A 117,257-nucleotide genomic window follows, 5' to 3' on the forward strand; every position below is an offset into this window, starting at 1 on the left:
CTTACCATGGTAGACGTATAAATGTATATACAATATGTTTAAAAATATTTAATACGTACAATGAAATAATGAGAAAATGCAAATTATCATCAACAATTTGTAATCACGTATTATAAGAACTAACTACCTCTAATTGTTATCAAAAAAAATTACCTACATATAAATATTAAACTATAAAACTTACACTATAATGAAAATGCGTTATGAATTTAGTTAGTACGGGCCTTTTTTTCCCTATAGGTGGGGCTTTTTTTACCGTATTTTGATATCGGGGCTTTTTTTAAGGAATACCGTATTTTAAAATACATCATATAAATTTCAAAATATTCAAATACACAAATCAAATACAATAATATTTATAATATATTTTCAAAAAAAGTGCGGGAATATAATATAATATAACTAGAGAGCGCTAGTATTCTTGACACAGCAGCTGATTGTCTTAGCACTTTTCAGTTTCATTTTATAGACTGATAACCTGCTCCGTTCCGTATCCAGTATATCTTAATTCATGGCTGAAACACAATAATATGGTTAAAAGTAGGTATTACTTGGTACATTATTGCAGTATGCCGTGTTAACCAATGATACCACTGGGCACCAATTTTGGTTTGCGTTTGACTTTGATTTCGCTTTTCAACGTACGGACGTGTGGTTGCATTGGTTTAATTATTGGTTCATGATAAAATTCAAACTTCGGTTCCAGGTTTTTTTTTTAGCATTTATTTGTATTACACTATTATGCATATTGTATTTCATACTTAATTGTTTTTATTACAAAAGTACATAAAATATTTAAGTATATTTTTTGTATATCAAATTTCTAAAATGGCGATTCCATGTATACAGGTAACCATTATTATTACCTTACAGTCTTAAATCTTTTATATTTTAAAAATAACTTAGTATTTACGTACCTAATTTTGTTTGTTTTGAATACTTAAATAAATTAAAAACTAAAAGTATATTTAAGTATTTTATTTCGAACCTTTAAAGATCTACTCCTATTTTGTACTATTTATTCCAGGTTGAAAAATGTCATAAGTGTTTGAACTATTATCCTATTAAATCTGTTCATCAATGTGTTCTTGTTCCAGTTGAAGAACCTAGTAATAATAATATTATTAAATAATTTTGTTTCATATTGTATGTGGTAGATTTTAAAGAAGGTGATATATTATTGTATGCTAAGTGTCTTGGTTTGGTAATTCTAATTTTAATAAATGTAAGCTATTGCATTGATTAAATATATTTAGTCAATGACTAAAGGTACCTGAATTGTGTGAACTTAACTTTATGATGCTCTCACTAAACAATTATATTCTGAAAATTAACTTTTTAAACCAACCATGAACCACTAAGATATTAAACTATTATGCAATGAACATTTTAAAATAAGATTCCATTATGTATTTTTGTTAGGAAAATTCCAAAAGAATTTACCAGCAGTATGTATTGGAAAAAAAACACCACTGTTTATAAATCTTAGTGATGATACCGAGGATCAAAATAAAGTAAATGACAGAGTAAACGATTTTAGTTCAACTTTGTGTTTAATAAATGCTATCAAAGCTCGTCGTCCATTGTTTGATCATACAATGCCGTTATCAGAAAGGTCTGAATCAATTAAGAACAAACTATGGAATGAAGTATTTTTTGAACTAAAAGGTGAGAATATACTCTTATTTTACCTTATAAAAATTTTAAACGCTAAAATAAATTTATGTCACATATATTATTGCTATGTACTGATGTCTTGCCATATACATATATACTTAAGATAGCCGGGGGAACGCATGAGTTGGTTCACACTAGGATGTGATTATGCTCGCGAACGCGCCTTAAAGGATTTAGGAATAACAACGTAATAATAAATTGGGTGCGTAGTTCTGAGAATTCAACAACCGAAATTGCGTTACGAAAGATATATGAAGATAATTAAAAATATAAATATCTATGGGCATAAATATTGAATATAATATTATTCTATTATAATTAAATATCCATCAGATAATAAATCTAATATGTCGACAGCGACAACCGCATAGGAGGCGACCGTTTCCTGGAAACCATACGCACACGTGCAATAGTAAACGGGGTCAGCGCTATCTTATCGCTAGGAGAAGAGTGGAGAATAGGCCTATAAAACAGGGACCCAGCCACCCGATATTCAGACGTGATTTACCAGAGCCAGTACGAGCACCTTCACGCCAGTCGACTCTCTGATAAATTTCAGTGTTATAAAAATATTCTATCAGTTTTACATGTCAAATAAAGTCTATGTTCGTAATAATCTAAAATTGACTTAGAATTTACTACACCTTGTCATCATTCATCTTGTACACCACAATCTGTGAGCTGGACCACTACATTATATACAATTAATATTAGAACATTTGATATGTAAAATACCATAATAGGTTAATGTGTTATAATGTTCAAGGTCAGATTACCATTAATGAATTAAAAAAAAAATGGAAATATCTAAAAGAAAAATATGTACGTGAAAGACAAAAAGCGAAAAAAAGTGGTCCTAAAGCAACTAGAAGAACAAAATGGTTACATTACATTCAACTGTCATTCCTGGAAGAAGTTGTAACACAATGCCAGGTCAAAAAGTAGTTATTCCATTTTTTAAAACTTATAAATAATTACTAATGTTTTAAAATTTTTAATCCAAATATCTTTATTACTTCTAGTTATTTAGATTTAAATTTAGACAACCATACTGAAAACATTCCTCAAAGTTTAACTACTTCTAAAGAGCAAAAAAGAAAAGAAAGTATGTACATATTATATTATAGTTTGTCTTGAATATTTATTTAGTATTACCGTAAACATTATATCACCTACTTGTGACATTTTAGATTCTGAGCGGAGCAATGAATGTATTGATTTTACAATGATATTTGTTGTTTTTTTTGTGTCTGTCGTCACGGTTTGGGGCAGTAAAAGTACTTAAATTTTCTTCATCTAGTAGGAAAGTGAATCTAGTTGGTACTTTGGGGGGTAACCTAACCTTATAAATTCCCAATGGTTTTTAAAAGCGGCAGGAAAAACAAATAACAAATTATTGTAGACATATGCAATTTTCACTGAATGTTTATATCCGCGTTTTCCATACACCATGGCATTTTCAAAATATTTTGACTTATATTAAACTATAGGCATATGAAATTTTTGAATATTATTTATTTTTTTAAACTAATGTCGATAAAAACATGTCTACTAGATCAAAAAACTTAAAAACAAAATACAAGGTTTTTGATATTGGAATTAAAAAAAAAAAAGTTGAGCGTAAATCCACAATAATTTTTTATGAGCTTTTGAGTTAGAAATTCATAAAAAATTTCTTGTTAAAATCTAAGATTTTAAAATTTAAAACTTATATGGAATGTTCCTTTAAGTTCGTCTACCTTCATAAAAAAAAAAAAATTCTACCGGAAAGTCAATTTAAATGTTTATGAACGTTTGATGTTGAAATTTTTACAACATTGGATATTCACTAGATTGTTCATGTAAAAATCTTCTTATCTCGTTGTAATTCAAAAATAAATAACTAGATACATGAAACTTTTGGAGTATATTATTATATTTTATACACATAATGATTTTTCAAATGAAATCAACATGTATCGGTGTGTACTTGAAACTACTTTTAAAGTGTATTATTAATTAATTTTTTTTTTAAATGAATTTTCTGTAGTACTAATGTTTAATAGTTAAATGAATTACTTTAACCATAATAGCATTATCAAATATACTAAATTAAGTAATATTATAGGCTAACAGACCATCTTTGCTCTGAATTGTTTTTGTGTACAATGGTTTTGTATCATTGAATTTGAATTTAACACCATCCATTACAGTGATCCACTTGTAACCTACTGTACAGCAGAGTAACATACATAGCTTTTTTATTTTTATTATACCAAATGTATTATTAAAAATATTTTTACTTATAAATTAGTGCTTTATTTTGGTACCTATGTAGTATATATGAATATTAACATCACACAAATACACAATACATAAACGGTGGATTATTGCTTATAGACTATAGTACATATTATAAATATTTGTTCTAAACTGTACACATAAGCTGAAATCCATTGAAAATATTGGGAGGCTACCATTTTTTAAAAGAACTTAAATAGTTAGGGACTCGGTCCCTTCATGATAACTGTTGGACTTTTGAAGGGCTCATCTCCCCTAAGCCCCCTGATTTCTGCTTATGTGTGTATTAACATATTATAAATCTTAGTTTTAAAGTGATATAGTAATACAATAACAGTTTTATATTCTTAGAAAATGACCATAACTTCCAAAGACACTTGCCAAATAAGTATAAAATGTCAAGGTATACATTAAGAATGGAATTTAACGAGGATTTATGTGATACTGATGTCTTCTTTGGAAAATACATAGTAGCATTAATGAAAGATGTACCAATAAAAAAGAGAAAAATGTTACAGTGTCAGTTTATAACATCTGTTATATCTGCTCTGGATTCTGAGTGATGCGCTTTCTTTACAATTTGTATTACACATGTACTGTACATATTACTGTATTATATTACTTATTACTGTACATACTGCTTTGTAACAGACTCATATCCATATAAATTTTTTTTTTTTGTAAATGTTATTTTTATTTTTTATAACATATTTGTTAATCTTATTTACATTTATGTATAATAATATTTGAAGAATATTTGATATTTTTATATTATTTTGTTATTCAATTATAAATAATTAATACAAAAATAAAATATATTTGCAAAATGAGCTAGTAGATTTTATCAAATATCTACTAGATACCTATCTTTTGGGAAATAATAATCAGGCGACGAGTGATGTGGAGAATAAAAATCCACAATTGTGAATATAATATTCAACTTGTAGGACGTGAGCAGTGGCACGGTAGAAATAAAACGACGCAGATAACGTGTTGGTGTTATTAATGCCCAATCCCAATGGCTACATATTATTATAAACTTAAGGTATATATAATATATATAGTTGTAGTAAATAACACGACGGTGTCAATGCTGTTGAAATCAAGTCGTTTTTTCGTGCATTTAGACCAATAACCTGAAGAAAAATAAATTTACTAATTCCATGTTTATTTTTGAAAAAATATTTGAACTTTTTCGGTTCTTGTCCTGTGTTTGGTAGGAAATTATTATTTTTTTTTTTATCAACACTTGAGTCAAAGTGAATTTAGAGAAAAAAAAATTGTATACTGTACTGTCTGTACTAATCAAACAATACAACAAATCGAAAATCCATTTCCAACATAACATAGAAAAGAGAATAAGGAATTCAGATATGTTTTCTTAACTAAAATCGGGCTTTGGTATTGGGTAAATTTTTCTGCCACTTTTTGGTACTTTCGTATTGAAACTTTTTTGATCTCAAAATATAGCTATGTGTGACTGCGCTTATGTACTTTACGGATTTCCAAAAATCTTAACTCCAGTTTATCTCTAATTGCATGAAGTGTTCGGGACTCACGAACACTAATGATCCGTCATTACACACAGTCACCTATAACTTTAATGGATATTACCTAACTCCTTAAAAAAATGGTCCTTTTTTAATCCCTGGCAAAAACTGTTTTGTACGAAACAGAACCACTCGAGCTGTAGTCCAAGATAAGCAACCAAATTTTCACACTATAATCAAGAGAACATTTACTGTGCAATAATGTTTGCATATTTTCGATAGCATAAGTACAAGAAAAGTTCTTATTGTTTAAAAATTCATTTTTTCAAACTTGAATAAATTTTTTTTGGAGTCCTCTTAATACATAAAACGACAACCGAGTGTGATGTCCTCGAATTAAAATAGATATATATCTCAATTCGTAGTGATTACGAATTTTTTGAAATAGAACCACTATACAAACATTAATATAGGTATACCATTTTAGTTTGTACTTTGTAATGTTAACACAAAAGCACTGGCTATAGTTGGTGATTATTAGGTATGGTATAAAAAACAAAATTATTGAAATTAATTCAAAAATCGGCAAACATAGGAATATAGGATTGATAAAAAATGTTCCTTATCATCATGGACTTAGTACTTAGTTAATATAATAATATAGATATTCATAGACCTTATTACCTTAATAAACTACTAGGCAAGCAATGACTGATCTGATGGTAAAGCGAATTTCTAGACGGTTAAGTTGTCTGTTGACCTCCCCGCATTTATTTAATTTTATGATATGAAAATTGTAAATTAGTTATTTAGAACATTTCGAATTATGATAGATAACATAATATTATAATACAAAAATACGACAGTGATATTATGTTATAATATGACATACCTATAGACTATGTTCATCATGAGGTATCATAAAGTACATTGATCAGTGGAACAGAGGCATTTCAGTCTTTCTCATCACCAAAATATTTTTAATTATTTGTTATTAGGTACTTAATATTTGTTATAGGGATATTGATATGATTATTGATTCGTTGGCCACTAAAAAAAAGAAACTTACTGTTATCAATTGGCTATAGTAGGAAAATTGTCGGAGGGTCGAACAACCATAATTTAATGTAGCTACTTGAAAATTCAAATTATGTAATACTGACTCAGATCTAAACCACATACCAGCTTTTTCGTTTTACTTTTGGCAGGTCAAAGAACAGAGTTTACAAAAATTTTCCGAATACAGTAAGCACAAAGCACCCTTGTAATCTGAGGCTCATAATATTATATTATATTAGTTTATTACCTCTCATTTAATGTTTTTCGTCCAAACAAATTTTTAATTAACTACACTTTAATATACTTTAAAAACCTGCAAGCAAGAAAATAAAATAAAACGAAATGAAATAAAACTTTTATTAAAATTATAAAACTGAACATAAGGTCTCTAACCAAACATAAGGTTCCTCACAAGTCAAGTAGATAATCTAGTAATTTATATTGGAACCTAAAAATATATATATGCACAGTTTTTTTTCTTAGATTATATTCTAAATCCAAATTGGGACAAAATTAGATACTGAAATGAAGCGAATAACGATTTTTGTTATTTTGTTGTATTTTAAAAGTATTATTCGTATTTCGTGGACAATTGAAACTTTTAAAGTTATTATATTTTATACCCGCGATGTTGAAAATCTGAGTATTTTTACCACCACAAGTCCACAAATGTGGACGACAGAAAAAACCACACACACACAATTGTAAATTGTAAACTCAATAGGTGCATTCATTGTCTTAAAATCTAAAATAAAACAATCAATATACTTTAGTGATGTAATATTATTTATTATTAGGACCTATTCTTACATATTAGGATAATAACATATATGTCAATAAATAATTGTATACTAATAAAAATAATTATTACAAAATATTTGAACTCATCGTCGTAATGTAAAAGAAAAAAAATGAAAAGGATAGTAATTTTGGTAGTTGCAACGATTTGTTATAAATAACTCAATTAATGAAATCTTGCAATTTGAATTTTAAAATCTCCTCGATCGACATATGTCTAATATTGGACTCAACCACAGAACCGACAAATGGATTATAGTAATCACAATAGTCACAACGATTTAAAGCTTAGAGTTTTAGACCGGTGGAGTAACGGGAATGAGAGGCGAGAGCCAGAGGTAAACATTTCTTATGTATTTTTAGATTACCCTTGTGTTCTCTTCGGTTCCACAAAGTAGAAATAGTTATGGTTTATTAAACAATTAGTCCGATGCATTAGCCGAATAATAATTATGGGAAAATGTTCAAAAAGTATTCAGCACATATGCGTAACTAGACCTCAATGTTAGGGGACCGGGGGGGGGGGGGGCAGCCCTAACATTTTTATAATTACTAAAAAAGTATATTTTTTGGATTCTTTCAATGTAATATGTATAAGTACGATACTATATGAACCAATTTTTTTCACAAAATTCACGCTAAATGGTTGGCTCAGTAAAGGCCGTGTAATTGAAAATTTTTGGAACGTAAAAGAAGGAGTAAAAGCATTTCTCAACAATTTAGATTCTGAAGAAGCAAAGAAGTATTCAGAGTTCTTAGAAAATAATCAAAATATAATGGCAATGGCTTTCTTGAATGATATTTTGAAATATTGAAATGCGCTTAATATCGCATTACAAGGAGAAGGGAAATTAATTTGCGACTTAATACAAAATGTGTCCACTTTCCGTCGTAAAATAAATATATTGGAACGAGACATTGAACAAAAAAAATTCATTCATTTTCTCACAATATATTTGAATGCAAAAATTATTCTGAGATTGTAAACACCGACAAATGTTAAAGTTTTTTGTCGGATCTTATGAAGGAACTTGATGCCTAGATTCAAAGACTTTTTAGAAGTAAGAAAATCATGACAATTCTTAAAAACTCCTTACAACGTTTTCCTAAACGGAGAATGGCCTGATGTGACCGAAAAATTATTTCATCCTTCAAAGTCGGAACTTCAAATGGAAATAATCGACTTACCAGGAAGATTTTACCTTGAAAATGTATAGAAGTGAGTCAACTGAAGAATTCTGGGCTAAGGATGTCATTGACAAGTATCCAAACTGTAAGCAACTGACAATCAACTTGGCTACAATGTTTGGTTCGACATACATTTGTAGTGCATCGTTTTCAAAAATTAATTTTTTGAAAAACAAATACCGGACAACATTAACAGATTTTCACCTTGAGGACACATTGCACATAAGCTGTGTTCTCCATGAGTTCTTGATTTCAAAAAACTGGCTAAGGAAAATAAAATGTAATTTTTCGCATTAATTTACTGGGTAAATTATTATTATTATTACAAAAAATTATTATTATTTCCCTAATAAATTATCTAATTAATTTTTTTTTTCATACTGCTAATATTGTAATTTTCAATATAATATAATAATTAATATTTTTTCACTGGACTTCATTGATTTATTATTTTAATCTTTAAATTGGGACTCCAATAGAAATTACTTGCCGACCACTGTATTATACCAATATTAATATATTATACTCATCACTATACATGATATTATTTATTATTGTCACGTCAATTGAGAATTACCCAGTGGTTGAAGTACGGGGGGGGGGGGGTTACATCCCTCCACATTTTATAATTCACATTTTCCATACCTCCACTTGTTTTGTACCTACGACCGTTCAAGCGATATATGAGGACTTTATAAATTATGTACGGCATCTCTCCATTTATTTTGAGTCACTTTGACCACTGGAATTACCACAAAGGTATATAGTCATTTTTTTAGCATGACCTCTCTTCCAATTATAATTAATAACTATTTATTTATTCAAATAATGTTTTTTATGTCTTCTTTAGGGAACTTCAGAATTTATATATTATTATACAAATAATCAAGTGTTTTAAGTGATAATTAAATTAGATAGTATACTTACTATACATATAAAGTACCATAATGCTTGATAATGTGAGAAGTTTTTTGAGGTATTAGTTGTTGAACATTTTATAATCTCATCAAAATTTGTCCTTAAAAATATAAGTGATCTAAATTCTCGAGTCCAGTACAACATTATAACAATATTTAGTTGGTAAAAATACAGTGGTTTATGGTGCTTTTACAGAATTAAGAATAACGCGGTAATGTAACTCTCTTATATATTTATTTAAAATGTAATTGGAATTTATTCCGTAATAAACAATATTATTGTTATTATTATTATTATTATTATTATAATATATACATGGTGATTTACCAAGCATGCTCACCCGCATTTTTTCCTTTGAAAATGAATTTATTGAAATTTTGATTTTTAGAATTTTCAAATAAACTTATAGGCCATATTTTCAAACTCTTGATTTTTGTCGGTACTAGTTGAATGGGGGTGTTCTCATTTGAAAAACAGAAGTTTTTGTCTCCACAAGACACTCCCTAAGTAGTACAACAAATCTCAAGAATTTGAAAATATGGTCTTTAAGTGTATTTAAAAATTTACAACTGCATTATCAACATTGCAACATTGCAACATCTGCAATCACCCTGTATATCTACTATACTCTCATTATCATCTATCATACTAATATCACAGATTATATTAATATAATCTATTTAAATTAATCTAATTATATATTAATATAATCTGTGTTTCTTGTAATCTAATATTATTACTGCTGTATATTATATTATTATTATATAAATTGATAATTTTAATTTTAATACATATTGTATCACTGCCTCGCTGGATGTATATTCCTATGCAGTAAACTCGAAATATCCATCAAACACTATACAATATATTTAGATATTTATTTTTGTGTTATTTAATCTAATAAATACCATTTTTAACATTTTTCGTTTCATTTTTTCAAAGCACAATTTTTGTAACTGAATTGCCTTAATTTAATAAAAAAAATATATCCACTCTCCAGTTGAGCCGATGATGACGCAAATCAAAACGGGTTGTCTTTTTCTCGCTAGAAATGTCACATGAAATTTTCGAATTTGTTGCTCGTGCCTTTTAAATCTTAACAATACACGTATATAATATAATATGCACATGCCTAAACACACGATGTTATTACACCGAAATCCTGCGGTGTACAACTCCTTTATGTAAAACACTATAAATCTATAATAATAATATATAGTATTATGTATAATGTTACCTATTTATTGTTGTTTTGATTTCCGGCCATTCCATTGCGATCTGCAGTACACACTAGCCTGCACTATATACACAACATAATAATATTAATAATACGAGAGTAACGGTGATTGATATACGATGGCGTAGTTTATTTATTTAATAATATACATCGGGGAAACTCGGGGGCGCGCGGTGGAGTGGGAGGGGGGGGGGATGAACCATCCCGCAGTGACGGCACTTCGAGTTCGAAGACGACCCAAACTGATTTTTCGTCGTTTGTTTTGCCGCCGCGCGTTTGGTACACGCTGTGCGCGTTGCGTGTGCGGGCCATAATTAAAGTTCAGACGCGCCGAGGCAGTAGTACGCGTTCGGTTGTCGGCTACCGCGAAAGTTCAACTGCGCTGTTCCCGCGCGCCGCGCACACACATGCAGGTAAATAATATCACATCGCGTTTTCCATCGTTTTCTGCAAATAAAAATCACTCGAATACGCCTCGTGTGCGCTCATGATATATGATGTTGCATAGGATATAATCTGTCCTGTAGTATATATTGTACTTGCATATATATATATGTATGTATGTATAAGTTTCGATTTCGACTTTGTGGGTACCTTTTTTTAAATATTTATGCACAGGCGCCAGCGGGCGATTACACGCGGGAAAAATACTGCACGCGTTTTCCGATGTTTTTTCTCTTATATTATGATTTATACCTAATATAATATGTTTAGTGTGTGAAATACCTAGTGAAATTAGATATTTTATACGTGCCGTATTGGCACATTATCTTCCCGACACATCATAATATCATATGTATATATATATAATATATATATATATATACAATAAACATTATACGTGTGTATGAGTATACAGTATGATAATTCCGTACTGCCCGTAATTAGGATGTATTGTATTGACTTGTACATTTTAATGAGTAGGTACCAAAATTGTGTTTACTTTTGAAGTTTTGACAATATTTACCTATGTACGAGTATTTATCATCGATTATAACAATCAATAGCTTAACGCGTTCGTCGAACACTTCTTGCATAGGTATATCTACACCCAATCTAATATAATAAACTTCCGTCGTCGTCATAACATATTATAAAATAATTTATTATTAGGTCTATGCCCGCATACACAAGACAGTCGTAGGTCGGTACTTCCAATGTATCTTATTAATGTAAAAAAATATCTTGCTCTATACCTATTATAGAAATAAGTGCTTATTTTTTTAGTTAAAATACTTACAGATTACAATCTGTTTGATGTATGTTATGGCGATGAGAAAATTTAATACTAGAATAATATACACACAAAAATACAATTGACATGACGAGGGGGTGATTTATCATGTAATATATTTTATATATATATATATATATATGTAATATCTATACCTAGTGTTTGGATGTTAGATTAATTTGTGAAAGGTCAGATCATCGCACGCGTAGAACACTATAATTAGATATAATTATTGAGAATCGGAATTTAATTGGCGTCTTGTTCAAAGTTGAAACGTATATTTAGTGTGATATATTATTCCGCGTGTAACACTGTAGGTACCCATGTAATATATTTAGTTACTTTTGATAAACCCTATATCTACGTGTTTCTACTTCCTATATACATCTATAATAGTCTATACATTATATTGTATGTCTACAGAAATACAGATACAAATGTCAAACACTACACACAAAATATAATTATGTACCTATTGGCTACTATATTAGTAAAATATTTTCTATAATATAATAATTAATTTTAATACAGCTGAAAGATAATATAATACATGCACGTATTATGTGTATTTATTATATTATATAATATTTACGTTATTAAATCAATCAAACGTAACGTAACTTAAAATGATAATATATATTTTTTTAATCAGCTATTTTCATACCCATTATACAGAATTTGGGTTAATTAATATTAATATCATTGGAACGTGTTTAGATACGTAATATTTTTTTGTATAGATATGTAAATATACACACCTACGACATTACAACAATACGCAAAAACACACATTGAAATGCAAGCATATATATATTGGGTACCTAATAAGTGTATGCATAACAAAATACATATTATTATAAATTATAATACATAATTAATACTTAGTTACTAGTTACCTATATGGGTTTCGAGTGCATTTTACTACAATACCTATATATATATAGATGTATATTATGTAATAAGTATATGTTTACAATATACATATATAATATATCATGCACGTATAAATGTATAGTATATAATATAAAATGTACATATTCGAAACGAATAGCATTGGTGCGATTTGCCGATTTCATTTGTATTTATTTATTTACAATACAATAATATATGCACTATACATGGAAAAGCTTTTTAAATCTGTGCCGACCGCGTTCGACGATAATATTATTATAGAAATATATAAAATATCTAATCAAATATATATACAGTATTTTCGTATACATGACAAAATAGTGTTAAAAGGTATTTATTTATTTTAAATCAAGATAAAAAATATAAAACATAAAACATCCATTAGGAAGAGCTGTGTATTAATTAACTCGCTGCAGCGATATACTGCCTTTGTGGGTCATGCACAGCAGTCTGGCCCAGTAATATTGATCTCGTTTCAGCATTGCCTCTCACTGGTACCTAATCTATTATACGAGTCTCCTTTCCTTCTATATATATAATATATGTTTATTGTGCGGCGAATGATAAGTGTACAGATTATAAATATTTGTGTTATAATCAGTTTTAGTCATTGAACAGTTTCAGTGTGATTTATATTAATATTTAATTATTACTACGACAGTCCTTCGTGCACGGTAACTCGCCAAGTACGCTCACCTCTAATTTTCCCTTTAAAAAAATTAATTTATTCAAATTCTAATTTTTGGAAATAATAAGGGTTTTTACTAACATCAAACATTGTATTTTCAAATATTTAGAATTTCTATGCCAATTAACGAGTGTCCTGTGTCCCGCGGTAATACAAAATCCTTTTTTACTATCAAAACCTGCACATTTTTCGACTACAACTGAACATTTAAAGGCAGGTTACGTTTTTTTAAAAAATTGTTGACGTATTCAAATCGAAAATTGGTCAAGTAGTTTTTAAATTATTAAATTTTATGTGAGCATTATAAAAATAATGGCCTACCTATCATAATAAGTTTGTATTTTTATGGCCATGGATAGGTTATGATTATTTGAAAATTATGATAGTTAATATAATATAGTATTATATATATATATATATATAAAATATTATTATTTTATATTGTATATAGGCACTAGGACTAGGTACATAGTATAAATATAAATAATAGGATTTCATAATATTTTTTTTACAATTTTCTGAGTGTAATAACTAAAGAGTATACCAGACCAAATATTACATACATTTTGAATTTTACGTATCGTAAATAAAGTTTAGTGACTCAGAAACTACTCATTTCAATTTGTACTTAAACGAATAACAATTTTAAAAAGAAATCGTAAATTATTTGATCCACCACTCACTCTGTATAAACACCCTTGCTTAAACGAGTGGATGCTACACTCATGGCCCATGGGTACTATATAAATGAGATTAATTACATACCTACATACATTTCTTTTTCTTGGAAAAAGCTTTATATATGTAATGAAATATTCTATACTACACTATTGCTACCATTTAACAGTTTAACCCAATACTTATCTATATGTCTATATATAAACTGTCTACCTTCAAGTATAAATTATAAGGCGCAGTTTTAACACGTCAAGCTTTACTTAAATGATTATATAGAATCTTATACCAGTCTCCGCTAGGTGTATAAAAATGTTAAGAAAAAAAAAACGTTTCAATTTCACACGAATAACACGATATTACAGGCGTGTATTTCGTACAATTAAAATAAAGTTACAACTATGCAATTTCGTAAACTTCGTAAATTTCTTGTTGTTGTTTTTTTTTTTTTTTGTAGTTCGTGGGAGTTTTCTTGTTTGCATTGTAGGCCACAGATAATATGTTTGTTTAATCAATAAAAAACAAAAAAATAAAATAAATCGAGAGAACTGCGGTTCAATTTGCGACACAATATGCATTTGATTATCGAATTACTCTATTACACGCCATCGGTGGCGCGTGTGTGTACATGAAAAATACCCCATGCTTCATTGAAAAATAATATTTGTACAACATACCAAAGTATATAATAATATATAGGTAATATATACAATAACACCACGTCGTTGATTGTATCGTATTCACGGTATCGAAAATCCCACGTTTTATTCGTACACAATATTTCGGTGTAACTGTTTATACTGCCGCAGTTGTACCTAGATATTATATATACACAATATACCTGATATTATGTACATCAATCATTATGCTATGATACATTTCCGTACTTAAAAAAAAAAATGTTTATCCATTCCGCTCCGAAGTGGTATTGAGTTAAACACACAAACATGACCTATTTTTTTTTTTTAACATGACTAAGTTCTTTTGTATACGTACAATTTTATCTCGTGCGCCCTCTTTTTCCGTGAATATTTCGATCAAAAGTCGGAATACCAATTTATACACCCCATTATTCGGTGTGCAAATATGTATTTAACACACTTCGTACGGGGCCTCGCCGAAAGTTATTTTATTCGCCGTTTGATTACGAATAATATTCTACGAGCGCTGAATCGTTGTTCTCAGAAATCTTACCCCGCATAAAACATTTAATTAACCGTTCGCCGTCGCTGCTGCCGGGGGTAACAGTTTTACAAAATGTTATTACGATGTTCCGCGAATGCAACAACAGTATAATAATATTAAATAAACACCAAACAAAATATATATTGTTATATAATATACAAGTGTGTGTGTGTGTGTGTGTGTTCGGGGCGGGCGTAGTAATAATGACATAACAAATAACAATAATAATGATTTTAAGCGTTTTCAAATATGGAAGAACTATCTGAATGCGTGTTGAATGATATACGTATGTATATAGTATTTTAATTTATACGCATTCGCACTGTACAATAATAGTGACAACGTTTAATAGGCAATCATATTATTATACTAAATAGGTGGTGATGCATGGGGGTAGTATGACGACGTACGTAATTTATAGAACAAATAACAATATATTATATAGGCGCAATACGTGCAGCGATAGAAGAATAATTTTTTTACATCATTGTGATAATATTGTATTTGAATATTATACAGGTAGGTACCTAAAAAGAGTGTGGCGAAAGTGTGTGCGTATAACATATTCCGATGTATTCGGTAATGTACGGTCCCCAGGGTATGCTGTTGTCCCGGGAGCATTAAAAAAAATATTATTATGAAATAGCTCGCGGGACTGCGGGAAGAACGACCGGCTGCTGTTGCCTTGAACGCCGTTCCGCGAAAAACGCACCCCCTTCTGCGGCATAGATTTTGTAGGTCACGCAGTATCTGAGTGTGTATCACACTATCACCCGTTGACAACCGCAGCACAACATCAATTCGACGATCATTGTAATATTATATTATACCGTAAACCGTATTTACGTAATGTTATAAATATACCATTATTGTTGTTATTGTTGTGTTCTGCATTAATCGTGATACTTGAAAGATTATTACAATGTTTACTATGCAGGTACGCGCGGTCGAAATGTTCGTACGCCTATCACAAATCTCGTGTCGATCGTAAATAATATGATTTCCTTAATTATTCAAACTATAATATGTACACTTGTGTAACATTTATAATTTATGGATAATACGCCGAAACATAAATTATAATCAATTATGTGCGGATAACGAAACAGCAGATTTGAGAACAACGAAACTCGTAATAATAATATTATGATGAATGATGATGATATGAGTGGATTTATTGACCGAATCGAATAAAAGCAATTTTGGTAACAGCTTGAAGAAATGTTTTTTATAGGTTTTAACGGTACCTATGTATATATATAAAATATACACCGCGGGTACGCCGTGATAATATAATATGCTATCATTTTATTATTTTAATCGAAAAACTTTAAATTTGTTTACTATATATATAATATTATGGGTTCCTTATTGGATAATAAAATCGAGGACGTCTCAAAGTTTTTAACGTTTTTATATTTAATAAATTTCAGTAGGTATTATTATTGAACTACTATTATGTACATAATAATATTATCACGGTTTACGAAATACGAATGGAAACATAATAATATTAAATACAAATATGGGTTTAACCTAATAGTTCGACCAAACTACCAAAGTCTAAAATCTATATTAATTTGTATTTTGTATACAACAAATACACCATGGTGATATGTAGACAAATATTTAAATTATTATTTATTCGTAACACCTAGCAATCAGCACAGTCATTAGATAAAACATTATTTTTTATATATAAATTAGTTTGTCATAGGTTCTGATAACATATGTACTGTTTTAGACAAAAATGTGTTTATTGAACTCTACTCACCGATCGCGATAGAGCTATATATAGAAACTATTTCGCCTTATATTGTATCATTATTAATTTATCTAATTATGAATATGATTAAGTATTACCTACAATATTAATTGTTATGTATAAAAAGTAGATTGTTAAATATTTATATGTCTTAAATTGTATCTAAAATTATCTATTAATGGATGAAAATCAATAACAGAATAACACACAGGTACATTTGTACACCGACGGACACTCATACTACATTACCAGGTTTATTTTGCATATATTATTTTTAATTAGTATTTACTTAGTAAGTAGGTATACTGTACGAGTATACCTACCTAAATAAATCTATTATACACTTTTGTAAACTAATTTTGTAACGGTATACCTGCTATACCTACATAATATAGTTTTACTGAATACACAAAGATTTTTTTCAAATTTTATTTTATGGCTAATTTTTTTAAAACGTAACGTGAGTACGTGACCCGTATAGTATTATATTGAATTTTATAAATGAAAACAAAATATTTTTGTGAACATTTTAATTTGTTTATTGAGAATATTGAATTTATAATTATTTAAGGATTAGGGAAGTATAATAGAGTGACTGCTGTCTGCAGGGAAATGGTGTACGTCGTGATAGTAATAAACTAATAATTTATAAATAATAATTCTCCCCTTCTCTAAACTTTCAATGCTTTGAAGAATATGATTTATAAATTATAGACTATATTTGTTAATATTGTCAATACTAACATATTATTATATATTACTTATACACTATTACACTGACTAAAATAATTTTTATTTTTATTTATTTTTTTAATTGTGTCAATACACCAGGTATTTTTACAATGTTAGGTACATACTAAGATAATTAAATACTACAGCACACTTTCAAACAGCGTTAAGCTGTCATAATTTATTTTTTAAATGGTATTGTGTTTGATTCGCCAATTGCAATAACTTATCGTTTAAGATAATAATAAATAATCAATAATAATATTAATAACTATAATAAGTAAATATCTATAAAATAATTAATAAATAACCCTAATCCGTATTCTATTATATAATATGTTTAGTTGGGTACCAACGAATTTCACAGTTAACTTTTTGGTACCAAATGAGTATAATTTAATATTTATAAAAGCGTTTTATAATTAAGTATAATCATACCTATTACCTATATCTCATTCGTATACTATTGCGTGTGTATACCTACTTAAATCTTTAACGCTGTAGAAATGTATACATTGTTATGATAAATAATATATATTATGTCCCATTGCCCCTACCATTATACCTTATACCAACGTAAAATATCATAATTTCCAATATTATACTAAAGACTATAATAGATATTGAAAGCTACTTTTCTACCGGACAACGTCAACTTTTCACCTTGCGAAGGGCTTCTTATGTACAGTATGCCTGTCTAGTGTGTATGTAATCGCTTTGTTAAGTGAATATAATAATATATATATTAATAACATTTCACACTCAAACTCAATGGTATACGAGCATATAATATATATTTTATGTAGTTAGGTGCGTAGAATATTCATTTAACTCATAAAAGTTATTGTTCAGAAATAATATTACACAAATATGCCAAAAAAGATTAAGTTAATGATTTTTTCGTGTTGTAATTATAATATTTTTTTTTTTTATTTTATTGATCTTAAGCTTCGGCAACTGAGGCCATTAGCTGTAGTAGAATTTGTATTGTAGGTTTGTATTGTATATTTTTTGGGACGGTAGGGGGGAACACGTGTGTGTTTGTTTTTGGCAGAATTTCGAATGGGGCACCCGTAAGTTTCTGCCATGCCCCGGGGGTGGGGGATGGCAGCACTTGTTCTCCGGTCACAATTATAATATTATATATTATTAAAATACAATTTTATTTATAAAATGTCTTTATATAATAGAGATCACCTCACGCATTACATTTACAAGTATATACATCATGTTATACGCGTATTAACATTCGTCCTCGTATAATATTCTCTAAGACTGATCCTAGTTAATCATGATGTAATTCAAAACGAGCTTTAAACTTTTATATGTGGTCTAGACTCTAGATGACGGAGATTAATTTCCAATTTAACTAAACTAACTTTAAGTTAGAAAGTTCAACGATTATAATTGAATAATGCTTAAAATAATTACAAAAGTTACGTTAATTTAATCTATTATTACATACCTAAGTATAATATGTTTATTACTAGCTATTTGCAGTTAATATTTTTTAAATTATTCAGTCATAAAATTTATTATTCGTGCATATTTTGGATATCATTATAATCGAATTGTACCACTTATAATTTACCTATATCAAATCAAATAATAACATTAATGTTATTATTTTTTTTTTAATTGGTCCTAAACTTCGGCCACAGGCGCCATTATAGCTTTATAAAATATTACTTTTTAATTATTTATGGTAACAATTCGATTTCTATATTATAGAGGGGACTTTAGGACTTATAACTATTTGTTTGTGTTTCTCTTAAATTAGTATTTCTCCATTTCGATGCTCCCGAGGAATGGCATTAATGTTCTTTTACACTCGCGTAACGAAAGGAAAAAAAATAAAAAATGTTGTTTATTTAATTTATTGTGAAACAGATTCAACTGATATTTTATTTATAATTTATTCACGCGATACAACTATAGGTACAACAAAAATACAAAATACATTTGCATTTTTAAGTACTAAAGATAAGATTCTGTGATATAGCTGTAGTTTGTGTTAGAGCATTATTGGATACATTTATGTATAAACGTATTAGAGTTTGGTTATTATAGTTATTAATTGTGCTCACAAATCCAAAAAGATATTATACTACAGTTGTGCCAAGTATGGTTAAAATTTAAAAAACTGAGATCAGGAAAGTTGTAAAAGTGTAAAGTTAAGTTCATTCGCACACTCTACACACACACACACAACAACCTGGAAATGTATCAAGGTTCAACTTAGACAACTCTGTAAAAACTATATCTATAGTAAATATTATAATGGCTTACTTTTACCACTAAATATTGTTGAAAGTGCCTATTAGTGAACAATAGTAACATATTTTATAATATTATTATTTGTAACAAAACAATATTCTATGAACAAATACATAATTCAATTGATTAATTATTAATTTAAGCATATTTATGTTTTTTTTCATTATGTACTTATTATTAATACTTTTCCATTTACATAAAAATTTACAGGGAAAGTTGATTTACTACCCACATGTACTACCAATTACGACGGGGTAGTAGACAGAAAAATAGTCCTATAAGAATATCGTTTAAAAGATATTCGAAGATATGGAGACTGATTAGTGCAAGTTTTATGAAAACAATAAATTTCGCTATCAGCTTTCCGATTGTTGTATTATTATTCCTTATCATACCAATCACTCTTGTGTTCAAATGGATCGTGTCTTTGGCTCATCGAATTGCTTGTCTAGGAGGTACGTACCTTAGTACCTATATAATATTATAGATTTTAAACTCTCAAATACTTGTAGTTACTACAATAAACTTGGAACAACCCAATTGTATCAAATATCTACCACGTGTACCAGAATATATATTTTTAATTTCATAATTTTTTTGTTTTTACTTTGGAGTTTGAACATATTAGGTACTCTATTTTAAGAATATATTTTTATTTGTTTTGATGATGTATATTTTAAAACAAATAACGTGAAATCATAATAAGTAGTCATTTATAAAGAATGGACTGGAGAATAACAATTAGATAACATTATACATTTATGAAACATACAGTGGTATTGAATTTTATTTTGAATTTAGCTTATTTCTTTTTTATTTTCTCTCATAACTTTATATTAAATATAATTATGACAAAGTATTAGAGCTGTAGAATTGAACTTGGAAGTATGTAATTTTTTATTTTACCAGTTTTAGGAAACGTAATGACAAACGACGAAATTCGTTGGTTGGGTGGTTCTTGGCGTCATTCCACTGTCTTCGCAATTTTCATTCTTGACAACGAAATGGAATTGCAATTTTTACAACAACTTGTCGTCAGCAAAGTATTACCGCAGTGTCCACGATTAATAGAAAAACCGGTGGTGTTGACAAATCTTTTTGGGAATTCGTATTATTGGATGTCTGACCGTAATTCATTCGATATTAACCAACATGTGTTCAAATCGTGTGAAAACACAATGGAAAAACACGAGCTTCAAGTAATATATATTTTAATATTTAACCGTTATTATATTGAATATTTTTGCTCTACAGGAAACTTTCTGTAGTGTTCTTATTATGTTGTTTATAGTTTACTCATAGATTACCATGATTAGTTTTTTGTATGCCATTAAAAAAACATGATTAATACCTAAATAAAATTAAATATTTCCCGACAACGATGTTTCTTTTTTATGATAAAAATAATTGTTCGGCGTGATATAATTTATTAATAGCTGTTGTACTGAATTTATAGAGGTATATTGGGCAATTAGTTTCTGGAGGTTTATCAATAGACAAACCACCTTGGGAATTGCATTTGTTGTCTCAACGTGACGAAGTGATGCTGGGAAAACGAGATGCAGTGGTTGTATTTCTTGCTCACCGGTGTCTAGCAGATTGGATATCTTTGGCTAAATTATTGTGCACTTGTTTGTCAGATACAAAACCATACTACCATACTTCAGAAGTATATAACGTACCCATTAAGTTAAGTAATTTGATGCCGGAGATTAAAATATAGACAATGACTTTTCAGAATCCAACCAAAATGCGATATTTGACAAGCGTAGCGAGAACTGTGATGACTGGGCCTGCAGAAATATTATGGAAAATGATTACCCCAATCAATGATAGCGATATAGTGACTCCAGATCCCCTATCGTTAAACTATAACATAAGTTGGTCTTGTTTTCAAGGTGCTCTATCCAAAGTAAACCGAATTAATCAAGTGACTAATACTCCAAACAGTTATGTCGTTTTGTCTGCAATTGCTGGATCGTTGCACGGTATGATGAAAGTTATTGGACTGCAGCAGTTGGACAACATGAATGTATTGCAATATTTTATATTAAACATAACTATATTGTTAGTTAAGGTCAATTTATTTTTTCCTTTATAGATTGTTTACCCTGTGCAAACTGGGAACACTGACCACTCATCACCGGTCCTCATTCGTTTACCTATAGGCGTTGAAGGTGCCATCCCAAGATTGTGGTTTACAAAGAAAGCAATGCAAAATATGTATAGATCGGATCAAGCTTTATTGCCAGCAATAGTTTCTTTATTGATGCCACTCCATTCTTCGGGAACCAGAACACTTCTATCTGGACTCACTGACAATTTGGTAAAAACATAATGTTTAACTATAAAGATGCTATGATTCTATAAATGTTTGAATGTGGTATATAGAAATTAAAAACCAAAACATTATTTTTTTAAGGCTTGCCTACAGTTTAGTTGGGTATCTGGCCCAAGGTCAAGAATTATAATCAAAGGATCTCCACTAAAAACAGTTTACTCTGTACTGCCCTCTCAAAAAACTATTGGTGTTTCAGTCTCAGTATTTACATACACTGATGATATATTTATTAGTGTTAGCGCAGACAGTGCGATTGGCGAAGGATTCGGTGAAACTTTATTGCTCAACATAAAACGTCAAATTGACCAGATGTACGAGCTGTTAAGATATAGAAGAATACCAAAGGATTTAAAGAGCAGTTTTTTAATATCGAATAATTTTAAAGATTTATCGTCAATAAATATTGAAGGGGTAAATGTTCAAATAATAATTTATGCCTTATTGTTATTAACAATAATTAAAGTATATCTATATACCTATATATATTAGCTTTTAGGGAAAATGAAAGATATTCAGTTACAACTACAAATGACTAAAGAACTAGGTGTTTATAACGACGACGGAATAAGACACGTAAATCAGCTAAGAGGCGAGTACTCGGTTTTACTTCGGGAACTCCGCAAAAGGAAACACAAAAATAAAAGAAATATTGTCCAAAAAATGTTGGGATGTTCAAATCCTTTTAATTCCAAGGTATTATTTATGAAATCGTATTAAATTATTAATGAAAATAAATAAATAGTCATATACGTATAACATATGAATATAATATGTATAGGTACTGCAATTTAGAAGTAGGTACCTATAGGTATCTATAACATTTAATTATATGTTTTTAGAAAAATATGACAGGCTAACAATGGTGTTTTTTTCTTTTTTTAATTCAGTTAAGTTGTGAAAAAAAACCAACTAAGGCGGTCCAAGCTACAAGAAAATTACAAGAAACAACTAATATATTTGTCGCACAAACTGCTCAAGATTACCGTCCTAAAATACATATTTGTAGGAGTACTGTTTATGCTAAAGACAATTTTTTAGGATTACCTAAATTACCTAGGGAACAACTGCTCACTCAGATCTAAATGGTGTTTCAGTTTTTGAATTATTCGATGTATATGATTGTACATCTTTTAGTCTGTGCTTCCTTAGCTCAGATATTTTTTTCTTAAATTGAAAGGCTAACTCTTTAAAAGACTTAACTAATTTACTTTTGACGTTTTTATTCATTATGCTGTACAACATGTTTTACGTATTCCTACGAATGATTAACATTTATTAATTTAATAATGTATCGTTCACTAATAAAGATGTGTAGTTTGTTGTCACAGATTCCAATAAATTGTATAATTTTTTGTTTTTATTAAATTTGTAAGTGTGCACATACAATTTAGATTAATCTTTGGTATAGGTCTAAAGTTGTAATTATCGTATTAATTATATTATGCTATCTTGCTATGTGTGCATAAAATGGAATTATATATATATTTTAAATTTTTAAATTTTATGACTTCCACTATTCTAAGTAGGGTATTAAGACCAATCAAACGCAAATGCTCAGATCTTGAATTATTGTTATTTAACACCAATAGTTAAATTTTATTTAAAAACTTTTATCTAATTTAATTTTCAAATATAATTTAGAGTAAATAATCCACTGTATAAGGGTACTTTGATAATATATACTTATGTTTTGCTTTAGAGAATTTTTCTATTTAAATTAGGTCTCTTGTATATTAGATATTATACAATATATATTGATAAAAACCAATTTATTATTTTTAAATTTGGGAATATATTATTTTGTTATCTAATGTTTCCTACTATATTAATTTAATTAACTGCTCATTATTGATGAGTCATCGAGATAATCAATCACTAGGTGCGTAAATATCTGTATTATAGAAAATTGTGTAAAATTACATCTTGTTATTAATTAGTTTACTATTAACTATGTTTACATTAGTATTTATTTGACATAAATTAAGTCTGCACACACAATGCAAAGTAGTGCATAGTTTATAAACAACATTTGAAGTGTAAAAATAAAATCAACTAGTCAAAGTCGAAAAATTGGGGATCAATATCTATAAAATATTTATTGTAGTATATAAATGTACTTATGTACTTATATTAGTATTAATGTATCTCTGGAATGACATGTTATATACTTGTAGTAAATATCTATAAGTGCTTAGTTAATAACTGAAAAAGAAAAATATAGGAAAAAATGTGATATTATTTTAAATATAATATAGGTAATAATATATAAATCATAAGCCATGAGGTCCCTCCACGGACAAACAATGCAATACCTAGGTATAATTATGTTTTTTTTAAATAATTTTAATTATAATTTACAACTGTTAAATATTTAAATAAATGTTGATTACCTATACATCTTTGTTGAAAATATAAATCTATTTATCAAAATGAATATATGTATATTTTCTGTGTTATATATATTACCTACCTAATCGAATTTCCTGGTACCTAAATGTCTAGAAATGTTTGACAAAACTTTTTTTTTTATAAAGCTACTCTGTTTGCATATGAACTATATCTGCGGTGGTGAATCGCTGCCCAATATTTTAATCAAGTACGAATTGGGGCCCCAGCTTTTAGGCCCACAAATTGTTGCCAAATAACAATTACCACTTCATATTATCAGCCTATATTAGCGTTACCCTGCAGGAGGCACCGCGCCGTAGGGACGTCTCCCCAAAATATGTTTGTTTTGTTGTTCTATATGGATTTTATAATTTATAATTTTTTTGCCGATGAGTAATTTTAATTTTAGATTAAATGTATTGGTTTGGAAAAATACTTAAAACTTAGTGGCTTAATGAAAACAAACTGCCCTATTCCTTTTTGTTTAAGGTTTGTCATCTATTGTTTTCCACAGAATTTCTTAGTTTTGAATCCTTTTCTTCTCCATATTATGTAAGCGGTAAGCCTCGCATTGATCACCAAGTAACACATCAACGAAGTTATAAATGTTATGATGGCTAGTGTACAGCAACATACCTAAATATTTAGTTTTGAGTGAAAACTGTATACTGTAGGTACCCATATAGGTACTAGTGGGAACATGGATTCCGGTGAATAATTACTCGAGCCGCAATTCACCTACTGCAACTAAAAGGTTATCGGGCCGGAGAATTCACTGGTCTCCGACGTCGTAAACAATACCTCGACCTCGAGTAGCAACTCAACCACAGCTATATCACAAACTTAAAACTATAAATATACCATATAAGTTCAAACTATTTTGAGACGATTATGATTCAATGACTAAGATATGTTCATACAATTAATATAATAAAATAAAGATGGATCAAGTACTTGCCAATATTTCTTTTTCACAGATTGCGAATTTATTACAACAATAAATTCTTCAATATCTTTCTAAATATTCAAAGTATATAATTCACTATAATAATCCCGTAGGCTGTAGGTGAATTTACATCTAAAATCGTACACAATTAGTTTAAAAAAATAAACATCAACAAACCCATAAATTAGTAATTTACTAATTACTATTTACCAATAATTAACTCTTGACTTTTAAATTACCAACTTCTGAAGTAGTGTCACTGGAACGTCCCTTCATTCACTTGACAGAGTATTGTATTTCTTTTGACACCAAATTTATTCATTGTTATTGTGCATAAAACAGATTGTAAATATTTTCTACTCAAAAAAATAAATAATACATACAAAAAAAAAAATGACCTACTACATCGTTGTTTGCCATCAAACAAAGTATAATTTAAAAAAAGAATATTTTATCCCATTAAATTGACTTGAAAAATATAGGTTATCCAGAACTGATATCTGGACTTATTTAATTATTTTTCTTCGACAAAAATCACATTTCTTGTTTTTGTTATATGTTGCGTGACATAATAAAAAAACCGAGAACTCCTTTTTTAAGTAGATAACTTACCAGTGCCTCTGGTTTTATTTCTCAATTTATGATGTTTAGATGAATAATTATTGTTTGTTTTTTAATATCTCATAAGTACCTACATAATTATAAGCGTCTTGTCGGTACAATGTGTTTATGTTCATGTCATTAGTGTTAAACCGATAATAAAATATATTGTATATTATTATAATATTTTTAATTTGTATAATATAGTGATCATAACTTAGAAGATCTGTCCTTCAATAGTTCAATGTTTCAACAATGTTATTGATAACATAAATTATTAATGAGTAAATTAATACATACAAAATGTAAAATAATAATTCGTATAATTTCAATCAAACGTAAAAATTGATTAAGTCGTATAGATATTATAACTATATAGATCTTAAACAGAATTTGAAATTAAAATTATCCTTAAAACTATTAATTAATATCAATAACCCCTAGTAAAATATCTTCCGGTTCTACAATTTCATTCGTTAATTCAATCGATTGTTGTAATAAAATTAAATACGATTCATTCAAATCAATCTCATTATGATAGAGAACCATACAAACAGTATCAGTTTTCACACGATCGCCTTTTCTCACAAGTAAGTGAATACCGACCGCTGGATCGATCGCTTGGTTAGAAAATTGTCTTCCGGCACCCAATTTGTTACAGACTTTAGCAATAGTCATACCATTTATGTCATTCACGTAACCTATAATGATATATAATATAAAGTAGGTACGTTAATGTATAATATTAAACTAGATCATTTTTTTTGGCCTGCAAGTTTCGTATTTAAAATTATTTTTTGAATAAGTACATTTTTCATACTTAAATAAATGCATTTCAAAATTTTAAATACTTCAGCGCATATACCTGAAGTGAGAGACTTGATTTCGATCACGTATTTGGCCATTGGTAAGACGGATGTTGTGTTGCCATAACACAACTCATTTGCTATCCGCTCATCGACTCTCAATTCTATTAACATTTGTTTGAACTTTTCCAGAGCTGTTCCATTATTTAACGACTCGGCCATACGCTTACGACCTTCATTCACCGAGCTTACTTTATGAGTCATTTCTAACAGATGTCCACCTATTCAATTTAGCGTAATAATAACAATTATTTAATTCATTATTATTGTGCAAATAAAAAATATATATAAATACCGATTAGTTCAAGGAGAGTTTGTAAGTCACTCGGACCTTTTCCCTTTAAACAATTTATGGATTCTAATATTTCCAAAGAGTTACCAACATAATTACCAATTGGTGCTGACATTCTAGTCATCAACGCTCTACATTCAATACCCATCAGTTTAGCCACTAAAACCTACAACATTACACAAACTATACGTTATATTATGTAAATATATACGACACATACATGGAATTGAGATATTTGTGCTCTGCAATGCCAATAGTTATTTTCCTAATTAGCCGCATGGGTATAGCGCGCTATCCACCTATATACAAGTAGATGACTAAGAGAAGATAAAAGTGAATTTAATTTTATGATAATATTTATTTACTCGTACCTTCAAAATAATACAAAATTACATCTTTCTAATTTCTATAAACGAGATCGGGAGCGGAGATTTGCTCAATATATCGTCCCTGTCGGCTATCGCACACGTTCAATTTCTATCGGAATGTATCTATATTATGTATTTATACGTTTCCAACATAGCAATCGATATAAAAATAAATAAATAAGGAATAAATAAGGAATAAATAAGGAATAAAAAAAAAGAATGAAAAGAAAATATGGAATAATGAGATAAGAAATCTGAAAACAGATTCCTGATTCTTCTGAAGTCTGCTGAATCGTTTATTTTTGCAATCTCATAAAACGAATAAAAATACATATACGATTTCACAGTCTCATATATGACCTTTCATAAATAAACAAAGCATAACATTCATAACAACCACGTAAACAAAGAATAATGCATAGGTACTAACTACTATAATAAATATCTCCTTTGATAAATAAACGACGAGTAAACGAGACGGACAAGTTGATACGAATTGCAACTTTGTTTTAAGTGTTTAATGGCTTGTGAGTCGTGGCTTGTAAGTGTGTGACAACTGGAGTAGCTATACATGCCGCGGTCCTCAAACATAACATAAAAGTGCTTAGATATCTAGCTAGTTAGTTACCTATTTGTGGGTCTGAATAAATAATATTTTTCTTGTGAGCAGTAACTACAGGCTGTATAAAATAATATAGGTATGTTAGTAAAACAGTAGGACTTTATAGGGTTGAACGGATTTTAATTTTTATTAATTTACAAGTTAACTATATTTTAATTAAAACGAATTTGAATTTTTTATAATCGGGTTATATTTTGAATTGCAAGAAAATTATTATAATTATATTCATTACATATTAATTATAGATTATAATCATAGTATCAAATTATGTCACCAAACATTGACAACAATAAAAAAAAAAGCGTCAAACGAGTAACGAATTTCAAATGGATCACGGACGATACATAACTAATCAAACTACTAATTATTGTTAGTAAAGTTAAAATTTCTTCAATTGTAGAACAAATTAAACCTAACATGCGAGATGAGAGATAATTACTATATAGGTACGCCTATACTGTTATGTAAATTTACTTTAGTAAGTATTGCAAAATCAAATTTTGTATACCCAAACTAAATTGTATAGCTAAAGATAATTTATAATATATTCGATTAATGTGTAGGTAATTATTTGTTAAATTATTAAAATAACTTACAAATTGCTTTCCAAATGTCTTAGCTTCGTCGATTGAACGAAAAAAACTCGCTGATCCAACTTTTAAATCAAGTATTAAATATTTAATACCAGCGGCAGCTTTTTTAGATATTATAGACGCTAATAAAATGGAAAATAAAGTGTCTTATTCGAATGTTTTTTCATATTAAATTGGTAGGTACTAAATTACCTATAATTAATCCGGCATTATCGACCGTGGCAGTGACATCTCGAGCTTTGTAGAGAACAGAATCGGCCGGCGACAAATCGTCCGAGCCGACGATGAAACATCCGAAATTATTACCCAAGTCCAACAGTTGTTGGTCGCCGAAACTAAACGCGGAAAATCCTAAAACGATGTATAGTTATTACTCATCAGCGTTATGGTGATGTGGTGTTAACGATTAGTTATTATTTAACTATATACAGTAAACGGCTTCGATTAGACAGCGATAATACTCGTTAATGATAATATATATTGCGCAAACCAGGAATACTCTCGAGTTTGTCTAACGTGCCACCGGTAAACTCCAGTCCTCTGCCCGACACCATGGGTATGATAAAGTCTTCTTGCACGGCACTCAGTGCAGGGACGAGAGGAATCGAAACTTTATCCCCGACGCCTCCGGTACTGTGTTTGTCCACGACAATTGCCGACGATCTGAATTCGAGTGTTTTTCCGGAATTCGCCATGGCCGTGGTCATGTTGCAGACCTCGGCGTTGGTCAAGTCGTTTAAATACAAGGCCATTAACATCGCTCCTGCGTGAATAAACATACCACATTAATGTTTTATAATAGCATATTGTATGCCTAGGTAAAAGTTGCTGTACACAGGATCGGAAGCGTCAAGCGATGATTTATTGGGTTTTATATATGAATATTGATGTTTTCAGCACGCAACAGCCACCTCTAATTTTTAGTAAATTGCCTGATGATGTGAGGTGTGTTCGTGTGTAGCCCGAAATCGGAAATGTGTAGGTACTATAGTATAAGTAGGTAACCAAAAAAAATGAGGTACGTATAGTAAAGTCATTTGTAAACAATGATGTGAAAGGTGTTTTCCCGAGGGCAAGTCAACAGGAGGAAGGAAATTTCCGAAAAATATTTTGAGTATGAAATGTATAAGTATTATTGTAATTCAAAAAAAAAAAAAAAACGGTAGTAATGATAACGAAAAAAAGTAATAGAAAACATATTTTTTTCAAAAATGTTGTTTTGTAACAAACTGAAAATCAAGTAAAAAATTATATTCAAAAACTAACGTTCTTCAATAAAATAATCACCTGGTTAGGTTAAACTTCCTAACATCGTGACCGCTCTTACCGATTTGACATTGGTCTATGCATCCGTCCACTGTACATTTTACGAAAAATTTGATCTCATCGTCGGTCAATTCGTTTTTTTGGCACTTTTTTTTTATTATCGATATGATACTCATCGCGCAGTTATAATATGAACATCAGTCGATCGATGTAATAACGTTCATCTGCAGTATCCCGCACCGATGTATTTATAGGTACTAATAAGTGCAATCAAAACAATATTATATTATATAATAATATAGGATTATAAGGTAGGTTGTAGGTGGGTAGTAGGTACGCGTTTGTAGTGAACTCCGTCACTATTGGTTCGAATCGATAATATTTTATTCGATTTATAATGATAATAATAATTATATTATGTGCACGACACTATACCTACCGCGGTCATAAATTGTTATAATTATTATTACTGCAGTGGTGTTTTATCTATACCGAAGCCTAAATGTTATTTTAAATTATTTATCGATGAGAGATAATTAATATCAATAGGCCTAAGCGTTTGTTTTGAGTTCTATAATATGTATAAAATGTTATCTACGTACCTATAAATATTACGTAGGTGCGTTTTGTTCTTGCAATAAAACAATAATAATTAACTGAGGTTTACTATTCTGTTCTAATTGAACTGAAGGAGCAAAGTTTGGATTAAATAATTTTTAAAATGTAGATAGGTACTTTTGTTTTAAACATATTAAACATTACACGTGTCTAATATATGTGTGTTAGTTATACAGGTATAACTGGTATAAGATTATTCATTGATTTAAATGTTAACACTATAATAATGTACCAATTGCCGATGTACATTGGTGCAAAAGGGCACTTAGCCTTTGTATTTAGCACCCTAAAGTTCAAATTTAACAGCCCTTGTTTTTTAGGTTTATGGCTAATTATATTATAATAATAATGAAATACTATGCATCTAGTAGATTATTTATAAAATGAGTACCCATTAAATGGTTAAGTATATATTTTGTTTTTATCATTAATATGAAGTGGGTATCAAAAGTTTTCAAGTATCGATGATTGAGAATTTGAAGATAAGACTATTTATTGAAGTATAACTTTTTTAGGCACAATAGAGTAAAATGGATTGATGGAGGAGCTATAAAAAATCCGAAAATATTTTAGCCGACATTATTAGTCAAAAATATTTCATCTGACAGTATTTAAGCCAAAAAATATTTGATCAGAACTATATTTAGTCCGAATAGTATTTCAGCCGGCACATAATATTTTGTCCCAACCGATATTATTGAGATTAAAGTAATTTATTTTACTATTAAGCATTAGTGGGTAGTACTAGGTACTATACGCAGTAGATTAAATTCATTTTTGTCAGTCAAAATACAATTTAAAAGTCATCGTGTGTATAAAATATAATAATTTATTTTAAAAGTTTCAAGTACCCACGAATAATATTTTTAATTTACAACAAAATAACATAAATCATTATTCTTGGTTATTTAATATGTAATTTCGTCCACATTTGAACATAAAAAAACTGTCCTTATATATTTAGATTTTTTGGTTATAGAATAACCTATACTTGCTTGGAACTTTGTTTTAAATTTTAACTCTAAAATTATTTATACATTTGAATGATATAAATGTTGTCAAAATTTGAACTTTAAATGCTTATAAAAAAAAATCGTGTCTATACACTGAGTATACCGTGTTTATTTATGAAGAAGTCATAGAAGTTTTTAAAATATTAAATCCTAACATCAAAAGACGAATGGAACTTTAGTGAAATGTATTAATTTAAATGTTAGCTGTTTAAATTTTGTTTTCTACTTAGAAATGTTGTTGTTTTCTTAAGAGGACGTGATACCTGCATGTGTTGTTTCTGTCTTACAAGTGCGTAACATAGCAAATTTTATGCTCAGCAGAATACTTGTAGCTCCATTAGTTTAAAAATTAGTGCGAATTGACCTCTTATAAAATCTAAAGGTAAGATTATTATCTGGGCAACCTCATAGGTTTTTTTATATTTTAATTTTAACGCGAGTTATGAGTATTTTACACACTATTTTTTACTCCGGTTGGGTCGAACGAGTATTATGTGAGAAGCCACACGAATACACGAGTAATAGCTATATATAATATATAAAAGACAAACTGTGAGGAGTATAGGTACCTATATGGATTATGAAATAGGAATCAAAACATACTCAACTGATTATGATGAATCAAGCAAGCCGGCTTAGATAATAATATATCTAGATTAAACCATTTATTTTAGGGCGACCATTATTAATATTTAAACATAATCGCGCATTCGTTTATCTCTGCTTGCTATCGGTTTACATAAGAAAACATTTTCTCATTAGTTATTTACTTATTACTACCCTCCGCAGGTGGATTACATATCTCAAATTCACTTTAGGCCCGGGAAACAACGGGCAATTCAGCAAGTGTATTCTTAAAACAACATTTCTTTGTTTGTCATCTTTAGACTCAGAGAGCATTTATAGATTATTTTTCAACTAATATAGGTTACTAATGGATGACTCGGACATTAATTAAGTTTTAATTTATGAAAGTCAAGTATTATTTGTTTTATTAATATAGCTACTTGCAATTACCATTGATTACAAATTATATTATGACTATTCACTATTATAATTGTATTATTAGTAGAAGTATGGCATAAATATTTTTTTACAAATCGAAAATACTCAAAATACACGAATAAAATTTATATCACAGAATAGATTAAATATAAAACGATATACGTTATGCGTACAACTTACAAAATAAATAAATAAAAACAAATTATGTTTTAAATTTAAGACCATACAAATTTACAAAAAAAAAAAAAATTGAACTGATTAACATTTAAAAAAACTGATTTTTTAATGAATATACATTTCTACATGATTAATCCATGTGAAGACAGATTAGTTATCCCACATATTTTTTAAGATTGAAATAATTTCTGTGGTATAAGCATTTATATCAAACAGACCACTATGCATTTTTAATTCCCAAATATTTTTTCTGATATTTTCCAAAATTTGTTTGTTTAACCCCAATTGTACTGCAATTTCAATATAGTTCTCTTCATTTTGAGCAATAGTATCAGTAATTCCCAAAGTACTTAATTGTGAAGCCGTCACTCGAGATGCATATGTATCTCCAGGTAACGTTATTACTGGAACTCCTGCCCATAATGCATCCAAGCAAGCTATGTGTCCATTGTATAAATGTGTATCCAAATATATATCGGCCAATTGGATTCGATTCACGTGTTGGTATTTAGGAATAAAGTCAGCAAAAATGATACGTGATGTATCAAAGTTTAAGCCATCAGCAAATTGTCTTAAGTTATTTTCGGCAACATCATTCAAATGAAGAAGCCATAGTACAGAGTTAGGAACATTATTCAAAATAGTTAGCCACATACGAAAGGTAAATGGGTCTATTTTATTCAGTTTAATGAAATTACAAAAAACAACCACGTTTTCCGGTAAGTTGAACGTTGCTCTAGAATATGATTTTATAGATGTTGCTAGTTCTTCTTCAATATATATGGTTTCAAATGTTACTAATTCATGAGCACTGTTTCCATTAAGATAAATGCCTTGATTATTTGTATTATTTATAACTACTTGACGTTGTCGTAAATTTGAAAACTTCTGTTTGTGGTCGCCAACAAAAATAGTTTGATTTGTATAAACCAATTTTTCAGTATATAAATTTTGAATTTCAGGAGGAGAACATATTCTATCTGTAATTAAGTAATCCATGAATGTTGCGCCACTGGTACTAGGATAACCAAGCCATGAAACTTGAATTGGAGCTGGTCTCAGCGCAAATATATCAGTTTGAGCACCCTTAGTATAACCACTCATGTCAACCAATATATGGATTCCATCATTATTTATAACTTCAGCAGCATCAATTACTTTAAGTTGTGACAAATCTCTATGGTGTTCAAAGAGATTCAACCTGAAATTTAAAAAAAAATGATTTTAGATAATTAATACTATTATCAATATAATAATAGTGAGTGATTGATATGTTATTAATTAGTTAATATTAATTAATATTATACGTAATATACAGGGCTCGTAAGTTCATGCATCCGCATGTTTTTTCTGCTACACCGAAAAACATGCTAACTGAGATACAAATCCGTTTCATAACAGTAGTAATAATAATATAAAGTTTAATAGTGCATGTTTTTGCATGTTTTGAGTGTTAGGGCATATTTGGCATATAGTCGATTTTTTAGAGTTGATAGCGCATATTATTTCATAAAAAAATTTTTTAGACAAATATCTGAAAAGTTTCTTGTTATTTATTTACTTTTCCGTTTACAAAATGAGAGTATTTTTATTATCCTGTGACTACCTATAGTATCCTAGCTATCCATATTATGAACTTCACAAGTATTCATTTTTTTTTTATTTTACTAATTTTGGTTAATAAATGTATACAAATTAAAATTAATAAAACACTTTTGAATTAATGGATATATTCTTATTATTTTAATATTTGCCCATGGTTGTTTTACATAATGCATATTTTTAGTGCATAATTTAAAAATGTTAGGGCTTATAAATGCAAATTTTCAAACTTTTTAGTGCATATTTTAATGCATATTTTGCTAATTTTGAGGGCATGAATGCATGCTTATTTATACATTTTTTAGTTATATATTATATATTATACATTTATACATTATATATTACTAATATGTTAACATATTAATTAATATGTTAACAGAAAAATATTACACACAACTTAATACTACATAGTGAGTGCATTTTAAGAAATTAGTTTATCTTTATGTTAAATAATAAAGCATAGTTATTACAAGGTATTCGTTTCTAAGAAATCAGAAATCACAAGATAATAATAAAATCTTATAAGTTAATTAAAATTTTTGTATATGTTTAAATAATAAATTGTAGTATTACATTTTATTAAGAAAGGTCTATAAGTTATAAGACACATTCTCCAAGATTCTGAGCGAAGACATGAATGGATTGATTTTACAATGATGTTTTAATTTTTAATTTTATTTGCGCACATACACAATAGGTAATCTAAATAATGCTTCGATTTGCAACTCCCACTTTTTTTAGTAGGAAAGTGACTTTAATTGGTGCACTCGAGGGATCAACATTAAAATTCCCAGTAATTTTCAGTAGTTGGGAAAAACAAAAAAAAATTGAGGAAAAATGGGAATTCAATCTATTAATAGTAAAATTAATTACTTTAGTAGCAATAATATTATAAAATATACTTGGTAATATAGGCTGTCTTCCCCCAGAATCGTTTTTCGTATACAATGATATTATATTATTCAATTCAAATTCAACATCATTCGAGCCCGCTTGAGACCTACAGTAAAGCAGAGCAGTAAACACTTCCCCACCATTTACTTTTATTTATTAAAATAATTTAAATCAAATATTTACCAGGATGGAATATTATCATTTGAAGATATAGAATAACAAATGACATCTATTTGGTAGTTGTATATGCTGGATAAGAATTCCATAATTGTTGTTATTGGGTGTTTACCAAAGTTGGTTGATACAAAACCAATCCTGAGATTTCCATTGGAAGATATTAAAGATGTTGGATAAACAAATTGTTTAGGTTCTTCAATAAATGTTTTCAATTTTTCAACACAATGTTGTGCATACCTAGTAGCAATTTTAGTTTGTACTTCTAGCGGTAGCGGAAACATCAATGAATCATGAGGTAACAAGGACAATACATCATCATCATTCAGTTGTTTGCTGACAATTTCTTGTAATTTTTTCACGCGTACATCATAGTCTGACCAGTCACACACTTTTTGTAAACAGTTTACTAAATTACAATATACGTCTGGAACATCTGGTTTTAATTTTAATGCAAATTCATAAGCATGAATTGCTTTAATGAAATTATCACTATCTTTTTCTAAAGAACCTACATGAATATAAGCTTCTAAACAATGTATATCATGCTGAATTGCCATGTAAAAACAACGTAATGCATCTTTACTCATGTTTAAATCTGTATATAAATTTCCCATATGCATATAAATGCTGACAGATGTATTGTCATATTCCAAAGCCTTTTCATAATGTGTTAAAGCATCATTAAGATTACCTATTTCCTTATACAAAATATTGGCTAAATTAAAATGTATATCAAAAGCTTCTGAGTCATCTGATTCGTCAATTTTTAGAATTCTTTGATAGATGTCAACAATGCCATCAAGTTGGCCCAATTTTTGTTTAAGATTTGATATATTAATCAAAGCATTTAAATGGTCTGGTTGAAGTTGAAGAGCCATATTATAATACTCCATGGCCTTTGCAGAGAGACCATATTCTTCATAAACTATAGCACTATCACAGTAAGCGTCGGCAAAGTTCGGCTTCAATTCAATAGCTTTCCTAAACCTGTTGAAAAATAAATTGATATAATTACTTGTAATGCTGAATAGATATAATTTAAATGAATAATAATAGAAATTAGTTAAATCAAGTTCTATACTCTGTCCATTAAGGTAACACACCGCGGACCAACAAAAATTGGTTCTTCTGTGCGTCCCGCATTATACCAAATCATAGCTGAATCTGTTTCAGTAGCAGCATACAGCGGGAGGGGAGGGAAGGGGAACTTTTTTGGGAAATTAAAGACAAAAAGAAAGAAAACATACTACTATTACACCTATTTCAGATACAGTATCTTAAACTGAAGTCAAAATTAAATAAAACCTTTGTAATTTATTAATAATTAGCATTTAAAAAATAGCAAAATTAAATGCACACATGCAAATACATAACTAATCAATGGTAAACGTACATGATCTTTAAGAAGCAGTTACTTCCCAATTTTTTTTTAACATTTAGATGGGTGCTTATTATGAATGTGAAAAACAATTATTCATTAATAATTTTAGTAGCCAATTCATAATAGTAATGCTAATACTTCTTGTGTTGATTATAAATATTTGGTAGGAGACTGGGTGGGTGTTGAGTCAATTTTTGGTTGCTTATGGGTTATTTTCGCCACTTAAACTAATAGTTTCAAATATTATGCAAGACGATGAACTATTTATTAATAAATTAATAATAGTTGAGAATAAAAATTAACAGATAAGATATATTTATATATTACAAGTAACTAGAATAGTGAAAATTATTTAATGCATTATTATAGTGCTACTTTGTAACAAAACTAATACTGAATATTAAATTGTTTTAACTTATAACGAAGATAATAGTAGATAGCCGGTATATAACAAGACAAACATTAAATTACTACTGTATTAATTAATTATTACCTGATTAAAGCCAAATCAAAATGACGCAGTTTATACATAGTCAGGCCCACTTTCCAATGACCATATGGATTACCAGGGTTCATAAGAATTGCCCAAGTAAATGCATTTCTTGCATTTTCTTGATCATCATCTTCCAGATACAGATCACCCAATGACATGCAAGTATCTGAGGCATTTAGAAAATCATTAATCTTCCGGTATGCAAATAAAAGATTCTTGTATACATCTTTTCTTCCCGGATTTAACTGGATACATTTTTTTAAATATACAACAGATTCTTGATAATTTTTAAGGTTACATAAATATATCAAAGCCAAATCTAAATTAAGTTCAAAGTTTTCAGGTTGAAGTTTTAAGCACTTTTTGAATACTTCAACAGACAATTCCATATTTGTTTGATGACAGTACGTAACTGCTAGATTTCTTAAAAGAGACACATTTTCTGGTTCTAAATCTATTGCTTTAAGAAATGCATTAACTGCGTTTTGTAAATCGGTAAATTTTAGATAAGCTATTCCCAAACTACCATGAACATTCTTTAGATCAGGATTTATTTCTAAAGCTTTTTTATAATTAGAAATAGCTTTTTCAAATTTACCGCACTTATAATAAGCATCTCCTAAATTATTTAAAGTTTCTGGACATTCTGTCGCACTGTTGTGGGCAATCTTAAATTGCTTTTTAGCATCTTTTATTTTATTTAATTTTAATAGTAGTTTTCCGTACATATTACGTACTTTATATAATTCCGGTTTTAGACTTAAAACCCGTTCATAAGCTAGTTCAGCTGAGTTCAAGTCGTTTGCAATAAATAATAGATTAGCATAATTTGTCCACGTATCGACACAAAAAGGTTTTAATTCACAAGCTTCCGATAAATATTGTTTTGCTAATTCATTTTCAGATTTTTTCCAATGAACTAATGCTAAGTTATTTAAAACTTCATAACAGCTGGGATAAATATTTTTTGCTTTTTCCAAACAATCAATGCATTTTTCATAATCTCCGAGATCGAGAAATGATTGGGCATTAAGCAAGATAACATTTAAATCAGTTGGTTTATGTGTAAGTAATTCTTCACATATCAATTGGGTTTTGATGAAATTTCCATTTTTATTTTCTAATTTTGCAGATTGTAGAAGTTTATCTAAAAAAAAAAACCAAAGCATTTTTTATAAGTTATTTCAGTATTAATACAATAACATTTAGGTTCAAATAAAGTTTTATTCTGAGAGAAAATGTGACGAAACAGATTCACCCCCAAGCTTAATTTGGTCGTCCTCTGTTATAAACAACAAAAAATAAGATAGAATAAATTTCAACCGATACCAAAAAAAAAAACCTATCGATCAGCATAGTATTGATAGTATCATAACTCACAAATGCACAGGTTAGGTTATCAATAATCAAATACTTTAGATTATTTTATAATAATCAATGTTTTCACTTTTCTAGGTAATATTATTTGTGTTATCGGGTATTGGTTTTATTATATATATCGGTTGATGGTACCTGGTTTTTTGGTGGTATCGGCTCATGTTTTTTTTGTCAAAAATGTTGTTTTAACATTCCCATATATTATCGGGTATCGGTTTTATATCGGAATATAGGATATCGGTAATAAGTGGTATCGGTCCATCCCTAGTTAAAGCAAGGTAGATTGATAATACTAATTAAATAATGATTTAAATTGATATCAATCCACCTTGGGGTATAATTAACATTTCGGTTTTTTTTTTCACTATAATATTAATCCAGTATAATTAACGTTATATGCTCATTTAAATATAGCATTTATAATACAATTATATACAATTGATAATACTGATGATTATGATTATTGATCAATGATAATAACTTACCTAGGTGTTCACTGTAAATCTAAAAAAAAAAAAAAACTGTAAAAATATAATCTAAAATATATTGAATATTATTAATTTTTACCTCTATAGCTCCATAAAGCAGTGTTAAAGAATCGCCACACAATTTCATTGAGCTGGCCTTTCCGAGGGTTGCTCGTGCCAAATCCTTTACTTTTGTAAATCCTAATAATTCAAATTCATTGGAGATTTTTTCAAATCTATAAAAATAAAAACAATTAATTATGAAATAAATTGGTAATAAGAAGTTGAGTAAGTATGCATATAACATAAACATGTGTGATTACACACAAGTTTAGTCATAACTACCACCCACATTTGGTAAGGTTTTTAATATAACTGCTGTATAGTTAATACATAAAGTACTAATGCATATTAATAACATAATGTATACTTAAATATAATGTGTATAGTAGAATAAAACTTAGTAGGTAAGTACTAAGTAAGACTAATAAGTAGTGACAGATCTCATAATAAATAGGCAGCTTTTAAAAATGACAATAGAGAGAGTATAACCCTTAACTTCCCTACCAATGGACACAAGACAATAAACAAAGTAAATACTTTTTTAACTAATATAACACATCTCGAATCTTCACTTCACTCGAAAACTAAAATGCGGGAAGCAGTTAAAATATAACAGCTTTAGCGGAAAATCCACAAAAAAAATAAACATAAATTGAGAATTCATACTTCCCACACAACTTAAATGAATAAGTTCAAATATAAGAATTATAATTATAATTATAATTCATGCATTATTCTTTTAATTTACACAAGTATATAAATAAAAAATAAATAAATCTGGATACAATAATATTAATATCTGTAAATTATTTACTTTAAAGGGTCGTTTTCTGATAAGATCTCGGTAATAACAGATATTGGTGCTTCACAGTCTGAATGTTTTGAACAAAATATATCCTGCAAGTATTAAAATTACTAATTTATATAATATTTATAGCTAATAAAATTAGTTTTACTGGTTGATCAAAAATCTAAAAATTAAGTAAACATTATCTTAATAAAAATGTTAAGATAGTGCTTTGCAAAAGTGGCAACTATTTTACAAACATCTCAATTAATAGGATCCCAAACAACAAATTGTCTTAAAAGTAAGGAACATGTGTTGAGCAGTTCACATTTAGTTTCATTAATTTGCTGTTATGCACATGTAATCTTAAGGTAGTAAATGAAAGTGTGGTATTTTGAATTGCCAACATATTGCAATTAAAAATAAACCATGAGAATTGTAGTCCCCTGAATCCCAATCTTCCATTCCGATGTATGATTCAAGAGATTTCCTAATTAAGGATATAATGCCAGCATCTAAAAATCTCATTAATAGTTACATATCAAAATAGGAATTTTAAAGGACAAAAAATATACAAGGTAAGTCATTAAAATGAAAAACAATAAAGACTTGTCATGTCATTAATTTGAGCCCTTAAAAATATCAAATTTCAAAATAGGATTTTATTGTAATTTCATAGTTAGTATGAATGCGCCACAAACACCCCGTATATAGTTAAATTATTAATATATTACTTACAAATGGTAACGAATTCATAATTTAAAAATTATGCACTTGTGATTTTTTCAAATAAGTACAACTTATAATAATCCACATACACTTATGTGCACTGTTGACAATAAACTGCAAAAACAAAATATATTGTAATAAATGCATTAGACTATTAGAATGAACATAATTTTTAGGTGTATATTTTATTTTATATTATTGATTAAACTAATACTCAAATAGTTTTAAAAGATAGGTAGATACTAGGTAGATACATAATAAATATCAAATTTTGTTAAAATATGCAAAAAAAAGAATGGAATCATTAGCTCGAAACTATTGTAACATGTAAAGAAAAACTGATAAAAATCCAAAAACTATAAAATGGAAAAAAAACACACACTAATAAAAATAGTTGCAAAAAAATCAGTGTCTAATGTTCAAATTTGAAAAAAAATGAAAGGGGACTCACACGGATAAAATTTTTTAGAGTTTTATGTATAATTCTCAAATAACTAAAATGAGCCCATACGGCAGTCAGTTTATGCATTCCAATTTGATTTTTAACATAAATATTATAGTGATAATAACAATTTTCATAGATCACATAATGTTTCATTGTGTTTTTCAATGACCATGAATACATCTGAGGACCTTCTATCAGGATCATATTTTGATTAATACACACATTCCATGTATTAACTTCAGTGGTGGGTGGCTTTCCCACACGCCCAACTATTCATCTTCAACAATAGGTAATTGAAATATAATAAACCAATACTAAGAAACATTACCACCAATAACAATAAATATTAATTTGCCTGTCATTTATTAACGCAAAAATTAATAGCCACAAACATTTCTAACTAATAATAAAGTAATGAATTACAAATTGTAATAATGATAAACAGATAAAAGACATTTACAACAGACTAAGATATTATACATTTATGCTTACATTTTAATCTTTTGAGAGCACTATCGATTATTACAAAAAAAAACATTCAATGGGTTTAGAAAAAACAGACAAAATATAATATAATGGTTATAACTGAACGTCTGGAATAGCAAACAGTGAAACATGAAATCAGAACAACAGTGTTAAACCTACTTCATAAGTTTGTTGTTGAAGCTAAAATCTAAAAATATATTAAGTAGCTGCTAAACTCATATTTTAAAACGGTAAATATTTGTTCCTTTTTTAAAATGCTCATAACTACCTCCAGCTTTAAAATTAAAATACCAAAAAACCCTAAGGTCCACTAGATAATAATATTCTTCCTTCTAAATTTGTTAAAAGTCAATTCACTCCAATATTAAACATAACAGAATTAAATGGATTATTCAGAATGCACAATTTGATGTATTAAACATTAGTAAGACCATAGGCGCAATTCACCCGAAAATATTGGGGGGGCTTAAGCACCAAACAAATCTTGGGGGCAACGGACGCGTGAGGGACTATGCCCCTCACACACCCCTAGTACTATACCATATATATAAATATTAATAAAATACAATTAACTATAAATCCAAAGTTTTTAGGCGGAACCTAAATTTTTCAGTAAGTTGAATCTCAGTTTCTAGCAACTGTCATTTCAGACTTCTACCTAACATTCCGTTTTTATTGAAAACAAATCCTTTAATGTGGAATCATTATTATTATATTATATAAATGTACTTTTTTTGCCGTCGTTGATGTCGTAGGGCAATGTATGAGTAATTCTACAGAATAGGATTAAAATAGTTTTGTCGCAGTCTGTGTAGATGAGCATTTTCGATATTGTTATATGTTTATTAATACAATAATTTTTTATCATAATCACAACACCAATTATATATACAGTATACATCTTATATATTATATTTCATAACTCATAATAGTTTAATTTATCCAGACATACACTCAACATACCTATTAATTATTAATACAAATTATTAAATAAATCTTCTTTTATTTTTTTAATAAATATAATTATTATGGAAATATTATGGTATTAGTACTATAAGTTATAATCACGGGATTTGGGGTGCTAGCATTAAAATTCAGGGTGCTAAGTACCCTTAGCACCCCTGCGATTTGCGCCAATGAGTAAGACAGATACAAACAAGTTCAGCATCCTTTAAATAAAATCAAACAACTTATAATGATAATAATATAGACTTTCATACTTACAAGATATATATTTATTAGAAAGAATAATAATAGTAGTATACGACCACAAACACAATAATATAAAACACAGCTACACGGCACACGTAATATCCACTAAATAACGACGGAACAATCCAAAAAGTAGCAGACACAAATTCTCAGAGTACACAGTGCAGAATGTGTTTAGTTAAAATTATTACAGAATTCCAAACTTCCAAACGTATAAAACAAACTGTAGTTCCAGAGTCCACTATCAACAAGAATACACTTTATAAGTCCAGCGAACTGTCAAGTGAAAATGTGAAATAGCAAAAATATTAATTCAGTGAAATTGGATTAATTTGTAAACAAAATTCTTTGCAAACCAAAATTAGACATGGAAAATTCATATCATCGGTAATGAAAGACTATTGATTAAAATGGCGGTATACGTACCGTATGCCTGTATAGTGTATACAATAGATAAGTTTTTATGCTTACTTAACAGTTAACCATTGGGCAGCATTGCAGATTAACACGCCGGCCGCCGCCACATTCCTGCCTTGCCGAAAAGCCGTTTTTTTATTATCAATGTGCAGGACGGTGCAGCCACTAACTTCAATAGTTCTATCCGCTGAACTCTAAGGTCTATACAGTAAGTTGTAATTGTTCAGTGCTTCTATCGGGAAAATTGTAAAATTGGTCCGTGAACCGGGCGTAACAACACGATTAGAGATACAAATTACACAACTGTGATGCCAATCGGCATCTGATAAGACGGTCGTCATGAACTACTGACCAACTGACCAGCAAAAAATAACCAGTAGCGCTCCAAGCGGCAGATCACAATGAACCGATTATAGATATATAGGTATGAAGTTAGTTCTAAATGTTGACACTTTTTGTAGAGTGTTGATAAAAAGCGCTAGTCATTATTTTTTACAGTTGTTTTAAATAGTCACTTGGAAAGCTGTTTACTATGGGGCGATGTGCAACATGTATATCTATATCCGTGGTAACACCGACGTCGAGACTCCTGGTCCAAACTCCAAGTGCGGTATAAACACTAAAGTACAAACATGCCGGGCTACAGATATAGATAATCAGCTAGATAGTTGTAGATACCTGATTAGTGATTATATTATTATTATACGAAAACGAAAAATGAAATACTTCCACAGAAATACAGAATATAACATTATAACTAATGAGTAATAACCATGGCTAAATAGTAAATTAATGTATTTATTAAATCGTATTAATATTATTATTTTATATACTTCGACATCTGTGCTATTACTGCATATCACGAACTGAGAACTTAGATCGTGCTGCATATATTGAGCGGGATACCTTAAAATGTATGTGTATAGCATTATACAGTCTATAGTATGGATTATGGAATATGAATACGTTGTTTTTTTCTAATAGTTGTTTCGTTACTTCAGTCTTACTACTTATATCACAAAACATATTTAGCATCACAAAACAATATAAAAAAAATCATTACACAGTACAATATAATCCAGGTATCATAGGTACCTATGTACAATAATCAATAATATAGTATTACTAAAATTGTATTGGAATTGCTACGAATATTATACCCATATAATCTGTGACTTGAAATACTGGCATATGGCGGAAATCTATCAATCTATACCAAATCTAGCCTTTATTTTTTTAAATAATTATAAATTTGTGTTATATTACATTATTATATGTATTTTATTAAACTAGTAATTACCTAGCAATAAAAAAAGTTCAAAATAGCATTTCATAGATATACTAAGTGTGGTGGAAAAGGATAGCTTTTTAGACTCATGTTTAGATGCCAATAAACCGGTAAAAATAATGTTTATACGGAAGATGTTATTGAACATATATCTTGAGCCTGGGTTTGTGGTAAAATGTATATAACAGTGTTAGTTGTTTAGTTCACTGTTCTGCTCTTGAGGATTAATATAAACCTACCTATAATACTAGATTTAATATTAACATATTTTATCATAAAATACATGTATATAAGAATTTAAGTTGCCTCAGTCACAATTGAATCCCAAAACAACCACTGATTTTTTGTAAATCCTTCATACAGGTAAAATTATCATTGATACCTACCTACATGAAGTTTATTAACTCATATAATATTTGTTCAAATTTTAATTAAGATGCATCATAACAAATATAAGCATGTATATAGCCTATTATTAGCGTGCGGAGAGCGCCAGAGCACAGATTGAAAATAAAATAAAATAAAGTCACTTTCTCTTGTTTGGAATTAACTCCCAAACTATACTTATTCAATTTTTGTGCAGTTTTTTTAAATTTAAAGAGGACATCACAAAAAAGGTTTTAGGCATTAATTTAGTCCGATAAAAAGTTAATAAATAATTAGTTATTATAAATTAAAATAAACGTGTAAATTGTATACCTAAACCTTTTTTTGTAAGAAATACTCGCTGGCTGAAAATAAATAAAAATCAAACTCAACAACAACAGATGCTTCTAAGCAGATCGGTAACAATGTGGAATAATAAACAGTTATTATAATTATTTAGTTTAGCAAAAAAAAAAAAAAACAATTAAATTTATCCGAGTATCTATTATTAGTATTTATAATTAATCAATGGAGGTTCTGGAAGCAAATTGTATTTAGCTAAACTCTTGAAAGGTCAAAATTAAAAATTAAAAGTTCTATTTTGTATCTTTTAAAACAATTGTCGGAGAGATACCCTATGAACATTTTAAAATTATAGTATTATTAATACAATAATTGTTTGGTAACCTTAGTAACCAAAAACAGACGATATAATTTTTTTTCAACAGTATGAAGAACCTGCAGTGGCGACACTAAATTTATATGGATGCATTACCACGGAGACATGACTAAAAATGGTCTAAAACAAAAATAATTATTTAACATCCAGAAAATAAATATTAATATAATATCTGAGAAATCTTGCAATAGTGAAGCATTGCCGGGTCAGCTAGTCATTGATAATCATAATATTGACAAATTAATAGCAATATAATTGTTATACTTATTTTTTATTTTATTTTGCAACACAGTGTTAACAAACAAATTTTACATTTTAAATAAATATTACAGTTTAATAAATTTAAATAACTACTTGTACCATGATAAAAATTCTAGAAACTCAATTTTACGGATTTGGATACTTTTTCAGAAGATAATTGATTTCTCTAGGTGTAAGATTGTCTTTTCCGGTAGAAATATTTCCTTCTCGCCTGTCTTGTTTTCTTTTAAACTTGTCAGCATAATTTTTAGTTGCACATGCTTGAAACTTGGTAATTTCATCTGAACATCGGGCTTGATCAAATTCATTTTTTTTGAAGCAGGCAAACATGATAGATATCTCATGAACACATGCACGTTCTTTGGACCTATCTCCTTTACCAGATACTTTTTCTTTCAATTTAAGCGGCAATAGTTCCTCGAATTTAACTTCGAGTGGATTTTTCGTGTATCTTCGCATATCGCGAAAATACGTAACATTGGTTAAACGCATAATGAAATTACTTCGTTAATACTTAAATACTTTAGTCTTTGATCATTTGGTTATTTTAAATCACAGACCACAGTGCTTAATTACACATCCGACGAGAAACTATATAAATATATAATACTAGTGAATACTAATAAGTTGTCGTTTCACGTACTACGGTAGGAGTAGCAACTAGCAAGTACTAAAAGCATGGGGCATGGATTGGTCCACGGTCTGTGATATTAATAATGATAGTATATCAATTATCAACATTGCGGTGATAAGTGCTATCATAGATATTTAATATCATAATAATATACCAACATTAATTCCCGCTTGAATTTAAATAATATAATATTACAATTCAATTGTAATAAATTATAATATTTATTGTACATAATCATAAGTCCATCAAGCTCTAAATTGTTTTAAGTGGCGACCTGCAAAAACTTGGAATGTTAAACTCTGGAATTTAATACCTGGACAGTAGAAATTTGGACTGTAAGAAACTGGAATTTGAAATTTGAAATCCATAAAAATCTGGAACGGATAAAACTGGACGGTACAATTTTGAAACACACACACGCATATATATAATTCATAGCTATACAATTTGAACATGTCATATTTTTTGAACTTCCTACCTATCATCTTCTTCTTCTTCTTCTTCGGTTTCTAAAGGCCATTGAGGCCCATTACCGCAACACAAACTTTCTTCCATCTGTCTCTGTCCTGTGCTATTGTTTCTCCATCTCGTATTCCAATCTCTGCTAAATTCTTCTCCAATTTGTCAATCCACCTTTGTTTCGGCCTGCCAAGTGGTCTTTTCCCCTGGGGCTTTCCAATTTAAAACCTCTTTCATTAGACCATTTGACCTCCATACATGACCGGCCCATGCCTTTCTCCTATTTTTTAATACTGCTACTATGTCTGGCTCTTTAGATAATTGTTGTATTTCTATATTATTTCTTTTCTCATATTGTTGTGCTATGTTATTTATTTTTGGCCCAAATAATTCTTCTTAATATTCTTCTTTCGAATATTGCTAATTTGTCTTCGTCTCCTTTAGTCGTTGGCCATGTTTCACACGCATATAAAAGGACTGGTCTGATAATTACCTTGTATATTGTAATTTTTGATTTGAGTGATACCTGTTTTGATTTTAGTATACTCGTTACTCCATAATAGCATTTATTTGCTGCAGTTAGTCTTCTTTTAATTTCATTGTGATTATTATCTTTGCTATTTATTGTAACACCCAAGTATTTAAAATTTTGCACTCTTTCAAATTTATAATTCTCAACTTCTAAATTTTCCTCGTAATTTTCTCGCCTAGATATAACCATATATTTGGTTTTTCCTTCGTTTATTTGTAATCCAATGTCTTTGCTGTTTATTATTAGTTCTTTGGTTCCTGCTTTGACTTCTTGACTGTCTGATCCCAATATGATAATATCATCTGCGTACGCTAGGACTCCGCATTGTCTTCTGTTCTCTTTCAAGTATACCCCACCATATTTCTTCTGAGTTTTTCTAACTACCATTTCTAATGCTATATTAAAGAGTATTGGGGATAGGGCATCTCTAGGTCAACTTCCTACCTATATGATAAGAATATGAAAATGTTTGTAGTTTTGATAAATTTTGTTGAAAACTGAACTATGCAATTATATTTACCTATGCTGCATTAAAGATACTCAGGTATGTTTTTTTTTTTTTATAAGCATGTAAAGTTCAGATTTCGACAAAATGTATCAAAACTACAAACACTTTCATATTCTTATCATATAGGTAGGAAGTTAAAAAAATATGACATGTTCAAATTGTATAGCTATGAATTACATATATGCGCAGGGACGGATTGGGCCATAGGGAAATCGGGAAATCCCCGATGGGCCGCATACTAAGTAAATAGCAGAAAAGTAGAATTAAATATAACCTAATAAATATTACCGTTGATTTTAAATTATTCATTCTATAATCAATGATATTAGTGATATTAAGTAATAACAGTCTATAATATTATAACGTAAAGCGTGTTAAATTGTAATAATATAATGTCTACAACTGAACTGAATAATAATATTAATTATCAATAAGAAATATTAGAAATAACAATAATCATACAAAAAATCAACCTCCGTGGACAGTAAAATAATTGGTTATTCGAGTTGTCGTCGATCAGATGGGCCGGCGGGTTGCGGGTAATGACGGCTTTGAATGATTCAAGTAGTTAAATAGGAATATTTTTATTTTTTATCTATAAATTAAATTATTTATATAAAATATCAATCGTCATTCAAAACCTCAGCACTTATCAGCATTCGGCAGTCAGCAGTTCACAATTTGGTTAATTTTACAATTTAATTACTAAGTGCTTAACTAGGAATATTTGATAAAATATTTTGTATTACAATAGTACCTAATAGTTGTGAATTATAAAATAAAATGAAAATGGATGGATCAGACTGCAATAAAAAAGGAGGAGTTGAAAAAATTCCATGAAAAAAAACTACTTTTAGAAGCAAAGGCTTCTAAGAGCCTAACATCATTTTTTTATTTCATTTTTAGCACACAAATATGTACTTACTCTACCATCAACCCAAATATCATATGAAAAATCTTTTTCTTTCTTAAAAAACATTAAGTCAAGACTTTGTAGTCAACTTTCGGATTCAAAACTAGAAGAATTCATGTTAATGGCTATGGAAAAACAGAAATTAACACTATTAGATTCATATAAAATTATAGAAGAATTGCAAAAGAAGAGTTCTCTTTTAAAAAAAAGGAAAAGTGATTTTCATTTATAAATTACATCAACAACTACTCCGTCCCTGTATATGCGTGTGTGTGTTTCAAAATTGTACCGTCCAGTTTTATCCGTTCCAGATTTTTATGGATTTCAAATTTTAAATTTCAATTTTTTACAGTCCAAATATCTACGTCCAGGTATTAAATTCCAGGTTTTTACGCGTAACCCTATAATTACTGCATATCAGTGGCGTATTGACAGGTGACCTGGGTGATGTATCACACCCCAGAGCCATTTTTTTTGGTTAATTTAATTTTCCTTATTTTTTTTAAAAACTGTTGTAACTAATTAATAGGAAGAGTGGTTGATGGTGTTGGTGTTGGTGAATGGTGGGTATTGTTAATACCAGCGATAATAAAATCCGTGGATTATTCTAGGGGATATCTATCTCCCTCGCACTTAATGTGCAAAATAGTTTTGGTCATATCATCTCTTAAAAAAAAATCCTACATATAGGTAGGTACCACTGCTGCGTATATTGAGCAGGATGCTATAAGCACAGACTAAGATGGGTTAGGTTAGGTTAATATATAATAAATAATATATAAAAATTAATATATAACCTAACCTATCTTAGTCCGTGGCTATAAGATATATCTCTATATGAAAACGGTGTTTTTAGTGATAGTTGCATAGGTACTTTAGTACTTACTTCTTATACTTATTAGTTGTATTGCAAAACATTATAACACTCCACATAGCACAGTATAACATGAGGGTACAATATAATTTACCTATATAATAATATAGTATTGCTAAAATTGTATTGGAATTGCCACGGATTTTTCTACTCTTTCAAAAGGTTCATTTGACTGATGTATATTATAAATTATAAATTTATAACGACTTATGACAAGACGTTTTTATTATATTTTTAATATTTGTTGGCAATATTTATAGTGAAGAGTGATTATTTAGTTTTATTAGTCATCTATTTTACCTATTGTGTCTAGTATTACAGATTGTACATTTTCTAAATAAAAAAATAAAAAAAGATTGTTGCAATGAATTATTGTTTAACGAGTCAATTGAAATTTGGGTAAATTTCGCTTCGCTTCGCGTAAAAATTCCAGTTTTTTTTTGTTTTTCCCTGTTATTTTAAAAAGTACTGGGAAATTTTACTTTTGACCCCTCAATGAAATAACTATAATATTCAATTTGCTACCAGGAACCACCAATCAAGTTGGTATCAAAGCTTTTCTACTGGCCCAAATGTCAAAAGGTGATGACAGACGGAAAAAAAACATTGGAAATTCAATATACCTACCTACATTCATTGTTCAGAATTGATCAGAGTTTTAGAATGTAAAATAATATAAAAACCGTTTATTGACTAACCTGAAAACTCAGATAAATGGGGCTTGTGTCCTTTTGTATTTTACGTTGGGGCTATCGATATCATCGATCATTCATTTTACATAACAATGTTACATTTATTACTATCGAATATTTTTTTGATCTTCATTTTATTTGTAATAATAATTAGTCGGTAATGATAATTAGTGTGAGTGTGGTTCTAAGTGGGTAAAGGGCTATCTACACACGCCTTGCACGCACACACTTGTCAAAGGCACCGTTGACCAAAAATAAAAAGCATGATTTTTATTTTTTTTCTCAAAACACGCTTTACAGGAAAAACTCTTACGCATTGTAGAGTGTTTAGGTTAGATTAATTTTTTTTTTGTTAGGTAGAGGATAATTTTCTACAGGGCGCATTGAACTTCGATTTTCAATTATGTTGCTTAAATCAAACATAATAAAAATAACAAAAGCTTGTAAAAATTGGTCGTTTTCAAAAACCTATCATTTTGTTTAGAAATAGGATATCGAAAATACAAGTCCAATGAGCTTTATCAGAAGTGTTAATCTTAAAAAAAAAAATTATTATCGAAATCGAATCGTTCTACGAGTGAGAGTTTTCCCGTAAACTGTAAAGGCATCGGCATGTTTTGGTACATAAAAACAAGTCACGTACAGGCTCTTTTTAACAAAAGGTTTTAATAGTTATTAAAATATCTAATAACATTTTTTTCCAATACAATTAATACTCAATAATCATATGTCAATATACATTTTCAGCACCCTGAATGAATTAAAAAATTACAGCCCCTGGGAACAGGGTGTCAGGGTACATTTGAAAACCTCTAAATACATGTCTGGTTTAAGTAACTAATCAATTCTGGAGCCATTGTTGGTAAGTACTAAGTAGTATGTAGTAGTTGCAGCCAATTAAAAAAAAAAAAACTATCTAGGTAATTAAATTTATTCTGTGGTACATAGTTTTGGTTGTGAGGACATATTTAAAACTTTTTTCTTTAAAATATTTAATGAAAGAATACTTGTTAATTATTTTATAATAATTATATTTTTGTTTATTTTGATAAAAATTGTAGGACTTTAATTTTTCTATTAGTGGTATTATTGTTTGTGTTTAAAGATTACAATCAGAAGCAGTATAGGGTCCATAAAAATTAAAAATACATTGATTATTAATTTTTTATCACAGACTACTGACTAGTATATTATTATATTAATTAAAACAATAATCTAAAAATAACTAAGAATTAAAATATTGTTAAAATAAAGGTTCACTAAAAAACGAAATTCCTAGTATATAGCTAATCAGTATAGTTAGAACTGTAGAAGAACTCCGAGTTGCAGATTTTCCAAGGAATAGAAAAAATATGGAAGTAGCCAGATGGGTATAAATAATTATTATGAAAAATTAGAAAAACATGATTAAATGAGAAAATATGAAATAGGTAGGTACTGTAGAAATAAATATTGTTAATATTGCATTGTAGTATTAATGTCATTATACATTTAAGTATATGGTAATAGTATATTGATTACAAAACGTCAAAGCGATAAAAGTCGCAGACATACATTATACCCAACACATTTTCGTAAATGCTAACTCTAATATTATGATGTACCGTCAATATATACCATATTGTAAAACGTAAATAAGTACTAATTTCGACCAAACGAAATTCGTTCTACGAAATTACAAAAGGAAAACGTGCGAACACGTATAATATTACGTATCATAGCCCGTGAAATAAAATATTTATTTTATATCTGGAAACGGTGTATTTGACCTCGGAGTTCCGAACATTGTAAACAACATTACTTAATAATACTCGTACGGTTGTGTAGTATAGGTAGCTATATAAAATCAAATCGGTCGTTTAGTGTAGGTATCCATGTACGCAATACGCAACGGCACGATATTTCAATATTATCGTCGTGATAACCGCATGGCACTGGCACATTTACTATGCTCTCGTATAAATTCATATGCACATTACACCATTATGGCACTTCCAACGCGTACACCTACATTATTATTGTTCAATGTTCAATATTTGTTGATGTCAATACTCAGTAGTCAACGACACACACGCCTTTACTACGTTTCGGCAGACATATACCTATACAGTCTGTCAATGATTTGAATAATGCGTTTCCACTGTCCACGTACACCCGTGTTGACGCGTCGGTGAGACGTGAGTGCGTGACATCATCGCTCCGTGGATCCAATGTCGCCACAACTCGTCGACAAATCGGCCCCGTACGAAATAATAATATTCCGTACTATTAATGCGTAGGTAATTCTCGAATCGAGACGTCCATTTATTCGTGCCGTTCGCGTTACAATACTCATGATATATTATGATAAAACGAGGAAATAATCGGAGTAAAATCAGAGTTAAAAGGAACGGAGCCCTACGCGGAGGGATATGAAAAGGGTGGCCGATCCCGAGAGTTCAGGATATAACGGCACAATATAATTGGGGGAAAGGCTGGAGGGCGGAGGAGTCGAAGAGAATGCACGTGGAAAAGTTTTGGAAGGAACGACTTTATACAGCATTATTATCACTTTGTGATTTGCCCATTTTTTCGTAAACAACATTACATCGGAAACGCACAGTTGTACAATCACTATATAGAACGGACTAATATTCTTGAATACTGTCAGTTGAGGGGTAAATTAACTGTACCGGTACATAACACTTTTATAGGTCTGTGTCCCGTGCCCTATGGACGGTGACTGGTGAGGAATAACATTCGCACCGGACATAATATTATGATGCGTTATTTTTTGAAACTAAATTTTAAAAATAATTATGTCTCGTTCCACTGGAAGGTTTTATTTCTAGGTGTACTCAAAACTAAAAAAAAAAACCCATACAGCCACATAATAATAAGAATAATAATAATAATGGGCAATAGGGTGCAAAGGGCAAATGCTCAAAAGGCGGATCGGTGAGTGTCTCCCAAAGTCTCAACTTCCAAACGTAAAGCAATATACGCCGCCGTTCACTGCCAACGACTCGGTGGGAGTGTTCGACGTCGGCTGTAATGTCGGCCGGTGCAACGCCGTCTAAAACTTTCTCTGCCGATGTGGTGGCAGCATTGCGGAAAGGTGAAAAAAAAATCTTTTTACATGTGTAATGGTTTGATAGCGGTGCGGCGGCTGGTTACTTTGCAGTGTTAAAATCGTTTCGGTTTTTGCATCGAATTGTCGTTCGCTCGTTTCGTTCGTGCACACGCGTCTCGCCAATACCTACCCCATACACACCGTCTCGTTCTCGCGGCAGGCACACAACGTGATTACAGTAAGTGTTTTTGTGTTTACCGATGGTGCGCACCGCCCCATCCAGCGCGGCCCCCCGACGGTCGTTAAACCTCATGGCAATGCGATCGGTCTAGGGTTATGCGTGGTGCGGTGCGCGAGCTCACGCGCACACGTACGCACACTTACGCCGAGCTCGGTGGGATGACACGTAGACTCCCCGCGGATCGGGCTCTTGCGTATCTGGGCCCCTGATCGCCGGGTCCGTTCTCGTCCCGTGCCACGCACACCACGTCGGCGGATGGGCCCCCGTGGCGCCGTCGGCCTTTGGGCCCACCCGCCGTCGACGTCTCACCCCGGCGCGTCGATGGGCTCTGCGCGACCACGGCGGGCCCAGCTCGAGTCAGAGCCCCGTTGGCTAAACCCAACGGTCCCACGATTGTCTCGAATTGCATTCGCCCACGAAATTCTGGGCCAGCACACGTTTTACGGTCGTTGGTCGCATTCGAACGTTCCCCCGGAGGCCCGTACCAAAAAATCCAATAATGGAGATTTTTTCGACGGCCGTGTCGTCCGAATCCGTCCAAAACGAATCCGAAACACGGTGTTTCAGGACATTATGTAGTCTCAGTCCTTAGTCCTTTTGGGTAGATCTACCCGGGGCAAAGGCTATTGTCGAACTGGATGCATTTGTACATTTATGTCCAATATACATCTGGTGGGTTTCTTTACGCTTTTGCTCGCTCATCGATACCTCTGAACACCTTAATTTTCATATGGCTTGATTTTTTAAATTATTTATTGTTATACCGATTATATCACCTTTTGGTTATTTTTTTTTTAATTGGATTTTTTAACTAAAAGTAAATTCTGATTTGAAGACCTGAGTTAACATCTAAGCCTATTGGTTACATTTAACAACAACATTATCCCTGATCCAAAAACTGAGGTTAATCTTCGGCTAACATTTAACTTGGTTGTCATAGCGAATACCCAAAACTGAATGTTAAACAAAACTACTAAGACTTACCCAATTACTAAAATCACATTTCTAGTAAAAAATATCCTCTGATCATTAACATTAGGGTAGATTTTTGGTAGCAAATTGTATCTAGTTGCTACCATTGAGAGGTCAAAATTGAAAACTCCCAGTAGGTGTTTTAACATAATAGGTGCAAGGTACCTACTAAAACAAAAATTATGAACATTTGTTGAAATTTTAATATTTTTGAATTAATAGTTTGCTAACCTTTTTTTAGATACTTAGTATACACTATGCAGTATATTTTTGTAATTAATTAATATTTTGTTTCAAGTAAAATATCTTAATAAGTTCATGTATCATCCTATTCCTAGATTGTAAATTTACTTTTGTACCCCATTTAATTGATCCTGCATACTAAACTATATTACCATGTATTTGTTCATCAAAGTATTATTGTGATACAATCTTTGATACTGAAAATATTGTTAAATAATATTTCATTAATACTCCAACAATATTAAAACTTCATTATTATTTTTTGTAAACATTTACTTATATATGCTCAATTATTCTGGTTAGGTAAATTACAATAAATTACTTTTTGCAGAGTAGGTACAGCAAACTTTTCACAATTTTAACCTAAAAATCTGTGTATAAATCACTTGAAATCATTTTTCCTTTTACTAAAAAAATTATCGATTTGCCTTAATATATAATACATTATTGTATTAATCCTTTTGGGTATTTCAATTGAATTTCCATGGCTATAAAAAATACGTTTTTCTAAATTAATATTAGGTATGACAACCTAATCTTGGAGTCTTAGACTACAGTAGTTGTGTCACTTAGTATTAATAACTATTACCTAATTACCTACACTTTTGTTACTTCTTTTGTTTATGCCCAACTAACTGAATTATTATTTAATCAAAACCTTTTTTTGGCCTGCCTTAAAAGACATATGTAGTACATATATTTAATAATTGTAATGCATATAAGAGTGATGAATGGCGATAGTACTAATCTATATGTATTCTATAATGTGGCACCTTGTTTATTATATTATAATATGTTTTTTATTAAATAAAATACATTTTTTTTCTTTTGGCCTCCCTAACTTGACCCAACCCCTGTAGGCTTATAAATTTGTTAATTGGCCTGCAAACTACAAAAAGTTGAACCACCCTAATCCATATTTATTTGAATTTTATGTACCTAATGTAAATACATTTTCTTCAAAATTGTTATGTATGGGCTGTAGGCTAACCCAATCTGTTCAATAATTTGGTCAACCAAAATGTTGTTCAAGTATTATCTCGTTTTTATTAGAAAATATAATTTATTGTTTTATTAATTGTAATGTAAAACAACTTAACATGTCTACTATTAATATTTTTTAAATTAATTATTTTAGCTATATAATATATGTTATTACATAATTCGCTATTTTTTTATACTTTATAATACATAATAGGTACTATATTATTTTAATTAAATTTTAGTGTTTCAATAAGGAGAGACCTTTGGTACTCGTTTTATTTGGACTAAACGTTTGGTAAGGAAGCTACAGCCATCATGTTGGAGTTGCAACAGCAGGATATCCCTAAGTTGAAGAGTGAACGTGCAGTGTCTAACAACACTGGTCAAGAAGATGGAGGCAACAATGGTAACAGCTATGACCTTGTGTTTCCAGCTTTACCTGACTCAAAAACATTGGTACCCAAGACTATTGGGGTCAATGGTCAATGCGCATCTTCAAATGTACCACCTAAAGGATGGAACAAAGTTCGGACTTCAACTGTCAATAATGTAATTTTTTTTTTTAATTGTAAATAATTAGAAGGCACTTAGTAGGTGAATACACTTAGTAAGACACTTACTAGGTGAATTAATGGCAGAACTTCTTATGGAAAATTAATTTCATAAATTATTTTAGGTGTTCACTATTTCTGTTCAAGACCGTAAATCAGATAATAGTGAAAAATTTGGAGAAGGTGAATCTAAACGTATTTGTAGTCAAATTACAAGAGAAACTGGGGCTGAGATTGAAATTTCTACATCAAAGAATATGAATTTGACTTTTCTTGTAAGAGGTAAAGAGGATCATGTCACTGAAGCTAAACGCAGAATTATTGCAAGCTTTCAAACTCAAGTAAAGTTTTTTTTTATAAATATAATCTTACCTCCCAATAATAATTATTTTTTTGCTAACATAAGTAAAATGTAAAAGAATTTACTTAAAATTTTTTTTTTTAATTTATAAGTTTCAGGACCAAATAACTGCAAATAAGACCTTAAAATATGCATACCCCAATAAAAAAATGTCACATCAAAAAGTCTAATTAAATAATTAGAAAATTAGAAAAATATTTAGATTGGTTTCCCAAGTCTCATAACCTAGTTAATATAAAAAAGTCCTAATTTATAACTCACCAATGCAGCTATTATTCATTTTTGGGGCCAAGCAATGTGCAAACAGTTCATTTCCCATGTGGTAGTGCCACTTAAAAAAAAAAAGTCATTATTGATTAGTGTGTTTTATTTCAAAATGGCTTGAGAATCATTTATTAATTTAAGAATACTATTACTTAGTTTAGAGGGTCTTATAAACTCAAAACATTCTGAAAACAGAAATAAAAAATTTAATATTTTGGAGACATAAAAATAGACATGATAAGTAATTAAGTAATTATTCCTTCTACCAATAGTAACATGTGCACACGCTTATTGTACTAAAGGATGGCACAAATAAGCATATTAATTCACAATGTAATTATCATTATATCGTTATATTGTACCTAAAAAATAAATGTAAATTTTGCAAATAAGTTAACATTCATAACAAACAATTGAAGAAGTAGTTTGACTAATGCAAAATTTAAAAGTTTAACCTTAACAAAATTAATGATATATTGTCATCAAAACAGAGGAAGTCTCAGAAATTCCAGATTCAATTTATAAACAGTTAATACTTTTCCAAAGAATACAACATCATGAAATAATCCATTTTTGACTTTGGTTGCGGGTAATGATGACTCCAAAAACCAATTATAGAAATATTTCTCGATGTGAGACTAAAAAAATTATCTCATCCCTATCACTGATTCCGAATCTGTGATTTAAATAATTAAGAGTTTCTATTACTTATATCATGTAAAGTGTGGGGTGGGTATGGCTCCATTGCCCCCCATCCTCCTTTTGGCTGGTCTTGGGCTTAAACTAAGCACTAATATTTTGAACAGAAGAAAGTTTGAAATACCTTGCTAGAAGTACAGTTATATTTTATTCTAATTGTACATTTAAAACCTTTAATAATCAAGTTGTTTATCATGTCTGATTTCAAATTAGTAGCTATGAATGTGTTTAGTAATCTTTTTCCTATTGTTGAAAGAATAGCTGCTATTTTCACTTGATTGAGAAAGTCTATTTGTTTATTATGGCTTTATCTGAGAGGAGTAGCTGCATGTGTGTTCTCCAAATTACTAAAGCATAGCATATAAATATTTAAATCCTGCTGTTTCAATTTTGTGGCTATAACTTCAATATTAAAGCAAATTGATCTATTTTTGAAGATAAAGTAAGAATATTGTCTGTGTGTTGTTAGTTTTTATGATAATTTAATATTTAAGTAAGTTGTAAGTTAGGCTCGATATTTATATGAGCTAAAAAAGGGAAAATGCCAAATATGCAAAATAAATGAATACAATTCCATAAAACTGTTTTATGTTGTTTTTAATTTGCACTTATAGGAAGGTAAAATATGGAAAAATAAATTTATTACATTTTAATATGATAAAAAACTATTATTTTTAACTATTATTTGCATTTTAATATTTTATTGAACTGAAAAAATTGTTTAAAAAATATATTCGTGAAGATAGTGAATCTCAATATTAGTGTGATGGAGATAAAATGCACATTGTACCATTGTCATTTTATTAATAATTGACAACTACGATAACAAAAAATACCCACATTAATAAATATTGAGTTTTATATTCAATATTATTACTAAAATACACAGCACAGAAAGAAAAAGATTAAGTTTTTTAGAAAATATTAATTAACTTGCTTATGAAAATTAAGGAATGTACATTTTTTCCCTAAAATTATGTTTTTAAACTCTCCATTGTATCTGAAACTATTTATGTTATTGTATGTGCAACTCCTATAACTTCCAAGCTCTATTTATGACTAAATAAAATATGAATATTTAAAAATAAAAATATTGACTAAAAACCAATGAAAGAACGTGAATAATGTTTTTACCTCTAAGTTTGATAATAGGTCAATGAAAGCTTACATCAAAAAATTGGAACTGCTGTACATAAATTTGTTATTTGATTATTAGTAAGATGGATAAAACATGCCGCTTCTCTTAAAGAACTATATTTCAATTGAGTAATGAAGTGCATATGAGAATGTGTGATATTTATAAATAGCTCTTCCATTTACTTCAACTAATTATATTGAACAGTTATTTAATAATCTTGTCGAGTTTATTGATGATAGATCATACCATTTATGACTACCTATTCCTCCTCATTAAATGTGCCAAAGATAAATACTAGCATGGGCAACTAAGTATTAAAAAACACAATTATATTAAATTACTGCCAAATGTTTTAGTTATATTCTGTCTTGGAACTAATTTATATCATAGTTGAATGTTAGTTCATTATCATAATATTTTAGGCTACTAGTGCAGTTCCTGTTCCAAAGGAACATCATTGTCAAGTTATGGGAAAACAAGGAACTCGTCGTAAGGAAATTGAACAACGCACTGGTGCACGTATTCAAATGCCAAGCATTCAAGATACTTCAGATATTATCAATGTTACTGGAACTAGAGATGCAGTGGAGAAAGCTGTTCAGGAAATTCGCATGATTTCAGATGAGTTGGTAAGTTATTCTTATTGCGTTAATAAATATTTACTAATTAATTAGGTATTATTTATTTTACTAATGAAATATAATTTTTAACAGTCTAAAAAAGCGTTTGAAAGGATTGAAATCCCAAAAATTTTCCATCCCTTTATTACTGGTGGTCACAACGAAAAACTCAATAGCTTAATGAAAGAAACTGGTGTTAAAATCCATGTTCCCCCGCCATCTGTCAATAGAGATGAAATTACAATTGCTGGAGATAAAGAAGGAGTTCAATCAGCTATTGAAAAGATAAAACAGGTTTATACAAAAATGGTAAGTAATAATAATTTTATCAAAAATTCACAAGATATTCAAGTTTTTCATGATATATTAGTCAAGACTAAATAGAACACAATCCTTCATATTTCAACCAAAATTCACGAATTCTTTACTGCCTGTCATAACTGGGTTTGGGACTTTTAGCATTTATAACCATCATAATTAATGCTGAGGAAAGCACTCGAATATATCATTATAACTATTTTAAAATATTAAAATAAGCATAAAAAGCACATATTTTACATAATTTTTGCTTCATTTTTATACTAAGAAACATAAAAAAAAATTAGAAATAGCCTTTTTGAGTTTTTGAAAATATTTCAACCTTTTTATTAGTATAAATTTTCTGAAAATATGACTAATAACCGAAAAAAAAATTGATTAATTTGGCCGATTAGCTAGATAAGCTAGCAAATATGGATTCTGGTGTTTATTACTAGGAAATGTGATTCAAGGAGAAAAATTATTTTTAGTTCTAGCTTCACCCTAAACAAAAACCATAGATCTACTACAATTTTTAGATTTTTGTTAGTGGCATGTGTCATTATAAATCATAATTCAGCAGCAATATGCATAAAAATAAAAATAATCAGAAATTGGAAATAAAAATTTTTTTTAATATTTGAAAAAAGCAAAAAAAAAGCACTTTTAAATTTCATAATTGAATGTGTTGTAATTGACATTCATAGCACTTAGCTAAGCTTAATGTAAAATTATAAAAACAAACAAATTACTAAAAGTCTCGAGCCTGGGTCTTAACACTTAATTATTGTTAACTTTTATTTAGACACTTTTAATCTTTGCAAAAACAAAAATATAATCAATTTTAAATAATATCATAATTTTCATTGTAGGAAAAAGAATCAGCAACAGTGTTTGTTGAAATACCAAAACAGAAACATAAATACTTAATGGCACAAAAAGGAAATGGTATTCAAGATATATTATTGGAAACTAATGTTAGTGTGGAAATGCCTCAACAAGATTCAGACAAAGAAACAGTTACTTTAAGAGGATTATATAAGGATTTAGGCACTGGTAAATTTGATTTTTAATATGTTTGGTGTATTTAAAATATAATTATTATTTTTATTTTAGGATTAACAAAGTTGTACGAAAAAGCTAACAGTATGACTGCTGAAACTATCGAGTGTCCAGGATGGATGCACAGATTTTTGATAGGAAAAAATGGTTCTAATTTACGAGAGTTGATAGAAGATAATGAAAAGGTTAATTGAATTATTATATTATTATGTTCATTTTATTTCCATAATAATAATGACTTAGTATTATTTATTAGTTAAAATTATTATATTTAAAATATAATTATATGTTCAAAGGTACACGTTGAATTTTCTGATGATAACAAGATAATTGTGGAAGGACCAACAAATATGATTCCTAAGGTAATTGATTCATTAAAAAAAGCTATTGAGTGCTATGTTTCTACAGAACTTGTAGTTGACCCAAAGTTTTTCAAGCATATCATTGGGAAGAATGGAAGCAATAGTAAGTTAATATTTATTTGTAATTTTAAGCTGTGACGAAAAGTTTTTTTTATAAAACTGAATTTCATGTATACGGGTGATCCAACAAAGTATGCTCGCCCTCCTTTTTTTCTTCAATAATGCAGTTTTTCAAAATCTGATTTTTGGAGTCTTTAAATATACTCAAAGGCCATATTTTCATATTCTTGAAATTTTTGTGCCACTTAAGAAGTGTTCTGTGGCGATACGAACCTTTATTTTTCGAATGAGAACCCCACTTTTTTTCTTTAAATTATTTAGCTGATAATTTTTTTGAAAATTTTTGAACGAGTGGTCTCGTAGTTATTAGACAATTTGTGCTAAGGATAATAGTCCATAATAGGGATATGCTTATACTGTTCTGCACATGGAATAAGAAAAATAACTAAATTAATCAAGAAGGGTTTTACTTGCTATTTACCTAAGTGTTTGACTAAATAAATATAAAATGACTTATTATTTTATATTATGTGTATTGTGTATAGACTAAGGATAACAATGTATACTGTATAAGCATATCCTTCTTCCCTATTATTAACTATATTATCCTTAGCACAAAATGTGTAATAACTGGAAAACTACTCTTTCAAATTTTGATCCCAAAACATCAAAATTCTCAAAAAAATTATCCGCTTAATAATTTACTGTAAAAAAGTGGGGTTCCCATTTGAAAAAAAAAGTTTGTATCATCACAGGACACTCCTTAGGTGGTACAAAAAATCTTGAGAATATGAAAATATGGTCTTTGAGTATATTTAAAGATTCCAAAAATCAGATTTTGAAAAACTTCATAATTAAAGAAAAAAAAAGGGGTGAGCATACTAGTTGGATCATCCTGTATATGTATATAGTATATGACTTACAATAAATAAATTGTTGATAAATCAAATATTTCTTTATTCAGTTAATCGTGTTAAGAATGATACTGGTGTTATAATCAATATTTCTGAGTCTGACAATAACTCTAACATTATTCGGATCGAAGGACGAAAAGATGGAGTAGAATTAGCTAAAAGTGTAAGATACATTGAAGCATGTTATTAATTAATTTGTCTTGCTATTTTTTTAAAGTTGCTTGTTATGGCTTATATATTATAATTTGTAATTAAATATGTTTTAATAGGAATTGGAAGAAATGATTTATAAGTTGGAGAATGAAGTTGAAAAAGAAATATCAATTGACCAACGTCACCACCGTGCTATAATTGGAGTCAAAGGTGAAAAAGTTAGAGAACTTCAGGAAGCTTTCAACGTTCAAATTACATTTCCTAGTTCAGGTAGAATATCTTTACTTTTATTTAATTACATTTTTATTGTGGTAATTTTTTTTTTTAGTTGAAGCTAGAAGTAATTTAGTCAAAATACGTGGTTTAAATGATGATGTCAATAAAGCATTTAAGTCTTTAGCTAAATTGGCCAAAGAATTAGATGAAGCCAACTACGTATTAGAAATTCCTGTTTTTAAACAATTCCACAAGCTTGTTGTTGGAAAAGGAGGAGCTAATATTAAAAAGGTTTTGTTAAATTATTTTTATTCAATTTAACTTCATGTATTTAATGTATTACAATTTTTTTTTTTAGATTAGAGAAGAAACTGATACTAGAATTGATTTACCTCGCGAAGGTGAAGATAGTGACACTATCAAAGTCATGGGTAATAAAGAAAAGGTTTTAATTGCTTGTGATATGATAAAGAAAATACAAAATGAAATGGTTAGTAAAGTTTTTAAATAATTGTATTTCGATTAAAGTGTAATTAAATAATTTCAATTTTATTAGGGAGATATTGTCACAAAAGAAATAGTGTTAGGAAATGTTAAAGTACGCAATGTTATTGTGAATCTCGGCAATAAGTTTATTCAATCAATCAAAGAAGATTGTGGTGGTAATGTGTCATTAAAGTTGCCAGCTGTTAAAGGTGATAATGTAAGTATTATATGTGTTATTTAATGTACTCCTTTAAATATAATTAGATCAATAAGATATATATTTCTTATATACTCTATTCAAAATAAGGATGGTAGTCAGATGCTTCCCCCAGCGAGTTGACACGTGAGGCCAGTCCAATGTCTCATACTTGAGAACAAAGTCACACCTCCCTATATGTAAGTCGGCCATTGACTACCATTCATATTTGGAATAAAGAAAGCTTGAGTAGTTGTTAATATTGTGTATCATTCAAAATAATAATAAATACAATACCTAAAAAATATATTAAATTAAATTTATAGACTATAATTATCAAAGGACCTGAAGATGATGTAGACAGTGCTATTACACAAATTCAGACGATGGTAGACGAAGTTCACAATTCAGTTATTGATCTAAAAGTGAAGCCAGAATTTCATAAATATTTGATTGGAAAAAAACGAGCTAATGTTAAAAGAGTATGTCATAAAAATAATCTTATTCTTAAATATTTGTTGATCTTTATTGTTGTGTATTTGGCCACAGATTCGAGATTTGACAAACACAAGAATTATATTCCCACCTGAAACTGATTCGGTTAATGAAAATATAACTATTGTTGGTAAAAAAGAAAATGTAGACAAGGCAAAATCAGAATTCGAAGTTATGATAACTGATATCAGTAATGTTATTGAAGACCGTGTAGAAATAAATGAAAAATATCATAAAAGTTTTGTGGCTAAACGTGGAGAATTTTTACATAAATTGGAAGAAGAATGTGGTGGTGTAAAAATATCATTCCCCAAACCTGGAGGTGGCGATAAAGTTGTACTTAAAGGTAGTAAAGCAAATGTTGCTATTGCAAAGCAAAGACTTTTAGACCATGCTAAAGTTTTGGTATGTATATTATTTATATTAACAAACAATTTTATATATTGCCTTTTAAAAATAATATTTATTATATAGGAAAATACAATTCAAGTTGAAGTTAATGTTGATCCTAAGTATCATCGTCACTTTGTTGCAAGGCGTGGTGAAATTATTAATAGAATCATTGATGATTGTAATGGAGTATCTATAACATTCCCTAAATTAGCATCTAATGATGATGTTGTTATAATCAAGGGTGACAAAACTAATGCTGAAGAAGCAAAACGCAAAATTGAAGAAATTGTTAAGGATTTGGTAAGCATTACTAAAACGATTATTACATTTGAAAAAATTAATAAGTTTGATAAAAAAATGTTATATTATGTTTAAATTAATGTTTAGGAAAATATTATTGAAATTACTATGAGTGTTCCTCCCAAACATCATCGACATTTTGTTGCTCGTCGTGCTGAAGTTATTAATCAAATTAGTGCAGAATATAATGGAGTTACAGTAACATTCCCACAAGTGAATTCCAATTCTAGTGAAGTTTTGATAAAAGGTCACAAAGATTTTGTTGAAAAAGTCAAAAATAAAATCAATAATATAGTCATTGACTTGGTAATTAAATTGTTTAACTATTGTTTGTTTTTGTTCATTAGATAAGATATTTATTTTTTGTTTTACTTTTAGGAACAACGTATCACCGTTGAAGTAATCATACCTCAAAGGATGCATAGAGTTTTAATGAGAAATCGAGATTTGTTGGAAGGCATGAGACGAGATTTAGATGTTTGGATTAAGTTTCCCGAAAGACCCCCAGGTAATTATCTTGGGTTTAATATATATATTCCATAATAAATGTTGATAAAACTATATGCAAATACATTTTATAACTGTTAAATTTATATTTTATTAATGAGTGTCTTGATTAATAGAAGACCAGTATAATCGCGAACAAGAAGATGTTAATGTTGTTGAAGAAACTGATGAAAATCGTGCTCCTAGTGTAAATGACATAGTTACAATCTTTGGAAAACCTGAAAATTGTGAAAGTGCTAAACAAATATTAATTGACAATATACCAAAAACTATTGATGTAAGTTATTATTATTGAAAAATGTATAAGTACCATGAATAATATTTGCTATCTTTAAGTCTATTCAATTTTACATTTTTTAATATGTTTTTTTTAGTTAAATGTACCATCAGAATATCATAGATCATTGATTGGTTCTAAAGGTGCCACAATCCGGAAGCTTAGCGATGATTATAATGTCCAGATTAAAGTTCCAAACCAAGAACAAAATGCTGATATTATTAAGGTAATTGCTCATTAAATAATGTTTTTATATAATAATCTCGTTGGTAAATGTATATTAATCATTAATTAATACTATTATAATATTGGCTAATATTGTTTTATAATATTGGCTTGCAAAATATATGTTTCCTAAACATCATCAAAATTAAAAATTAAGAATGTTGTGGTTTTAAAGCTTAATTACACTTGAATATATTTTTATTTCAATAAATTCACAGAGAAATTAATTATTTTATCAAATGAACCTTTTGTAATTTAGATTACTGGTGTGCAAAAAGATATTGATGAAGTAGTCGCAGCCATTAAAGAAGAAATGCGGTTATATGATGCTGATAAAGAAGATAGACAATTGCGTTCATATGAAATTCAGGTATTTTCAGTATATAAAGGTTATGATGAAGGATTGTTTGTATTTTACAGTTATCCGATATGAGGTTAACCATTTATTGTGATCAGTAATCACATGTTGACATATGCCATTATCTGTTAGGTTAGACATTGTGTGACATCAGAGACAGTATTGTTTACTGCTAGATTTTTATGTTTGGATGACATTTAATGTTGTTCACCTCCAAGTATATTCTTATCCAATTAAAGTAGAAATGATTAACCATCACTCGAGCTCGGATTTATATGTATTTTTTTTATTATAACAAGATGTCATAAAGTAAAATATAGTATAATAGTAACATGTGCCTATTTAACTGAAAATGTTTTACAATTAAAATTTAGTTAGTAGTATTTAAATAACTAGAAATTGATGAGTGGACAAATCAAAATTTGTGATAGTATTACCGGCAGACATTAAAATGTTAGCATTTCTGTATGACGTATATTTAGTGTTGACATTTGATACATAAAATGTAAGTTTATTTCTGGAGTTTATAAGATTAATATTCAAATTTAATTGATGAAGCCGTTTTGAATAATCAATCGTATTATTTGAATTGAATCTAAAATTTAACGTCAGGTATTTGTTTTTTAAAAAATCAACTAAAAAAAAATAATTTATTGTATAATATCCTGAATGAAGGGATCTCTTCAACATAACATTTATTTATTAATTTTTCTTTAATTTGACGAATCATTTTTAGTCTAATTTAAATTTTGGTGGCTGATAGATTTTTGTCACTTACCCTTAAAGTGTTTGAACGAATCATTTAGCTAATTTTCAGTGATAATAGCTACAAATAGCTTCAATTATACTGATTTTAATGTTATGATTTTAGATGACTATTGAACCAGAATTCCATCCCATGATAATTGGTAAAAAAGGAGACACTGTCCGTAACTTACGTAACAAATATGGTGTTCAAGTTAATCTGCCTAGAAGAGGTGAAGGAAACAATGAAAACATAGTGACAGTTGTGGGTTACCAACAAAGTGCTGAATCAGCGAGGGACGAAATTCAAGAAATGGTTGATAAACTTGTAAGTTGTATTTTTTTGTGAATTTAAAACTCATTGTGATATAATTTCGTTGTTATAAACTAATTCAATTTTAAATATTTTATTTAGAAAAATGTTTACAAGGAAGAGATTTACATTGATAGTAGAATTCATTCAAGATTGATCGGTTTTCGAGGACGTAATATTTCACAAATTATGGATAAATATCATGTAGATATAAGATTTTCAAAATCTGACAGTTCTAATCCAGATTTGGTAGTTGTATATGCCCGTGAGGATGCTACCCAGGATGATGTTTTGGATTGTATGGATTATTTAGAAATGATTCAACAAGACTATGTAATTTTTTTTATTTTATAATTTATATTTTTATATTGTGTATGGACATGACTCCTGAACAATATGGTAATATATTTATGTTTTATAGTTGGATGACTTGGTAGAAAATGAAGCAAAAGCAAGCTTTAAACCAAAAACTGAGAGCCAATCCGTTCCCAATGGTAATCATAACTCACAAGGTGCTGGATTTGTTATGGGTAATGCACCGTGGGAAAAAGCTCATCCAGATACAAATAGTACCAGAGATTTTCCATCATTTGCGGGTATCGCGACGTCTGCTAATAATGCTGGGTCTGACAAGACCAATCTTCCAAGTTGGGGAAGTGGGCGTCGTTAATTACTCTCAATTGATTTATAAAATTATTGTTTCCAATAATTAAATATTTTTTGCGATTTCATTTAAAAAATATATATAGTGTCCGGTTGCCACTAAACTGAATTTCTCCCGAGTAATTAAATTACAATATAATTATATTTTAAGAATAGAATATGTTTAGAAAAAATGTGTTATTTAATAGAAAACAAGAAAAAAATACATATATATTTATTTATATATATTTATTTTTTTTGTAACATTAGGTGGAAAAAAATTCTATATTTTCCAGGCTGTGAAGAAAAATTGCTGTATAAAATTATAGATTGTAACCATTTGGGTCTCATTTTTTCTTGTGTCCGCTATGTTTTTTTTAACAGATTATTATACTAAATAAAATGTTTTTATATCATTATAATGTAATGTTAAGTCTAAAAAAATGTTAACATATTTTGTTATGCTTTTAGCGTTATTTTTTCTCTTTGTTTTTAACATTTTTCTGGATTTTTTTTAAATGAATAGAAAAATATTCCGTCAATATTTGTATTTAAAAATTATATTTCATCTGTTTCAACAGATATAGTGACACGGTATTTGTTAAATCGAAGAGGCCCAAATATAAAGGGTTTTTTCATAGTGAATACAATTAACATCAAAATATTAATTACCTTTATGAGGTTATTATAATCAGACTTGTCTATTAATTTTATATTTGTTTTTTACAAACTTTTTAGCCTATTTAAGTTTGACAACACAATTTTCCATGTTACTTCATGTTATGTTTTTGTTACAACAATTATTATTTCTTTTTGGATCTGGCATATAAAAATAGTAGCACAATATGACTAAACAAATTTATTTATCAAACCAAATGATGGTTTGATAAATAAATAAATTGTAGCTATAAAAGATGATGAAATATTGACACATTAACTACATTTTAATAACAGGACTATTATTTAAATTTCATTTTCCAAATAAATGTTTACTTAATTTACAGTTACCAGTTATGCATTAAATCGCTTAATTTATAGACAATAATTTGAACATCAGTATTTTTTTTCAGTTGGTTCAACATAAATTTTTTGGTTTTATTTTATACAATCGGATTCTTATATGGTGAAAAAAATTAATGTCTAACAAATATATATTATATAATATACTGTTAAATAAACTTGACTTAACCAATTTTATTTAAAACAATTTTTTTTTGTTTAGGTTATAATTTATTTATCTCAAACCATTGACGTATTACGATTATTTATTAATGTACGTTTGAATTAAATACAGCCACATTTCAAACTAATTTTCTAAGTTATCAATTTTTAACAGATTTAGTTCAATTTTTTTTTTGTTTTACCCTATTACGTGTTACATATATATACTATATGTAAATTAATTATCTAAATTCTGTATACATTATTTTTCCACCACTGTCCTTTGATTATTTTGAGTGCAAATTATTTAATGTATTTTGAAAACTGTATAATAATAATATAATGTTCAGGGTTGAATATTAATAAATTTATTATTTATAACAATTGAATTTTTATTATTCAATTTGTACTTTTGTATCCCAAATTTTCCTGATGATAAGATGTTACACAAACTAGCTGATGAGTTATTTAATTAACGAAGCATAAATAGTTATTAATTATAATTTAGGTATACCTGATGATTTTTTTACATAATTTTAAGTAAATAAAATAATATTTTTTCTGTGTTTTTACATTTACAGAGATTTTTAATTTTATAATTTGAAGAATATTTTTTGGAGTATTTCTTTGGATAATAATCGAATTTAATGAGTAGTGAAAACAGTTAACAACTTATATGTACTTACGGAGTTTTTGAGTATCATAGAATTAGATTTACATTGCTCATCTAAACTTTAAAATGTGTTAAATTCACAACTCAGTCAAAATTCAATTTGTATACATCAAAATACTCTAATTATTCTTCAACATTCGGATGGCCGATTATTCGGTCGTGTCATGTTCCTTTCTCATAAGTCCCAAGTCTGTTTGAAATTTTCTGCCGAGTACAACATACGCTTATACCGTTTTCCGGACAATGATGCATCCTTATAAATTGAATAATTTCGCCAACCTATTATTAGGTTTATTACAGTTTTTGGTTTTTGAAGTTTTCTTAAAATATTTTTGCGTACGGTTGTTAAAATGTTTGTAAATTTCGAAAATTGTTATGGGCAAAGATGTGTACTTAACTATTTACATACCTATAATACGTATATTATAAATAGTCAATAGTTACATAGGTGTTGTACAAAGGCGGTGGTTTTATGATCTGAAAAACAAGTGGAAATAAAATAAACTAGGTACACTGAATCTTGCGTTGTGTGAAGGCTACTTCTTACGAGGACGTCGTACCCGCATGTGTTGTCTCCGTTTTACACACGTATCTACGATATAGCAAAGTATCGTCCACCAGATTTAACAGCGTGCTATTAGTGTTGATAGAGCGAATTGACCAATTATACAATTTAAAGGTAAGAATATTATCTAGGGCCTCACCTAGCCTTTTATTGATATTATTTTTAAGTTAGTAATGACCTTTTTGAAAATACATTTTAAAATGATCATAACTTAATATGCTATGGATAAAAACGTACAGTATAGGTCAGGGATGGCAAATCCATGGTACTCGAGCCCCCGAGGTGTCACGCGAAAAATAATCATATTTTTACTAAAAATAAATAGTTAACAAAGTAATATTATTATAATTGTTTGTACTAAACTAACCTTTTTTATACTAATACATTATTTATTCAATCAAATTACGATAAATTGTTTCTACAATATCGAATATAACAAAATACTTTTCATGGCATGCTCGCAAAAAACAATAAAAAGGTAATTTTTGGGTATGTAGTGTTCAAAAGGTTTGCCACTCCTGGTATAGGTACGAATAATTTATTTAAGACTTAAAGTAATACAGATTGATTTATAATACAATATTTAACTAATAAGATAGTGCAAGGCCGTAACTGGAAATTAATTTCGGGGGGGGGGGGGTTAACCTAACCTAACCCTCCTCCCCAGGTACGGCCATTAAATAGTGTGACCGATCGCGTTTAAGGCGTCTTTTAGGTGGTGGACGCATATGTAAATTGAAATGGATTGAACCTGTTGATTTAAGTAGTGAACCTTGGTGATTATATGATCTTGAATTTATAATTTGGTGGTGTAGATTATTGTTAAGTTGGAACCACATGTATTCGTTATTATTCTAAAGAGGTTATTTTGTAAAATTTGAATTTTTTTATGTTTGTAGCTGAAAAGTTACCGCCGGATAGCCGATAGGACAAAAATAAGTTAGTATTGGACATATTAATATTGAAAATTTTCTGTGTATAACTGATTTTTTGTTTCAGAAGTATTATTAAAAAAATTATTCAATGTATTAAATAATTTTTTTGACGACCATTAAAACGTAATATCAGAATATAACAATTATATGCATATAAATAATAATAAAAGATTATAGCATACATGTCATAAAAAAATAAAACAAATTGTATTAACATTAAAGTAGGTAATTGTATGTAGCTCTATTCCATGATAAAAATTTTTTAAAAATTTGGTTTTCTTAAGGCTTATCTGGTAGGTACACTATTATTTGAAGACAGCGAATTGCTAGGTGATTGTGATGATGGTCATGTGGGCGAATATTTGTAATTGCTGGCCATGTTTGTGTACATACCACAGATATTTCATATAATAATATAATATGTGATACAACATACGGAAGTGTTAGAGTGCCGTTCAAAATGTTTTTTCAATATTTGTTGTTATTACAATTAATATATTTTTTTATTGATTGTAATTGCTGTATGTGTACCTAAGCCACTGTTACGAAATATATTTTTTTGGCTTAGGACACGAGCCACGAGATGTGGTGAACAATAATGCGTGTAACGATTTAATAACATTGTTAGGTCGTGTTTAATGGGTTAAGCCAGAGGTATTCAAACTTTTTCATCACACGGCTCCTTTAAATCTTCAGAAAATATTGACGGCTCCCAAATTATAAATGACAAAAAAATCAATGTTTATATGAATGTAATTTATATTTTAAAATTTATTTTTATTATTTATTTACCATATAACATAAATAAAAAAATTAAAGCTAAATTTAGCGAATGATTGTTGTAGACAATTCAACGTTTCCCAACCGGTGTGCCTCAATGATAATAGTAAACATTTTTCTTAAAAATATTTATTGGTTTTTAATTATACTACGCGGCTCCCTTCGACAACTCCCACGACGCCCCTGGGAGCCGCGACGCACAGTTTGAATACCTCTGGGTTAAGGAGGTAGATTTCGCAAATTTTGAACCGCGTAGCTGAAAACCGTTAATTACCAAAATAATAATTACTTGCTGTACGGTGTCAGTTACATAATATGAAGATTTAGGCACATTGCACATAAATATTTTCAATAAAAGAGAGATAATTTGAGAATTTATAATACATAATAATATTTATATGAAAATCGAACGTCTATTATACGCTGGGTGTTTTATTAAATAACGGAGCAATTATTATTATGATATTTTGTAAGCGTAAACTTATGCTAGAAATTCGCTAAGTTAAACCGATTTAAAATTATCCCACCATCATCTCGCATCGAGATAATGAGCCATATCATATTATGGTCCAAACATCCCGGTGAGTTTTTTTTTCACACCGGTTTAGCCCAGAGAAATTTCTAGATGGAATATAGCTTGATGCCCCGGTTTATAAGGGTACTTTCTGAAAATAATATTATTTCATAGGTACAATACTAGGTGGGTACTAAAGCTAATGTATCGGTGGTGGCGCCAGAAATTTTATCTTGGGAGGGGGGGGGCCCATTGGTGGCCTTTGAAAATTTGGTAGGGCCAAAAAAAGTCCTAATCCGTGATCTTTTTCCCATTCATAGGCTCAGTATAAGGTAGGGTAATGATTGTGTTGCATATACTAAGTTCTTACATAATTATTGTTTTTCATTTTAATTGATAATCATATAGGTATAGGTATATTATTTAATTTAAGACAAATTTACAAACTACTAATGTATAATTTTTACATTTGTAGTTTTTAGTGTATATTTTATTACTAAAATAACTTTTGGATAACCTGAATATGGCTTACCAATCAATTATTGTGATGATAATATTACAAAAAAAAAATGTCATAAAATTGTTTTGTTTTTCTGACTAGTTAAGTGTTGTGAAATTTCTACTTTTGACCCCCTTCAGAACAAATCCAAAATTCATTGCCAGAAACCTCTCTGAAAATGGACGGTTGAAAATTTTTTTCAGAAAAAGTGTATTCAACCAAAAAAACATATCATTGGAAACCGCTCCACTCAAAATCTAAAAAATATAATAGTTCTTTAGCGAAGAGCTAGTTTAGAATCGTACTATATACCTAACCGAATTTTATACCTAGTAATCATTTTTGTAGAAAGGATTTTCCTTAGTAATCGAAGGGATTCATTGTAAGCTTATTGGACTGTAAGATAAAATACAATCTGGTGGTATTTTTGTTTTTTTTATAAGCTTATAATACATAGTTTAGTATGCTTTCATAGTGTGAACATAGAAGTTATGTACGTATTGTATGTATTTGGTAAAAAATAGCTTTTCTTCAAAGATAATTGACTATTTCAGTCCATTTTTTTTAAGGAATAAATACGATTTTGATTGATTATTTGTAGTACTGTTTTATGGATTTCTCCACATGCCATTGAATTTATATTTAACACATCCATTACACTAACTCAATGACGGCGAGATTCACTCGTAAACTATACTGCGTAGGTTATATAAGATGTAACAGCAAAAGCAATTTACTAGGTTTTTTATGTTTCATTTCTGATTTTTATTTTTTTAAATATTATAGTTGTGTAGCCGGTACTTATAAAATCGTTATAAAAATGTTTAGCTTAAATAAAAGTCAAACATAGTATAGTGTAGTTCTATACCTACTCAAAAATCAAAACATAAAAACAAATTGTTCCTTTTCTATCGGTTTAATTAAGTAAAAAACGATAGTAGTGGCGTACACAAAAAGTTTCAATGGGAGGGGTTGTGTAAAAAAATATTATATGTATATTTCAAAATGTTTTTTAAATTTAATAAATTTTTATCCATCTATACATGTATGGTAAACAAATATTAAGGGAGCGGATTGAATACTAAACCCATTTATGTATGCCATTGAACTATAGTACCTATATAAAATATTTTACTGTACAGTTTACACATTTAAATATTAAAGTAATGACGAACGCCAAAAAATAGTAAATGATTTAGGTAATTATTATTATTAATTTTTTTTATACTAATAGTCATTAGTGGAGATGTATTCATTTGTTTCTAAACAATTTATCATCATAACAACTTTTATTATTACTATACCCGATGTTTTGCCAATTATTATTTATCCTCAGTCAATTTATTCAAATTCTGATTTTTTAAATTTTTAAGTATAGTTCAGAAAGAGAACCACATTTAATTAATATTAATCTATAAACAATAAACATCTTATAACTTGCAAAAACTGTCCAAAGTATAATGATTATTAATTATTATTATACTATTATATTATATTATGCAGTGGTCGAAGTGGCTCAAAATAAGTGGAGGGATGGAAAATGTGAACTATAAAATGTGAAAGAATGTCATCCTACAGTGTCCTCTACCCACTTCGACCACTGATATTGTACTACAAAAAGTCCCGTGAGGATTTACTCATTGCGATATCTCCTGAAATAGGTAATGTAGATATCATAATTCTGGTTTTTTTTTTATTAAGACTCACAGAGATGAGCACTACAAATAATTCATGTTTTAATTTTTTTTTATGTTCGGTAAAAAAGTTAAAAAATATATTTTTTTATTAATTATTTTAACATTTATTTGTAGAGTTAATTTTTCTGAAAATATTGACGTTTCAACATTTTAATTTTATTAATCTCCTGATTTTTATTCAATTTTTTAGTTAATGAGCAAAACAGCAAAAAACGGTTTTTGTACGCGCGCCGAGCCCCTTTACGGCTAATGGGTATATATCCTCACATGACACCTTGGATAGTTGGATTACTAAATTAAATATTGCATCTATTGTATAAGTTGTAATAGCTATTTAAATAATTATCTAGTGCAGTGTTTAAGTAAAAATATTTTTCAGGACTATTATCCTTATAGTTTATACTGTTTATAGTATATATATTTAAATAACTTTGAAACTACTTGTTCGAATTTTAATTGAGACAACATAATTTTCCAAAAAATTATCCGTATTGTTTAATTGTCAATTTACAAGGGAAAAGGCGACTCATTTAAAACAAAGTTGTCAGTTAGTATCACCACAGGAGTTGAGTAGGGGGCACTTACTTCTAAAATGGTAAGTATAACAATGCCTATCTCTAAATATTTCAAAATTTGGCTCTTAAGTATTTTTCAAAATTTCCAAAAATCACAATCTAAATAAATTCATTATTTAGGGAAGTAATGGAGGTGAACATGCTTGGAAAATCATCCTGTGTATAAAAACATAATGCCTGAATATAAACTTAAAGAACGGCATGCCATAGTGTACGTTCATTAAATTGTTATTTAATTTTTTACATAATGTGAAGAGAACAAAATTAATAAATTCTTAGAATTTAAGTATTCTCTTATTGTACTAAGTATGCTTATTGTTGTAAAAAATTATTCTTTTGTTTTTATTTTTAAATATATTTTCAACCCCAAACAGTGAGACTATACTGGTAATTATTAGTGAAACTTTTAAACTATACAAATATTTTTTCAATTTTATTTACCTATATCATTTATAAGAAAAGTTTTATAAATATTTATTCAATTGAAACAGTAGGTATAGCAACTAGCAATATAAGTACTTATATAAGTACGACATACCATACATATTACATACACATAACACTTAAAACATTTATGACTTTACAATTTTACATGATCATGGGAGGTATTTATGAATTTTATCGTAACTATTTATTATAATACTGTTCAACTAGGCGTATTTTTATTTTATTTTAGAAATTCAAAATTGTATAATTTTCTATACTTGTAGATAGTTAATACTATAATCATACTACGAATATTAAAATGAAAAATATTTATTGTGATAAAATTATTTTAAGTAATTCAGTTTTATAGCTGTGTAAAATGGGAATTTGAATTTGAATTCGCGTAGCTTAGGCAATTTTAATTTTTAATAATAGTAAATAGTAATTTTGTTATATTCAACTTAATTATTAATAACTATCGGGTTATTAAACTTTTTTCGCATCATTACAGCATACCTACAGGTCTTAGATAAAGGGTACCTCTATATGTTTGTTTTTGAATCCATTAATTTAATAGGATAAATAGATAGGTAATGTGGTAATCCTATAACCTCTTACCAATGTATCATTGTTTGACTTGGTGCGAGCCACTTGTATTAAAACGTACTAATGTAATAATATACTATATACAGAAGTATGGATTATACTTGACTACATCTAATGTAGATGTAGACTATTGAATGAGTTTTCGTTAATGTACCTACTGACAACGCGGGATTATTATTTTTTAAATTACTTTCCTGAAGTAAAATCGGAATTCCAATTCCATTTGAATGTTAAAATTTAATATTAGGGGTTTAAATATTTTTAATTTTTACCAAATAGTTTATACAATGGCATAGGTGAAAATTCCCAAACAATATTGCGATGTAAGTACATGTATGCATTTAATATTTTAATATAATATTATATCCAATCTATCCGTCTCTCTATACTCTATAGGGTATATAGCACTATAATGTTTAAGGTATAAAAAAGTTATATAATATATCATAGTATTTTTAATACTCGTGTTCATACAATTTATAATGAATTTTAATATCATTTCTCAAACAATACAACCGCCTTACGGATTTTAACATAATCAATTTATTGTGATTAATGAATATATTTAATTATGAGTATATATTTAATTTTAGAACCTAATATTATATTCAGTACGGCCAGTACCTATTATAATTGATGAAAAAAACAAGCATATGAAGATGAGGGCGGTATAATATTCTCAACTGACATTGATTATGATAAAAAAAAAAAAATTATAAATAGTTTACAGATTTTATTTCATCTATTTAAAACAGGACACAGCGTTGAAATAACACCTCCAGTATAATCGTCCTTTTTGTTGATTTCGTCTCTGTAGTTCCATCTGTAAATAAACATAATAAAAAAGTTAACATTTCATTATACAATATAAAAGTTTTTTTATAAGATTTATAATTAAGTCGTACCATTTAATGAAAAAATTTAATAAAAATTAAATTTAGTTAATGCTTAATATAAATAAAACTATTCACTATAAATAACTAATGAGATTAATTTTACATAATGAGAGACGGGGTTTTATTTCATATCCACTAGTGGATACAATATACTGAATATTATACAGCTTTAGATAATATTATAATTCATTGCAATATGCTTTAAAATATTATATCATAAAATCGAATAAAAATAGTGTAAATGTTGTTACTCTAATTTTATTTTTTTAGTTTTTATCTGTATAAAAGTTTATTTTTACTTTTTAGGTAAACATATTTTATTGTAATTTTTAGTACACTCCTGCAATAAATTGTATCCATACATTTTTTACTGCAAACCCGTATAAGCCCGCCGCCTCCGTATGCAATATATATTAGTTATTACTTATATAATTTCACTCTGTATTTATTTTCAATATTTATTCATACTATAGGTTTCTATAATGCATATCAGTTGTTTATATGCACACAATATATATAATATATGCATTTACAATTAATTAAATTATATTATTTAATTGGACATTCCGTATTTCATACATTTTATTGCATAGCTTATTTTTGACAATTGTCTTATCATAGGCCACAAACCATGATCAAATATCCAAATGTATCATATAAATTGGTTAATTATAAAAATAAAATAAGTAGAAGTATCAAAGAACACTCATTTTCTTAACAAAATAATAAAATAAAAATTTACTGATATTATTTTGTTTTATCATTCAAAATATAATCGATATAAATTACCACTTTATGTTGATTAAATATTGATCAAATGCGAACAGTTCAAAGTTTAAATAATACAAGAAACGCAGTTTGATCGTGAAATATAGGGCCCAGAATTCAGAATAAATAATAATACATTTTGAATACTGAATATTTCAGTTTTTAGTTAGGTACTTTAATATTATATCAAATTTAAAGGCATTAGTTAGATAAATTGATTGTAATATTATTATATATAGAATCATATATAATACGAGTACATTTTTAAGTTTAAAATAAAAAATATTTGTTATATTTTATATATAGGGCAATAATAACAACCAAAGGCCTTTCATTAAAATATTTAAGGAATTTCTTCCAGAAAGGCTAACACCAAATGTCCAAAGAATAGTATATTATGGCATTTTTTGATCTACAGAGAGCAGGTTAGGTTATTTTTTTTACAAAAAATACATTACCGAAATACCACCTAATCTTTTGACTTTTGTTTTGAAAATATAATTTTTTTAAAAGATTTGAATGCATTAAGAAGTTTATTTTGCAATTGTTGAAGACTGTGTTTTCGATTAAATTACCATTATTTGGGACATGTGGAAAATATAGGAAAAACACGATTATTTATTTTTTTCAGAAGTTTTTCACTGAAATAAAAAAGTAATGCAACAGTTTGTTATGTAAGTAGTTTTAGTCAAAAAAAAAAAAAATAATAATAATAATAATAATAAAATAATTGTACGATTAAGACTACGAATTACGAAAAGTATCTAAATAGGAACATCGTAGTATCGAACATATAACTAAATTCAACGTATTTCTAAATTATTTTTATTGTTTAGAATACTTATTACTCATATTTATATATTTATTTTATTTTGGTTTTAATATCAAACTAATATAATATATTATACAAGAAAACCATCGTATTTATGTATTTGTAGCTAAAATCAATTTATTGTAAATATTATTTGATGATGCAAATTAAATAAACAAATAAAATAAATATTTATTTTGTTGTAAGTTAATAGCCTATATTTGTTGATCCTGTACTACTAATAATAAAAAAATATATTGTTATAGGTACACTGCATGAGTTTAATTTTTTATCTTTATTGAGATTTATTATTTTTTTTTATTTGGTTTTTCAAAATTAGTGTAGTAAATTGCTTCAGATTACCAACGAAGGTGTTTCGTTTCGTTTTGCCTTTATTAAATTTTATGCCATACGAGTATAATACGACAACAGCTATTCTAATTTATTAATAAATAAAATTGATAATAAATTTAAATTACAAGTACCTATTATACTTAATTGTTACTAGAACTTTACAAATATTTTAAGCATAGCTTTTGAAAAGAGTTGATTTCTTAGAGTTTTAAAATAAGAAAATTTGGTATGTATTCAAGATATTGCCTATTTAAGGCGCCGTATCAAAAAAAAATGCCTACACTTGTTTACAATTATGTTTTTATCTTACATTTAACAAACTAAAATTTGTTAAGTTGTTTAGAAGAAGATAATTTTATATTAAATAAAATATTTTGTTTTAAAAATTAAAATGCATTTTGTTAAATTTATCTTTATACATTTTTAAAGTATACATTCATTGTAAATATCAGATTTCTGATGAAATTGATACCAGATAATAATTAAAACACTGAAAACCTAATATTTCAATATGGACTAGAAATTAATTTAACTAAAAATAATTAATATTTAATTTAACTTATAAAGTCGTTCATATATTTTATAGCTTACAAATATACAATATCCAAATATACATGATTAAATTGAATTTTATTTGCTTAAAAGATGTTTGAGCTTCTAAATTGTATCTCTATAAGATAATAAATTAGTAACTTGTAGGTGGATAGGTATCTAAATATTTATATAGAGTAGTTCACCAAGCATAGTCACTCCCGTTTTTTCTTAAAAAATGCAGTTATTCAAAATGTGATTTTTTGATATTTTATTATGTAAGGAGGTACTTAAAGATCATATTTTCATATTTTCGAGATTTTTTGTAATACTTAAGGAGTGGAGATATAAACTTTAGGTTTTTCAAATGAGAACCCCTATTTTCAACTGTAAATTATTCAGTGGATTATTTTTTCTGTTTTTGAGTTATTTAACTTTGTGTTCTAACGATAAAAGGTCCATAGATAAATGGTTAATGGGCATATTAAGTATCAGGGCTATGGTGATTTGAAATTTTTAGTCATTAATATTTATTCATCGACTTTAATAATTTGTCAAGAATAATAAATACTAGTTTCAATTTTATATCTACTTTGTATTTTTGTAAAATAATTTGTAAGGACTATTATTCAAGGTACAAACGTTTTAATAACTAAAAATCTACTCAGTCCAATTTTCAATAAGCCATTAGGTGCATCAACATTTTCAAGAAAAATCATCCATAAAATTATTTACAGTAAAAAAGGACATGTTCTCATTTGAAAACCTGAAGTTTGAGTCTGGTGGCGTTACATACTCCCTAAGTAGTACAAACGAATTCAAGTATTTGAAAAAAATTATCTGAGTATGTTTAAAAATTCCAAAAATCAAAATTTGAATTATCCATATAAGTATAATATTATATTCATTAAATATTACCTAATTAAAAAAATTGATAGTGATTTCTTGTATAAACAATAAACATTAAAACTTACAAAATTATTAATTCTTAAACTAATGGCATGTGTTCAAAATATTATTACGTTAATTTATAGCCTATTAACAATACCAATATTAATTTGTCATAGAGATTTATGGATGATATGGGCTCCACATAAAATACAGAGGTTCAAAGTTTAGGCAATATTGTGTATTACTCAATGATATTTCTAATTTTCGTGTGGATAAATATAAAATAACTGAAATCTTACGAAAATATCAGAATTAATTAAAATTCACTCTGATATTATATTATGAATAAATAATATTAAACTAGTGAAGTTACTCACTCCTGGGCTTGGTCTAGGAGCTCCACTAATTGGAATTGATCTTTCTGGGTAGTATCCTTTCATATTTCCAGAATTATTTCCATCTACAGCTTTTTGTAATGCCACCATCAGTCTATCCAGCAACATTGCAGTCCTTTTTGGCACAATCACCTGTATAATGACCACATAATATTGTTTAAAAATAAATTGATAATTATGAAAATTTCAAGGGATTGTGACTATAATGTAATCCACAAACAATTGTCGAATCTGTTTTACTACAGGTAAATACTACCGACAATAGGTGGTTTTTATTTCATATAAATGGCTTTAAATTAAGAAAGTCGTCGTCAAGCATATAGTATCTCTACATAAGTTAATGTTTAATCGTATGGATAAATAATTACAATCTCTATTATTTTATTACGAAGAGTTAATTTGTTTTCATTTTGGTTTAGTTTCTCCGTACTCGTATTCGTATGAGGACATTTTAAATTATTATACTTCAAGTAGGTATTCCAACAAAAATTCAAAAATGTACCCATATAGGTATATAGGTACGTATATGTATAATGTATATATGTATATTTGTATATTTGTGTAGTTGCGTAGACATAAATAAAGGCATTTTTTTGAACAAAAAGGAGGATATTATAGAGTACCTACATTATATTTGCACATATTGAATAATATCAACATATTGTGAGTTCTTAGAACATGGCCTGGAAGTACAAAGTAGTACAACAATTTGGTAGGAGAAAAAGTTTTACGAAGTTTTAAAGAATATTTTTGTTATGAAAATTGGTTTGGTTATTGTAAATGATTACACGGTTTTTTGAAATAGTTTGTCAATTATTTTTTGTGATTTTTATTTTAATAATAAATATATATGAAAAATCGATTTCTATTTTACCATACGGGGCGTGCTCACCCAGGGGATGAGGAAGTCACACCTCCCCCCCCCCCCCTTTGGCTTGTTTTTGTCATAAAATATATGATAAAGCAATGAATGTGTATGTAACGGGTGTGAGACCCGTAATTCATATCCCCCCTTCCAAATGAGCTGAGCACGCCACTGGTACTAAAGGACAAAATAAGCAATATTGTGTTTTAGAAATTTGAACAAACAAAATTGTCAGTGTCGGTCAGGTGGAGTGGTCTGGTGCGGGTGGCGGGGTAGGGCGCTTAAAGATTTAGCTTGTGGTACAAACATTTGTAAATTATAGACTCTGACATATATAATACAACAGATACGTCATTATAATATTTATAAACGATATAATAATATACTTTATCGAATTGACCATAAGCAATTTATTTAAATTACAGTTGTGTATAAGGGATGTCCAACTACACTGTTTTCAATAAGGTTGGCGCTCACCTATATGTATACTCGACCAGTTAAATTTGAATAATTCATATAAAATCAGCGATTACTTTAAGTGGTAGTCGTTTTGACTTGCACATAAATGCAGTGTCTTCGCGCAGACACTACCCATATATATATAAATGTATAATGTCTAATATCGGCATGAGATTTACAACATTTTGTTTTATTTGTAAATACCTACAATGAGATTTTCCTAGCTCGGTCTGTATGATACATTATATATATATTCAGTGATGCCAATAAGCACATGTTTAGCGTGGCTATAACGGCGACAAACGAAATGATCCTGAAAATAATAACGTAGTCACATAATTATACTATCATCGTCGCATTCAGACATAAATTATTTTATATTTTCGTTGCTGACATTGTGCCTGGATGTATTGAATAGCGTGTACCTACCTATATAATATTATGTCCTATGTCCACGGTTTTTCGGGCATATCGAAAACTCCACGCGACTCACGTGTCTTGCGCATAATAAATATAATAATAGTAACAACTATTGTCATATTACATTGTTTGTTTTCACGCGCCGGCCGTACGCCGACGCGTCTGGCCTTGTACAAATAGCGTATGGACAACCATCTCGCAGCGGTTCTAAATTCTAATATAATCATCGAGAAGAGCGTCGGCAATAAAAACTGTAAGGCGACATTTCATTGAAAATGACCAGGACGTCGGCGTATACATTATGTTATCGATGTGCGAAACTTCGTTTTATTGACCGCAGTTTATTTCGTTTCAAAAATTTTAATCACGGCGGCCGTAAATAAATTTATACCTGTGCAACGTCACGTGTATATAATATCATACGTATATACCACGTATACGGTATACGTTATACATACCACATATCTGTACCGAGGTACATTTTTATCATGGTAACACGCGATAATAGTGTACGTAATACCAATATAATATGGGCATCACGAACTAAGTTCTCAGTTCGTGATGTACGGTTGGGCGCCTAAGCACACGGTTAGGTCGGATGGGGTTGGCCTGTTCGCCGTATATACTCCGTGTGTAGACGGTGTTCAAAATTGTCTCGTTATTCACCGAGGAATTAAATTGGTAATACTGTTTGGGCAAAACGATTTCACTATAATATACGCATAGTCATCGATGACCACACTTTATAACTACCTACGGATCGCTCGGCAAAGTAGTCAAAATATATTTTTCAACCACTTGGTATACTATTGTGGTAACGAATTATATGGCGATGTACCGACCGGGTATTCGTCGAATTCGACCGACACGTTCTTTTCGCTGTTCGGTGGCTGGTCCTCTGGCGTCCGTTTGTCGTATCTGAGTAACGTGAAGGGGTCCAATGGTTTTTGAAACATCGAATCGCACAAAGCGACCATGCACAGCGATATCAAAAATAAAACTATTTTATTCCATAGAACCATGCTGACGATTATTTTGTTAAAATCCACCTGAAAGCCAATGTAAAGATAATATTTTACTTAACGTGCCTATTTGGGTACTTATCGCAATGTGACAAACCCTATGAAACCGTATGTATGATGACTTATATTATATTATTTACATCTGTGAGAGAAATGTGTGACGTTAAAATTTTAAAATAAAAACGGGTCGAAGTCGGGTTGCGTAAAAAATTTAATAATTGAACGGTTGACTAAAATCGAATCGAATTGGTTACTAACTACTAAATCATGTTATAATGACCATTAACTCACTATTGTTTACGCAACCCGAATGTGCGTTAAGTTCATACAAAAATTGTCTTCGATTGGTACAATAACCTTTTAAGAAGGTATGTCACCACACACACACACACACACACACACACACACACACTCTTAATAAATATTATTTAAATATTTAATACACATTTAATATTCTACTACATATACATTTATATTCTAGGTATAGTTATCAACATTACTTTAATAGTATAATTTTAATATACCCAGAAAGTAATAATAAATTAAGAAAAAACTAATGCGACAATACTATAAAAGTATGAAATACACTAATGGTTGTCACATATATCTTAGGATTAAATTATATTTTTAGATTTTCTTATACCCTTTTTACACATTTAAAATTATTTTATTTTATGTTGACAAGTTATTACTTATTAATATATATATATATATTTATACATTCAATATTTCGCTTGAAAATTTAACTCGCATAGAACTAATAGTATAACATTCATCTTCTTCAAGTGAGATACTTATTATAATATTTAAAACAATGAGTTCTATAAGAAAGAATTTCTGATTTATTATCCTTTTTTTTTTTTTTTTATTTTAACATATATTTACAATCTATTTTACCATAATCAGTAAGTATGATGACAAAGTTTATATGACATTATGAAATATTCGAATAGGAAGACCCTCAGTAGTGTCACCTGACCAGAGATTAAATTTATTATCCTATTATGTATTTAAAATATTGTATCTTTTTATAAGTATGATTATTATTTATTAAGTTATTAAGACAACTACCTATTTTTTCATTTTAAATTATTATTATAATCAATACTGATTATAGGGAATAAATAATGAATATGCAATATATGTTTGTATAAATCTTTCAACTTCCATAAATATAAACATAGACAAATGTTGAAATATTTTACACACTATAAGAACTTCAAAATTCGAACTGTTGCTTGTTTGTAAATTACATTTAGAGAGTTGACCTGATGTGATAGGGATGTGCAGTTATAATCTCACGCTTATAATTTATCATTACGTAATCCATAGAAGTCTCTAAGAAAAGCTTTTTGAAAGAGATTTTTTTATGAGAAAAGAAATAAGAGCTGACGGTTTTTAAAACTTCGAAAATAATTTAATCCGATATAGCTTCTCTTATTTACTTAGTGTCTAAAACGATTATATTTTTTACTGTTAAATAAAAATTCATTGTTAACTCTACAACTGTTACCTACTGTTGATGTTTTATTTATTTTATATTAATAGCAGGTTATGGACTATGACTCCGACAACACTAAAATGTTAATATATACCTATATATATTATGGATTTCCGTGGATATTATTCAATAACTGGAATGGGATCTTGGTTATGCGAGTACTAATAGTTTTGTACTTGAAATGTTGGATACGGTTATGTATATTGTGTCTTTCGATAATCCCCATAACGACCATTACAGACTTACAGTTGCAAGATCCGAGAGGGTTTAAAAACGCAACACAACTTACTATTCTATCAAAAAATAGCACTGTATGTCTGTATCTATAGTTCATAGTTAGCGGATTGTATTGAACAATAAAAGTTCAAAATATATGGTACAGCTGGTATGCAGTATTACCACCACATAATAATTGATTATTAACCAAACCTACTATAAATATATGTCGTACATATAGCATAAAAAGTAAAAAAATATATATATAATTTATTCTATAATATTTAAGATGTTTCAATAATATGTATTAATATTTAACTTGTTTACTTTGTAAACTTAACTGGGGGCTATTTTTTATATTTTGTTGAAACATTTTTGTATATGAATTGAATATACTCGACTAATTATAGCACTCAAGATCAGTTAAACTTTGTTTTAAGACTTATATAAATATATAGTACAAGAAAAGTAAAACGAAAAGTATTATCTTCCAGTGCTTACCAATATAAAATTATATACAACAAAAAAAATATTGTCATAAAAATAATAATAATTAATAAAAAAAAACCACAAATAAGCATTATTATAAGTGTAATTATAATATTAACGCAATATTGTGGTTAATAATCTAATCAGATTATCGAAGTTTCGTAAACATAACAAATGAAAGTAGGTAAAATAAAATAATAGGTACACAAACATATTATCAGTGAACTAGGGGTGAGTATGTTTTTTTTTAAAACACATTTTCGGAAACTGTGTACTTACTAATAATAGGCAAGTAGTCAAAATATTAGAATAAAAAAATAAAATTTTCTGCTCAAGTAATTTTATTGGAAAAAAATTTAAATTACCAGGTGTACATAATAAACACATTAAGTATAAGTACCTACCTAGGTAGGTACCATTCGAAAATGATAGTAGGAACCTGGAACACACTGCATTACAATGTACCTAACATTATTTTGTATTATAATTTAATTCTTCCATTGATACACATATCGTTGTATGTACTATTATACACTAATAAATAATTAATTAGCTATACATCATTATTGTATATAAAAACAATATATATTACCTATGCAATATATTTGTGCTAAATAGGTATGTGTGCAATTGTAATTTGTGATCATTTTACAATGAAACAACAATAACATTTAATTCAAAATTGATTAATATTTCTGTATTAACTGATATTTTGTACTTATATTTAAATCATTATAATTAAATATTTAACCTTGTAAATTTATTTATTTTTTTATTGTTTACGAGGAAGCATTTATATTAATATCAACAATTTCGGCAATAGACGTCGTTTTAACCTTAAATATTAAAATGAACAGGATAGAAATTTAATATAATGTTGATATTATTAATTCTAAATAGTTTTAGTTTTAATAAACATTTTTTTTATTTATTTAATATAATGGAGTTTTATTACCATAGCTACGGAGACCGGGGTACTTATTTGTTATTAATTTAAGTAATGAGAAATGTGGTTAACGTTTATTCGACCAGTTCTATTTTGACATGGGTCGTTGGTGCACTTTTTTTTGCTTTAAACGTTCTTTATTAAAATATTAAAATGTTACATTCTTAAAAAAAAAAAAAACAAAATCCATTTGTGTATGACTGTATGAAATCGGCGATTATCGATACGTATATTCTAATACAATAACTTGAAATATTAAAATGTAAATTGTTAATATTATTTTTACATAAGCAAAAACGAAAATATACTTAAAATGTATACATTTTTGTAAGTACTTTCTAGGAGTTTCTCTGATGTATTTGCTTGTATCTACTATTAAAATACATTGCTCTTTGTAAATAGTTCCACTTCACCACTCGAAAAAACATACTTGAAATCATGTTATTTTTGTGTATACGCGTATTTGAAATGTAATAAATGTCAAATATTTTTTCAGTAAATTAATTTTTGAAATTATATTACCAACACATTAATTGATATTAACACTACCGTAGAATTAACAAGGAATATTATGCCTAATAATAATGACTTGTATTATTTTAAAACAAACATAAAACTAAGAATGAAAAAAGTTTGATTACTTACAGGTAATTTATATATTACACAGATCGTTAAATTTAATATAATCGTGGATTCCTACATTAAGTCTAAATATAGTTGACGTATTAAATGTATTTGATGTTTAAAAAAAATTAATATTTCTTGAATCATTTCATCGTATGTAGTTTGTAAGCGCGTCTGCGTGAATTAATACGAACATATTTCACTTGTATACGCATTGCTTATTTATTATTTAAGTTTTGTAAAATGGTTATAATAATACTTGATAATACAAACAAGCACGATAATATCGATATCGATGCATATATAATACACGGGGATTTATTTTAACTATCGCAGTGATATAAACACGGATTAATAATGCACAGAAATAGACTATGCGTTTCGTCAATATATTATTTATTAAAAACGTTAATATCATGTGGATGTGTACTAACCTTGTCGAATAATAATGAGTTTATACAACTGCATTGGTGTGCAACTAGAAAATGTATGATCGGTTGCCGGATAAATATTCGTTTGTAGTGCAATGATTCGAAAGCCGCAAAACTCACCAACACACGAGACTATAAACAAGTGATTCTTCAGGATCCAAGTTGCGGCGCCACCTACTTACGTCAACTATTTAAACGCCCTCCTTATATTTGCCTCACCGTAGCCCCCCATAATAGTTTGCTCACGAAACGAACGACCGACTGTGTTTTCTGCAACTTTATTATTATTAAAAAAAAAAATAAATAATGTTATTGTTATTTTTTTGTCGATGCCCAAATTTTAACGCGTTTTAAAAGCACTATATATTATAGTGAGAGGTACCATGCATACACCGCGTATTTACCACCATAACAATTTTCGAGTAAAAAAAGAAATACAACCGCAAACATTTGTTGATCGAGGCAGTGTTGACATTAAACATTCAGTTTCATATTTTTGATTTCAGTTTATTTTTAATACTATTAATACTCTTATAACTCGTTTTATTCATACGTTCTAAATCATAAATTCCTGTGTTTATTACACTGCATTATCTGTGCATAAAAATGGTCTCAAATTGTTAAAAAATAATTTAAATTTGGCTAATTTAACGTCAATTTTTAATTTTTCAATTCAATTTCTGACGGAATTTGTATAATCGGTATTTGTGTCTAAAAGTTTAGCCATTAACTTACACTATATCACCATGATAATATATGCAATCGATATTATTAGTAGGATACGTATTTATCTGAATTCATGTATCAAAACAACAACTGTAAATAGTTGTAGTTATAAGATTACATATTCATTGTTATATATGTGTTGTAACTATTGTTAGTATTTCAATATTTGTATAAACAGTGAAAACTATTCAACGAAGAATTTCATTTATATTTCATTAGGTTATCAATATTAGTGAAATTATACATCATACATTTAACACCATATGAATGAAATTATATGAATAGCTGTTTGTTTAATATTATTTATATAACGAAAATTCATTAAGTCTCAATTATAAAAAAAATAAAAAAAATATAAGTTCTCCAAAAGTATTAAAAAGCTAAATAAGGTAACATATAACAGGATGTATGGTAAATACATTATTTTCAATTCAATAACGATAAACAGTTTCATTTTTTTTCCAATAATGAAATAGGTATTTTTGAATAATTTTTTTTGTGTTCCCTCGTCCCTCGACTTCTGAATAAAACTACTTCTTTAAATATGTAAATAGTTTAATATATACTATTTAAAGCGAGATCTATAAAAATAATAAGTTTAATATGGTTTTTTTTTAAATTTCTCGAGAAAATAGATATTATATACAATAAAAATAAAAATAATAACAATAACAATTTATTAATAATGCAATGTATGTAACATTATAATTTATAATATTTGTTTTCAGCCAATTTTTGTACTTTAAACTTTTATTTATAAAGGGATATAGTATGGTGCACGAACAAAAGATCCACGTTAAATTGAAAAAAGTTTCTGTAGTATTTCTTTGATATTTACATGATAAATAATACATTTCTCAAACATTTTTATGTTCATAAGTGTAATAGATAATAATGATAAAATGATTAGGTAATTAATATTAAGCATATTATGTATACTTGTAGTTTCTATATAGAACTAATAATTAAATGCATTCGGTGCATTTTCGTCATTTTGTACATTATTCCATGCGGGACACAAATAACCCTAAAATCAATATATCAAAATCGTTCGCTATCCATATTGTTTACAAAATTAATACCTAGGTGCCAATACGTATTTTTGAACATAGGCAGTACATAGTAAAACATTATCACGCGATTAAATTACAGTAAATTTAATGCACACTATTTCATTATTGTACGGATCAGGGTTTGAGAATGTATTATCTATAACACCGATCGACGTCAATGATGTAAAATAGATCGAATCGTCTTATGTCTACTACGATCGTACTGCTCTGAATAGTATGTAAATTATTATACGACATTAGTAAGTTATTGAAAATAAACATTTAATCAATTGGGGTTGCATTGAAAATAAACTCAAATCAAAGATACTGTTGTTTAAAATATATTATATAAAATGCATGATTTATTTAGCTGGCTCACTGGCGTCATTTATGTCTGACGACTTGAAAGTTGAAGGGAATATGTGATAAATATTACAACATGTTTCTCCATAAAATATTTTTACCGACATGGTTTTTTTTTGTACAAAACAAATACTATTTACGTGATTATTTTCGTTTAAGTGAAAATGTGAAAAAACCTATTAATTAAAAACCATACTATTGATTGAAACACTGAACGTGTATTAATTGTTGTGTCTCCATTTTGTATTTTATTAATGCATCTATTTAATAAGGATAATAATACAATAAATAAGGGTTTAAATCATTATACGTTCTTTAAAAAAACAACCGTATTATAAAATAATATCATAATGATAAAAAAGTAAAAAAAATCTCTATATAAATATGATACAGACCAAAGAGACTAAAGAGAGGGCCTGTTGGTGTATTTGTTCGGTATCCCGGTGGGCTTATCTATATTTACCTCAAAATTCTTTATTTTCACCGATTTTGTTATTTCCCTGAAAACAATAATGTTTAATGATTATGGAGTTCTGAAATAATTACACTACAAATGTATTTCACCAGGTACCCGCCATAAAATGTAATCGTCGTAAACTTTTGCATTAAATTGTATATTTGTATGTTATTTTGTTTCAAAATGGACTTAAAGTTCTAGTAAAAGTATAATATTGGATATTATCTTATCGTTGTTAAATTATGATTAGTATTAATGTGTTTTGGTAGAGTCAGATTCGTTTTTAAAAGACGTTTTAAAAATGCGTTTTGTGGACGACATTCCATGCACAACGTACCTATAGCTTGCAAAGTGTAAACAATTATATAAAACAGAGTATTGTTAGGTACCCACTTCCGTTCTATAACCTACACGACTTTTCTAAATCAATATACCCGTCTTGTACCTTTATATAAGCACTACATAAATACATGGTCTGTGGTTTAAAATTTTGTAAAAAAAATTTCAATCTTTGGGTTTTTCAAAATAGCATAGGTTATTTCTGAATTCACATGACAAAATTGAATGTTGAAACACATTTCTGAGTTTTCAATTGTCTAAATCACCAAAACTGTTCTGATAGTTGGCAAGGCAAACATATGAATTTTTTTTCTTTTTTTTATTGATACAATCCCTTCCACGACATTGGCCATTGGGCTTAAAAATAATTTAAATCGATTACATATTATTATGTGTACTTATTCAAAATACTAATTTTTAAATTTTGGTTCGAAGATTTATGGCTGTGATGAATTGGATGATGTTGGCTATGGATTGAGAGTGATTGTGGAGTATTTCGGTTAGTGGTTCGAGCAGGTTGTGACTAATTCTGATGTGGTATACTCGGCAATCAGTGAGTAGGTATGTGGTTTATGGTGACTTGGGCACCACCGGCTGTACACATTGATGGTTTTTCTGTGGCCATTAAGAAACTGTGGCATATTTGAGTATGAATTTTTTATTTTCCTGATAAGTGGTGTCTTAAGCGACGAATGACAAACCTGCAGATACTAGAATAATAATTTTTTTTTGTTTCAGCTTTTTGTGACATTTTATATCGTTTTATATTTATATAGCTGATGATAACTATTCATTTTTAAATAAAATTATTACTATTTATAATAATAAAATTTGTAATTTTTATACAACTACATAATATTATACACGGTGAAAATAAAATTAAAGGCTTTACAATTACATTGAAATTTGTGAGTTAAATTTAGGCTGATTATGTTAACAGTTTACACTAATTATCTAAGAAAGTATTGTTTTAATAAAATATTGTTTTTACATAATTCGAAGGAATCATAAAACGATATTTTTATCGTAATTATTATTATAAAATTAAAAATGTACCAATATGTTGTCATTCAAAAATTAAAACTCCTAAAAATGATTATGATAAATAAATAAAAAAAAAAAATTTCAAAATTGCTTATAATATGTACTTATATTTCACTTATATTTTCTGAATTTTCGAGATACTGTTTTTTGTTAAAAGAATCACTCAATATCGCATCATTGTAAAATTGTTTTTATACTTATTGATCTATAATATTTTGAGTTATAAAAGCTATTAAGCAAAAATAGATTGAATGAAAAAGATGTTTTAATTAATTTTTACATTTTGAGGATATTCAATTAAAGTTATATATTTATATTGTATAAAATATATCATTCAACACTAATTGTTTTTTTTTAATTCATAAAAAAAAATCAATCATACTACAAGGATTACAGAAGTATTTAGAGAATATATAGCACAATTTATAATGAAACACAAACATATTTGTGAGACTTCAATTATTTCTTAAATATTTATTATTATGTATTAAAAAATTATTTGATTTTAATAGTTACGAAAAAATCTATTACGATTAAGTACAAACAAATGAACTAATTTAATTTTTTAAAACGCCAATAACCGTAGCAGTTAAGGTGTATGAATAAAAACATATATAAATAATACAAAAAATTATAATCTTGTACCTAAATACTATTATGAATTATTATATTATGTTCGTGTAAATATAATAACGTTATTTTAAAACATTTAAGACCAGTGACCATGCAATACAATATAGTCTGATGGAAAATTTAAATCAAAAATAAATCTGAGTACAAGACATAGAAAATAGAGAAACCATAATTTATAAGCTCATAACATTCCTTAAAAGCAGTCACGAGTAAAGTTAGAGCCTATACGAATATGCTTTATAAAGTTAAGAATATCAATGGTATAATTTATATATTATGTGCTTGTGTGTGTATTGTGTTTCCAAAGAAGACTAAGAAGAGTTAATAAAACTATAGTAACAGAAGATAATATGTTGGTATTTAAAAACGTTTTTGAAAGCACTACAAAGCTGAGATTTTATAAAATGAGAAAGTTAATAAATGAAATTGAAAAAATATATAATAGCGAAATGGAAAGTACATTTTGAGACGTCATGTAATATGTATCTTAAATGGCTGTAAAATAATTAAATACGATACCATCGTACCGAAAATAGATTGTTTTACCAAAAATTATAACATAAATAATTATGAATCATAGGTCTATACAATTACGAGACTGTAGGAGAAGGTAATGTCGTAATGAATGTCGGCGGAAGACACAATAAGCGCCAAAATGAGATAAGAAATAAAATGTCGTATCGAATGAAATCGCCAAAATCGCATCGTACGAAAGCTCCAAAATCCTAGGTAGGTTAAGTAGGTCTAACAGATATTAAATTTAGAACTATAAAGTTCAAAAACTCCAAACGTTTACACTTAATCTACGTATTGGTAGTAATCAACCAATTCAATAAAATTATATTTATGATATGTATATTATTGACAATTTTTAAAAAAAATTGAAAAAACCAAACGATTTATGAAAACTATGTATACCTTTGGCGCTTAAGTCATACGTTGGGTATAACAGGTGTAACATATTAGATTGAAGGTTATGTTCTTCAATTTTTGGCGCGAATGATATACAATTTTTGTATCTTTGGCGCTTATGTCAAACAGCCATAAATGTATTGGTTTTACATTTACAATGTTAATACAATAGTAGGTACACTTAGGTACAATTACTACAATAATACGTTTTTTTGTATCAGTCGCCATCTTTCAGAACAATAAAAATGTTTTGAACTTAAACCTTTTTTGGAAGTTTCTAGAAATAATTTGAATTTTGTTCGTATTTTGAAGGGAAAAGGGATCAAAACATTTTCAAACCATGTATACGAATTTAAAAAAAATTACAAGAACATCTACGCAACTCCATTTGTTGATAAAACCTGTTTTGTTTTTTTTTTAAATTCAATTTAATCGTGTATAGTTTAAATGTTCATTAAATATTTATTTTAGAATGTTCTAGTCAAAATAATGTTTTAACTTATTTTAAGCTTTTATACTGCAAATGTCTTACTTTTTTTATCTATAAATGTTAACTATTTTTTCAATAAAAAAAGCTTGAAAATGTAATACAATATATAGATTCCTCTCAAGTTGTGCTAGTAGTAATTTACAATAATTAATATCGAAATTATGAAGTCATATTTTTTTAAATAGCAATCTAAATAAATTAGAAAATATCCATGAAAATAGACGACACGTTATCTCCACTCAGATTCATTTTTTTCGAGTATTTAGCACTCGAAACCTACTATTCAGACTTTCCTGTTTTCTCGCGAACTATATATTATCATCGATATTCACACTTTTTGAAATAGCGTTTTGGAGTTTGAATTGTATTTTATCATTCTTTTTATTTTTATTATTGAATATTATATCTTTAAGGCTCGTTGGCGTTGTGGTGAACGTTTATTTATAATTATTTATATTATGTTATATCTAAAAATGTATACATAGAATACTAAATATTAATATTTGGAACTAACGATAATTTATTCATTTAGACATATTGCATACAGGTATAATATTTTTTTTTACATTAAAGTTATTTATGAAAAGTATGAAACTCAAAAAATAATCATAGATATACGTATTTAATATCCATTTTATATTGTAAGTATTTTTTTGTATTACAGTAGTTTATGCACAAGAAAACTACAAAAATTTGATCGTCACTGAAAATATTTACTAACTATAGCCGGTATATTATATACCTATACTAATACTATACTTTTTACCTTTTCTTATATTATTTTTATTTAGCTATAAACGACTTATAAAACGTGTATAAAAAACATTGTATATATGTATTATCAATTTCATGTGTTTGTCCAATTCTCGATACGAATAAAAAATTCATTCGTGTAATGGAACCTGTTTGTTTTTCAAATTCCAACTTGAAAAAATGTTAGTATAGCCTATCTACGTAAATATCATTAAACTCATCACACCACGTTTGTTTTTATTGATAACATTTTTCTAAATTAATATTTAAACTAAATTGTTTATAAGGCGACTTCCAATCTATTTATACGAATCCAGTGAACCCAAAGTGTGAATAAAATAATAATTGTTTAAAATTGTTGTAATATACTTTGTAGGACGCTATTGAAAAATTAAGTTTCGAGTGCATTCGAATGTGTGTGATTCAAAAAATTATATATTTGAACTTATATTTTGTTATTTAAACAGTTGAATCGCTTCTGATTCCAAACCATTATTCAGTTTTTAATGTTTATATAGAATTGTGTGGCCCACGACAGTTTTAGAGGAGTGTGTAATACTGCAATGTAATACATATAGTATTATAGGTACAATTTGTTTTAAAAATCATCTCTTCAGGAACGGTTTTTGTGAGTAAAAAATTACCGTGAAAAAAACTAACAAAGTCACTGTCAGCGCCACTCGCCGTCGTCGATATTCGTTTTGAAAACTTAAATATTCCTCGATTTTTTTTTAATGTTATCAAACGAAATCCGGTGAGCAAAACTTTAACTCCTTACTTACGATATAACCAGCTATAGTAACAGTCAAACTGAACACCAGTTAAGTCACAATTCAGTTCGAGTGATGTTCAAAAAAAAAAATATATATATACATTGGGGCGCAGAGGAAATTCGTGTACACCGATCATTGTTGTGAGAACAAGACATTACATTATACTTTATAGGCGTGTTATTCTTTCATAAATTGCCTGTTAAAAAAACAGTTTGTTGTAGCCGGTAAAACGTGTATACAAATAATGCAATATTTTTCTGGGACGTTATAAGAATCTGTTTTTATTAAGTGACTTAAGTGATTTTGACTGTAAATATACTACATATTTCGTCGAACATTTTTTTTAAATATTATATACTCTAAGAAACAGCATCGTAACACAATTATGTCAAGCACTTGTAATTTCATTCAAATTTAATGCATAATGTTACACATTTACACCACAATGTGTTCGAAAAGTTACGACACGTTATTAATATTATTAAAGTGTGTGTATTAGCTTATAATATCAAATAGTTTTCAAATAATGGTGTATTAAATACGTACTATAGGCACCTAATGTCGATAAAAGCCCCGAACAAATTATACTTATTACTCGTTAATATTACAATTAGGACTATATAATGACTTCACGTGACATTCGTCTGTCTTACGAGGCGCCTATTAACCACCTATTTATCATATCGTTATAAATTTATTATAATACAATAATAAGCCACGAGGTTGCACTTTTCGTCTTTTCCACGTCATTCGGTCGTACACCTCCGTCGAGGCACCTATAATGCTATTAGCGATTCGCGCATAACATAATATCGTTAACAAACAACAATATAATATAATAATGAGCTTGTTAACCCACCTGAGCTCCTTTGATTATTCGAGGTTCGGTGTAGTATTGAGGCTCGAACACGACCGATGACTCCCCGCGGCCGAGACACGGATTTCACCCCTCCGCTCGTATACCTATACATTATGCGAGCATATAGGCAGTTTCCGATTTCCGCGATCAAACCGAATGCGTATTATTCTGCAGCAGTAGAGATCTCGAATTACCGTCTACGTTGTGATATAGGTATAATACGCCGATGAAGTTTGTAAAACGAACTGTGACAAGATTTTAAACGTTCGACAAAGCCACGTCTACAAAGCCAAGACGGTATTTTGACGTATTTCAAGGTGCGCTCCGCGGCTGTTGAGCACAAGTAGCAGGAAGGCGTGCACCGCGGTTCCGCGATATGGGACCCCTATATTAATACATAATATATTATTGCAGTGTACGTTGACGCGGGGCATCGCTTGATCTTTCATCGCAATTTGTTGGAGCTCGTCCAGCGTCACTTCTTCGGATTTGTGGAATTCAAGACCAACCTGCTGCAGGTATGTCTGAGAAACCGTGCTTATCAATCGCGGTCAATAACTGTACATTTTCACAGGACTGAAATATAGACCGCGAGTCTGAGCCGTTCAAGGGCTCTTACATTTGGTATAATATAGCGCAGACCTTCTACTACTGGACAAGCGATGCGAGTGTATGGCAAAGAGCGTACCGGTATATAGAGAGAGATCTTTGATTACTCGACTACTCGTACGAATGATAGTGCGGGGTAGTTGGGTAAGACGTATAGATCGAGTATTTTTTTTTTCGTATAGACCACATCAATGGAAATCGAAAATTATTTTCGTATTATAAGACCAGCCTACATCGCTGCGAGATGTTGCTACGCCGCTCGTAATGCACTTGTTGTACACAGTCCTTGTCTAGTTGTGAAAGGTAAAAGGATAATATATAATTTTCGAAAATGCACGAACGGGGGGTAAGCCGAGGAGCTGTCCCGTCTACCCCCCACTTACGTATGTATAAATATTTGTTATGATATTGTCAATAAACGATGGCGGCGCCGCGGAAGCAGTTCCCTTGGCGTGGTCGGTTAAAAATTGGAAAAAAAAAGGTAAGAGGATAATATAATAATATAAGGAGCCTACATCTCGAACGGTGAACGCATTGATTGATAGTACGACAGTTGAAGTGATGAGTTTCAGCGTTTTGAGTTTCTGCTCGATCCACCACCATCGGCACATCTTGAGCGACGATTTTAAGATTTTACGGATAGGATGGTCATTAATTATTTGGACGTATACACTATTGTATCCTGTATCTATACAATTTTCAAATCCATCTAGCTTTTGTTTCAGTTAAATTATCATTTAGAGATGGTGTGATTATGTAGGTACGGGGCGATTCACCTGCGAGCATGCTCCCCCGGTCACCCCCTTTTACCTTTAATAATGAACTTATTAAAATCCTCATTTTTGGATTTTCAAATTACTCGCTGAGTGTCCTGTGGCGATAGAAACTTTAAAGCAGTATTTATGAGTGGTTAATTATGTTCATAGAATAATATTGGGATAATATTAATCACTGTCCCACTGTCCATACCTACATAATATTGTCTGACTAGTGCCTGTAAATAATCTGAAAACTATTATTATTACTATTGTCATTGAACTTTGTATCATTTAAGATTCTAAAGCGATTTAAGAGCAATGAATGTATTGATTTTACAATGATGTGCGTTGATCGTCATGACTCGTGACATTTATATCAATAATAATAACAATGTATAATTTTAATATATTTATATCAAAAATACATATGAACAGTGATATTGTAGGTACTTAAACATTAACATTATGAAAAGTATAAGTTTAAAACTAAAAGTTTCATTATTGTTTATAATATCTATTAATTAAGTTGTATTAATTAAGTTGTAATAATTGTTTTTATGTTTCTTGATCACTGAGTATTGATATCCGCACCAAAGTTGGTTGACTTGAGAATTGAGATGCAGCGAGTTTGACAGTTATGATCTCATGAAAAAATATATTTTAAAAGCATCATCTAAAGTTCAATCGCCACCCTAATTTGGGAATAACTGCTGTAATATTCAATACATCGATCGTGTATTCGCGTCCATCTTCTAATAGCGAAATTTTTTTTAAGCGGATTCAAGTTAAATTGTCTCCTGTATTTTATGTTATTGTATAATATCTACGACCTACCTATCAATTGATCACTTAGAACGTATATAAAATTTCAATGTGATTAAATGGGCATGCCAGTTTGCGAGTCAAATACTGCTTCAAAATAATACAATACACAATATAATTATGCATGTGCAATTCTTATTTTTTACTTTTTTTATTAATATTTTAACAATCCATTAAGTGTTGTTTTCATCTTTTTTTTAGCTTCTGTTTGGTGTTGAACGCACACTATACGTGGAACCCCCGCCAAGAAAACGTTACAACCGATTAATTACGTCAGTCGTCCGAGCACCCTGGCTGCGTTAAATCTAATTATTTAATTCTCGGAACATTTTCAAGATCATCTCTAATTCGGGCCCAGAAATAACATTACAATTTGTCTACTATTGTTCCAGATGAACGCTTTTGTTGATCGCATAAACGAAAACAATATTTTGTTAAATAAACCAGCGTAAAATGATAATTATAGAAAAGTAATTTTTTAAATAGGCAACTCGTGTATAGTTACTAAATGTAAATCTCTTACTATTATTTGAGTTGAAAATAAACTACAGTTGGTATAATAAAAACCATAAACATAATTTTACAAAAAAGTTATGAAACGTATGTAGATATTATAACTTAAAAGCTTTATCCATCGGCGTGTACAATTTAGTTATGACTTATGATAACACTTGTGGAAGTTATTATAGCACATTTTCGAACAAACCGTTATAAGCATTTGCAAAGCTTCCTAAAAAAACCCTTGAATTGGACCCTTTTTCGGACCAAAATCAATGTTTACTTGGAATATTAGTGAGTACCTATATTATAACTTCAGTATATATAATAATTATAAAACAAAATATTCTTTAAATCTATTAAATTTTATAAAAAAAGAGTATTAGTTAAAAAAAGATTTTATTCTAGAATTCGATTCTCAAATTCAATTTTTCCAAGCCTCGTCCTAAGACCTAAATCATAATTGAATATCAGGCATACAAATATATATATATATATATAATATATATTATATTTACATATATTCTCTATTTATAAATCAATATACGTCGTACAATAATATAGGTGTTAATTTTTTTTCAAGTACAGTTTGATATATATCTATATATATGATACCTACACTATTATACGCATAATTAAATTTATTAGTTTGTTGATTAATTTATAAAGGTGATGTAACTATATACGTATTATACTATATGTGATTTAAGACAATCATCCGAAATTATAATTTCAATGAGTGTTGGGAATTTTAAGTTTAAAAATATGAAACATATGATTAATAACATGTGCGTGAAGTTCCCCCCCCCCCCCACCATGACCAATTTTTTTGAAAGTTATGTTATCATTTTGCAAGTTGGTTTTCAGAATTTGCAAATAAATTCCTTGCCAGGAATAAAAAAAAAGACAGGGGGGCCAACTTCACGCAGCCCCCCCCCCTAAGCTACGAACTTCAAATTGCTACCAATAATTTGCAAATAAATTACCCACATGGTATGAAAAATATTAGATGGGGGACAACTTCACGCTACACCTCCTTTTGAGCTAAGAATTGAAAAATGCTGCTAACATTTTCCAAATAGCCACTAACTTATTTATAATTTCGAGTCCAACAATCATACCAATCATTGGTGTTTATACGTAGATAAAGTTTATAGTATAATTTAAAATTATATTATGTAATACACAATTGAAATATACTACTTACAGAAGTATTTTACATAATATATCGGGCCAATATTTAATATAAGTTTAATTGAGCGTAAAAATAAAAATAATAATTGTTTCTTACACTTGTCTTATAGTCTTAATACATGGTAATATTACAATAAACATAAATTAATAATTTTATTTATTAATTCTTTTTACTCTATATTTGTAGGAACATAACATGGATATTAAATAGTAGCCCGATATATTATGTAAAATACTTCTGTAAAATTATTTGCAAAATGATAACACAACTTTCAAAAAAATTGGTCATGGTGGGGGGGCCAACTTCACGCACATACTAATAACTGCTAAGCACGATAAATATTGTATTATTTTTATTTTGAGTATTTGATCTCAATCCGCCATATAAACTATAAGCATATTGTATGCGTATTCAAAGTATAATAAAATTCATATTATTTGTTGAGTTACTCCAAGTCTCCAACCATGAATTGTGATGCTCGTTTATGAGTGGGTTTTCAATTAATTCTTTTACTCCGCATTTTAAAGCCACTCGCATAATATGCATAGTTCATTATCGGTGGCGTAAATCGTAAATCTATCGAATTTAGAAAATCCAAAAGAAAATAAGTTGTTTTTATGACGTGTGTATACGTTACAGTGTATACACTGCATGACGCATATTACAGCCTCCAACCGAGTTTACATCGAAAAAGACTTTTCACCCATTAGCTATAAATATCCCCTGCCGATTTGATTAAAATGTCTCTCACTAACATCATCATAGCCTAATGAAATGTTCATTCATTGTTATTTAGTAAGAAAACAATATTTCCAACTAGACCATATTTTATTTACGGTTTATACCCTATGCACTGCAGTTCTATAATATTAGGTATATTATAATATACATGTATCTATAATAGAAATGACTATATTAAAACTAAATATTAATAAATTTCGAATAACTTTTCAGAGTTCTAAATAATTGAAGGGGTTGTAAAATTACTCTAAAATTTGACATGCCAAAATAAATAATTTAATGTTACAGAAAAATGTTTTGACAACATTACTATTCATTCATTATTTGACAAATTTAATTGTAATTAAAAAAATTTAATTTTTGTATGCCATGTGCACTAAATCTGTCAAACATAAATTCAAGTCACGTTGATGAGAAAGAGGTACTATTGGTACAATAACTTGAAACACTTGAAGAAAAGACCGTTCAATAATTTCAGAACGATGAGTTTGCTATAGGCTTTTTAATGAAAAATTACGAATCAATTTGCATACTAACTTATATATTTTATGTTCTAAATAAATATTTTTGTTTTTACTTTTATTATTATACACATGGTTCGTAACATTAAAGTTATCAAATGTAAAAATTAGTGACAAGGAAAACTAGAAAAAATTCTGTTCATGAATATTTTTCATCTTAAATTTATTGAATACGGTGGTAATTTATTACACATGCCATTTATTTAAATATAAGTACCAAAACTATTTGACCACGAGCAAAAAGAAACGTATTCGAAGAATTTGTTTAAGTTATTCTCATAAAAATACTGTGTTGACAAATGATAATACGCTAAACATACATTTTATACGCATCAATTAATTTTATAATTTTTCAAGTAAAAACGTTGTTTTTGAACATCAAACTAATAAGTAAAAACAACATAGCCCAAGGGTATTGTCAATAGCTTTAGAAATAATTTTTGTTATTAAAAGTGACCTAAAAAAGTATAGTAGGCTCATTAAAATGTTTTCTTTGTTTCCGACCAAATGTTATCCAATAAGCAATAATACAGAAGTAGTGAAATATTTTTTTTTCTCAGTTCCTTAGTTAGAAAATATATGTCTATCAATAAAGGTAGATAAATTAGATGAATTGTGCCAATGAGAGCCCCATTTATCAAATCTGATACAATTATAATTAGGTGTTACAATATAAACATATACTATATGATTATTACTGGAATTATTATCTTATATCAATTTATTTGTGCCATTTGTATTAATAATGTAAATTACATATTATTGCATTATGCTTTAAACTGTTGTACAGGGCTCAGTTCGTTAATAAATAAATAAATATAATTATTACACATAGATACTGCACTATCGCATTGTTAGTATATGAGATTTGTGTTTTTTTTTTTTTATTATAATTATATATATTATTGTATTTGTGTATATTTAAATTATAAATATTATAAAATTTAAAGAATCTTAGGTTGAGTACAATATAGTGGAGGAATGGGCATGAAGCCATTCACTTTATACAGCTTATACCGGAAAGATATATAGGGGCAATGCAATAAGTAAAAAAAAATTAGAATAACTTAAACTAAAGGCAGGCAAAAAGCTTATTTCGAAATGATTTTATAATTTTTTAAAAAATTTTTGTCAGTTCAGTGTTTTAGATGCGATTATAGACTAACATCGCCGCAAATGGTGGCGAGCGGCTTTGCTCTCAAAATTCAGAAGAAAAACTGAATGAATAACCAACATTGTATTTGTGTTTTGATTTTTTGAAATGTGACTATTATGATAACATTCCATATCATATCATTGGTTTTGTTTAATAAACGTTTAAATATATTTTATTCCGAACGTATAGCTACGACATTTTTTTCAACTCTTATTTATTGTTGCTTTTATGATGATAGAATGCTCGCTGCCCCTCCAAATTTTAAATGCCTTACATTTTCGCGCCTGTGGATAAGTTGTTTAAATCAAAACATACCAATAAAGTTGAATGGTTCTAAAATATTATGTCATTAATAACGTTAAAATATTTTTGTTTTAATCACAGAAAGAGCGTCAACACCAAAAATTGACAACACCTATAATATATGTACAGTTTTACAGTTTGTTAATTAATTGGACAGCCAGTAACCCTAGTTCATGATGGTGTACACAGTATTATGGTGCGAATATTTTAGTGCAGTTTTTTTTAATCTAATGTTGTATATTTTTACATCACACACCACATATTATACTGTAATATATATATATATATAGGTAGGTTGGTACCGCACGGAGGAAGGTTATTTGCCGTACCTGTATAATATTTTTTTTTTAAATGCACCAAAATATTCGTACTACCTACGTCCTGAATTACGGTTTCTGACTTTTCAATTAATTAACACACTGTATGTCTGTATAATAATTAATAAAATTAAAAATTCAGAATTTGTGATGTTAAGGCAATCATTTATAACACGCTACCTACCCGTTTTGCTTGAACGAATGAAACATGCAATGCCCTCTTACAACACACTGTTCAACTAAATTTTCAATAAGTTTTGTGACGATTAATACTACCCAGAGATAACGTGATGTCATTCCTTTTTAATAAATATAAATAATATTGTCAAATTAAAAATGCCTCTGTGATGGATACTTGAAATCAACATCTTTATTTAGATGTTAATGTACTAGGTACCTGTAAAATATAAGATTTTTAGTTTTTAAATTAATTAATTTGCTGATTTAGTGAAATAGATTATCTTTTTAAAATTGCCCATGTACCTACCTACCTACCTCCTTATAATTTGAAACAATTCGAAAGCTTTTCCTATGATTTACCGAACATTTGTTTGGGTACAATATAAATGAATTAATAATTATTACTTACAAATTTAATACTCGTATATCAAAAATTCTACTTAGGTATAAATAATTTAACTTTTAAAATTTAAACACGTTATAATATTTTGTATAGATATTTTGGTTAAATATTATTTATAGTCTTAAAACACAAACAAACTATATTATTCACGCTAATAGCATTTATATACTATTCTTTCAATAAACTCAAAAGCTTTAATATCGTGTTAGTGTTTTTTATATGCAAGGGTTTAAGATATTTTTTTACAGTTTAGAATTTTACGAATTCTCCCACACTGTTTTTTTTTTTTTTGTATATGTTATTTCAGGATCCTTTTATTTCACATTCTTGTATGTAAATTTTACTAAAAATCCTTCACAGCTGAATGCATTAATATTTTATTTATATCCTTGTATTCCTAATTCCTTTAGGCTATAGCCTTTATAGGTATACATACTTAAATGTGTGTTACGCATATTTAGCATGTTGGTAGGTACAAGGAAACATATACCTACCGCATGTTGTATCAGAAAAACTGACGAGTACAAATTTATTTGACCAACTTATAATAGCATTTGTACTTATCAATATTAAACATAAATTTATGTTACGGTGTAAGTACAAATGCCCGTGAAACGAGTGAAACCTAGGATAAACTAAGTAGTTTGGTCAAACCCCGAATGATTTACGTATGTAGTTTGGTCTATTAGAAATGAGATTTGGCAAATCTTAGGATAAACAATCAGTGTTGTAAAATGTTTTATTATTAATATTGAGTGATATTTTTCTCTTTGATTTATACTCGTATTATTATTACATAAATATACAGATATGAGCTATATCTACTATACATTAACTACTACTACTATTACTACTATAGTATATTAAATACACGCATTTATATTATTATTATTAATTTATTGTTATTTAATATAACTGTACAAATTTAGTAAAGTAAGTATAATTCTATTACAAAAAATTATTTATTCGTGTGGCTTGGCTACTCGAGTTGCACAATACAATTTTAGATTGGCACTAACATCGATTTTTAATACATTTTTTCAAACAGTCATACCTTATTAACCCTTGTTCACCAGTCAATGAAAGTTGTGATACACTGCTTGACGGATACCAATTTCATTATCAGGAACTATTGGCGGTTCTAAACAATTTCCGTAGTAACGCATTTCTTCGGAGGCATCATTCATATTTCATATGAGCAATAAGTGTTCTTCTCCTCCAATATAAACAATATCAAACCATTTATGTCACCAATAGTGAATTGATTTTTCAACATTGACAGATTTTGATTCTTTGACTCCGTTCAATATTGCATCATATTTTGCACTTTCCTTACGTATAAAGTATGTTTATTATTTTTTGCTTCGATAACACCGTTTAAAAGTTCGTACTACCGTATTTCAAGTGACATAATATTGAACACAATAAACTATTCATGACAATATTGTAAAACGAATAGTGCAGACTGCTAGTAAAATTATTTTCAATAGGACTGAATGTCTGAATATAAATCTATTATCCTGTTCCGCACCATAAGCCAAATTATATGTACAACACAGTGTTGAGTAGGAACAACTTTTATCACACAGGTAAGTACCTTTTTGGTAATTTATTGATTGTGTGAGTAGTAAGTACAAGTACCAAAGTGTTCGGTTATCATGAATTACATTGAAGTCGAAATGAAAATTGTCCAAAGTCGATCGCAGTAAAATGTAACTTCATGCATCCACTACTTTAAATTTTTGCAGTAATATTTAAGAGGACACCCACGTGCGTTGTCGTTGTCTTACAAATATACAACATAGCAAATTTTTGCGGGACGGATCCACTCGGTCTGCAGTCCTAGTAGACACCAACAGTTAACACAATATAGAAGATAATATTTCCCGCGATGTAAAGCTTTTATTTGTTTGGTATTATTAATAAGAAAAAAGTTATAATACTTTTGATAATCTGATATTTTTACGTTTTTTTTTACGTTTTACATAACTTTATAGTCTTATCGAAAAAATAAAAACTCTACGACACAGTTGAAATTCTCCTCTATTCGTGGTGAAAATTTGGTTTCCTAGGTATAACTGTAACCTTTTCAATTCTTTTCTGCGCGAAACAGTTTTTGCTATGTTTGGCATTCGTAAACTGGAGACGACTACACGTGCGGGTGTAGAGTCCTTTTCAGAGGATGCTACGCATGAATTTGTTGTTTCCTCTTACACACGTACGACATAGAACATTTTCGTTCACTAGTTTCAATAGTGTGCTGTTAGTTTAGATATTAGAGCGAATTGACATATTATCAAAGTTGTATGTAAGAACATTATCTACGCTTAAGCGTCGGCGGATTTTTGGATATTTTAATTTTCAAGCGATATAATATGAGCATTTTTGATTTTTGTATATACCAAACTTTTTGTTCACCTTAAGTCTTACCGAAATCAATCGGTATAATATAAGAATTTCACCGATATTCGTACTTTTACCGTAATATATTTATTATATATATATATATATATATATATATGACTATGAATTTATGTATGATTAAATCAGAATTGAAACCTTTTGTTTAAAAAAAATACTATGAATAATTTCAGTGATATATTAAAAATTGTAACAGATAGTTCATCGGGTATATCTGTTCGTTTTTCGTTTACACTCTTTCGGTAATAACTTTTTATTAACTATGTGTCACACATATTATTGACACCTTAAACGCCACCTCTTTTAGATTCTGGGTAGAACGTTGAAAATTTAATAAGTACGAGGTGCCTTATACATTTTTCTTATTGGAATTAAAACACAAAGTTTACCGTTAAGACATATTAATTTTGTTATGAGCGTTTGAAGTTTAAATTATGATGAAATTGGATATTCACACGTACATTAACGATTTATCCTCGACGATGATTGTAATTAAAAAATATTAAAGGTAGGAACTTGAAACATTCCTCTATTTCTTAAATTATTATTTTCAATACACAATAAAAACTTCGAAATATTAAGACTGCCTAATTTAAGGTTGTATTTATTGGCATTTGAAATTTTTGAAATTTTTTCATAAGTGGTGATAAACACCATTCTAGTTCGAAAAGCCAGAAAACTAAATACAGCAACCCCTAATAAGTGGTATTCTTTTAGCAATCAAAAATATCAAAAATTCTCAGGCACGTTAATTTTTTTAGTGATCTGATTACCTTAAGTTAAAATATTGACATAATCATTCGTAACAATTACGAAATATTATTATGGTTATTTAATATAATTTAATATTATACAATATGATTTGTATTTTGTAAAATTTAGCTCAATCTTCCATATTACTAATAGAAATCGATTTATATACCTATGCAATATTGCAATGATATATTACTTTATCATATGGGTACAATGACGAGGTTTGTACCTATACTGCTATAGTGCCATATAAAAGATATGTTTCTCCAATTTTTTTCTCGCCACACGACACACACATTGGTACGATATAATTTTTTAATTCAAATAATTTTCGTTACACGGGATTGTTATAAAAAAATTAATATTTTTTCCCTTAGAATTATTTATTCCTTGGAATTGTTTCGTTTTTATGTTATTTAATATGGAAAAAACAATGAATATAAAAATCGAAATTGATACCTAATAAACTTTATAAAGATAGGTACTTAATATTTAATTACAAATTATAAATAATTGATTCGATGTTGAACAATAAAACTACAGTAAGCCCCTTTTAACTTATAAATATTTAAAATTTAAATACTTTTAGGAAGATATTGATAACTATAATAACACTTTTTAGTCTTAAGTTTAAGTCATATTCATCTTTCAACTTTTCTTGTTCATTGTCTTTTACATTTCATGACATACTCGTGTATCACACAAGTCCTTTTTTAGTTGTATTATATATTTATTTTATGATTTACAGTTCATTTGCGCCATAGACCTTAAATTTTTTGAGTGTTAAATTATACAAAGCTTCCGGCATAAATTACTTTAATTCATAATTGACTTATTCACAATAATTTTAATAATAATAATCAATATTACTTAAATAAAAGATTACTTAATAGTATTTAACTATGTATACATTAAAACAATTATTCTGTCTTCAGAAGCTCTTTTACGATATTTAACAGTCTTAAGTATGAAAATCGTTCTTGTGTCATACTAGTCCGTAACCAACTTTTTTCTTCGCATTATAGAAATTAGTTTAAGTACATGTACTATTATTATGAATAATTAATCAAGTTGTATGGCGCTAACAAAATATTTAAGGGTACTGTACACCGCCAAGCTACATGTTAGTTGAGCCAATGGTTAGGTACTACAACCGATATTACAATTACTTAATACCTTAACTCCTAATTTCATAAGAAATAAAATCAAAGAAACAAAATTTATAAAAAGTCTATTTAGGTTACAAACTTTAGAAACTAATAAAAACTTGTTTTTTAAGTTTCTAAAAAAATATTTTCTAAGTATTGTAGAACTAACTTTTAAAATAAAATGTTGTTCACGATCTGGAAAAACTTATTTCACTATACATAGGGTCAAGATGAAAATAATATTTGATACACAATTTGAATTCAGTGATCGCCAAACAAGTATTTTGTTAGTGCACAGTCGTGATATAGATGCACGATCCCCCGCTATAAACATTTAATAATACTTTGTTCAAATAAGTTTTGACATTTTTAAAAATACTGAAGACTATATTTTAAAATACTTAAATTTTTTTACATTTTAATTTTAAATAGTGATACAAAGTTCTTTTTTTCAAATGAGAACCAAGTCCTTTTTTACTGCAGTAAATTGTTAAATAGATGATTTTTTTTTAATGTTGAAGCATTTAAATCGAAGTTTAAACGAAAAGTTTCTGAGTACCTATTATTAATATTTAAGTACCCACCAATGATAAATAATAGTCCTTATTTCCTTAATAATGGGTTTACATAAAATATAAAATAAATGTAATATTTAGTAGGTACCTATACTTCTTATTATATACTCAGGTAATTTTAAAAATATTATAAAATGTAAATATTGTATTAAGCATAGTAAAGAGCGTGTTTAATAATTTTTATAATTTTTATATTTTAATTTCTATAATTTTTCCTCAACTATTATCTGAATGAATCTGAATTAATTTTAAAGATTGTCTTCTTAAGTATCATTAAAAATTAGAATCAATAAACAATAACAAAAAAATTGTTTTACTTCATCTAGGGAAGTGTAAAATGTAACATGTTTACTGACGTGGGGTATATGATAAATTGTTACATAAGTACGGGAAACCACAATAGCTATAACCATATGAATTTTATTTTTATTTGTAATATATTTTACAAAAAATACTTACGAATATATGAGTAATGAAATTGCAAAATCAAGAACATGGATTGACAAAATATGTGAAATCTGATTACCTAAAAATAATAACACAAGAGATAATAATATGGACTACAGCGGAAATGTTTTTTTAAAAATATTTAACGACCCGAAAAAACGGGAGGTGCACTAATCAATCCATTAGAATGACCTTCCCTAATACTGGAATCCCATTGCCCGAACAAAAATGTGTTTGAAATTAACTTTTGGAAAAATTGATATTGACGGTTATACACATAGTTACCAAATGCCCCGGCCCAACAGTAACGATAAACTTACCTCATATGGTTTTTTTCTTACAAAATGTTTTTATTCGAAAATATGTTAATACCATTATGATATATTATTAGAAACTGAAGAAATTAAAATAATATTAAATATACTATGTTTAACAAATATCAAGTATATCAAACTAAAATCACCTTAAAGGTACAGTGCAGAGCCTCAAAAAAAAAATAATAGTCACTCTCGATAAGAAAAAAGTGTAACAACTAGCCACATGCTTACCATAATAAAAAATTTAAAAATCATAATTTCAATAAATTTAATTTCAAAAGAAAACATGTGCGTGGGCGTTACTTATACGGGGTATACGTTACACATTATTTAATAAATAACGAATTTTCAAGACATTGTTGTATCTTAACGTTTGGACAATTTAATTAAACGATAATATATTATATTGTAATTTAAAGATAATATACGTTAATATACGTAGTCTACACTGGCGCTTACATAAAATAATTTTTTTTAGGGGGGTGTTGGGGGTTGAAGTTGTACACTTTTTTAATTGTACATAATTAGAAGTGAATACATTTTCTATGGCAAAATTATTTATTTCTGATTGAAAACTTCAATATTTATTTTATTTATTCTAAAAATGAAGAACTGAAAAAACAAAAAATCATATTTATATATTGATGAAATTAATATTTTTGTAATACAAAATCAATTTTTCGTGGTAGCCTGGCAAATCTATTAAGAACTTCGTCAACATTAATGCGATAACTCCGATGATACTTATTTATGGGGGTAATCTAGTCAGTCGGTCTTGTCCCATATCATTTCTCAAAAAAATTGTAAGTCTCGGTAATGTTTTGCTCTGCAGTAACAGTCGTCATAGGAAGAGTAACTAATATTACAGTCAGATATAAATAAGTAAGTTAGATAATATTATAAATTATAATATAATATGTTTACAATTTTGGAAGCTCATTATGCCTAATCCAAAAGAACGTGGCATATTTATTGATTTTCAACCCATTGGTACCTATGTGTGTGTGTGTGTGTGTGTGTGTGTGTGTGTGTGTGTGTGTCAGAAATAAAGTTAAAAACTAAGTATTGTTGAGCACATGAAAAATAACTACATAGTATAATATTTTGGAAGTATATATGGAAGTATGTCGAAGTATGTCGAGTTGAAAAATCAACTTTTAATTTATTTCACAGTATATCTAATTACATCTTGGTTAAGTTAATGTTATTTTTGTAGTACGGTTATTTCATTACTTAATGATAGAATATAATATATTTTTTACTGGAATCCAACTTTGATATTTCGCATTACGACGACGTGATGTTATATTATTAGTTTGATACATGTTTAAACGATAATATGCGACGGGGGCTGAAAAATATTAAAAGTATTTGAATATATTATCATTAATGAACTTAATGCAATTATGTATTTGATGTTATAATTTACGCTGTTATAGTGATAATAAATTCACTCCGTCACTCGCCCTCGTGAGAAGAGAAAACATTGTTTAAACAGTTTATATTTTTCGCAGAACCAAGAGCTTATAATATCCATACAAAGTAAACAACTTAAATATACATATTATTATTACATGCATATACCGTAGATATAATAATATATACAAGTCTTATCTGTGTCCATAATATAATATATAAAATAATTTTTTATTTCTGAAAAATTAAAGTGTTATGTCACCGTGATGTATACCGGGTGATCAGTTTAACGGAAGACGCAAAATATTTCAGAAAACACTACTTACATTTTCGAAAATATTTCTTTTACATAATTTTACGTCGTTATAAAACAACGGTTTAAAAAAAAAAAATTATATTTTTACCATTTTTTAACCTTTTTCCTCTTTTGAATGACAACATACATTTTTAATTTCATACTCCAAAACTGAATATTGTTCGGAGTATTTCGATCTTTAAAAATCATATTTTGGACGAGTTGTTTGTTAGTTATCTTTTTAAAGTTTAGACGAGCGAAGCAGTGGACCAGCATTTTGCGCGAAACCCTGTACCATTCCAATCAATTTGACTGTACTTTAAATACTCAAAACTCATAAAATACTAGTCCATTCGATTTTTATATGAATGAATACTCCAAGCAATATTCTGCTTCGAAATAATGGGGATTAAAAATGAATATTATTGATATGTAATTATTATGTAAATATTATTAATATATGTATTTCAAGTGTGAAAAACTTTAAAAATGATAACGACAAAAAATATAATTTTTTTCTCCAATAAAAGTTGATTTTTTGCAACCATTGTAACGGCAAGAAATATTTTCAAAAACATTATAGTGTTTACTGAAATAATGAGTGGGTCTTACGTTAAATGGATCATCCGGTATTTTTTTACATCATGGCTAACACAAAAACGTAACTACTGATGTGTACTATAGGTACCCACACTATATTTTAATACGTCCATCAACGATACAGAGAAACACAAATATATATTACATTGTCAAACAATGATATACTGCGTTGCAATATAAATGTGGATTAAGCTTATGGCTGGCGCCTCGTCGCGATGATTTATGGGGGAACAGACCATTTTTGAATTATTCACATTGACAATATGAAACTTAATATCAGTACCTATATAGTTGTTAATCTAGCCTGCACATATTGCAGAATGGTTATTTTAGAGGTAAAGCTGGTTTTAACGTTTTTGAAAATATTTTTTTGTCAAGAAGCTTTAGAAATTACAAGACAACATTTCTGAAAAAAATTGGCACTTTTGAAAACTACTGGGAATTTTAAATATTGACCTCTTTAAGGCTCTAATTCACCTACTAGATTCCTTTTCCCGCCAGAAAAGATGCTGAAGTTGAAAATTAAAGCATTATTTCGATTTCTTACACTAGTACATAGACACACCAAAAAAAATACACTGTGAAACAATAAAATACATTTATTGGCCATCGCTCCGCTTAGAATCTAAAAAATAATTGGACGGTCGTTTTATTTTAAATACTTGGTTAAGAACAATTATTTGATTGATTAATTAAATATAATATATGAACAAAGAAGTAGTGTGAGGGGGGGAGAGGTTAGTTCATGTTAAAAATCGTAGTCCCCTCCCCCAACTTTTCCAATGAATTTCCACCTATACGTAATATTATGTACTGAATTGTCCTATTATTTAATTTATGGGTAAAAATATTATCTAGAGCGCCTCGAAAGCTTCTATAATTTTTTTTTTTTGATTATGCCTTCAACTACTAAGGAAGGTCATTAGCCTGGTACTGTGTAGGGGGGGGGGTTGATTGGAACACGTTTGTATGTGTGGCAAAGATGTGTTGCTAAAAACCCGAATGGTCCCCCATCCGAGTGCTAGCAATGACGGCCGGTGCGTACGCTCAGAGCGTTGCCGCATATTGAGCGTACGATCGCGCCTCATCAAGCCACGAAGGCTTTTATTGATAGGCCAAATTTCCAATATCTCATTTTGATGTAAGGTACATTTATCTATTTGTAAAATTATGAGCTAATGATGAAAGATAAGCAACTGAAAATATTATTATCTTAGCTGATCATATACTATTAATTACTTTAGATACTACATATCTAAAAAAAAACTGTCTGGGAGTAATTTTGTCGGGAATCTTATAAAAGTAACTCCTTATAGATTTTTAATCATAATACTTATTTAAATATGTCATAAATTCATACCTAAGGTTATTGTGTGGCGGGCGTACACTTTAATATCACTAAATTTTTTTAGCATATAAAATGAAAAATAAAATAAAAAGTGCAAAAGTGTCACTTGGGCAATATTGCATGAGTATCAATAATGATAAAAACATATTTTGAGTGCATGTTCCCGAATTGGCATATAAAACAATTGTAGAGATTCATACATAAAGGTTGAGTACGACACATATTGTACTATTTGATGCATTATACTATGATGATTATAGTGACCGCCGTATATGGCACAGACGTACGCAATTGATGCGCGTTGTGCCATATTTCAATACATTTAAATACTTTCAAATTTCTAAATCCAATACTTTAATGCTTTAATCAACTTTTAGGAAAGGTATAACTTGAATATTTTTCTCATTATCTTAATGTTTCTTATAAGAGTTCATTTTTTTTCGGAAAAAATTAAAAAACTATGCGTGAAGGGGTAAGGCAATTCGATATCTTGAGTAGAATAATTTAGGAGTTTCAAAGACCATCACTTTATGTATTAGCATTTTAATTTGTGTTTGCCGAAAGTATTTTTTAAATATAGTTTTTTTTTCCAAATAGTTTTTAAAAATATACTATATTCACTGTTTTTTAAAGTAAGTGTACAAATGACGGCCAAGTTTAACTAATTACATAACATAAACTTACTTCGTGAGCAAGAAACCAGGATTTTTTTGTAAGGCTCGAAATGCATTTTAAAAATATATTTCGGTACCTATAATAACTAAAATAATTACAATACTAAAAAAGTCCCGATATCTTTTAAAGTATGGTGGGGTTCTCATCATTTCGTAAAGCATCAATGTATCATTGAATTTAATGTGAAAAATGAAAGAGGATATTATTATTAATAGACAACAGAAGAGCTTTTTCCAAATGGAAATAACAATACGTTTGAAATATATTTTGCGAAAAAGACGCACAATTAAATAGGAAGTTAGGTACTTGTAAAAAGGAAGAAAATATACATCTGGAACGTAGAATGAGAATCCGACAGATGAGTAAGAGAGCAGAGACGAATGTGAAAAATGTGAAATTGACTTTTAAGTAATCCATGAAGAGCTTATAGACCGTATAGAAGGGATTTTTAGATTTATTTTAATAGAATTTGTAGTTCAAGGAATTATGCCTTGAAATTTTAATAGGTCGTTAAACTCATATAATATTCATTGCCAAGTACAGTAAATCTAGGAATACCGACATTTTTTTTTGATTTTCGAAAAACGATCAGTAAAGGTCACTCAGTACTGTTCTATAAATCTGATGATTTATCAGAGCTTTAAAACTAAATATAACGTACATTTCAGTGCCGACGTTCGTGTAACTTTAAATAAAATGGCCATAGATACAAGAAATTTTGACTGAATGTTTGTGTTAACATTTTCTATACATCATAAACTTTTCAAAATATTTTGATTCATGTTGAACTATTAATAGGCATAATATGTAATTTTCGATTATTATTAGTTTCTTTTCGATTAATATTTATAAAAAAAAGTTAGCTCAAAAACCTTGAAAATATCTATAATACAAGGTTCCTCATAAGTTGTTGTTAGTGGAAATGAAAAAAGAATCGAGCGTAAGTAAACAATATTTTTTATGAGTCTGAATTTCAAATTTCGACTAAATAGGTAAAAATACTTAAAAATCACCAACATTTGCACATTATTTTAAGTTAGGAATTTATAAAAAATTTTATTTAGTATTATCTAAGATTTTAAAATTGAACACAAAATTACTTATCAGTTTTTTCAACATTGGATAGGGTCAATGTTACATAAGTATATATAATATTTTTCCAGCACTACTGATAATTTAAGAATAATATTATGAATAATATTAATTCATTTCATCGGCTACCGTAGTAATAATAAGTAATAACAATATAAAATATCCTAGACTGACTACCGTCTTTCCTCAGAATCGGAAAAACGCATTTCAAGGTTTCTGATATAATACTGTTAGAACAGCAGTTGAAAAATATTAAAAATACATAGGCACAATTTTTTTTTTTTAAATTATATTTAGAACTTACGTTCATATTTTCGATATCAATTAATGATCTTTAAATTTATATTTTTAAATATTGTAATTTTTCTTACTCACTTCTTACCAGTACCATACATTTACGAAATATTAAATGAAATTTGAAATAATTATTAATGTTTATGAGTATAAAGTAAATTTATAATAAACACGCTGTTAAAATGTGCAGACAGGATCCAGAGACAGCAGGGTGCTGAACATTTGTCTCGTTTCGTTTACCTCGGTGCTGTATACCTATAGTGTTGATGTATTGTTATAAATTTGATGTACCAAATGATTAATCATCGCTTTCTACACTATGACTCTGAGCAGATCTCAGTTTACTGTAGAATTTATGTCATTAACCAAATTTTAAGTGTTCATAAAAAGTATACGAACAACGGAAATAACGACGCTACAAAAAGTCCCTATCTGTGTCAAATTTCCAATCGATAGAAGGCAGTAACTTTTATACCACTAACTATTTTTGCACAAAAGTGAAATTATATAGATAAAACAAAATAAAAGATAAACAAAATCACACTGAATAATATTATAATATTCATAAATACGAGTTAACAAATATTTGCAGAATAATGCCATAAAAAGTCACAGCAATACATTTTCGCCGTAATTCAAACCCCTTTAAAATGAAATACAATCATTTCTTTGGAGTTTCAGAAATGCTTTTGAGCGCTTTCATTCGCCTTAAATATGTTTAGGATTATTGTCTAAGAAATAATTACCAAACATCTCAAATATATTATTTTTAGCTTTACAAGATATACAGTGGGGAATTTCGGTAATTTTCAAAAAAATGTTTGATACAAATATAGTAGCATAAACATTAATTACCTGGAAAATTTAAAATCTTGATTATTTCTATTAAATATTCATAGAAATATAGATTAATTTTGAAATGAACTAATCTATATTCTTACCATTATGTTTATATATAGTAGATGGTTTATATTCTACACCACAGAAAAAACTCAATAAACGTTTAAATTGGAAATAAATAAATTGATTTTTTTTTTAAACTGGACCTTCGAATTTGTCATCATTAAATTATATTAAACATAGAAAAAATCACAAATCTAAACTGCATAATTTGTATAGATAACAATATTAAAATTATTATTTAATAGGTATATATTAGATATTACATCTTTCATTCTAACATAATGCAACTATGCGAGTATTAAATAGGTACTCTCCAAGGTTCCAGATCATTGAATATAATTGAAAAATACATTTTTTATGGGGGGTGCACTTTTTTTAAGTCATAATCAATATAAATAATTGTAAATTAAGTTTACAATTTATAAGTAAAAATGTACTCTCATATGCGTGTACTCTCATAATAAGTAACATTGATAAATAATGATAATACTAATTAATAAAGTATAAACTACTTTAGTCGCCTTGATGGGAGACCATTCATCGTAACCTAAACATTCATCAACAGTACCTACCCAGAGAGTTAATTATTTTTTTTTTTTAATTACAACTAATAAATCTTCTTTTTTTTAAGGTGGAGAATGTTTTCAGAAATTGCAGTTGAAATAGAACATGTTACGAGTGGGTGTACCTTATTGTACAGCTTTTTATTGAATATATTAATTTAAGTGGAAATTTAGTAGATTTAAGGATATAGTGTAGTTGTTGTCACAGTAAGTGAACGTCATTTGTCACTTTGACATACGGCATCAATGTATATTATATTTGTCACGTATCATCACGGAGTGTCGGAATATTTTGAACCTTAATTGCTTGAGATATCTTATATGTACCACGTATGAACGTTTAACTGAGTATTTATTAGTTAGATATTTAAATCCTGAGGTACGAGTG

General features: G+C 28.5%; 7 protein-coding genes and 1 long non-coding RNA gene across 14 annotated transcripts; 4 read left to right on the top strand and 4 right to left on the bottom strand.

Annotated features, from left to right (window-relative positions):
• The first annotated feature begins 196 nt into the window (after nt 1-196).
• Nucleotides 197-4,555, top strand: LOC111042559. The gene is made up of 6 exons (XM_022327205.1): nt 197-849; nt 1,028-1,109; nt 1,423-1,668; nt 2,444-2,618; nt 2,700-2,782; nt 4,309-4,555. Exons 1-6 carry the CDS (start codon nt 829-831, stop codon nt 4,518-4,520), a joined length of 819 nt encoding a protein of 272 aa, XP_022182897.1. The 5' UTR covers nt 197-828; the 3' UTR covers nt 4,521-4,555.
• Nucleotides 4,556-10,916: 6,361 nt separating this feature from the next.
• On the top strand, nt 10,917-24,837 carry LOC111042542. Of its 3 annotated transcripts, none has more exons than XM_022327178.1 (9): nt 10,917-11,060; nt 20,323-20,567; nt 21,022-21,311; nt 21,569-21,781; nt 21,851-22,144; nt 22,214-22,438; nt 22,535-22,864; nt 22,943-23,146; nt 23,341-23,535. In XM_022327178.1, exons 2-9 carry the CDS (start codon nt 20,345-20,347, stop codon nt 23,533-23,535), a joined length of 1,974 nt encoding a protein of 657 aa, XP_022182870.1. In that variant the 5' UTR covers nt 10,917-11,060; nt 20,323-20,344. The 3 variants fall into 3 exon arrangements, with proteins under 3 accessions (XP_022182870.1, XP_022182871.1, XP_022182872.1); XM_022327179.1 differs by lacking the exon at nt 10,917-11,060 and adding an exon at nt 17,232-17,358; XM_022327180.1 differs by lacking the exon at nt 10,917-11,060 and having other exon boundaries at nt 20,345-20,567; nt 23,341-24,837.
• Nucleotides 24,838-26,595: 1,758 nt separating this feature from the next.
• Nucleotides 26,596-31,201, bottom strand: LOC111042543 (thymidine phosphorylase-like). 2 transcript variants are annotated; one of them, XM_022327181.1, is made up of 7 exons: nt 30,456-31,201; nt 29,619-29,891; nt 29,321-29,479; nt 29,132-29,250; nt 27,549-27,711; nt 27,253-27,474; nt 26,596-27,088 (listed from the first exon to the last, which is right to left on the bottom strand). In XM_022327181.1, the coding sequence occupies exons 1-7, from the start codon at nt 30,568-30,570 to the stop codon at nt 26,808-26,810; spliced, it is 1,332 nt and encodes a 443-aa protein (XP_022182873.1). In that variant the 5' UTR covers nt 30,571-31,201; the 3' UTR covers nt 26,596-26,807. The 2 variants fall into 2 exon arrangements, with proteins under 2 accessions (XP_022182873.1, XP_022182874.1); XM_022327182.1 differs by having other exon boundaries at nt 30,416-30,523.
• Nucleotides 31,202-33,239: 2,038 nt separating this feature from the next.
• LOC111042548 (UDP-N-acetylglucosamine--peptide N-acetylglucosaminyltransferase 110 kDa subunit-like) lies at nt 33,240-44,022 on the bottom strand. Of its 4 annotated transcripts, none has more exons than XM_022327193.1 (8): nt 43,747-44,022; nt 41,187-41,291; nt 40,476-40,558; nt 39,699-39,834; nt 39,617-39,635; nt 37,755-38,901; nt 35,887-36,867; nt 33,240-34,408 (listed from the first exon to the last, which is right to left on the bottom strand). In XM_022327193.1, the coding sequence occupies exons 2-8, from the start codon at nt 41,202-41,204 to the stop codon at nt 33,358-33,360; spliced, it is 3,435 nt and encodes a 1,144-aa protein (XP_022182885.1). In that variant the 5' UTR covers nt 41,205-41,291; nt 43,747-44,022; the 3' UTR covers nt 33,240-33,357. The 4 variants fall into 4 exon arrangements, with proteins under 4 accessions (XP_022182885.1, XP_022182883.1, XP_022182884.1 ...); XM_022327191.1 differs by having other exon boundaries at nt 43,792-44,021; XM_022327192.1 differs by lacking the exon at nt 43,747-44,022 and adding an exon at nt 43,333-43,740.
• A 38-nt stretch (nt 44,023-44,060) lies between these two features.
• On the top strand, nt 44,061-44,448 carry LOC111042549. The gene is made up of 2 exons (XR_002605470.1): nt 44,061-44,161; nt 44,236-44,448. It is a non-coding gene; the product is annotated as an uncharacterized LOC111042549 (long non-coding RNA).
• A 1,874-nt stretch (nt 44,449-46,322) lies between these two features.
• LOC111042551 (coiled-coil-helix-coiled-coil-helix domain-containing protein 1) lies at nt 46,323-47,011 on the bottom strand. The gene has a single exon (XM_022327197.1). The coding sequence runs from the start codon at nt 46,821-46,823 to the stop codon at nt 46,458-46,460; it is 366 nt and encodes a 121-aa protein (XP_022182889.1). The 5' UTR covers nt 46,824-47,011; the 3' UTR covers nt 46,323-46,457.
• Nucleotides 47,012-54,056: 7,045 nt separating this feature from the next.
• LOC111042531 (vigilin) lies at nt 54,057-68,484 on the top strand. Its single transcript, XM_022327159.1, has 24 exons — nt 54,057-54,233; nt 56,678-56,984; nt 57,112-57,327; nt 59,871-60,077; nt 60,162-60,377; nt 61,238-61,421; nt 61,482-61,612; nt 61,724-61,892; nt 62,814-62,926; nt 63,033-63,186; nt 63,245-63,423; nt 63,491-63,622; nt 63,689-63,835; nt 64,141-64,296; nt 64,364-64,714; nt 64,784-65,002; nt 65,090-65,308; nt 65,381-65,510; nt 65,626-65,786; nt 65,884-66,012; nt 66,271-66,381; nt 67,241-67,441; nt 67,529-67,759; nt 67,848-68,484. The coding sequence occupies exons 2-24, from the start codon at nt 56,751-56,753 to the stop codon at nt 68,094-68,096; spliced, it is 4,239 nt and encodes a 1,412-aa protein (XP_022182851.1). The 5' UTR covers nt 54,057-54,233; nt 56,678-56,750; the 3' UTR covers nt 68,097-68,484.
• Nucleotides 68,485-77,153: 8,669 nt separating this feature from the next.
• LOC111042563 lies at nt 77,154-88,275 on the bottom strand. The gene is made up of 4 exons (XM_022327215.1): nt 88,122-88,275; nt 83,732-83,938; nt 81,128-81,277; nt 77,154-77,322 (listed from the first exon to the last, which is right to left on the bottom strand). The coding sequence occupies exons 2-4, from the start codon at nt 83,909-83,911 to the stop codon at nt 77,242-77,244; spliced, it is 411 nt and encodes a 136-aa protein (XP_022182907.1). The 5' UTR covers nt 83,912-83,938; nt 88,122-88,275; the 3' UTR covers nt 77,154-77,241.
• Nucleotides 88,276-117,257: the final 28,982 nt, after the last annotated feature.

The sequence above is a fragment of the Myzus persicae genome, unplaced genomic scaffold (genome assembly GCF_001856785.1).
Source record: "Myzus persicae strain clone G006 unplaced genomic scaffold, MPER_G0061.0, whole genome shotgun sequence".
Classification (NCBI taxonomy): Eukaryota; Metazoa; Arthropoda; class Insecta; order Hemiptera; family Aphididae; genus Myzus; species Myzus persicae.

What these genes read in the sequence shown, in the direction of transcription:
- LOC111042563 (XM_022327215.1), bottom strand. Translation starts at nt 83,911, where the DNA reads ATGGTTCTATGGAATAAAATAGTTTTATTTTTGATATCGCTGTGCATG. An exon ending in TCGAATTCGACGAATACCCG is followed by an intron (nt 81,278 to 83,731) that starts GTCGGTACATCG and finishes GTCATTATACAG; the next exon opens with GTGATTGTGCCAAAAAGGAC. An exon ending in CTCCTAGACCAAGCCCAGGA is followed by an intron (nt 77,323 to 81,127) that starts GTGAGTAACTTC and finishes GTTTATTTACAG; the next exon opens with ATGGAACTACAGAGACGAAA.
- LOC111042543 (XM_022327181.1), bottom strand. Translation starts at nt 30,570, where the DNA reads ATGAGTATCATATCGATAATAAAAAAAAAGTGCCAAAAAAACGAATTG. An exon ending in TAATGCCGGATTAATTATAG is followed by an intron (nt 29,251 to 29,320) that starts GTAATTTAGTAC and finishes CCATTTTATTAG; the next exon opens with CGTCTATAATATCTAAAAAA. An exon ending in AGACATTTGGAAAGCAATTT is followed by an intron (nt 27,712 to 29,131) that starts GTAAGTTATTTT and finishes GTAATGTTGTAG; the next exon opens with GTTTTAGTGGCTAAACTGAT.
- LOC111042559 (XM_022327205.1), top strand. Translation starts at nt 829, where the DNA reads ATGGCGATTCCATGTATACAG. An exon ending in TGGCGATTCCATGTATACAG is followed by an intron (nt 850 to 1,027) that starts GTAACCATTATT and finishes TATTTATTCCAG; the next exon opens with GTTGAAAAATGTCATAAGTG. An exon ending in AGAGCAAAAAAGAAAAGAAA is followed by an intron (nt 2,783 to 4,308) that starts GTATGTACATAT and finishes TTATATTCTTAG; the next exon opens with AAAATGACCATAACTTCCAA.
- LOC111042548 (XM_022327193.1), bottom strand. An exon ending in TTTGATTTGGCTTTAATCAG is followed by an intron (nt 36,868 to 37,754) that starts GTAATAATTAAT and finishes ATTTTTCAACAG; the next exon opens with GTTTAGGAAAGCTATTGAAT. An exon ending in AATGATAATATTCCATCCTG is followed by an intron (nt 34,409 to 35,886) that starts GTAAATATTTGA and finishes TTTAAATTTCAG; the next exon opens with GTTGAATCTCTTTGAACACC.
- LOC111042531 (XM_022327159.1), top strand. Translation starts at nt 56,751, where the DNA reads ATGTTGGAGTTGCAACAGCAGGATATCCCTAAGTTGAAGAGTGAACGT. An exon ending in GTTTCCCGAAAGACCCCCAG is followed by an intron (nt 65,511 to 65,625) that starts GTAATTATCTTG and finishes CTTGATTAATAG; the next exon opens with AAGACCAGTATAATCGCGAA. An exon ending in AAATGATTCAACAAGACTAT is followed by an intron (nt 67,760 to 67,847) that starts GTAATTTTTTTT and finishes TATGTTTTATAG; the next exon opens with TTGGATGACTTGGTAGAAAA.
- LOC111042542 (XM_022327178.1), top strand. Translation starts at nt 20,345, where the DNA reads ATGTACTACCAATTACGACGGGGTAGTAGACAGAAAAATAGTCCTATA. An exon ending in TCGAATTGCTTGTCTAGGAG is followed by an intron (nt 20,568 to 21,021) that starts GTACGTACCTTA and finishes TTATTTTACCAG; the next exon opens with TTTTAGGAAACGTAATGACA. An exon ending in AGCAGTTGGACAACATGAAT is followed by an intron (nt 22,145 to 22,213) that starts GTATTGCAATAT and finishes TTTCCTTTATAG; the next exon opens with ATTGTTTACCCTGTGCAAAC.
- LOC111042551 (XM_022327197.1), bottom strand. Translation starts at nt 46,823, where the DNA reads ATGCGTTTAACCAATGTTACGTATTTTCGCGATATGCGAAGATACACG.